Source organism: Lactuca serriola, chromosome 5, assembly GCF_051521515.1.
Source record: "Lactuca serriola cultivar US96UC23 chromosome 5, Lser_US96UC23_V15, whole genome shotgun sequence".
NCBI lineage: Eukaryota > Viridiplantae > Streptophyta > Magnoliopsida > Asterales > Asteraceae > Lactuca > Lactuca serriola.
The window spans coordinates 258,977,299-259,121,477 of NC_136412.1; the positions used below are offsets into that span (position 1 = coordinate 258,977,299).

Sequence of the window (144,179 nt, forward strand, 5' to 3'; positions counted from 1 at the left end):
GAACAGTTTTGTTGAGGGGGAGCATTCTTGCGAAAGTGATAACATGTCAACCAATGTTAATGTTGAGGGGGAGCCAATAATTGAAAAAGAGCCAATCATTGAACCAGAGCAAAACATCGAAACGGAGTCAATCATCGAGGGGGAGCCCATACTTGACAAGGATCTAATTCTTGAAGAAGAACATTTTGATGATGCTGAGGATTCAAGTTCCATAAATGGATCAGAAACAGATGTTATGTTCGAAGATGCAACTTTGGATTTTGATCCTAATTATCCACCATTGGATAAATGGACAAGAAGTCATCCAAAAGATCAAATTCTTGGTGATCCACAAGCAGGAGTAATGACAAGGGCACAACTTCATGCACGAAATGAGGTATTGAATAATCATCAAGAGTTATGCATGTTTAATTTTTTTATTTCCAAAATCGAACCAAAGACAGTTAAGGTTGCAATGGAACACTCTAATTGGGTTGTTGCTATGCAAGCTGAATTGTCTGAATTCGAAAGAAACAAGGTTTGGAGATTAATTCCAAAACCTATTGATGTGTCAATTGTTGGACTCAAATGGATTTATAAAAACAAAACTGACAAAGATGGAAACATTATTCGAAATAAGGCTAGACTAGTTGTTAAAGGATATTCTCAACAAGAAGGAATTGATTATGAAGAAACATTTGCCCCTGTCGCAAGACTCGAGGCTGTTCGTATTTTTCTGGCTTATGCAGCTCATAAAGATTTTGATGTTTATCAAATGGATGTAAAATGTGCATTCTTAAACGGAGAACTCGAAGAAACGGTATATGTTGAACAACCACCAGGTTTTATAAATACAGAACATCCTGATCATGTTTATATTTTAGATAAAGCTGTATATGGGTTAAAACAAGCACCAAGAGCATGGTATGCAACCTTAACATCATTTTTTGAAACAATCTAAATTTAAACAAGGATCAATTGATCCCACTTTATTTCAAAAGAAAATTGGAAATCATCTGATGCTTGTTCAAATTTATGTTGATGATATAATTTTTGGCTCAACTGACCCTGCTTTATCTAAAGAATTCGAAGAATTGATGAAAAGCAAATTTGAAATGAGTATGATGGGAAAAATTTATAACTTTTTGGGTTTGAATATTCGTCAAAACAGGGAAGGCATCTTCATTAATCAGGAGAAATATACGAAGAATTTGTTAGAAAAGTTTGGAATGACGAATAGCACAAGGTTACGAATACCAATGGCAACGGGCATAAAGCTAACTCCTTCGTTAGAAAAATCTGCTGTTGATATCACTTTGTATCGAAGCATGATTGGGTCTTTATTGTATTTAACTGCAAGTAGACCTGATATTATGTTTTCTGTTTGTAATTGTGCAAGGTATCAATCGAATCCACGTGAACCACATCTAACAGCAGTGAAGAATATTTTTTGATATTTGAAAGGCACTACTTCGTTAGGTTTGTGGTATCCTTTGAAAACAGGTTTTTTTTGTACAAGCTTATTCGGATGCGGATCTTGGAGGATGCAGTCTTGATCGTAAAAGCACAACTGGTGGGTGTCAATTACTAGATGGAAAGTTGGTTAGTTGGCAATCGAAGAAGCAAACATGTGTTTCGATATCTACAGCTGAAGCTGAATATGTTGCTGCAGCTGCGTGTACATCACAAATAATTTGGATTCAAAGTCAATTACGAGATTATGCTATTAATATGAAAAAGATTCCTTTATATTGTGATTCACAAAGTGCAATAAGAATTTGTCATAATCCTGTGCAGCATTGGAAGACAAAGCACATTGCTCTTAGATATCATTTCATCAAAGATCATGTTGAAGAAGGGAATATTGAAGTTCATTTTGTGAAAACAACGGAACAATTGGCAGATATTTTTACAAAGGCATTAGATGAAAAATCCTTTCTTCGTATCTTAGAAGGATTGGGTATGATTAATGGAAATTCACTTACATGTGATAAAAGCAAAGAGTGATGAGTCTGAATGATTTGGTGAACTGACGGACAGGGTGGTTAAGTGTTCAGAGGTTACTGCTCATGGTCAACGCTTTGAATGCTTCGCATTCGGAAGAATTATTCCTTGTTAAAGTACATCATCAGAGATTACTGTTCAAGTCAACGGTTCGAATGCTTCGTATTTGTACATATTTCAACTAAGGTTAGAATTTTAATTAGTTTATTTTGTTCTTTAAAAAAAAATTCAAAAATACCAAAAATATTTTTTGTTCTCTTCGGTTTTAACATGTGTATTGTGAGTTTTGTCAAGATTCAAATGCGAAGGATTCATGTGTATGTCTTCTATGGGAAGGTATGATGTCGATACATTTTGGATTAGTTAGGATGTCCCTAGAAGCATGCTATTGCATGTTGTCTCAAGCCTCATATGATTCTATGTATGGGAAATGAAATCCTTGATGAAATTATCTCATGAAAATTTCTTCCCAACAAGGCTTGTATTTGCATAAATCAACAAGAGCTACCTTACTCTTCTCAAATGAGTTAAGAGTTTTCTGTTTTGTCCATTATAACAAAGGTACACTTCGATTCTTATCCAATCTTTTTAGACCAAACAATTCTTACACTCCAAATTTTTGAAGAGATTTGTCCTTGAGGTATTTGATCAAACCAATAAAAACCTAGACAAATCACAAATCTGTGTTTGTGATCTAACATCATGAGTCCGTGATGGAAGTGAAACCCAAAAATCATAAACCTTAAGGAATTGACAGGGAACTATGTTCCAGAACTTACGAAACATTTGTTTCAGTACCTTTTTATACTCAAAATCATATTCATTTCTTTTGAGTGATCTTAATCAAATATTCGAAACCTACGATGTTTGTTCCCAACAAGATCCAGCATAAAAAATTTTATGAATATGATTTCTGTGTGAGTATATTTCGAAAATCCTAGTCACTTTGAATGTCATTTGAAATCAAGTTGTCACTGACTACATTGGTCATACAACTAATTTTGCTTACAATTTATCACCTTATGTTAAGGTTGAAATGTAACAAAATTTTCGAAGCCACCCATTTGACTTATAAAAGAAACCCTTCGAAACTTCTCTACAAGTTATCGATTGTAATTCACGGGAAACCAAGTAAGCTGTTAATTATCTCTCTTGATAATTTTCGAAGAAATCTTTGCCTGGGATTAAACTGTTTTTGTGTCAAAATAAATTTTTGACATCACAAGTTTTCAAAAAAAATTTCTCATTTGTTTCTCATCTAATTTCTTTTGGAACACAGCACACACGAAATCCTTGAGGTTTGAGTAAAACCAACTTAAACTGATGATTTCGAAACTCTGGCATATGACTTCGCTTTTTAAACCTCAAAGTGAAAGAGCCTGACCTCTATTCCGAAGGCATCCGACGGTTACAATTCTCTTGGGGAATATCAAACAGTCTTGTTTCTTGGTGACGTATGGTGTATGATAAGCGTGTAAGGCGTGCTGACAGTTATGTTTGTTACTTTTTGATGAGTAAAGTCTGTATTTCAAGGTGCCATGTCAGCAAGCATTTATTGCATCCCGCTTCAAATTCAAAATTCTAGGGTTACATATAAAAAGGGAAATCAGAAGTCAATAACACTTTATGCGATCAAACCTTCTGTCATCCAAAATTCTCTTTACAACTCATCTTCTTCAAACGCTCTTTGTTCTTATTTTCAACAATGGTGACTACATCATCACCAACCACAGACGAAGTTGTTAGTATTCCGATTCTGAAAATCTAGGGTTCAAACTACCAAGTGGAATCTAATTTGTCAAAGTATCCGGAGGAACTCCAAATGCTTGTGGTTGCCTTACAGAATTCAGTTCTGTCTAAAGCAATGTTTGATTCTTTTGCTGCTCCAATGTCTTGGCTATCAAAGGCGGGTTCAACTGCATCATACAACAAGGAGACAGGTTGTGTGGATTTCACTATGGTGAATGATACGCGAATTAGGGTATCCAAGCGTTTGTTTTGCAAGATTTTGGGGATTCCAAATTCTGGTCCTTATGATGAACTTTTTTCTTCTCAAGTTGTGTTCATGTTCAACGAGATGGGCCATCAACCTCCTTTGACGCGTATCAGTGATTTCAAGAAGTCTGGATTACCTACGGTATGGAATTTTTTATTTGGCATTTTCCTTCGATGTCTTACTGGAAGAACTGTGGGTCTTGATAAAGGAAGGATGGAGGTATATGCAATGGTTGCTGGATTATATTATGATCTGCAAGTGGATTACTCTGAACAATTGTGGACAGAGTTCTTAACTAGCATTTCGAAGATGAGTGCCAAGCAGGGGATTTCTTGTGCTCGTTATTGGAGTCTGATAGTACAATATGTTTATCAGAAGGAGAAAATCGAAGTTCCGGAATTCGAAGAAAAGGCGGTGTTTCACATGTATGGTAGTCCGAAGGAGGTACATGATGATCTGGCTATCTTTACATCAATAGCTCGCATTCCATATGTGATGCTTAAAAAGGTGGATCCGACGAATGAAGTTTTGGTGTCATATTTGCAATCCATTGACACAACTGTTGTTGCAGGAATGTTACATAACGAAGAGAAGAAAAAGACTAAGAAATTGAAGAAGACAAATGGTGGGTCTTCGGAAAAAGTAGTGAAGGCAGAAAAGAAGAACCAAATGCCAATGGTTACAGCTGGTATTGTCGAAGAGGTGTCTCCAATTTTAAATTCAGTGGTTGATACACCAATAATCGAAGCGTCTCCATCGAAAGAAACGATTCCTTCGAAGATGGGTGTTTTTCGATGTATCAAAATAAATAGAAAGTCTCATATGGTGAAGAAAACACAAGTAACACATCAAGGGGTCATAGTTAGGGAAATTCCAGCTCCGGTGTCTCCATCATCTAAGAAACGAAGGGCTGAAGATCTTGCAAAATTTTTGAAGAAAAATCAAAGAATTGAAGAAGAAGAGCAAGTTCCTGAGACACCAGAGATTGAAATTCCAAAAGAAGTAGATATCAGTCAGCTTGCTGGTATTTCGAAGTCTGATGATGTGAAGCTTCTGGAACCAACTTCTTTACCCCAGGTTACTGTTGGATTAGTGTCTAAGTCCATAACTATTTTGGTATGTACTTGACCCGATTATGAGCATGGTCCTTTTGGGTTGCCTTCACCATAGCAATATGTAGGATGAATTGAGGAGAGAAAGGTTTAAATATGATTTATTAATATATTATGAGAATAATATATTAAAGGAGAAATCATATTGTTTAATTAATATTAGTCAAGAATTAATTGTTAATTAATTTTGTGGCTAAAAGAGATTAATTAAACTTAGGGGACTGGACTGCAATTATTGGATAATTGAGTTATTGGGCTAAGGAATGCTAAAGGATCAAGGGGTGAACGAAATTATGATGGAAGCCCATCATATTTTCGTCCATGGCCTTATCCAGAAGGTTCCATGGGCTGCTTAGAGTTTAAGCTGTCCATTAGGGTTTTGACTGAAACCCTAGCAGCCCACACAAGTATATAAAGGACCCCTTAGGCTCCAAAAATGTGGACAACTGATTCTCTAGGGTTTCCAGCCGTTTTTGGTGCCTCCCCTCTCTTCTCTTCTTCATCCAAGTTGCATAAGGTGTTTGTGACTCCATTAGAGGTGCAGCATTTGAGGCACTAAGCTTTTGAAACCAATTCAAGCAAGGATTTGATTGTTATTGCTATATAACAATCAAAGGTAATTCTATAAACCCTAATTCAGTTTATAATATGTTAGATCTAAGTTTATTAGTCTTGGATTCAAAGCATGTACAATAGAGAAACCTAGATCCAAGCATTAGGGTTTGTATGAGCACATAGGATTGTTCTTATGCCTAAAACCCATCAGTGGTATCAGAGCATTGATTGGTTTCAGTTGTATGTGATGCTTAACTGCTTTATTTGCTGAAAAATTCGATTTTTGGCCTCTGCCCGACCTGACTCGGCGAGTCAGTGGATGAACTCGGCGAGTCTGTCCCTGACTCGGCGAGTCCAGGGGTCAGACAGAGGGAATTCCGGGTTTTTGCTGCTATTTTGACTTGGATTTGATACCTAATTCGTTTTTTGAAGTTAAAATCCGATTTTTATCTTAAATTAGTGATTATCCTTGCCAAAACAATAGATAATTTCAAATCTTTTAAATAATAGTTTGTTTATATGATAAATATGGATTATTTCAAATTATTTGGTAATTATCTAATGACTAAAATAAGATTAGGTCAAATATAGATAATTGTGAAATTAATTGTTTAATTTGAATTATTTGTTATTTGATCCCTTATGTTTTGAAATGTTTCAAAAACTTGCCCTCAAGTTTTTTTTTTGGAATTTAAAAGTTAATTAAAAGGTTAATTTTGAAATGTTAAATTCTAAAACCCTAGTATTTTGAAAAAGTTCAAATCACACCCTTATGGTTTATTAATTAAAGTGTATAATTAAAAATGATTTAATAAATCCATAAAGTTTTGGTTTATATTTAATTAAATTAAAAGCATAATTTTACTAAATTAAACCACCTAGTGTTTTAAAAGTGTAAAATACACCCTATACTATATATAACATTAAAAGTCTAATATTATATATGTATGAGTAAACAGTCAGTCTTGCCGTTAGTAGGCCTCATTCACGAAGCTGGTCTATAAGGGGTGTTTAAGGAAATTGCCTATAAAATGGCGATTGAATGGGTATCCACTCTTACCCACCGCACTCTTGACTAGTGGAGGGTCGTTAGCCGAACGGGTAGGATAGGACAGAAACCTTCCATTATAAGTATAATGAAGTACAAAGTAACTAAATGCTTTTTCAAATTCCCAAATCATAGTTACTTTAAAAAAATGTGAAATTGTATGCTAATCCATAGAATTACACTTCGTACCCCTGTCAAACGTTAGTGGAGCGTGTGTGGTTAACCGGCACACTAATTTGGGGATGACATTGGTGGCGAAGGGTGGCTCGATGCTTATCATAGATCAATGGAGCGTGTGTGGCTAACCGGCACATTGATTAGGTGATTGTAGCATTGGGTGCACCACGTGATTCGTATGGTTATTCACACCTTGTTTGTGATCCTCGGCATCCCAGTCACATATAGTAGGGCATAATCGAGATTAAACATGCCATTGAAAAGTTCAATGAATCTCAAAAGATCTAGGAGTTTCAATTCATTTAAAACTTAAACTTCTTTTTTTGTTTTTCATGGTGGAAATTGGTAAATCGTCATTTGCCTACCTTCAAATATTTTGCAACTAGATTACGGCATCCCTTTTCTAGGTTGTAGAATATTGTGTTGGATCCTAGCCTTAATAACTCATTTGGGTGTTTTATTAAAGACTCTATTCAACTTAACTTGAATTTTCTCCCGTTTTGTAGATGTCTAACCGTGGTATTCCCGAATCCCAAGGAAAAAGTGTTCCTAATGAAAGTGAAAGCTTGATTCAAAGTGAGAGATCAATGTGGACTAGCTTAATTTCACTTCCTCCTCTTCCTCCCATTGTTCTCCCTAGCCCTAATGATCGAAGACTTGAACGGTTCAAGATCACCGAATCCCTATTGGAAATGGAACATCAAGATGGCAAACCCGTGTGTGCTCACATCCTAGGGATGAAATCACACATTGATAGGTTGATCATGTTGGGTGCGTCTATCTCAGATAAGTTGGCTGTGGACTGGGTTCTTCAGTCACTCCCTGAATCATATGATAAGTTCATTAGAGAGTATCATATGATGAAACTTGACGCAACCCTCATTGACTTGACTTATATGCTTATTGCTGCTGAATCAGAAATGATTTGGCAAAGTAATGGAGCATATTTGTCCAATAAGTCAACCAACCATGCCTCCATGGACAATCTAGGAGAATCCACCTGTTCCTGCTGCCTAGGAAAGGGGAAATGGATACGAAGCTGCCCGAAGGACCTGAAGAATCTAAGAGATGGGAGAGTCGACAAGTATGGCTCTACTTCAGGTATAAAATCCACTATCCAACTCCATTTAAATTCCTATTCTTTATTCATAATGTGATAAGATTACATTTGCATGTTTTGCAGGATTAGAGAAAAGAGAGGAAATTTGATGGAAGAGCAAGATGAGTCTGATCACGAAGAAATGGATTTCGATCGCATGAATTCGAAGATCAGATTTTGAGCTTAGGAAGTTATGATAGATTTGTTAGGAGTATATGATTACATAGTTTTTCATTTGAATTTTGCATTGTAAGGACATGTTTTCCGCTGTTTTATGAATAAAATAAATTTTGGTTTTTATCTTATTTGTTTATCCTTGCAATGAAATATATGAAAAATTGATGTTTGTGTACTTCGATTATTAGCAAAATGGATTTGATTCTTAATTATGTTATTTGTGGAAATGTCAAAAGTTTACCAAATAGGGAGAGTTTCTCATCGCCCAAGTTTCAAGTGGACAGAAACTTGGAATCATGCAATGTGTATTGCATGATGAATGAAAAACTTTCACATTTGGGAAACTTAGACTAATTCTTTGGCAAAGTGTCAATTGAAGGACTAGGAGATCGAGTACACTAGGTCGTACGTTGATCAAGTCTACCACAAGAGTGACAAAGATATTCGTCATGATTTACTAAAGTTTAGTAAATATGGTTATACTTATAAGATTGAGTATAATTCTGAGTTAACTGAAATAGTTTCAATCAATAGCAGAATGAATAAGAAGAATCAAGAAGGCAGAAAGATAAAAGTTTCTCCATTCTAAGAAGAAGGGAGAGTACCTTTATTGTGTTTTATGATAAGTCTTAATGATTAAGAACCATGTCTCAATTGATCCTCTAAGTGAGTCTTAGTGCAATTGCATGTCTAAGAAGAGGAATCAAGAATTGTAGAAATGGTTAAATCAATAAGGCAATCATACTTCGTTCCAATATCAAGTCTTAAAGTCAAGATTGTGACATTGAGTGAAAAAGTCTTAAGTAGGTTTATAACACTCATCAAATGTGGAATTTAGAAAAAGGTATTCTTATTCTTGCACATTTAAAATTAGTAAGTTGTGATGTCTTGGATAAGACAAAGACCAACTAGGACCAATTGTGTGAAGTGTTTTGTCTTGATAAGAGCTACACTAACTCTTGAATATTTGCTTTGTCAAGAAATGTTTCTTGACAAGAGAATCTTATATGTCAAGGAGTCAGTGGGAGTCTTAATGGTCTTGAAAAGTTTCAAGAACAAATCAAGAATAAACCTTATCGATCATCACTAGCACACGACTTGAGGTTTACAACCTGTCGCACTGATATTATCTTGTTTTCTGTGCCATTCCAATTAAGTTAATTGCGTATGTGAGTTCTATGAGTTCTCATTTGAATGCATACTAGAGCCTTAGTCGATGAAATGTACATTGATGTGTAAGGACAAGTTACTAAACTACTTGGAAGACATGGTGGGCACTCGTGTTACCATAGGACAAGAAATCAAGATTAAGAAAGTTCGGTCCATATGAGTTTGGATTTGTCGCAAACCTTGGTTTTGGCAAATTCACATGGATAGGAACTCATACACCATAAAATCTAAGTGTCATAAGATTCCCTCCTTCATGAAAATGACTGTGAGGAAATACTTTCACTAAGAGAGGTTTTAAGAAGATAGCAATTGTGAAAATTGTATTCTCACATTCGATTATGGTTACGGCATCCCTTTCCATAGTTCGAATTGTGAGATTTGGCAATTAGTTTGAACATTTGGAACTTAGTAACATAGATTCTAAATTGATTAAGCACACATATGAGCTATCTAAGGTAAAGGTGCATAAGTTCAAGAAGCTTAGATAAAGGCTTATCGAAGCATTTGGTATTAGAAATATGAATTTCAGATATTCAATAGGCATTGTTTTCTGAAACTTCATTTGTTCTCTGAATACATGTCAAAGCTAGTGGGAGCATAATTGTTATGCTTATATGATAATAATCATCATGAAAGTGGGAGCATAAGTGTTATGATTGTATGATTATTATGGCGAGTATTGCAAGTTAGCAATATTAATTATAGAAAAACAAAGATTCAATTTGCAAAGTTGCATGGGTTGAAAAGTTGTTTTTGCTATAATTAAGGGAGAGAATATTATACTTCGTTTCAAAATCTAAAGCTTAGATTAAGAAATTTTAATATTTTCAGTCAAAGGGTACATTGTGTGTTCTTAAAATTCGATTATGATTACGGCATCCCTCTTCATAGTTCGAATTGTGAGAACATGACACATAGAATATTATGGCAAAAGATTGGTAAAGTATCATATCTTTATGTAAGACATTATGCATCATGTCCCATACTCTTCGGGTATAGGATCGATTGCAAATGCTATACTATTTTACCATTCTAAAATTTTCCAAATGTCTAGTGCATTAAGAAGGAAAAAGGACTAGAATTGGTTTTGACTAAAATAATTAAACAACTATCAAAGGATGATCCAATGTTCGCTGAGGATTGGTCGCTTGTGAGTAGTTGGAAGTATGGTATTGGATGGACCATATCGACATTATTATGAATAGATAAGATTCTATTAAGAATGAGTTGTCATATGGCAAATGTGGAAATGTTTCCATATTGGGAGTTGGATATTGAGAATCTATGTCTAGATTAGAAACTTTTATGCAAGAAGGATGTTCAAAGGAATGTACTTTGAATGTGAGACTTCACGTCTATGGAATTTTCTTGTAACAATTTCTAAGAAAGTAGTAATTTCATTAGCCAAGTCTTGGTGACTTTTGTGCTATGACTTTACGAAAGGATTGTTGCGTAAAATGTTAGAATCTAGCATATTCTAGTAGTGGCAAGAACCTTGTGTTCTTACACTAACAATGGGGATTGAGGAATTGTGAAATGAGAATCATTGGAAAAGTTTTCAATTGTTCTATTTCACAAAGTAAGGACCATAGGAAACATAGTGTGCATGCTTTATGCATGGGACAGCTATTGTTGTAATTTAAGTAATAAGTTGATTTTATGAAACAGTAAACGATAATAATGAGTAATCAATATGGTGGTTAAATAGAAGTGTTTTATTTACTCTCACAAGTTTGAGGCCATATAGGATTAAGTATTATTGTTATGTTTCAATTTGCATGTTTTGACTTCCAGAATAACTAGGTTGTTCAAACATCCACAGTCGGTCATACGTTGGGAGTAGGTATGAAGGAAGACTGTCATGAATCTGTCTGTAGATTGTCTGAAGTGTTTAGACATGGCACAAGTTTGCTGCAGAGTTCATGAGTGCTTTGATAAGATTAGAGTATTGGATTAAACCCACGCTCACTTGGATCACTTCATGGTCTTTATCATGAGTGATTAGTGAGACGATAATATTGTATATTCTTGAAACCGAGACGTGTGAGTTGTTATTTGTTGGTCGGTTGCACATTGATAATAAGTAAACGCACCAGTAACTTGGTGTTATAAAACTTATTGTTGTGTGTGATTCGATCAATAAATGCAAGCGAGCATTTGAGTCGAAGTTTATCCATTCCTTTTACCCAAAGTGGGATAAAAGCGATATCTGTGGGCCTCTCGATTATTTAGTGATGACACCTAAGTGCTTGGCCAAGCCGGGACTAAGTTGATGTGTTCAATTGTAGTCTGTTATCAGTCGTCATAAATCGAAAGTCGGGAAACAGTATAGAGAGAATGATTGAAATTCATGTCTTATGTCTATACGATATCTTGAGAATGGAGGAATATATAATCCCTTATCTAGAGGACACGCTATTTGATAAGATCAGAGTTGACAGCGGCTTTTGAAAGCTACGATTGCTGATCAGGTTCTAAAGTCATACGGAAAATAGTTATTAGACTTATCCAAGTGGGAGACTGTTGGATTAGTGTCTAAGTCCATAACTATTTTGGTATGTACTTGACCCGATTATGAGCATGGTCCTTTTGGGTTGCCTTCACCATAGCAATATGTAGGATGAATTGAGGAGAGAAAGGTTTAAATATGATTTATTAATATATTATGAGAATAATATATTAAAGGAGAAATCATATTGTTTAATTAATATTAGTCAAGAATTAATTGTTAATTAATTTTGTGGCTAAAAGAGATTAATTAAACTTAGGGGACTGGACTGCAATTATTGGATAATTGAGTTATTGGGCTAAGGAATGCTAAAGGATCAAGGGGTGAACGAAATTATGATGGAAGCCCATCATATTTTCGTCCATGGCCTTATCCAGAAGGTTCCATGGGCTGCTTAGAGTTTAAGCTGTCCATTAGGGTTTTGACTGAAACCCTAGCAGCCCACACAAGTATATAAAGGACCCCTTAGGCTCCAAAAACGTGGACAACTGATTCTCTAGGGTTTCCAGCCGTTTTTGGTGCCTCCCCTCTCTTCTCTTCTTCATCCAAGTTGCATAAGGTGTTTGTGACTCCATTAGAGGTGCAACATTTGAGGCACTAAGCTTTTGAAGCCAATTCAAGCAAGGATTTGATTGTTATTGCTATATAACAATCAAAGGTAATTCTATAAACCCTAATTCAGTTTATAATATGTTAGATCTAAGTTTATTAGTCTTGGATTCAAAGCATGTACAATAGAGAAACCTAGATCCAAGCATTAGGGTTTGTATGAGCACATATGATTGTTCTTATGCCTAAAACCCATCAGTTACATCAACAACTGATTCACCAACATTTCAATCGATTATGGATCAACCATTCACCACCATATTTTCAACTCAATCAACTGATCCACCCCATCCATCCTCACCTATTGATGAAACCATGGTTGCTGATGATGAAACTAATAATGAAGGCTTCGGAGGAACATTCGAAGCTCTTCATTTTGATAAAGCCGAAGAAGATTTCCCTGATCATATGCTGATGACCATGAAGCAGTTCAAGATTTTGAATTCAAAATTAAATTCTATCTTGCAATCTCAAGCAGATGTGGGCAGTGCTGGAGTTACAACCATGGAAGTTGATTCTTTAATGAAGGAGATGGAAGGAAGGGTTATTTCAAAGGCATCAGGGTTAATTCGTGATTCAGAAAGCCAAGTTCTTGAGAAGATTGACCAGAATGATATTTCTACAGAGAATCGAATCAATTCTCTGAGGTCTAATTTTGTGACGGAGGTAAAGGATCTGAAGATTGTTACGAAGGAGCGTCATGTGCTCTTTGTACAAGAAGTCAAGAAGGTACGTGAAGATGTTAACTTGCAAATTCGTGAACTTCGTGAAGAGATGAAAAAGGAGGTTCAGAATATTCAACAAGGTTATGAGTCCGCACATCAGAAGATTGACATTATTTGTGATGCCGTTGTACAATGTGTCAAAATGTTTGAGCAAATGAATCCTCAAATGACCTCTCTTTCTGCCAAAGAAGAACAAAATTTTGGAGAGTTGGTTAGGTTGTTGAAAGAACTTCAAGACCTGTCTTCGAAATCTATCTCTTCAATCGTTTCTCAAAAATTTTCTCATTTCAAAGCCATCCTACACAAAAACTTAGCTCCACTACTTCGTATTTCAAGCCTTTTACCAACTGTATCAGATGCCCCACCTGTTGTCACAGGGGTGCAAGGGGGAGAAAAGATTGGTCATTCAAAGGCTGGGGAACAAATGAAGACAACTGAAGATACGAAGGTTGTTGGAAAAGTATATCCTTCGAAAGTGGTAGTAAAGCCAACTGTTGTTTCAGCTGATCCAGTCATTTCGACTGTGACTACAACAGTTCCAATTTCAAAACCTATATCAAAAGGTATTGTAATTGAGAAACAGAGTGATGTCTCTTCTTCAAAGAATATAGCTTCGTCAAATATTAAAGACAAAGGAAAAGGAGTTATGATTGAGAAGTCAAATAAAGAGAAGAAAGTTGAGGTGGCAGCTGAGGTTGATAGAATGAGACATGTTCAAAGTATAATGAGACAAAGAGCTTTGGAAGGTTCGAATGTTGATAAGGGTGATCCTTCGAAAGTTTTCAACTACGAAACAATAGAATCCAGGGTGATGTTTGATCACATGTATTCTTTTGAAAAGGTTCCGAAAAAGAGCTATGTGGTAACGAACACAGATTTTGGTCAACTTGACTTTCCAGTCAATGAAATGATGTTTGTTATGCCACAGTTTAAGGCTGAAACAAAATCAATGGAAATCGAAGAGGGAAAGAAGATGAAAATAAGGTTTCATGTTGTATTAGCAAAGGCTCAGGAGGAAGTATGGTTTTTGGAGAAGATCAAGAAGGTGATATCTATAAAAAGGGATGTCATATTCGAAGGGAAGTTTGAAAATTTAAAGTACACTGTGGCAAGAGCAAGTGGAAAGTTACAAGAATTTACAGTGGCAGACTTTCCTTTGATGAACACATATGATCTAATCAACATTGCCTTGATGCTTAAAGACAAGTCATTTTATTTTCTCCAAGATACAGAACCAAATGTTTTTAGTCTTGGGTGCAGGCACATAAAAATATTTTTGGAGAATTATTTTGAGTGCGTAGCTCAAACAGAGGTCGAACTTGCTACTGTCAAAGGCTTTGACATAACTGCACCAATGGCACCTTCGAAGAAGCAAAATGAGTTGAAAAATTACGAAGATGGTGAAATCTGTTTAAAGCCATTAGGGATTGTTTTTGCAGGAAAAGACAAAGCTGGAAGAGCTAAAAGGTTCTTATTTCAAACTTGCAAAGTAGAGAGATATACCAACTCGCAATATACGAACTTAATTGTTCGTATGAACCATTGCAAGAAGAACTCGGAAGGAGATAAGAAAGAGATAAAGAAAGTTATCTCTTGGTACATGGAAATCCGAAGAGTGCTAATGTATGTCGTTCAATCACTGATGTCTTGAAGACTTCGACCTTGATTCCAAAGGGGGAGATTGTTAGGGCTTAAATGTTGTAATAGTCGAAGTGTCAGTTAGATTGTTACGAAGTTTATTTTGTCTTCATAAGAAGGAGTCTTCGGATGTAATGTTATTTGTACTAAGGCATTATAAAGAGTAGTCTTAATGTCTAGTCCTTAGTATTGTTATGCTTTTGTTCTTCTATAAATAGGGGTCTGTACTAAGTGAGTAGTAGAACTTTTCACTCAGTCTTTACAGATTATTCATTGTACTCTGTAAAATCAAAAGCATAATATGAGCTGATCACATATTCTATTTACTCTCGTATTCATCGTTATTCTTCTTTCTAAATTCATACTTGAATTGATTTTAAACTCGATTACAAATCTCATCAAACCTGATGGTTGAGGGCCTGGGGGTATTCCAACCCGATGGTTGATTAGACCCATAGTATGTTGGCATTCTAACCCGATGGTTAAGGGGCCTGGGGTATTCCATCCCGACGGATGATTGGATCCATAGTATGTTGTTTGTTATTATAAGTGTACTATTGTGTGTATGGGTATTTTGGGGGTAACTCACTAAGCCTTCGAGCTTACATTTATCGACTATTGTTTTAGGTGCAGCGGATGACCGTAGGAAGGCGAAGGCGTGGCCGTACACATCCTCACATTTCATGATCTTGATTTTCGGGATACTCTAATATGAAACTATTTTGGAAACTTTTTGTAATAACTCATGATTATAAATGTTTGAAAAAGTTTTAAATTGGCTTGATTTTTATGGATGTTACAAAACATCTGCACATCACTTGTATAATGCTAGTGGGATAAAGGATACTTAACCATTAATATCATATTTTGGTGGCCAAAGTATTTTTGTGATTTTTATAGCCAAGTTATAGGCCAATTATACAAGTTTCTCTAATTGGATGACTTGATTGGAAACCTCTTCTGATAAAGGTCACCTAAGCAAGAGTGTTCCAAGGCATAAATGAGACCAGACATGTTAAATTAACAAATGGATTGTTAAGGGTCTCATAAATGTAGGAATTACAAATGGTGTAATTAATACAAGTTATTTACCTTGTCAAAATTTGGTAAATGGGATAAAGGATACATAACCTTTTATTTGATTTGTAACTTGGATCCTAGACTTTAAATAAATAATGTTTTTGGAAACAAAAGGGTATTATTATTATTTAAAGAATTAAATACTAAATGAAAACTTTGTTAAGATTTTGTAGATGGCTCCACAAATTACTGTAACACATCACCCAATGAACATTCATTTAATTCTTGACAAAGAAAAACTCAACCACTCTAACTTTTTGGATTAACACATAAATTTAAGAATTGTTTTGAAACAAGAAAAGAAAGACTATGTCCTTGAAAACCAAACTCCTGATGAATCACCTGCTCTCCCAAAGGTTGCACATGATGCATGGCTAAAGAATATAGACAATTCACTTGATGTTTCATGTCTTATTCTTGCCTCTATGGTTCCTGATCTTCAGCGGGATCTAGAACACTACACTGCCTTCGACATGATTGAACATCTGAAGGAGATGTTTGGTAAACAAGCTAGAACCGAAAGGTTTGAAACTATGAGAGCACTTCATGCCAAGAAAATGGAGGAGAGTGGGAATGTGAGCACACATGTTCCTAAGATGAAAAGTTACATAGATCAATTGGAGAGTTTGGGCTCTCCATGTCCACAAGACTTGGCTACATATATCATTCTAAACTCTTTGCCAAAGTCTTACAATGCTTTCATCATTAACTACAACATTAATGGGTGGGAGTAACCTATATCTGAGTTGCACGGAATGCTGAAAACTGCAGAAAAGAATATCCGAAGTAAAACACCCCAAGTGCTCATGATTAGGGAAGGAAAAGTCAAGAAGAACAAAGGCAAGAACTTCAAGGGAAATCCATAAGTTGGCAAAGGAAAAGGAAAGAAATCTTCCCAAAACCCGCCACCCAAAAAGAAGGAAAAAGGTTGCCAAAGATGACACATGCTTTGAGTGTGGAGTTGTCGGGCATTGGAAAAGGAATTGTCCTAAGTACCACACAGAGTTAAAGAACAAGAAGGTCGGGGAAGGCCCTTCAGGTATATCCATTTTCATGGTTGAAATAGGATTATTTAATTTTTCATCAAACACTTGGGTATTAGATACTGGTTGTGGAACTCATATTTGTAATTCGTTGTAGGGGTTCAGAAAGAGTAAGGAACTGAAAGCAAACGAGTTGGTATTACATGTCGGCAATGGAGCATGAGTTGCGCTCGAAGCTTTAGGACATTTTTATTTAAGTTTGCCATTTGGTATGTACTTAACATTAGACAATGTGTGTTTAATCACTTCTATTACTAGAAATATCATTTCAGTTCCACGTTTGAGAAAATCTGGTTATGATTTCAAATTTGTTGATGATAACATTCACTCCTTCTTAAAATGAATCTTCTATTTTGAGGCTAGACCAATAAATGGAATTTATGAACTAAACCTAGATGACACCTCAAACATTAAGTCCCTTTATCATGTTAACACCAAAAGGCTCAAACCAGATTTGAACCAAACATATCTATGGCATTGTCGCCTTGGACATATAAAGAAGAAACACATATCTCAACTCCAAAAGAGTGGACTTTTGGGGGCAAATGACACTGAGTCATTTCACATATGTGAATCTTGTTTATGTGGAAAGATGATAAAATTCCCTTTCTTTGGAACAAGTGAAAGGGCAAGTGTTCTATTAGGCATCATACACACCGATGTATGTGGACCTTTCAAAACAATGTCTAGATATGGTGAGAGATATTATATCACCTTCACTGACGACTTCAGTCGTTTTGGTTATATGTATTTGATGAAACATAAACATAAAGCATTTGAAAAGTTTAAATTGTTTCAAAGTGAAGTTGAAAATCAACTCGAAAAAACAATCAAAATCCTTCGTTCGAATAGAGGAGGCGAGTACTTGAGCCAAGAGTTCCAAGACCATCTAAGGAGTTTTGGGATTATCTCACAACTCACTCCACCTAGAACATCACAACTTAATGGTGTTTCTACAAGGAGAAATCAGACCTTACTTGATATGGTTCGATCTATGATGAGTTGAAGTACCCTTCCTTTATCATTTTAGAGCTATGCTTTACTCACCGCAATCCGTATTTTGAATATGGCACCAACTAAGAAGGTAGAGAAAACACCTTATGAGATGTGGCATGGAAAATCTCCATCATTATCTTATATGAAATTTTGTGTATGTGAAGCTTATGTTAGACACGAGACTTCCAGCAAACTTGAGCCTAGATCTACCAAATGTATTCTTTTAGGATATCCTAAAGATTGTTTAGGATATTACTTCCACATACCTAGTGAGAATAAGATCTTTATTTCACGAAAAAGCTGAATTCCTAGAAAGCAAGATTCTAATGGGTGAGGCTAGTGGGAGGCGTGTGGAACTTGAAGAAGATCAAGAACCTCAGCTCAATGCATCTTTAGTTGACACTAGTACTGAACAAGAGGTTGTTGAAGATGAAGAGATCATTGTCCTCCAACCTACTGAAACACAAGGCGTTCGCAGATCTGGTAGAATTCATCATGAACCTGAGAGATATATATTTCTCATTGAAGAGTGCTTCGTAATGACAAATACTGATGAGCCAGTCAGCTACCGATACGCAATGACAAATCCCGAATCTGGCAGATGGCTTGAAGCCATGAACACTGAGATGCAATCCATGAGAGAAAATCAAGTCTAGGACTTGGTTGATCTTCCTCCTAATAGCAAGACTGTTGGAAGTAAGTGGGTCTTCAAGAAGAAGACTGACATGGATGGAAACTTACACACATTCAAAGCAAGATTGGTGGCTAAAGGATTCACGCAAACTCATGGGGTTGATTATGATGAAATCTTTTCACCGGTCGCTATGATTAAATCAATTAGGAGACTACTTGCCATAGCTGCACTATGAGATATGAGAAATGAATGTGAAAATCGCTTTTCTAAATGGAAACTTGGAAGAAGATGTCTACATGGATCAGCCCGAAGGTTTTGTCGACCAAAAGCATCCTAATAAAGTGTGTAAGCTCAAGAGATGCATTTATGGGTTAAAGCAAGCATCTCGTAACTGGAATCACCGTTTCGATGATGAAATCACAAACTATGCTTTTATTAGAAATGAAGATGAATCTTGTGTTTACATGATAACTAGTGGGAGCTCGGTGACATTCTTGGTCCTATATGTGGATGACATATTGATCATGGGAAATCACATTCCAACTTTACAAGGTGTAACGACTTGGCTTGGAAAGTGTTTCTCAATGAAGGACCTAGGTGAGGCACAAAACATTCTTGGAATCAAAATCTATAGAGATATATCAAGGTACATATATTGAGAAAGTATTGAAACGGTTCAATACGGAAAACTCTAAGAGAGGATTTTTACCCATGGAACATGGCACTATACTAAGTTCATCTCAATGTCTTAGCACAAAGGTTGAGCTAGACAAGATGAAAGATATTCCATATGCTTCTGCATTTGGATCCATCATGTATGTCATGAATTGTACAAGACATGATCTTGCTTATGCTATGAGCATGGTAAGCAAGTTCCAACAAAATCCAGGGGAGAGTCATTGGAGAGCTATGAAGAACATCCTAAAGTACTGACGAAGAACCAAGGATTTGTTCCCCGTCTATGGATGCGTGGAAAAAAGCTTAAGTGTGAAGTGCTACACCGATGCTTCCTTCAACTGATAGAGATGATTGGAAATCGCAATCAAGATATGTCTTCATTATCAATGGGGATGCGGTATCTTGGAAAAGCTCCAAGCAAAGTGTTGTTACACAATCCACCACAGAGTCAGAATACATTGCTGCTTCTGAAGTTGCACAAGAGCTGCTTGGATGAAGAAATTCATTAGGGATCTAGGGGTAGTCCCTACCATTCAGGACCCCCTAGACGTTTTCTGTGACAATGATGGTGATATTACTTTGGCAAAAGAACCTCGAGCACACAAGCAAACCAGACCTATTAGCTGCATATTCAACTTCATCCGGTATAAAGTTGAAGAAGGTGAAATTAGTATTCGCAAAGTTTACACTGATCAAAATTCGGCAGATCCTTTCACGAAGCCTCTTCCTCAAGAAAAATTTGAAGGACATGCTCAAGGAATAGGACTTCGCTATTCTCGTGATTGGATTTGATCTATGTATTAGTATTAAATGTTGGAACATTATGTAACATCATCTATTGTAATGACTATGATATATATATATATATATATATATATATATATATATATATATATATGCCATTTGATCTTTTCATTAAATATTTGTTGTGTTCTTTATTATCATGTTTAATCCTTGAGTAAATTTATCACTCTAAAACTCCATAGTCAGTTATTATTGTGGGAGCAATAATGAAATAAGACTAATATGAAATGGGATGGTTGATAAAGGGTTATAACTAGTTTCATAGGTACTTACTAAAGAGTAAGTATTTGAGTGACCCATTCAAGATCACTTCATCAATCGTTGTCATGAATGATACTTGATAAAAGGTAATATATGTATATCCTTAACACCTGAGATACATATATGGAACTTAAGTGTGGGGAATGTTATGCTTTGATGTAGTCAAAAATTTGTTCATTTATTTGGCAGTTATAAAAGCTATTATCAGGCGTGATGTAAACCATGCAAGAGGCGTATGTAGTCAAGATTGGATTTGTTCATCTTATTCGTTGAGAGTTAGACATCTAAGGCCTGATGTAAAATTGAACACTTATATGAGATTGACTGCGATCCATATCTCATGTTCAACATGATGTCTGTAGCAAAGGGATAACTGATAAACTTACCTTACTCACCAATTGTAGCCTTGGGGGCTTCTGGCGAATTTGGCGTTGATGGAATGGCACTATGTTATATGTTGTTGGGGGCAGTGAAATGTTGCTAGACGTTCACCACTGTCTATATCAATTTGATATGATTCTTGCGCAAGTGGGAGATTGAAAGATCTAGTATGCTCAAGAGTCATATTAAAATGATATTGCAAAATAACATATGATCCTAAGGGTCACACTAACAACAACTTGATACAAACAATTATTTATTAGAAATTGATTTTAATAAATATTCATAAACTCTTATCATAATTGGGAATATATTTATTTCAAGGAAATAATTATTTTACAATACAAGTAACACATTATTTCATATGGTATGAATATAATATGTCATGTACATCTTTTTGGACCTAATAAGCCTTTTTGTCTTTTAGCAAACGACAAAGTTTATATCTTATAAACTTTGAGTTTATAAAATATAAACTCTTAACTTGTCTTTTCTTCTTGGAAACGTGAGATGATGAGAAAGGACAAGAAGTATGGCCTTTGCATTGGTTTAATGAAAAAGAATCAAACCTAGGGAGACATGTTCATGACATAGGGGAAAAAGTTGTCTAAGGTACTTAATGGTTAAGGACTCTTGGACCATCATTCTATTATAAATAAGTGGAGAGTGCATTCATTTTGATCACTCCTTCTTCCTTTGGCTGAGAGCACTTCTCCCCTCTCCATCTTTTATCAAAAGTCTTGAAGTTTGAACATTTCTTGTTGCTTGTATTCTCTCTTTAAGTCATAATCTTGTTTTGACTTAAAGCTTAAGAGTTGTAACTAGCATTACATCAAGTTGGAACATTGTTGGTGTCTCAAGGGTTCATCCTCACTCCATCAAATTCCAAGCCTCCCCTAAAGGAATAAAAGTGTTTCAAAGGCTGTTACCACTTCTTCCTTCTACAGTTGTGTTATAAATCTTTCTATTACTTGCAAGATGATCCTTGGTGGGTGATAAAATGTTTATGTTATTTTGAAAACTCAAGTCTTCCGTTTGCCATTATTTGTAGTTTTTGAAACTAAGTTTTATATAAAACCCAACAGGATTGACACCCCCACCTGCGATTGTTAGCTACATCAAGTAATTATCTTAAAATTCTACAAACTTCATGTTTTTTTTCAACTTTGAAAATCAAACATTTGCATCAATATAACAGAAAAAAAAACTCATGGCTCTGATACCACTGTTGGGCTTTAGTATACTACAACATCCTATGGTGCATATACAACCCTAAATGTTTTGGATCTATGTTTTCTATAATTATACATGCAATATTGTTTCCAAAGCATTAAGCCTACAACTAGCATACAATTGACATAAAAAACTAGTTAGGAGTTTACCTCTTTATGTATCTTGTAGAACTTGTTGTATCTGGCCTTTAAGAACTTAGCACCCCAAGTGTGATGCCTCAAACGGTTCACAACACACCTAGCACAAAGGAGAACTTGAGAGAGATGTTGCTAGCTCCAAAATTGTCTCTAATGAACTCCAAGAACTCTAGTGGTCGATTTTGGGTGCTAAGAGAGTCCTTTTATAGTGTGACTTAACCCTAATGCCCATAACCTTTCATATTACTTGGGCTCCATGGGTTAAACATCCATGGACTACCATATTGGTTTAGCGCATCCTAAATAACAATTAGCCCACACTATAAAAATCATTGATTTACCAAATCAATCCCCATATATTTAATTAGTCTCTTTTGATCACATAATTAATTCCAAATTAATTCTTGATCAATACTACTTAAATAATATGATTTCATATTAATATATTAGAACTTATAATATATTAATAAATCATAAGTAACCTCTTACTCAAGTGTCCATCCTATCAAATTGTCTTGGTGATATGCAACCTGAAATGGACCATGCTACTCTCGGGTCAAGTACATACCAATTATAGTTATAAGATTAGACACCTAATCCAACACATACATGATACTATGGAGAAGATCATGCAAATCCAAGAGTGATTGAATACCGCTCGTGATCGCCAAAAAAACTATGCTGGCATTAGGCGAAAACCCCTTGAATTCCAAGTTGCAGACAAAGTAATGTTGAAATTATCTCCATGGAAAGGAGTTATAATGTTTTGAAAACGGGGTAAACTTAATCCAAGGTACATAGGACCTTTCGAGATCCTTGCAAGGGTCGGCCTGGTAGCCTACCGATTCAAGTTTTCTGAAGAGCTCAGCAATGTGCACAATGTCTTCCATGTATCAAACCTCAAAAAGTGTCTCCCCAATGATACACTTATCATTAGTTTCAATGATATTCATGTCAATACCAAACTAAACTTCGCCGAGGAGCCAATCAAAATCATGAATCGAGAAGTAAAGAGGCTTAAGTAGATTCGTATTCCCATAGTTAAGGTGAGATGAAATTCTAAGCGAGGACCAGCGTATACATGGGAAAGGGAAGATCAAATGAAAAACAAGCACCCTCGCTTGTTTGAAAACATCCCGACCAAAAGTTAAATTTTGGGACGAAATTCCATCAACGGGGGGAGAATGTGACAACTGAGAGAAAATGTCTCACAAATCGCCATTAGGAATCAGTAGAAACAAACTAATGTAATAGGATAAGAATGTAATATTTATAATATATATATAAATAAATATATGTGATTACGTCTGTACCTATTTATAAAATACGAATATTTTAGGCTAAAAGGCTCGAAAATAAGTGCAAAAAGTTGTGGAGTCATATGGAAATTTAAACATATTTGGAAAGTAAACAACAACAAGATTCCAAAAATATTAAACTTCGTAAATATCTAACTTTGTATGGAAGAAATATGATTTTTTACAAGAACTACAAATCAACCACGTAAATAATTTTATAACACAAAAAGATCACGAGGAGATTGGTTGAGTTTTAGCAAAAGTCATAAAAAGGAGAATCATAATACTTCTTGAAACATGAATTTTAATAAAAAGAATGTCAAAAACGGAGCTCCTAAGGAGGAGTAATGATTTTTATAAAATCATTTTAGAATACTCTCACCATACAAAACAATAGGCTAAAAATAAAAGTTGGAATTAGCCAACACAATCTAAATGAAAGTTATAGTATTCGTCGGTACCGACGCATGGGTATAAAGAATGTTAAAAACAGAGCTCGTACAGGGAAGATATATAATTTATAAAAACAATTACGCTAGATAGCACGGGCGTCGTACATGGCGCGTCGTCTGACGTCGGATTTGCGAAGATGCGGATGACGTGGACCACCGAGAGAGTGACACGTGTCAGCACCCGGACGGGGCCAATGTACACATTGCGCAACGCACGCTGCAAATTTTGCTATAAATAGAAGGGTCTAGCAGACCCATTCTGCACACCCCCTTACATTTCTCTCTCCCTCTATCTCTCTCTCTCTCTCTCTAATCGAGTTGCCAACTCTTCTGAGCGATCCTCGAGCTTCCAGTCTCGACATTGCACTACATCTATAGTTCACACTTCGAGGGTGAGTTCACGACCCTACTTTTATGATTTCCAAAAGTTTTACGCGGGGGGGGGGGGGGGGGGGGGGGGGAAGGGGAGGGGATACATGTTATAATAAGATTAGGTGGGGTTGTAATGTACATTCAGTTTATATATATATATATATATATATATATATATATATATATATATATATATATATATATATATATATATATATATATATATGGAAAGAAACCAAAACAAAGGAAACAAAAATATAAGATCGAGAAAACAAGAAGTATACGATAAGACTAAACAAAACAGATGCCTAATGAGAACGATACTATTCATCCTTTAGCCGATTAATTCTCAACCAATCTGGCCTATAATCGTTAAATCTTAAGTGAGCGGGAAAGATATGTATAGGTCTATATGAGGATGACACCCCCTCATTAGTTGCTAGCTACAACCTTGATGGTCGAATCACAACAGACATAACTTTCTAAACTATTTTACGACATCCGATGAAGCGTTGTGCGTGGTAAATATCAAGTCGAAAGCTCGATTATAGGAACTCATTGTAGCATTGTTCGGCCAACCTAAATTAATTAAATTACCTAAAGGGGAACGCCTAGAAGTAGTAATAGTAAACATTAATAAGTGAAAGGGGAGAAAACCATATAAGAGAAGTATGTGAAAGGGGTGAATACTAAAGAGAAATTATAATACTAAAATACTAATAATATTAAATATAAAAGATAATATTATTCTAGTATAAGTATACACAACTATTTTCAAATGTATAAAAACATGTGAACTCACCAACATTATGTTGACGTTTTCAAAACCATATGTATTCTCAGAAAAATGAGCAATGGAAGTGACGATTAGAAGGAAGAAGTGATCAAGGGATCGATTGGAAGTACTATTTGTTCTCTGATTGTTTAGTCTATGTTAAGAAGTGTTGTGTGCTTGTACTACAAACAATGATGTAACCTATTATCAAATGAATAAAAGTAATGTTTATGTTATATCTTTTGTGTATTGTTCAATGTATTCGATAACTATATACCAAATCGAACGTCGAACAACCCAATGTTTCCCCTGCCGGCCGGAGGTGTAACATTGGGTGAGGATATCGTCAAAGGTCATTGGCGAGTGAAGAAATAAGGAGCACATTAGGCATATTTGTATACTTTCTCGAGATATTTTTACATGACTCGGTCAGATGAAATGGACCAAGTAAAAGGCTAAATTTGAGGATATCAAACACCTTGACTCGGAACGAGTCAAATGTAACCTTTTACTGGACCAGTAACATGTAAATCAAATAGCCCCCTAAAAAATGATGAAGAGGGAGGAGATGAAGAATATAAGGGCAATATGGTCATTTAAATAATTTTAATGCCTCGTCGATTAAGTTAAATCGTATGGAGAACAAAAGGGTGACATAAACCTTTTTAGGGGATGCGAGGATTAGAATTTAAAAAAAAAAATCAACTTAATTAAAAAAACCACATAACCATTAGGAACATTTTTCTTAATTTACCAATTTTTTTTATAGCATATTAATTCCATATCATTGTGAAATTCTTGCTTCCTACGAGACAACAAAGCATACATAGTATTGCAATGTTGATCATTAAGAGATCTGTTATATGAAAACCCCTAGCACTTCGTCATAATATCTTGTTTAATATATCATTCATCAATATGCTAAAAGGGTAAGACTCGTGGATTCTAAAGGAACATATATAGAACATATCTTGCGTACACGTTACAATTTTACCATAATCCATTTGATCTCCTTTCAATGGACAAAAATAAGATTACACATTGTTCTTACTTATCGCATAATTGTTTTTTTTAGTTGAATCACTTAAACCTGTTAAGGAATAGAATATTCATGATAATGACTATCTAAAACATTTTCTCTGGTCGATACATAAAGATTCAAAATAACAAAGGAAAAAACTTGAATCAATTCAATGACTTCCACTTCTACCATTAAATCATTTCACGAACATATTTTTCGTAATATCTGTGAATCTTCAAATAGAGATTACTTTCTATTTTAGAATTAATTAATGTTTAATAAATATCAAAGGAAAAAAGAAATTAAATTAAGAATATAAATCAATTTTTTGTTAGAAATATGTTTATATTTATGTTAGAGATTTGGGATTAAGGACACTTGAAAATTCTGAAATCTTGTTTAACACTTTAAAATCGAAATATTTGGATGGTACTTTCAAATCTTCAATTAGATCATATTCAACGGTTTGAAAACAAGAAAGAAAATGAAAAGTTTATTTTGTCTGTTGGGTTCTTCAACATAAAGTATCATACTTAAAAGTTTGACCAAAACTTTCCTTTTATATGTCTCTTTGCAAATGGTTACAAAACATTTTCCAATGTTTAAAAAGACACAAAACAGGTGTTTAACCAATGAATAAAAGTATACGTGACATGTGTCCCAAAAAGTTGTATTTAACAGTCAAACCTGTCACAAAAACAGTCATTTTAACAATTAGATAAAACAATGAACCGATGAGTAAAACAATGAACTGCACTTGTTGCGATTCACGGTTGCGAAAACAATTTCATTGCGATCGTTCCGATGCGATCATATGTGGGCCGTATCAAAGTGATCCATCAAAGATCGTTCTGATGCGATCACAATGATTGTTCTAAAATACATCATTCCAACAAGTTGCGAACGATTGCAGTTGAACAATAACTTGCTATCTGATGCGATCCAACCCAATGCAATAGTTCCAAAGTATTGTGTTACAACTAGTTATGATCGATCGCAATTGAGCAGTAACATGCTATCATTGCGAAAATGCATCTGCATCCAGTATTCCGAAATCTCATTTGCATCTGATCGCATTCACATTACGTCAAATTACAAATTCAGTATTTGTCCGAGACCAACTTCATTTTGAGACTAATTCCATCCCGATGTCATTTTTTGTCCAAGATCAACTTCATTTTGAGACTTATTCCGAAATTGTTTTTGTTTTGATTTCAAATCAATTCCAAAATCAATTTTGCCATTATTTAAAATCTTGAATAAACTTTAAACAAGTGTGTATTTCACACTTTCATTACTTTTTTAAAATTTATCAAAATTAATTTTAATCAAAAGTCAATCCATTACACTTAAATATACTTAATGAAACAATTTACCAACATTTTTCAATTTTGCCCTAGGCGACAATAAAACCCGTTAAAAATGACAAAATTGTGATTTTAGAGCCACACGGACAAAAACCGTAAAAAATAGGTAAACAAAAATGACCAAATTTACACTTTTCTCTAAAAATCAAGAAATACTAAAGTGTCCTAAAATTGTAACTTTTATATTCAACAAAACCGATATAACAATTTTTGATTAGGTTACTATTAGCGAGTCTATAAGTGTCAAATAAGTATAAATAAGTTCAGCCAACAACAAAAGATGCCAAATGAATCGGAAGTCATGAAAAATATATTTTTAATGCATATAACTTTTTAAAATAACATTATTTGGAAAGTAAATATAAAAATATAAAATTGATATCGACCTAACTTGTACTAGAAAACCAATGAATGATCCGAAAAACCTGGGGTATTTTGGGTATTTCACATGTAATATAAGTTACAACATTAAACCGGGTTAATTCCGTGGATGAAGTAGTGGGTGGGCTAAGATGACAAATTACGCGACGAACCGAGGGAGTGACAGATACACACACATACACCCCATCTCAAAAATGAAAAACCCATTCATTCTATTTCTCTCAGAATCTTACGTCTCTCTCTCTCTCTCTCTCTCTCTCTCTCTCTCTTCCTCTTTCTCTCTCTCTCTCTAGATTCCAATATTCTTCTTTTTCACAAATTTCTCAGCATATGACATAATTACAAGTATACATAGATCCTCACTCCCTTCACATTCTCTTAGTATCCATTTTGATCATCAGCATCAACAACAAAAAATAATCAAATCGGAACAACACACACAGGGGAGAGATAAAAGATGGGGAGCTTGAATCCGCCTCCTGAGCTGAGTTTGGATTTCAAACCCACTTTTATCCCCAAAACAATCAGTCAATTTCTAGAACAAGTATCCACAATCGCTACGCTATCTGACAAGATATTGAAACTCGATGATTTTGTTACCCGATTAGAAGCCGAAATGCGGAAAATCGATGCCTTCAAACGGGAACTCCCTCTTTGCATGCTCCTCATTAATGATGGTTCGTTTTCTATTTAGGTTTCTCTTCTCACACCTGTGTTTTTGTATCTATCGCTTGATTTAATGCCATTCGGAAATGGGTTTTTGATTTTCTCTGTATTTACGTACACTAGTTGTTTTTGTTTTCATTTTTACCTGGTGTGAAGTGTGATTATTCTTTTCTAGATGATATTTGGGTATTCCAAGATCTTGATAACAATGCATTTCTTTCTCACCAACTGTTTGACAATTTGATAAGTAAAGCCACAGTCAATCTATTTCATAAGGGGATAATCTCGGATACTGCGGACAAACTGTTTGATAATCTGTTTTGGAAACGATTAACGCTAGTACAAATCAATTTATCTATTGCTTTCTTTTTTCAGCAATCATTACATTGAAAGAGGAGACGATTGTTTTGAAGAAATCATCAAACCCTGAGCCAGTACTTGAAGAATTCATACCCCTCAAGAACACTAGTGATGAAGATGCAAAACTCGAAATCATCAGTAAAGAAAAGTGCGGTGGAGACAAGAAGAATTGGTTGAGCACCACTCAGCTTTGGAACAATCCAAATCCAAATCCAAATCCAAACACAAATCAAACCCAAATTTGGAAACCAAAATCAATTCATCAAATTACCAAAAAGGTAAATTAAAAGGGTACATGATCGATCGTGTATTCGTGTACCATAAGTCGTTTCATAAGCAAATAACTGAAAGCATTCTGAATTATTAATATGTGTGATCGCAGAGAACTGATGAAGAAGATGATGGAATGATCGACGATCCATATCCCACAAAAGCATTTATCCCATATAAGGGAATTTGTGGGTTTACAGTGGTGGAGGAAGATAAGGAGGAATCACCGATTCCAGGGCTCTCTCTTATCACCCCTGGAATCAAGAATCCAATGAGGGGAAACCTTTTGCTTACAAAAACAAATTCCAATTCCAGATTGCTTCCTTGTTCTTCACCAAATGCTCAACAAACATCTAGAAAACAAAGAAGATGCTGGTCAACAGAGCTGCATAGACGATTTGTCAATGCCTTACAGCAACTCGGTGGTTCACAAGGTTAGCCCTTGAAAAATCTTCATCTTTTTTCCCTAATTTTTAATTCAAATTTTAACTGAAATTTTTGAATCTTTTGCAGCTGCAACTCCTAAGCAGATTAGAGAGCTTATGCAAGTCGATGGGCTTACAAATGATGAAGTCAAAAGCCATTTGCAAGTGAGTTTTGATTTATTAAAATTCACATGATAAAGCTCTAAACTTTTTCGCAAATATTAAACTTTTTTTATATTCTTTATGTGAACTGTAGAAATACAGACTTCATAGACGAAGACTTCCACCATCTTCTAACAATTCATCTGCAAATCAATCTGGTGTCGTTTTGGGAGGATTATGGATGGGTTCCCAAGATTCATATGTTGAATCGTCAAAGAATGGAATCTCTAATTCCGGTTCCCCTGATGGCCCACTCCTTATCGGCACCACCACCACCACCGGTGACAATAGCGATGGTGAAGATGACAAATCTGAAAACTACTGCTGGAAGGGTCATCATGATGTATAAATCTTGAGATTTTGGAAAAATAAATATAGGTGAGATATTATATATATATATATAAAAATATAACTTATACATAAAGAAGGACGAAATTTTGCAGGATTAGTTTCCTTTTTCTTTTTTCTTTTTTCTTTTTTTTCCTATATTAAACTTTTTATAGATTTAAATTGTTGCCATTTTCTTGGATTCTTTGTCCAAGTAGTTTCATGTGAAGCACATCTGTATTTGAGATGAGGAACATGATGATTGGAGTATGCAGTATTTTAAGCATATTTATTATGTCCCTAATATCATTTTCAAGAAATCTTGAATCTTTTGTCTTAAATTTTTATATTTATTTATTAAGTTACTTCCTTTTGGATGATCTATTTTGGATTGAAACTTGATTGAATCAGAATGTCAAGGGTAATGTAATTTTGATGTAGTCTCAAGGGTATTTTTGGTTTTCCATGCAATGAAAACGGATAGTGATTGTGAGAGACAATTTTTGTGGTACTTTTGAAGATGCCTTTTTTAACTTATCACTCAAGACAATTGTCATTGTACGAATATTAATTAATCACACCACGTATACAATGCCGTCGATTTAAAAATAATAACGTTTTGATTGGCAATATATTATTTAATATAAAATTCAATAGTATTTAAATAAATAAAACGTTTCCAGATATTAACAAAATGATTATATTTTTATCAAGATTGTATGAGAATATGAGATAAACTTAACATCAACATCAACTCATATTAGTCAGTAGTTGGTTATTCAACTTTCAACCCCTTTCTTTTAAATAATACTTAAATAAAAATAATAAATTAAACAATTATTTAATGATATATCAGTCGTTGGTTAAATTATATAAATAAGATTAGAAAACAAGCTTATCTTTTTGTCCTAATCGCGGAATCCCTGCCTAAAACTTGCAAGAAAGAATTGTTCAAGATTTGATGAACGCGAGAATCTTTGAATTTATTCAATTCAACCACAAACTGAAAAAACTTATCTATTAATGACTCATTTCTTATTGGGTTATCTTATTCTTCGTGTCTTTGTCAAAATAATTAAAATAAACGCAAGGATCTTTTAATTAGATCTTTTAGTTTTGAAATAGTAATATATTAAGAATTTCGTTTTAAAGTATCAATTATCTGAAATCTATATTATATATTATCATTAAAGTACGTTGATCATGAATATTATATTTTCATTTAGAATGAATAATTGAAATTGTCCCTATGGTTTGAAAAAACTCCGGATTTTGTCTCTATCTTTTGTTTTGCACTCAGACCGTCCCTATAGTTTGTTTTCGTTTCGTTTTTCGTCCCTGACAGACATGAAAAGACTATAACACCCTTGTCTAATTAATTTTTCATGTATTTATTATATACTAGGTGTGAAACCCGTGTATTACACGGGTTGATTAAAAAAAATATCAAAGTTTAAAGATTAAGAATTTTTTAAAATAAAATTTCAAAATAAATAGACATATTCTAATGAATAAATAGAATCACTATTAAGAAGATCATCCATAATATCAATGATTATTTTATCATATTCATTAAATTTATTATCATATTCAATGTAATTTAATATATCACATAGATTTATTTTAAGATTCTTTGCATTTATTATCACATTAAATATATTTAACACTTTAGAGAAATCTTCAGAAAAGTCTCAATATTTATAGAAAAGTTACACTTTAGTCCCAAGATTTTTTTTTTGAACAAAAAAGTCCCGAAAACCGGCAAAAATTTGCAGTTTGACCCTTTTTGACCGGTTGAAACCGGTACCAAATTAATTTGGGACTATTTCGTAAACTAATCCAAAATGTTGGGACTTTTCTGTTAACAAAAAATATTAGGATTTTTTTGTAAACAAAAATATTAGGACTTTTCTACAAACAAAACCCTTATTATTATTATTATTATTATTATTATTATTATTATTATTATTATTATTAAAAATATAAATAAGAATACTTTTTTTGAACTTGTTATTACTAATATTGTTACTAATACATGTAAATGCATTTAAATGAAAAAAATAATATTAATGACATTGTTTAAGGGTGGAGGTGAAGGAGATGTTCATGCTTTTAGCATTAAAATCATGAATGTTTGCTTGTATATTTTTACTTTGTGTATGGTCATTTCACATTTGTTGTTATTGTTTTCAATTCAGAATAATAATACGTAACAATTTAAAAGAAGTTGCATATTTGTAAAATTGTTTATAAATAGTTTAAACTAGAAGGATTTCTCACTTTGTATATAAAAATATTTAAGGTAGAAGGATTATTTTCCAAATCTAACAGATCCACTACAAACATCTACATAGGTAACCCATATAAAAATTCAAAAATATTAATTATAATATCTTGTTTAATAAAAAGTAATAGGACATCAATACTTTTGAATTTTGATTAATACTTTTGAATTATTCCTATTACTTTTTATTAAAAAAAATATGGTAATTAATACTTTTGAATTTTGATATGGGTTACCTGTGCAGATGTTTATAGTGGATTTGTTGGATTTGAAAAGTAATTCTTCTACTTTAAACAATTTTATATACAAAGTGAGAAACCCTACTGACTTAAACTATTAATATGCAACTTCTTTCAAATTGTTAAGTATTAATATTCTGAATTGAAAACAATAATAACAAATATAAAATTACCATATACAAAGTAAAAATATACAAGCAGACATTTACGATTTTAATGCTAAAAGCGTCAACATCTTCTCCACCTCCACCCTTAAACAATGTCATTAAGATTATTTTTTCATTTAATGCATTTATATATATTAGTTACAATATTAATAATAACAAGTTCAAAAAAATAGTATTCTTATTTATATTTTAAATAATAATAATAATAATAATAATAATAATAAGGGTTCTGTTTGTAGAAAAGTCCTAATATTTTTGTTTACAGAAAAGTCCTAATAATTTTTGTTTACATAAAAGTCCCAATATTTTGGATTAGTTTACGAAATAGTCCCAAATTAATTTGGTACCGGTTTCAACCAGTCAAAAAGGGGTCAAACTGCAAATTTTTGCCGGTTTTCAGGACTTTTTTGTTCAAAAAAAAAATCTTGGGACTAAAGTGTAACTTTTCCGTAAATATTGGGACTTTTCTGAAGATTTCCCAATACTTTACATATATAAATTTAGTATTATATGTCATATTAATTGATTTAATTCAAAAAAACCACAAAATGACATGTGGATATAAAATTAATCAAAAAATTTACAAAATTACATGTGTCAAATTTAATGAGAATATGACATTTGGCAAAATGATCTTCATTTATTAAGATAGATTTACAATTTCCTAATTAGAAAAAAAAAATAAAAAAAAACTCTACCTCCGTTAACACCACTACCATTCAACACCACCCCCACCATTGTCGTCGACCGACGATACCTGCATATTCCGCCAACATCAAACTTGCAGATTTCGGCGACACCTACATATTCTGGCATCATGTTCTCTCTCCAATGCCACCAAAAAAACCACATGCAGATTATAGGAAAAAAACAATCTCAAAAGCTTGTGAAAATCGAAATTTCGTCATCAACCAGATTAAAAGTTTGCAACTCTTCTTCAACCCAAAAAAAAAAAAAAAAAACAAAAAGGTAACCCAAATCAAAACCTGAATCAAATTTGCTTCCATTGGTTTCATCAGGAACCAACAAAAATTGGAGCCACCATCATCGACTCTCTCTTCCCGACGCGTCTCGTTGGAAACCAATTGCGAATACCAAAATAAAAAAAACAAACCAAACACTTAGTTTTAGAAATGAAAATCAAAATCAGTTGTGTTCTTGTTTGGAATTTCAGAAATCAAATTCAAACCTAGGATCGAAAGCATCTCGAAATCAATTGAGTAGCTAGGGTTCTACACACAAAAGCATCTTGAAATTGCCAACATTTCTATGAAGAGGTTCTAGATGATTAATGTTGACTTCACAATTCAGAGACCAGAGAGAGTGGTTCCCGTAGGCGAATTGTCGTGGTTGGTGGTGATGGTCTAAGGATCTGAAATCGACCATCCCCTCCTCATTCAGGCAGAAATCAAGCAACGATGGAAAAAGGCGATAGTCCAATGCTTTCCGGCAGTCGATGGATGTGATGGTCCGGTGGTCGACCGTGGATTTAGGGTTCTTCAGAGGGGGGAAGATGATATACGAACGTATCGGAAATCAAACGGGTGTGTATAGGTGGGTTGGTCCCACTTTATTTAAATGAACAATAAGTAAATCAAAAAAGAAATTAATAATGGTATTATGGTCATTTTGTAGGTCTGTTAGGAGTAATAACAAAACATAGGACTAATAACAAAACATGCAATTTCAGCAAACCATATGGAAGATTTCATTAATTTGTTCTTTCATATTTATTGTTCTATGTAACATCCAAATATAAGGTATTATTATTTTTAACTCTTAACTTTATCAAAAGTTTCACAATTGGTCCTTTATGGAAAAAGGTTCGCATTTTGGCCGTACGTTGGGCGTAGCATACTCGCGTGATTCGGGATCGCGGGTGTCCTGCTAGTACGATGGGCGTACGTATGGTACGTCAGGCGTACGTATCCAATAATTAATCCATAAGTTTTAAGGGTTGTTCCCTATTTAAATCACCTTATGCCTCCCTTGGACTATCCTTATCAGCCACCACTCCCTACTCAAATCCTAATCCCGATTCTAAGTTGTTTGTGTGAGTTTGGGAGCTTATTAAGTGATTTTGGTGCATATTGTTGAAGAAGGAGGATATAGAAGAAGGATTTGTTGCTTACTAGCTTGTAGATCCAGAAACATTTCCTCATTGTGCATCTTTTTCAGGTATAATGTTTGTACCGTGATAAGTTTCCTTATAGATCTCCATGGATGAGTTATGAGCTTTTTGTCCCCAAGTTTTGACCTTTATAAGTTTGGAGCACTCCATATAATATTAGTTGTCTTTTCATGAATTTTAGGGCTTATAGATTCATAAAAATAGTTGCTTGATCATTTCCTATGGCCCAAGCATGAGTAAAGTAACTTAGGGTGTGATGGAAGTAAAGTTTGTTGCATTGGGCCCTTTCTAGCCATGCAAAGACTTAAAGTCGATGACTTTATGGATTAAGACACCTTAGGATGGTCAGATCTGAAGTTGGGTTAAGTGTATTAACGGTTTAAGACATAAAAGTTGGTGAAGTTGGATCAAACAGTGTACATCAGGCGTACTCCTGGCTACGCCCCACGTAGCCAGTTTCTCCCCCGATTGATCGATGATCGCATAGTACGCCCCACGTAAGAAAGAGTACGCCTAGTGTACGCGCTGGGTAGTTGACTTTCTTTGACTTCTGACTTTTGGTCACGATTTAGGGTTTTGGACCAGGAGAATGGCAAAATGGTCTTTTTCCATTAAGGGACTTAGTTGTGGGATTTAGACTCACGAGTGAGTTTTAGACCATAATTATTAATTAGGGTTAATTATTTTGTTGATTAGGCGGAGTCTACTTCCGGCAGTTCGGGTGTGAGATTTACTTGTTGTTAGTATCAGTTGAGTCTCTTCACATATTCTTACATGTGTGGTAGAATAGTTGTATTTATGATGACCAGTTGGGTATACTGTTATTTTTGTATTATGTTGTTATATGTGACTGGGACTGCAGATAGTCTCCAGGGTTGTTGATAATCCATAGGGCGTGTTGTTTCCCACTGGGACTGCTAATAGTCTCCAAGATTGTTGATAACCTATAACTATTTAATTATGATGTGTTGTATGTGGTCTCTACTACCGATAACCCAACTATTTATTTATGTTATAACTGATGAGCGCTCGATCTCTACTGCTGATATCTACCGGAGTTGTGTTTTAGAGATCTTTGATGTTGGTTATCCGATAGATCTTACCCCTATTGCGATGGGAGATGTCTGTGTGATCGTGGCTATGGATTGGTTAATCCAGTTTGGGGCTCTGATTAACTGTGAGCGTCAGATGGTGACGGCTCAAGACCCTAGTGGGGGAGTTCTAACTATCTACGGTGAAGGTACTAGTTTGGGATCAACCTTCTATTCTGCCGCTAGGGCAAGATAGAGTTTGCATCATGGGTATATAAGTTATTTGGCATATGTAGTGGATACTTGGGTTGAGGAGAAAGGATCGACTTTCATTTCTGATGTTCCTATGGTACGTGATTTTCTCAATGTTTTTCCCAAGGAATTACTAGGTGTGCCTCCTGTGAGGCAAGGGGAGTTTCAGATCGATCTAATACCGGGTGCGACGTCGATTGCCAAGGTACCATACCGTCTTGCACCTCCTGAGATGCAGGAGTTACCCTCTCAACTGCATGAGCTGTTAGGAAAAGGGTTTATTCCGCCGAGCACCGATCCTTTTCTTTAGAAATAAGGATGGTTCACACCGGATGTGCATCGATTACCGAGAGTTGAACAAGTTGACGGTGAAAAACCGTTACCCGTTGCCGAGGATTGATGATCTTTTTGACCATCTACAGGGGGCATCTAGGTTTTCCTAGATCGATTTGAGGTCCGGATATCATCAGATGAGGGTGCAAGAGGACGACATACAAAAGAAGGCCTTTTAAACTCGCTATGGGCGTTACGAGTTCGTGGTGATTCCTTTTGTGCTCACCAACGCATTTGCAACGTTCATGGATCTCATGAACCGGATGGGCAGGCCTATGTTGGATTGATTTGTGATCGTTTTCATCGATGACATTCTAGTCTATTTAAAGACCAGAGAGCAGCACGGATGAGCATTTATGCGAGATTCTTGGGGTTTTGAGGATGGAGAGGCTCTATGCCAAGTTTTGCAAGTGCGAATTCTAGTTGCGTGAGGATCAATTTCTAGGACACCTCGTCAACCAGAATGATATCTTGTTCGACCTAGCCAAGATAGAGGCGGTGATGCAATGGGAAGCGTCGAGATCTCCATCTACGATTCGAAGCTTCCTCAATTTGGCGGGATATTATCGGAGATTCATTAGAGATTTCTCCAAGATTGTTGTTCCTCTCACCAGGTTGACAAGGAAGGATGTCGTGTTTAGTTAAGGGGCCTGAGCATCATGCATCATTTGAGACTCTCTGCTAAAGACTATGTGAGGCACCGGTACTTGCCCTCCCTGGAGGAATTGAGGATTTTGTGGTCTACTGTAATGCATCCATTGCAGGTTTGGGTGTTGTGTTGATGCAAAAGGGGCATGTGATTACATACGTTTCGAGGCAGTTGAAGCCTCACGAAGCGAAGTATCTCACACATGATTTGGAGTTGGGGGAGGTGGTTTTCCCCCTCAAGATTTGGTGCCACTATCTCTATGGTGTTAGGTGTACCATCTACACTGACCATAAGAGTCTGATATATCTTATGGATCAGCCTAACCTGAATATGAGGCAAAGGAGGTGGTTATATGTAGTGAAAGACTACGATTGTGAGATTCTATATGGGCAAGGCCAATGTAGTGGTCGACGCCTTGAGCCGGAGGGTGGTTAGTGCCCTGATTTGTGATGTGTGCATGAGGATGAGTGTGATGAACCCAATTTTAGATATTATCAAAGAAGCATAGTCGGAGGCCATAAAAGAAGAAAATCAGAAAAGTGAGCGGGTGATCAACTAGGTTTCAACCTTTGATATTGGCAGCCGAGGGCTTTTGACTCTTCATGGGAGGGTATGGATACTATATGCAGGTGGGACCCAACGAATTTTGATGGAGGAGACCCACAAGTCGAGATTTTCCATTCGTCCAAGGGATACCAAAATGTATCTCGACTTGAAGCATAGTTACTGGTGACCATGTATGAAGAGAGATGTGGCATGGTTTGTAGAGTGATGTTTGACCTGGTGGAAAGGTCAAGGCAAAGCACCAACGCCCTCATGGAAAATTGCAACCCTTAGAGGTTCCCCTATGGAAGTGGGAGCAGATCACCATGGATTTTATTACGAAGTTGCCGAAGACTGCGAGGGGTGTTGACATTATATGGGTGATAGTGGATCGTTTGACGAAGAGTGCTCACTTTTTATCCATTAGCAAGAGATCTTCTATAGTGAAGCTAGCTGAGATTTATGTTCGAGAGGTGGTGGTTCGGCATGGGATGCCAACTTTGATTGTGTCGGATCGGGATGTACGTTTTACTTCCAGGTTCTGGAAGAGGTTTCACGAGGAGTTAGGTACCCGACTACACTTCACTATTGCATATCATCCGCAGACGGACGAGCAAAGTGAGCACACTATTCAGACGCTCGAGGATATGATGCGTGCATGTATCATTGACTTCTTTGGGATTTGGGACTACTATCTTCCGTGGGCTGAGTTTTCCATCACGCCAGTATCGGCATGCCCCCCTTTGAGCTTCTGTATGGAAGGAGATGTTGGACTCCTATTTGTTGGGGGTGAGGTTGGACAGAGGGTCATGGGGAGCATGGAGGCAGTGCTTAAGACGACCGAGCTTATACAGCAAGTTAGACAGAGATTGCTAATAACTCAGAGCCACCAGAAGAGTTATATGGATTAACAATGATCTGAGTTAGAGTTCCAGGTGGGGGATTTGGTGCTTCTGAAGGTGTCACCCTGGAAGGGTGTCATTCGCTTCAGGAAGCGAGGCAAGCTGGGCCCCATGTTTATTGGCCCTTTCAAAGTTTTGGCCCGTATAGGCAAAGTGTCTTATCGGTTGGAGCTGCCTTAGGAGCTGAGGCAGATTCATGCTACCTTACATGTCTCCCAGTTGAGGAAGTGTATAACTGACGAGACAGTTGTGGTTCCTTTGGAGGACATTCAGGTTTATGATTGCCTGAATTACGTAGAGAAGTCCTTGGCAATTCTGGATCCGCGAGTGAAGACCTTGAGGAACAAGGTAGTCGACTTGGTCAAAGTCAAGTGGCAACACCGGAAAGGCTCAAAGTGGACGTGGGAACCCAAGTCTGAGATGCGCGAGCACTATCCTGAGTTGTTTATTGAGGATGACTTCGAGGGCAAAGTCTGATTCTAGTGAGGGAGAATTGTAACATCTAAATATCAGGTATTATTATTTTTTGCTCTTAACTTTATCAAAAAATTCACTATTGATCCCTTATGGAAAAAGCTTCGCATTTTGTTCGTACGATGGACATACTTGACGGTACGGGTAGCGTACTCGTGTGGTTCAAGATCGCGGGTGTCCTTCTAGTAGGTTGGGCGTACATGTGGTACGTCGGGCGTACTAGCCCGCTCATTAAACCCTAATTTTAAGGGTTTTCCCTATTTAAATCACCTTATGCCTCCTTTGGACTATCCTTATCAGCCACCACTCCCTCCTCAAACCCTAATCCCAAGTCTAAGTTGTTTATGTGAGTGTGAGAGCTTATTAAGTGATTTTTGTGCATATTGTTGAAGAAGGAGGCTAGAAAAGGAGTTGTTGAAGTTGGATCAGGCAGAGTACGTCGCATGTACTCCTGGCTACGCCCCGCGTAACCAGTTCCACCCTTCGATTGATCAGACGGAGTATGCGTCGGACAGTTGACTTTCTTTGACTTTTGACTTTCAGTCAAGATTTAGGGTTTTGGACCATGAGAAGGGAAAAATTGTCTTTTTGCCCTTAAAGGACTAAGTTTTGGGATTTGGACTCGCGGGTGAGTTTTAGACCTTAATTATTAATTAGGGTTAATTATTTCGTTGATTAGGCAGAGTCTAGTTCCGGAAGTTCGGGTGTGAGATTACTTATCGTCAAGATTAGGTGAGTCTCCTCACTTATTCTTACTTGTATGGTAGAATAGTTGTATTTGTGATGACCAATTGGGTCTACTGTTATTTTTGTGTTATGATGTTAGGTGTGACCGAGACTGCTGATAGTCTCTAGGATTGCTGATAACCCATAGGGCGTGTTGTTGCCCATTGGGACTACTGATAGTCTCCAGGTGTTTTGATAACTCATAGATGTTTATTTATGATGTGATGTATGTGGTATCTTGGGGAACACTAAGATTCGTGATTACAGTTGTTGATTTATGTGTTTCAGGTACTTTCGAGGACCGTTGGAAGGCGAAGATTTGATTGTACACACTCGCTGAGAGTTTTGTTACTCGGACAATTTGAGAAACTCTGATATTTTGTGATAATGGTTGTTTTTGATAATTATGTGTTTGATGACTTGGTTTGTGAAACTTAAATTTTTGGTAAATTAAAAATGAAAATTTTGATTTAAAATTTGAGGTGTTACATTCTAGTTATTTCAAGAACAAAGACATGGATTTTTTTAACGAATTAGTAACAAACACATAGATTAGAAAGCGATTTATATTTGTATGAAGATTTAAACTGATGTGATGCTATTAACATTTAACAATCATTATATCGAGATAGAAGACAAACGAACAATAAGGTATGTTGCTAGCCTGATTTAAATTGTAAAACTAATTCTTTTAATAACTATTTTCATATATTTCAGGGTTGTAACATTACTACACATGACTTGGACTATATTGAGGATCTCTAAGGTCTTTGATGCTAGGAAACCGAAATTATCAAACATAAATGATATGAACACACGATGATTATTGATACACGTTTTTTCGTGTTTTATCACTTTGTGTGAGATAGCTATAAAGCAATTTGTCTTGCAGTGAAACCTTGATTCCTGAATCTTGCGAGGAGGAAACCATGTTAGAATACATACCATATATGCCATTGTCGCGTAGAATATGGTCTTGTAACACCCAAGATTAGGTCATAGTGACCACACAATCATAAGAGGAAGTTTCTACTGTTGAGTACAACCTCGGACCACAAAACCAAAAGGGTAAAGAAAAAATCGACATTGGATGTCTCTAAAAAGGTCATCCACAAACCATCATATCCCCAATCGACTTGTCTAACCTTTTGTTAAAGAACAATGTCACCTCTTCCATATGCCGGTTGGCACATCCTCAAGCCAAAGAAAAGTTTGGAAATACATATACAAGTCGAAGCAAAAGTAGCTCACTGTGTGCATACCTAACTGTGGAAGAAGAAACAATAACTCAATATTTTCTTGAAACGACTTACACTTACACCTCCACTATTCTACTCACAATCTACACCTTTTGTACCAAACAAGACTTGACACTAATACCCCCACAACCCTAAAAATTTAATTTAATTTAGTGGAAATTTAATTTAGTGTCACTAAAAATTACAATGTCTAACAAATTCAATCGAACAACAAAGCAATAATGTAATTTAGTGTCACTAAATTACAACGCGTCTTCTTGACACTAATACCCCCACAACCCTAAATTTACCAAAATTAATTCCCTAATCGAATATAACATTATACTACTCAAAATAATCCAAATGTTACCCAAGCTTTGACATGATCATTAACTCAATAAAAGTTGTCCTAACACCCAAAATATGTTGGTGATTTTATATCAGATTATTTAAGTATAATGGGGTTAATTTTGTTGATCAATGTCACTTTGACAATTATCGAACAAATTAGTATGGCGTGGAGTGCACATTTGTTTGATTTTGTCATTGTTGAAAGTATACTACTATTTAGGGTCGAAGCCCCTAAACTGACGGGGTCCGAGGGAGCGCACCTGGGAGCGGGGTCCAAGCGGCGACAACCCCTAGCAATCCGCAGCGGTGTACAATGGATCCGCAGATCCACTTCTGCGAAACCATTATAGCCACAAAATTTTTCTGTCATTTAGTGGTGTCACGTCATTTTCTCAGTACCGTGCATCGTTTCTCAGAGGATTAAAGGGGTCCACAGAGCCCCTTTTGCAGATCTTGTGGTCCTTTTCCAAAACTCAAAATTTCATGGCTAATTCCTTAAAACGCCCCCTAACTTTTGGTCATTTCATGACTTTTCTCATGAAAAAATTATCTTCATGATCAGTTCACCAAATTGACACTTTTAGTCCGTCTAGCTTATATTTTCTCAAAAAGACATTTATCAACATTTAAAATTTAGAAACTCTAACTTAAGCTTTTATAAATTAATTGATTACAGCTAAGTCCTTAATACAAGGTTTACCTAGTTAAATTCAAGTTATACACAAGTTTTCCAAATTGAGCACAAATAGTCCCTCTAAACTAATCTTTTGAACTAACCTTACCTAAACCTTCTAACAAATTTGAAAATTTTAATTTTATTAATTTTAATTTTTCATACTTTATATAATTTAATTTATTTTTATTCTTTATATGAGTTATGGAAATCCGTATTTTCTGTAAATACACCTGGTTTTGTGATCCATTTATAGACTCGGTTTTATGTTAGTTTGTTATATAAAGTATGAAAATTAAAATTAATAAACTTAAAATTTATATAAATACACTCGGTTTTGTGATCCATTTATAGACTCGGTTTTATGTTAGTTTGTGACAGGTGATATGACAGTTTTTAGAAAGGAAGTTGTTTTCTTACAGTTTTAAGACATGAAGTTAGTTTCTGTTATATGATCAATTTCGGATTCATTTTTGGGTACAGATTTCATAACGACTTCTTCATTCTCCATTCTAGGAAAAATAGTGAGTTTCATACGATTAGAGATTTTAAGTGTACCCTCGAAATGTTTTAATCAGAAAGTGTCTCACAACTCTCACTGATCCAAGTATATATATACCCTGATTTTCTAACTCAGCATGTCACAAATTTTTTAAAAACCCAAAATGATCGAAGTCAAAAAATGTGTAGCGTATAAGTACCCAAAAAACATACCAAGTTTTACAAAACCATCTCATTTAAATTCTTGGGTGACATCAACACTTGAGCAAACAAATGCTTTTCAAGCAATTCTCATACCTTTCAACAGTGAGAGCATTGGTAAATGAATCTAAAGCATTATCATCTGCGAGAATCTTCAGGGCTACATTCATCTTGTCTTTGTGTATAGTCACTGGGAAACATTAGAGAATGTGAATATGTTTTGTCTTTTAACTGAAAACAAATTTATATCCAAATAAATCGTATTATAGCTATCGCAACTTACCACCACTATATCTAATACAAAACCAAATTTACTCAAAAGCTTAATTCTTCAAGGACAAAGCTTCCTTCGATGTGTCATTCAAGGTGATCAACTTAGTCTCAGACGTTATTAAAGCAACAATGTATATCAACCTCAAATGCCAAATAATGTTAGCCTCGTGATAGTTAAATACATAGACGTAAGTTGATTTAAAACTATTAATGTTTCCAATTATATCAAAGATCATTTTAACATCCTTTGCATCATGTTTTGCTAATTATATAGAAATTCAATTGCCTTTTTAAAATCATTTTCATCTTAGATACTAGGAGATTAGTCATTCGATTCCATTTTCAAGCTATAGTTCCAATGAGTGATTTCTATACTTAGTGGACTTCAAGTTGGGTAGTAAAATCTAATATAAAATTATAATTAAAACATAAATTCACTGTTAAAAATGGTTTAAATAGATCCATAGGTGATCTATATATAAAGTTAGGTAACTGAGATTAGATCACAATAATTTCATGTACAAATCTCATGAAAAAAGAGAAAATTCCTGAAATAACCAAAAGTTATTAGGTGTTTTAAAGGAATTAACCATGAAATTTTGAGTTTTGGAAAATGACCACAAGATATGCAGAGGGAGCTCTGCAGATCCCTTTAATCCTCGGAGGAATGATGCACAGTACTGAATAAATGACGTGGCACCACTAAATGACAAAAAATTTCGTGGCTATAATGGTTCTGCGGAGGTGGCTCTGCGGATCCATTATACACATCAGCGGATCTATAATATCTCTGAGGAATTGGTAGTTGACTGCAATTTTTTCGACTTTACCCAGTTTCGATGGTTCCTCAAAGGATTATAGCGATCTGCAGAGGTGTACAATGGATCTGCAGAGCCACCTCTGGGAAACCATTATAGCCATAATTTTTTTGTCATTTAGTGGTGCCACGTCATTTCTTCAGTACTGCTCATCGTTCCTTAAAGGATTAAAGGGATCTGCAGAGCCCCTTCTGCGGATCTCGTGGTCCTTTTCTAAAACTCAAAATTTCATGGTTAATTCCTTAAAACATCCCCTAACTTTTTGGTTATTTTATGAATTTTCTCATGAAAAAATTATCTTCATGATCAGTCCACCAAATTGACACTTTTAGTCCGTCTAGCTTACATTTTCTCAACAAGACATTTATCAACATTTAAAATTTAGAAACTCTAACTTAAGCTTCTAAAATTTAACTTACAACCGAGTCCTCAATACAAGGTTTACCTAGTTAAATTCAAGTTATACACAAGTTTCCCAAACTGAGCACAAATAGTCCCTCTAAACTAATATTTTGAACTAGCCTTAACTAAACCTTCTAACAAATTTGAAAATTTTAATTTTATTAATTTTAATTTATTTTCAAACTTTATATAATTTAATTATTTTTTATTTTTTTAGTTTTTTAAAAGTTAAACTATATAAACAGACAAAAAAATTAGGCAAAAAGCAAGGATGTTAGAATTCCAAATACAAATATTGAAAAGCAACAACAAAGAAAAGAGCATCTATAGATATGTGTTTAACATTATCAAACTTGGAATTTGATGGAAATATTTTGATGTGATTGTCACTTGAAATAAGACGAGTATTGATTTACATTTTCGAACAAACATTATTAGAATGTTTCAGGTTGGAAAGATACTAAAGATTCAACAAGTGTCTGAAGAATCATATGTTGGAGCACGTGAAGTAAACTTGGAATACTTCAGGTTGAACATGGAGCACTTGTTGTTAACATGGAGCACTTGAAGAAAGCAAGTTGGATCATCATGATCTCAGATAGCATATCTAGATCATATGTGGAGCATCAAGATATTGGTGGATCATTTGGAATATTGATGGCTCATCAGAAACATTGTTGGTTCATCCACAACTCTATGGCTCAACAAGATTTGATGTCTCAACATGAATTCTTGGTGGCTCAACTCAAGTCAATGGATCAACATGATCACATTGATGGCTCAACAAGACTGCTCATGGCACATCATGTACAATGAAGGCACGTCCAAGTACTCAATGGCACATGTAATTCGTTCATGGTCCATCATGAACAAGTAGTCGTACATCTTCAAGTTCAAGACACATTTATACATTCAAGAAACAACTCAACGTGGTCAACAACACTTCTGGAAGTTGATGACATCCAAGAAGACAATTGAGCAACATGATGTTCATGTTGCTCATCATATTTTCAATGTTGATCGTGAAGGCTCAAGAATTATGAAGACTCATAACTTCGATGGAACCCTAACAGAATACTAACGGAATTGGAATATTCCATCCATTCTCCGTTAAGTATGGCAAAGGTATCAACTCATGATTAAGTCATGAGGACGTGTCAACACCTGATTGGTCAAGCCATGTCATGGACTTTTCCAAAGACTATAAATAGGCCCCTTGGAATCCATTATAAAGTGGCTCTTTCTAGCTCTTTTATGCTCATTCCAGATCATTCTGCACAACTGCTGCTTAGACTAGTTTTCACAGAGCCATTTGAGTGTTTTAGCTTATCTATCATTCAAACACTTGTAACTGATTCTTGATGAATATGAGACACTTTTGAATCATTGATATTGAACATATAAAAAATGTTTTCTATTAATTTTATTGATTCACAACTCTTTATTTTTCGCACTACTTGCCACTTGACGATTCTGAAACTCTGTTTCAGTATTTTCAACACTTAGAATATTCTAGTATAAGTTTACTGAATTCTTCTCACTTCTTCAGAATTGATTTTACTCTTTTTTAGAATTTGGGGTTTCTGGGATCATACTTCTTTCTAGAGTCTCAAGTAAACATTCATGGAGGCTTCAAATTTCCAAACCTTTTAGCTATAATGGAACATTCATTTTCTAGAATCTCGACATCCATATTATCACCATTATCATAGTAATGACTCCCTCGATCATTCTCATTAGATTAATAGTGTATAAATAGGCAAATACAAAATAACAATAAATGAAAACATTCCTAACAGTAACTATTTACTAGTATGACTAATACACCCTCTAATTCGGAGGACGAATGCTCAAACTATTACCAAAGTATTCAAAGAGTATCTTTGGTAAACCATATTTGTTATTGTGAAGGCACATGTAAAACACATATATGTCCTTTTGTAACCCATTGATAGACAAAAAGGATATCACTTTGAATATGTTTCGTGTGTTGATGTTGGACCAGAATGCAAGAAAGATAAGTGATGTCACGATTTCATTATTGGGTTTACAACACCCGCTTGTACTCTATTATGCTTAATGTATAACACTTCAAGATACATACTCCCCAAGTTAGATTATTATCAACATACATGAATTTCCTAACTTGCATACATTTGTATACACTTGGTGTTTTCATGTTTTGAAGGTCATATAATCATAAGACCACATCTTTAGATATCATCATATCATAGTTTATGTGTTTTGATCAACATCTTACTTATTCAACTATTTTGCTTTGGGTCGGGGGCCACATTACTAGCAAAAAATCTATAGCTTTTTACATTTATTGATACAACCTATATTATGATGATGACTCACAACCGAGTATGCTATTAACTTGGAGGTTTATCATATCAGTACATTGATTTTTCAACACATCAAACCATACAATGATTTTAATGTATTCACATTTATCTCACCCTCATTTTTAATATCACTAAAAACTTAGTTTCTTTTCACCAACCACTAAATACTCTTCAACAGATCGCAAAAATTTAGGTTTAGTATGATGTTATTTTTTAAGGCACTGCCCTTAGACCTCAATGCAAAATATGCACAAGAGTGAGCAAAATCAAACCCTAAAACAACCCCCCCCCCTCGAAAAAAACCGACGAAATCGAAACCAAACCCTAACCATCGGTTTTGAGTTTATATTTCTTAAAACCGAAAAAATCGGGTTAGCTTTGGTTTTGTAAATATAAGAAACCGAGTAAACCCAAAACCGAACCGAATGATGTATGTATAGGAATTTTGTGAAATAAGAACATAAACAAAAGCTTGGTCCAGTGTTTAAGTGTTTTGACCTCCAACCCTTATGTCTCGTGTTCGAATTCGTTGCCACTCCATATATCGTAAATTTTATTTCAAAAGCAAAGTTGTGCGTTCCTTAAATAGTTTTCTTAAGCTTTCCACTTTCGCATCCCACATCGCCTATAAGAATAAACAATGCCCAAGGTATCCTCATGTTAACTCCATTCTCTTCTAAGCTAGCGAGGTTTGTAATTGGGTTTGGGTTTAAACCCAAAACCGAATCCATCAGTTTTTTGTTGGGCTATGTTCTAATTTTTTGAAAACTAATAAGTCGCTTTTAGGTTCGGTTTTAGGTCACAACCAACCATGCTCACCTATGCATATGGGTCCACTGTTAATGCATCACAAATTATTATTGGGCAATTTCCATTTGTCCTACCTAGATTCAAACTAGGATTGTGTACTCCTCACCTCCAAACATGTATTGAGCTTTACCTAAATACCCTTTAGTCTCGTGTATGTCTAAATAATCTAAAATTTCGTAATGATATTAAAATCAGTCTCACGAAACTTTTCATGATTGTTAATAAGCTAAACCTATATGTTATGAGAAAAATGAGAGCAGTTAACGTCAACTAGTCTTCAATCATCCATATTCACAAATACCAAAATTTATTATATTAAATTGTGTGATTTAAAATGTATTATATTAAATTGTGTGTTTTTGCAAATATAAATATGTGAAATGCACTAAATAAACAAAAACCTATTCATTGTGATTTTGGGGCCCAAACTAGATTTTGTGCTCCCAATTGGATTCGGTCCAGACTATAAGTTTTAAATGGTTAAAATATTCATAATGGACCAGCACAATGGTGCTAAATAGGCGGACTTTTCACCCGGCCGTTTGCAAATCTAATCCCAAAAGTTAGACTAAAAGGGTATTTGGCCAAGCTTATTTAAAAGGGTATTTGCACGTTTTATACGTCATATAAATATCTTTATCAAAAATCGATTTATAATTAACTATTTATAATCATATTTTTCAAAAAACAATATAATTTCAACCGATAAAAATACATTAAAAACTATGTAGGGTGTCTAATTTATAAAATGGAGATGTCTTTTTAGCCAACCTCATTTAAAAATATTTTTAACTTTTTAATCTATAGCTTATTAATTTATAATGGTATCAAAACCGAGTTTTAAAAAATATGTTTGAATTAGCTTATCGCTATAAGTTAATAAACTATTTTTAGTATTTGACAAAATAACCATAAAAAGGGATTCCTAAAGATGTTAGTAAACATAAGTTATAAGGAGTTCTAATAAGTTAGGGTTTAGTAACTTATCAAAAATGATTTGTCTTTGGTTTCACACCGTTGTTTCTAAAAAAGATAGTCTATCTAAATACTAATTTTAACTTATCTCAGTGTGAAACCGAGTTATATAAAAAAAAAATAAAAATAAAAAAATAAAACCATTTTTGCAAGTTTAGCCAAACACCCTCTAAGTTAATTGTTAAAAAAAAGGGACATTTTTTAAAATCTATACGAATTTAGGTCTAGTCTAACATTGATATTTAGGTCCCTGATTTTAATCAACAAGGATGAAGAATCCCTCGTTGTTTTCATGCACAAGAAGAAACGGTAACAGAATCTTTCTTTCGGCGCCAAATATGGATCGGACATCAAATTACTGTTGCCTTGAGAAATCCATGGCAACTTCCCCGCTCCAACACCACTTCCCCTCTATCAAAAAAATTACGTTTCTTGTTGTCTATCCAGAAGAAGAAGAAGAAGAAGTAAAGAAGGATAGAATAAGAAACAAGATCTATACTTTCATAATGGGGAGTGATTAGATTAGCCGCCGAAAAACAAAAAACAAAAAACAAAAAGAGATAAAGAAATCAAACCAATAATGGCGCAAGCACACCCAGAAGAAAAATTACAGGAAAAGCTCGAAAAGGAGTCGATGACGACAAAGAGGGATGAAAAGAGGGAGATTTCAATTTCGAGTCCTACATCTTTCAAATTCAATGCACAAGCACCCGAATTTGTTCCAAGTTCACGTACCCAATCTCCGGTTTCGGGTTACTTTTACCCGTATTTTAGTTACATGGGTATGGGTGGGAACGACGGAAGCGGGTCGGCTGATTGGATTTATGCTAGCGCTGCTACTGCTGCTGATCAAGATCAGCAAATGCATCTTTTTACGAACCCTAATGTTTTGATCCCCAACTATTCGAAGAATGTCCTCACTGAAGATCTTCAACAAAAGATCATCAAACAGGTCCCTTTTGCTTGTTTTGGTTTGAGTGAGTTTGATCCATCATTATTTTCCCGCTATATTATAACAATTCTTTAATACATCATACAATTTTTCTTCATATTCAATTTTAATATTCTGTTTGCTACCATGAATCCATGTCTGTAACAGGTGGAGTATCAGTTCAGTGGGCTGAGCCTGCTTGCAAACGAGTCCTTGGTGAAACACATTAGCAAGGATCCAGAAGGCTATGGTGAGATTGATCACACACTCACCATTTTCACCATTAAAATGTTGTAATGATTTTGTTCCAAAATGCATGTATTGTTACAGTTCCCATATCTGTTATTGCATCTATGAAGAAAATCAAATCCTGCATCACTAATAACCATTTCCTTGCCCAAGCTCTCCGTTCCTCTTCAAAGTTGGTTTGTTCTTCAACCTTTGTTTTCAAGATTTCATCTTTTGGAAATCCTTCTTATTGGTTTAAATAATGATGCTTCAATCCGCTTTAGGTTGTAAGTAATGATGGGAAAAAAGTTAGACGTAGACACCCCTTCACAGAAAAGGATAAAGAAGAATTACAGGTTTGACTCTTGGCAAAGTTTAAAATTTTAAATGGATTACCGAGCCACTTGGCGGGCCACTGTGTACCTGGTTCATAGGGTAAAACAGAATAATCAGCTTAGGGTTTGCTGGAAGAATAACCTTTTTGATAGATTGATTTGTTGTGCAGTCCCGTACTGTTGTTGGCGAGAACCTTCCCGAAGATCATTCTCATCAAAATCTTGAGAAAATCTTTAGTGTGGTTGGAAGGTAAAAAGCTTCAAACTTTTCAATATTTTTGGCAACCCAAATCAATTAATTCTAAGAAAAAACTATTGATCAGTGTGAAAGCCATTCGTATATGTCATCCGCCCGAGCCCAACTCGTCACATTCCAAAGGGGAATATGTATTTAGCAATAAGCTCCATGCTTTAGTGGAATATGAAACTACCGAAACAGCAGAAAAAGCAGTATGTTTCTATGGTTAAACTAAACTCTTTTAATTTAACGTGCTTTTCTTTTGTGTCTTGAAAGTTGATTCAAATAATTTGTTTCTAGGTTGATCAATTGAACGATGAAAGACACTGGAGAAAAGGGTTTCGTGTTAGGTTGTTGATTCGACGTTCAGTATGTGATTTTTAATCTCTCACCGATCTTTATTTCTTTATTTATATAAAAGATTATCATAATCGACTTATTTATTTACTTATATAATTTAAAACTCAGCCAAAATCTGTTCTAAAGACTAGAAAGTCAGATTTTGACGGGCTGCTTGACGATGATGATGATATATTTGACATGTCAGAAGAGCCTTCTCAGCCTAATAGTGCCCCAGCAGAACTAGGCATCGAAAACAATGTAATTTTTTTTTCAATTTTTTTAGGCATTTAAAGTAGATTGCTATAATTAAGTATTGATTTTTGATAGGGCGAGGAGAATTCAAAGAAGGGATGGGCGTGGGCCCGTGGGAAATCAAAGTCACGGACCCCAACACACAGTAGTCGTGGGCTTCTTGCACCGAGTCCACAAACACAAACAAGCAGTTCAATAATCCATTTGGAAGCATCTTCAATGAAACAAAGTCCTAAAGGCCCACGAATGCCAGATGGGACAAGGGGTTTTACAATGGGAAGAGGAAAGCCGATTTCTAATCCTCCAATTCTAACCGGCATACCATAAGGGCTAAATGCTTTTTCATTTCTTTTTGTAATAATTTGCCAACATCGATTCTTGAAAGTTGAATTGAATGAATAAAATTTTGTTGAGAGCTTGCTTTGTTGTTGTGTAGCTAATATTATAAAACACCGACACCGACACCCATCAGCATCCAGTACAAGGTCATTTTGTTCTGACAGTCTCAAGAGTAAAAGAGCACAAAATACCCATAACAAAAATGCATATTCTTCCCTATACTAATACTACATTGCTAATCTAACAAAAATGTCTTCAACTTTTAAAGAAATACAATTCTTGATCATTCAAGATTAGTGTGCACTTCTTTCCTAGGCATCTTGTACCATAAAAACAGAAACCATAGAGTCCTAAACAACCCTCCATTCGCAAAATGTGGTATAAAAATGCGTCCCCAATACGGATAAATCGGGCCTGGTAATTTGATCAAAGTGAAAAAAAGCATATTTGCATATAAATGCCATGGAACTTTAGCATCCTAGGAAAAAAAAGGACAAGGAGATAAATATTAGAGCTAGAATAAGAAAGTTTATTTTATATAAAGAATTAAAGATCTTAGATTACCTTGAGAAATGGAGATAATTTCAATGCTCTGTTTCTCAACACCCCAGCTACAGCAACACCAATAAGAATTGGAAGAGGGATTATGACTAGTTTCCTTTCATGAGCACAATATGACATTTCACTAACAGAAGTGATTGCCATTACAGGTATATAAAGGTATTTGGTGACTACTAATATGATGTCAATAATAAGTTGTGTGAAATTCTCCAAGGCTCTTGTCCATGGGAAGTTCTTGATTTCTTGGGGAGAATTATCCCATAACTTTCTTGCCTTTTCTGTTACAAGGTCAACAATTGGTTTTCCATGGTCGTTTGGTTGTGATGCATTCATGTTTATTGCAGACATGACTTTTGAACAAGATTTTGCAGATGATAAGCCATTTGGTTTACAAGTTAAGAAATTAGATTGATTTGACCAACCCTGTGTCAGTATAAGAGATTTGTTAGTCCAAATGGATGTATGCAGGTGAAAAATCAATCCAATAATTCTGGTTCTCTACCCTAAAATTGGGTTAACACAGGAAGGTAATAGGTAATAAACAAATAGTAGCGTTATCAAATTGGAAAAAGTAAAGATTGTGTACAGATATCGACTTCAAAGTATAAACATTGGAAAAATATACACATTTCATGCCGATTTCGAAATTCAAACATTACCCGATTTCACTTCTGAAGTGAAACCGTAGTTTTGAGTATAGAACTCGAGGGATATGGGGTTCCTTTACAAAAATAGATCAATTTCGTATGGATAATTAGAGCACACACATTAAGATAATACACGACAGACTACTCAAATTGCACAATGAAAACCTAAATTTTTGTTAATAGCAGACGGACATCATCCAAATCGATCGCCGGTTTCTTAAGAAAGCAGTCTCGGACGTACCTTGAATGGCATCACCGACGGAGTGTTAAGGGAGAGGGCCATACGAGATAAAGGTTGGAGGCAGGTCGATTGATTCAGGGAAAGAAGGGGCGCCATTTCTTCAAGGGGTTTTTCTTTCTGTAGATTTTATCATTGAAGGATAAATATGTGAAATCTTTGGGTTACTACAAAATTAGTCCTCAAGGTTTGATAAGCTTACATTTATGTCCTTATGGTGTATGTCTTCTACATTGTTGCAATTTATGGGGTGTTTGGACTTTGTATTAGGAAAAAAGAGGATGGTTTGTGTTGATTGCTTATTCCAATCATAATAAGTCAAATTTAATTGTTTGGATAGAAATCTTTAAAAATCAGCTTATTGTAGTAGAGATAAGCTAAATAAGTTAATTTTAATAAGCATCTCTTCCTTGCTTATTGTTTATTGTTTATTCCCACCACAAATAAGCTAATAAACAATAAGCAAATAAGCTATAATCTAATTTATCCAAACACCCATTTAAGACCAACTCCCATCGGTAAACATTAAATTGGTGTATTTTTAATATTAAAATTGTGATTGCATTTCAACCCAACATAACAATAGTATTTATTTAATGCTGAAGTGTTTTGACTTTTATATTTGAAGTGTGAAATTATCCAACACATTAAGATGATGTTTTTTAGTAGATGGTTGAAATAAAAAACTAATAAATGACACTAAAACTATGTTTTTTAGATGATCATTGGAGTTGATCTAGCGAAATTCCATAAAAATCTTTGACTGAAACTTTGGTTTTATTGTGAATAACCCATGACTTTATTTTTTTTGTAGGAAAAAAACGACAATTATTTACATAAAATTACAAGAAACCGACAATTTGTTTGTATATTTATGATATTAGACAAAAAAAATATTAGATTTTAACTAATAGTATACTACAAAAATCTCTATTGTGGATTTATTAACAATACAATCATTGTTTTTTAACAATAAAAAAAACATAGCTTATTATAATCTCGTTGTATCTTTGTATATGACGAACATATACTATCTTAGTGTATTCTCTTTGTCTGATAGATACTATTATCTAACGGTAATCTTACCGTATTGTTCTTTTATGATATATGATATTATCATATTGTAATGTGTTTGTATGAAAAACGGTATAAAATACATGCTAAAGTCCAATATTATTGTCTCCTTGGCTTCCTGCCCCTTTTTGTAAACAATTGCATATTTTTTTTCCTTTTGTGCTAAAAAAAAACACTAATCATGTCTTCTTGATAAATAAAACAAAATTTTTAGAGCTTAAAGTTATAGCAAATTGGAAAAAATAACAACTAAATTTAGATAGATAGTGTATTATATATATATATATATATATATATATATATATATATATATATATATATATATATATATATATATAGAGAGAGAGAGAGAGAGAGAGAGAAACAGAAAGGGCTAGGTTTAAATGTTTCTTACATCTATTGTGGTTAAAATGCACCAATAAAAATTTATTAAAAATTAAATTATTGTTTAATCAAATAAAGATATATATTAAATGATTTTCATAATTATATATATTAAATTATATCCATAATTATAATGAAACTAATTAAATTATTCATTAATGTTAGTAATAAAATTATTTCCGAATGAATTCACATCTACTTTTTCATATATCGATTCGTATTTTGTTTCATGATCCACCCAATCAAAATACAACAAAGTTGTCTAGAACATGGAGAACGAGAGTGTATTCTACTAGAATTAGAGTATATTCTAACAGAATGAGAGTGTATTCAAGTAGAATACACTCTCGTTCTTCATATTCCATGCAATTTTGTTGTATTTTTAGTGACTAAGTCCATAAATAAAACACGAACCCATACATGAAAACCTAGATACGAATTCATTCTGAAAAAATATTATTGCTGATATTTTTGACGAATTTAATTACTTTCCATAAAAAAGAGAATTATAATTATGGAAATCATTTAATATCTATCATTATTTAATTAAATAATTATTTAATCTTATTAAATTCCTATTGGTGTATTCTAACACACAATAAATATAAAAGATACATAAACCTAGCGATATATATATATATATATATATATATATATATATATATATATAGCTGTGAGATCCGTTAAGAACTCTTAATTTTTCGAAAACCCAAGAAGTAAAGGTGGAACGTTATATCAAAATTAATTCATTAAAGACATGATCCTTATCTTATCAATTTCATTTATGTGTAATTTTTTATGTTATTGGAAATATTTAAAAAAATGTCTAAAAAATAGTATAATAAATCAAAATTTTGGATTTTTTTATAAAAATAATAATTTTCGAATTTTTTTTAAAAAATAAAGTTTTTTAAATTTTTTTAGAAAACATGATTTTTTTAAATGTACAAAAACTTTTTTTTTAAAAACAGCAATTTTTTAAAAATAGTAAATTTTTAAAAATCAATAAATTAAAAAAGAAAGAAAGAAAAACTGAAATATTAAAAAAAAAAAAAAAAAAAAACTATATTTTTTTAGCAAAAAAATCAACGTTTCATGAGCTTATATGCATATTTTTTCAAGTGCATATATGTATATTTATTATACTATAATATTCGTAACTAATCATAAAAAAAAACCATTTTTATTTACTAATCTATAAACACAATATTACAAGTATTTTATTGAATACAAAATAAAATATAAACAACAAAAAATGCTACAAAATTCAAAGCATTTTCATGTCTTTGTGTCAAGATTTCCATATTTCTTCAATTTATCATATTTTACATCTTCAATATTTTCCATATATTTTTCCAAATATACAAGAAAATTTAAAAAATGATTAATACAAGAACACTCGCAAAAATGCATATGTATAGTGGCAGAGCTTCAACCTTTCATTTGGATGGCCCGAAAATATAATGTGTATAAAAATTAGTGAGCAGGAGGGTCATAGTCAAAATTTTATATTTTTGAGCCTAATATATATAAAACTAGAGTATAGGGACTATTTCTGCCAAAAATATCAGGGGGCCACAGCCCCCCTAGTCCCATATAAGATCTGTCCTACATATGTATATATTATTTAAGATTCACATGTGATTATATCATGTAAGATTCACATGTGATTATATCTTTTAAGACTCAAATGTGAAATTTACAAGAAAAATTAAAAAAATAATAATAATAACGAAGAACGCTCATACAAACTGCATATGTATATAGACGTAATTCATATATGATTCACTTGTGATTTACATGTGAATCACATTTAATTCATATGTGATTTACATGTGAATTACATGTGATTCATATGTAAATTACATGTGAATCACATGTAATTCATATGTTATTCGTATGTGAATTACATGTGATTTACCTGTGAATCACATGTGATTATATGTGATTCTGTAACGACCCAAAAATAGTGCCAAAAATTTTTATTTAAAATAACTTAAATTTTCATTCATTAATTATATCAAAGCCATTATTCATTACAATATTCCAAAACATCATAGTACAAAAATATCAAGTGCGGAAATCACGTGGGGAGGATGTTGTGTCATCATGTCAAACCCTTCCCTTTGGAACTGAGCGTACCTGAAACCATAACACAAACTGTAAGCATAAAGCTTAGTGAGCTTCCCAAATTACCACATACAACATACATATCAAATAACAGCACGTGCTTGTGTCTGGTCCGTATCAACCACCGGATCCGTGTCAACCTAAAATACAGCATATAGATGTGTCGGGTCTGAATCAACCCCCGGGTCCGTATCAACCCCAAGTCTATAATGACTCTGAGCCTATATAGCTAAATGCATAAATCATACAAGCATAACAGACATAATCACACGATAACATACAATTCTACTCATGCATTACAGTGGGTCGACCTTGGTGCGTTCGGCCCACATAAGGTGGTAAGAAGACTCACCTCACATACATATGAAAAGATGAACTGACACGCTACTCCTAAACCCACACTACCGATCGCCTTTGCAATTAAAACCACCAAAACTCAAACTACCATTCAAATACCTAAAATACCCCTAGGCCAAACCATAGTCAAAACCAGGTTAAAGTCAGTCGAGTTAAATAGGTTGACTCACTCAGTACGCGGGGCATACTCCTCTTATGTGTGGGGTGTACTTCACATTTGACCGAAGGAAAGGGGCGCTGACCTTGTACGCTCAATGTACCCTTCGTTACGCGCTACGTACGAGGCTGCTTGCCAACTTTTTAACCAAGTGATTAATCCCTTAAGCACTCACGTCCAAACTTTAGATCTAGATAACATAAGATGGCCTAAGCCATAAAGTTTCCAACTTTATGGCCTAGCATGGCTATTAAGTCCTTAAAACCAAAAACCCTAGCCTCTTAATCCATTAAGACCATCTAGCACTTACATGGGGGAAAACTAGTGACCAACAACCTAACTTTATGACTTAACACCCCTAAAAACCTCTAAAAGGACAACTCAAATGCCTTGGAGTACCTCCTACTCACAAAGGATAAGTTTGGGACCAAAAAGGGAACAACTTGAGCAAAACTAGATCCAAGAGATTCTATCATCAAGTTTGAAACTTTGTACCTCCACAAGGTGCACAAGCGGGACTAAATGTTGGATCCAAAGCCTTGAGTGTAACACCACCACTTCAATGTTCTTCCTTCTACTCCAAGAGCTCCAAAAATGCACCAAAATGGCCCAAACAAGCTTCACAAGCACAAACACTCTTAGGGTTTTCAATATGAGGAAAGAGGCTAAAGGTAAAAATGTGCTTGAGGCCATACATGAGCTTAAATGGTGTCCAAACCCTAAAATTTAGGGTTTGCACTATGAATGCATACGCCCTGTGTACTTGCTTATGCTCAACGTTCTAAGGTGCTCAGGAGTAAACCCTGCGTACAAGGATGTACTCCCCGCATACACCAAAGGTCTTCAAATTTACAACATTACCATAAGGGACTAAACTTACAAAATAAACATAACTCAAGGGTTAAAACGAATACCTGAAATCTAGGTGTTACAACTCTCCCCCACTTAAACTAGAATTCACCCTCAAAGTCTGTTGCCGCAAATAAATTTGGGTAGTGTTCTCGCATCTCCGTCTCCGGCTCCCATGTTCATTCGGAACCCTTTCGATGCTGTCATTGGACCTTGACCAATTACACTTCCTTGTTGCGTAGAGTCTTCATCTTTCGTTCTAAAATTTTCACCAGTCTCTCCGAATAGTTCTGGAGCTCATCGACCATCATTTAAAGGAACAACTGTTGACTCATCTCCCACACAATCCCGAAGCTGTGACACATGGAAGGTGTTATGGATCTGACTGAGCTCATTTGGCAAATCCAACCAGTATGCTACCTTGCCTACTTGCGCCGAAATCCTGAAACGTATGATAAATTTGGGGCCCAACTTGCCCCACTTCCTGAATCGGGTGACACCTTTCCAAAGAGACACTTTTAGAAGCACTAAATCTCCCACCTAAAACTCGAGATCCGAACACCGTCGGTCCGCATAACTCTTCTATCGGATTTGGGCGACTTACAACCTATCACACACCTGCTGAATTAACTTTGTGGTATTAAGCACCACCTCGGTGCTTCCCATGACAAACCTCACTCAAACAAACAGGGGTCGTGTGTCTTCTCCCATACAACATCTCAAATGGTGGTTGATCAATATTGGCATGATAACTGTTGTCGTAGAAGAACTTGGCCAGAGGGAGGTAAATATCCAAACTCCCTCTTACATCCAGCACACAAGACCGAAGCATATCCTCAAGCGTCTGGATCGTCTGCTTGCTCTAGCCATCGGTTTGAGGGTGGTATGATGTACTAAAATGCAACAGAGTACCCAACTCCTCATGAAACTTCCTCAAAAACCTGGAGGTGAAACGAACATCTCAGTATGAGACCACCGGAATTGGCACCCCATACCGAACTACTACCATCTAGACATAAATATCAACTAACTTCTTTGTGGATATGCTCTCAGCAATCAGAATGAAATGCGCACTCTTGGTCAATCTGTCCACGATGACCTAGATAGAATCAACACCATGTGCCGTCCTTGGAAATTTTGTGATGAAAATCCATGGTGATGTCCTCCCATTTCCACATGGTAATGGGTAACGATTGCGTCTTGTCGTGGGGTCTCTGATGTTCGGCCTCGACCTTCTTGTGAGTTAGGCATCGCTCAACAAACCAAGTTATCTCCCTTTTCATGCAGGGCCACCAATAGCTAAATCTCAAATCCTTGTACATCTTTTGTGGCCACTAGATGGATAGAAAACTTTGACTAATATGCCTCTTCCAAAAATGTAACAACCCCAAAATAGAATAAAAATATTCATTTTTAAAACAAGTACCACAAGTATAAGAATTGTTACAAAACCATCACAATGTATAAATATCACATCATCAGAGTACAATATCAAAATGCAAAAATAACGGGATAGGATATTGTGTCATCATGTCGGCCCTCCCCCTTAGTATCAGAAGTACCTAAAACCATAAACACAATATGTAAGCGAAAGATTAGTAAGTTTTCCCCAAAATACCACATACCAACATACGAATTAATGCTATGGGCCGAATCATAGTCTTACATATAATTCTTGCCGAGGGCCAAATCCTGGTCTTCCATACAATTGTCAGGGGCCAAATCTTGGTCTTTCATGCAACTGCCAGGGGCCAGATCCTGGTCTTGAATACCAAGGGCTAGATGTAACACCGTAAATTTCAAGACAAAATTTTCATTTAAAATAATCATTTTAATCTTAGAACACTTGTTTAAAATCTCATTCATAATTGAATTACAAAACATAGCTTCATTTTCACTTGCATAGAAAACCAGGATCCTCCAAAATATGACTCTTTCTCTGGTGTGTACAATCAAGCCGGTGCCGCCCCGTGATACTGAAAGAAACCTGAAACAACATAACACAAACACTGCAAGCACGAAGCTTAGTGAGTTCCCTAAAATACCACACATATAACACATATAAGCCACTCGAGGCTATAACTCTATGGGTCCGTGCACCCAACTCTGTGAACCCTCAGGTTCTAACTCTAGGAACCCTTCGGTTCCAACTCTGCAAATAGGCACTGCATAAATCACATAGAAATAATGCAGTACAACACATATCATACATAGCATACAAATACTTTGTCACATAACTCTGGTTACATACTCAAGGTAAAGTATAGTGAGAAGACTCACCTCGCGTGTCTCGATATCTCACAACCCTGGGAATCCCTCGTGCTCGATTCTCCGAGCTCTAATCCTCCTATAACATCATATGTCCCTAGTTAACACTTTATATCTCTAATGTTGACTATCCCTAAGAAGTCAACACAGGCCCACTCTGGTCAACGGTCAACGGTCAACTTTGACCGGACTCGGCGAGCGCTAGGGCGACTCGGCGAGTCTACACGTTCTCACCAATTCTCTAAGATTCCCTTTCTACACGTCGAGTATCCCCCTTGACTCGACGAGTTCCTCCTGGAAGAATCGCGGGGCCACCCCGACTCAACTCGCCGAGTCTGAAGAACAACTCGGCGAGTCCCAGTTAATCTTCAAGCTACTCGCCGATTCTGTTCATCGGACTCGGCGAGTCCATGCCATGCAACCGCTCAAACTGCTTTCTAAGGCCAGATCTGCTCCGACAACTCATAGGTCTGGCCTTCCTAGACTGGTTCATCACGTAAAGCCCTCATTTCGGTGCTCATAATACACCCCATGACTCATAATTTACCTTTTGACCTAAGGCATAAGGATTCCAATCCAAAACATCCATTGATTCCCGAAATGCTCAGGCATGGGACATTCTGGACTTCCAAGGGTCCCATTATAGGGTTCCAATCGCTTGGGGGACTAAGGAAACACTCAATCTAGCCACAAAAGGGTTCAATAAACCCTAAATCCATATACACATCAACATAGAAGAATGCAACTCGAAAATATTACCTGAATAACGTTGCTCTGTGTCCCCAATCCTTAGAATGTGGCTTCTCTTGTTGTTCCCTTAACCAAGCCTCCTCCTCCTTGCAAAATGACACTTCCAAGATCAATAATGGTCTTCTACCTTGCTCTAGATGCTCACAATCGAATTAGGGTTTCTCTCAAAGGACTAGGATGAACAATGATGGCCATAAGGCCCCTGATATATGTCCCAAACCTGGACGGTTAGGGTTTCGCTAAACAGCGCGGACTCGCCGAGTCCAGTTGCGAACCCGCGACCAGATCCGCGATCCTACTCGGCGAGTCTGAGCTCCAACTCGCCGAGTCCCCTCTTAAAACACCCAAAATCATAAATATAACACTACCTGGAATTCCGGGCTGTTACACTAGATCCTGTTCTTTCATACACATATCACACAAGTAGTCCGTATTCTATAATACAAATAATGGGTCGGCCTTGGTGCCTTCAACCCATTGGTACAGTGAGAAAACTCACCTCATTAAGTTGGAAACACAATACGTTCGACTGTTGAACAGAAAAGTCCCACATAATCACCAACAAATAGACCTAATCAGCATTAGGTTGAAATCCCAAAATATGGGCCTAAACCCTAAGTCCAAACTCCCAAGATAATGGGCTAATTGCCTTTCCCAAAATGGGCCTAACCATTCTTGGCCCAAATGAAATAATGGGCTCCAAGGCCCACAAAGGCCCAACTTCACCACTTAAGGCCCATTAGTAGAATGCGTAGGCCCACCTGCTCTAAACAGGTCAAGGCCCAAAACTAACTAAGGCCAAATGAACCAAAAACCCAAAAAAAGACCAAAAGCCCATTAGGAGCGTACGTACGACGTAATCTCAATACGCTCGGTGTACTTGACCGCCATGTAGTATGTGTTGCGTACACCTTGGTACGCTCAGCTTGTTGAGCTGCCCATTACCTTTAATCATTTGGGGCTTAGTCCATGTAGCCACTTAATCTAACTTCCCGATCTCGGTCATTAAGGGGGTCCTAGGGCATAAAGTTGTAAACTTTATGCCTTAGCATGTCTTATGGGAGCCCAACATCCATTTTTGTTCATCAAAGTACAAATAAAGGACCTAGATTCATTCATGGCTTCATATCAACCACCAAGATAACATTTTTATGCTTCTAACACGCCAAAAGGACTAAGATCTAGCATTTCTAGCTTATGGAGACGCCCAAACTCCTAGAACAGTTTAAAAAAGGAATGGAAGAAGTCAGAAAACTTAACCAAGAATGCTATGAGTGGATTAAACAAATACCACCTCAACATTGGGCACGTTTCACTTTACAGGTTTAACCATGTCATATATTCTAATGTTTGATAACTATTGTTATATACTCTAATTTTTGCTAACCATTTTTACATGTATTCTATTAATTAATAGGGAGATCACATTTTGATGTTGTGATAAACAATATATGCGAGTGTTTTAATAGCAAAATACTAGAAGGACGTGATGCACCAATTATCAATTGCTTAGAGTTCATTGGAGAGTACATCATGAAGAGGATTGTGAATGTTGACAAAGCAACAGGCCCTTTGACTCCAACAGCTACCAAGATATTGCAAAAGATCAAAGATGAGGCAGAGGAGTATATATCATGGGTTTGTGGAAATAGGAAGTACCAAGTGAATGGACCTTGGAAAGACTAGTGTGTAGTGAATGTTGATCAACGAACTTGTTCATGCAAGAAGTGGGAAATAATTGAATGTCATGCAAACATGTTGTATCTGCAATTTGGGACATGAGGAGAAATAATGTTGCAATTGGTATTCCAGAAACCTTTGTTCATGAATGTTATTAGCTATCAACCTGGAGGAACATGTACTCATTCAAAGTGGATCCAACAAATGGTAGGAGAATGTGGATGAAGTCACCTTGTCCAACTACTTTGTTGCCTCCAAAACACCGTGTCCCAATAGGGAGAACAAAAAAGAAAAGATGGAAGTCAGCTTCAGAAAAAGAGGATATGATCAAAGGGAATACAGTTTCTAGAGCACAAAAAACTGTTACATGTACTAAATGTAACAATAAAGGACACAATGCCAGGACTTTCAAAAGGCAGTTACCAACTGTTGGTGGTGCATCTGGGAAGAAGAAGGGAAAAGAGAAGAAGGAGAAAGGAAAAGAGAATGAGAAATGAAAAGAGAAGAAGAAAGGAAAAGAGGAGAAGAAAGGAAAAGAGAAGGCTCAATTGTAAACTCTTATGTCATGTGATGCTTTTATTTTGGTTAAACTCTTATGTCATGTGATGTTTGTATTTTGGTTAAACTGTATTGTGTTTAGTATCCCCAAAAAACAATTGCAGTTGGTACTTAGACATTTGTTTTTGGTTAAACTCTTATGTAATGCTTTTGTTTTAATGTTATCTAATGGATGAATTATTGGTACTTTGACATTTCGTTTTAAAAACATTACTTTAAGAAAATATTAAAAGCTAAAACATTGTCTGATCAAGTTATCACACAAGTGAACCATGTCTAAAAGCCAATTCATACATTCGATCAAAATATCAGAGTACAAATCCCAGTGAAGCTCGTAAATGTAGAAACCGGAGAGTGTGTGTGTGACGTGTCGCTACCGCGCCGGCTCCTTTCCCCTAGCTGAGGAGGTACCTGAAACCAAAACTGAAAACTGTAAGCACAAAGCTTAGTGAGTTCCCCCATAACACCACATACCATGCAACCTATAATAACCATTGTTCAGCTAGGAGTTACGGGCCTTGCCCACACTCGGGAAGATACGGGCCCTGCCCACACTTCGCTAGCCGGGAGATATGGGCCTCGCCCACACTTGTGAAGATACGGGCCCTGCTCACACTTCGCTATCTGGGAGATACGGGCCTAGCCCACACTCCAACCTCGGAGAGATACGGGCCCTGCCCACACTCAACCGCTAACCCATAACATACAAGTATCACGCAGACAACAAGTATAAGCAATTCTATCATATTAACACATATATCATACTTGACTAAACCCAGAGATACGGGCTCGGCCCACACTCTAGTACTAGCATCTCGTCTACACGGGTCGGCCTTGGTGCCTTGGACCCGTTCCTACTGGAAAGGAAACTCACCTCGAAATAGCTGCTGGTCTGTGTGGGAATTGATCACCTACTACTGCTGTTGCTGCTCCGGAAACCCTCCGGCTGCAATTCCCACAATATACTCAATCAAACACTGCTCACTAACCTTTGGGTAAAATGACCATTTTACCCCTGACCTTGCCCTAAGTCAAAGTCAGAGTCAACTTTCAGTTGACCTCGACTCGCCGAGTTGGCTTTCCAACTCGCCGAGTCCCTACGCAAACGACTGCCCTGAATCCTGGTCCTACTCGTCGAGTTAGGCGACGACTCGACGGGTTCACCTTCTTAACCAATATTTAAGTCCTTCCTCCTACTCGCCGAGTTGTATGAACAACTCGCCGAGTTCATCTTCATCCGATGAACACTTATGCGAAGACTCGCCGAGTTGTATGAACAACTCGTCGAGTCCATCTTCATCCGAAGAACACTCATGCAACGACCCGCCGAGTTGTATGAACAACTCGTCGAGTCTGATCTTGATCTAAGGAGATTGCCTTGAACTCGCCGAGTTAGGGCATTGACTCGCCGAGTACCTCCATAGATGAGTTAAACTTCCGACTCACTGAGCCACACCCCGTGACTCACTGGTCACTCGACACTACGAAAAGGGGACAAACTCGGAGACTCGCGAATAGACTCGCCGAGTCATACGAACGACTCGCCGAGTCGTTGCCATGCACCTACTGAATACACGGATTTGCTCGATTCCAGTCCATGCCATTCATAGATCTGGACCTCTAGGACACGAATCACACGTAAAGTTTCCAACTTTACGTGTGGATATTCACCAATATGGATTTTAGGGCTCAAAATGTCTCAAAAGGGTAGATCTAGGACTAACAAGCAACATGGGGCCAAAAAGCTAACAGATTTGAGCCCCTGGAGCTCAATCTTGCCTAGATCCAATGGCCAAACGCCTTATTACAACATACAATGCACATACAAGCTTGGGGATTTGACCAAGAGGGACCCAAATGAAGTTTTAAGCATATAATCAAGGGGAAAACGGGTTATACCTCAAAGGAACTGCTGGAAGAACACAAATAATGCTTGGATGGCTTCCCTTCTTTTGGATCTACTTCCTTCCTCTTTCAAAGCCTTCAAAAACACACACACTAACCTCAAACTCTCAAAGAATAGCTTAGAACGAGAGATACAGGGCTTTAAGGGTCAATGGGGGCCGGCTTGGGGCTGATAAGTCCTTTAAATAGGGTGCAAACCCCTGAAACTTAGGGTTTCATCCAACAGCTGTGACTCGCCGAGTCCGGGATATGGACTCGCCGAGTCACCAACTTAAACGTGTCCCGGGTCCCGCATCCACTCGGCGAGTCGGACCTATGACTCGCCGAGTCCAAGGCTAAAAGAAAGGAATACTCAAATAACATTTACGTACCAGGAACCGGGTGCTACATATATCATGTGATGCTTTTATTTTGGTTAAACTCTTATGTCATGTGATGTTTGTATTTTGGTTAAACTGTATTGTGTTTAGTATCACCAAAAAACAATTGCAGTTGGTACTTAGACATTTGTTTTTGGTTAAACTCTTATGTAATGCTTTTGTTTTAATGTTATCTAATGGATGAATTATTGGTACTTTGACATTTGTTTTTGTTCATTTCATTTGTCATGTTTTTGGTCATATGTTGAATGAAAAGTACCAAAAGATACCATTTGCAGTGCAACTATTAATGTACCAAAAGATACCCTTTCTCTCCCAATTCCAGCAATACAAGATGTTAATAATCCATTGTAAGACAACAAAGTGCACCTATTAATTATACCAAAATATACACTTTCATTAAAATGCCACAATACAAACATGCTAATATTACCCTTGCATTAGATGATCTTCAACAAAAAACCACTACTGATATACCTAATACTATAACTTGTAAACAATTATCCCAAAAAACAAAATCCATCTGACAATTAACAACATTTTCAAGTTCCGATTTTAGATTTCAAGTTCCTCATTCTGGATTTCAAGGTCACAATTTTGGATTTGAAGTTCTTCATTATGGATTTCAAGCTCAAGATTTTGGCTTTCAACCTCATGCTTATGATTTTCTTCATCTACCCACTAAATAAATCCACTTCTTGGTCCCTGAAGTTTTCAATAGACTCGATTAGCACAAACTAGGTTTAAAATAGAAATTACCAAAAAATTGATAACTCAATACCTATAAAAGGCACGCATAAAATGGCCTACTAGAGTTTCTCTTTGTCCTTGAAGTTCGTATAATCCCTACAACTCTACAGTTGCATTTCACCATAATCAATTTTGTGGATCTTCAATCTTCACGAAGTAAGAGAAATGGAGTAGAAGAGGAGAAGTGGAAGCACCGATTGAGAAAAGAAGGAATGAGAAGTAGTTTTAAGTCCGTTGAATTATGAAAGGACAAAAATACCCCTAGCGTGCCACTCACATGAGGGGCTCTTAACCCCAAATCAAACGGAAAGTTAAGTAAGAGACTAGGCGGGTAACAAATTAAAGTTATAAGGATGATCCGAGTTAAACATTTTTTCCAGAGACGAAGCGTGTAAGTAACACCAAACCATAAGGACCAACCGTGTAATTTTCTCTTAAAGTTAACGCAAAGGACTATCAATATAATTTTCAAAACCATGAGAAGAAATGACATAATGTTTTTCATAAAAATACTCAAAGTGTAATATTTTACAAATCACGTACCAATTATGAAATTTTGTCTTTACATTATTACTCATAAAGTCATAATAACAACTTGTTAATAACAACATGAAACATGCAACTAATAAAGTATGCTTTGTTTCTTACATATAATAGTATGTATTCGTAATAACGAAACATTTATATTTTTTTATCCTTAATAGTAATGTATTTCAATTTTTTTTTTACCGCTAACAATAATGTATAAGGAAGCACTTATGTGTATTTTACGAGTTTTAGGTTATATATAAGGTTGATCCGTTGATTTGGAAGGTCATGTACGAAAATTAAAAATGTGCATGTAAATATAAATCTTTTTATCTATATAAAAAAAATAATTGATAAATTCATGATTATCATAAAATTAACCAAAACAAAAATTAGCACCAACCCGACACTAATTTGTCATTTTTTCGTAGCTAATACATTATGACAAACAAAAATAAAATCTATACGGTCGGGCACCCCACACATACCTATAGTCAGTCTGGTTATATATTAATATTATTATCAGTAAAAATAAAAGTATTATACAGATCCGACCCAAAAGGGCAAGCTAGCTGGGCGAAGACCCATAACCCCACGACGGCCGCTTGGGGCCAAATTTAGATCTGTTAGTAATTGTTTATAAAATACTATCATTCAAAACAGTAAAACTAATTGTAGGATACAACCTCGCTTTGAGCCACAACTAAGTTGAAAATTAAAGGGAAAATGACTTATTAAGGTAACTAACTATTTCAATTGTCCATATATAGGTAATGTTCTTTTTTTGTACACATTAAGGTAACTAACTTGTTTTGTTTGTTCATATTTAGGTAATATAACCGGCTATCACCTGTTTTTGCTTATGTGGCATCCACCTGGCATATGACTTGAATACGTTGCACCTACTTGGCATGGTGCATATATGGGAAAATGACTTATTAAGGTAACTAACTATTTCAGTTGTCCATATATAGGTAATGTTCTTTTTTTTTGTACACATTAAGGTAACTAACTTGTTCTGTTTGTTCACATTTAAGTAATATGACCGACTATCAACTGTTTTTGCTTATGTGGCATCCACCTGGCATATGACTTGAATACGTTGTACTTACGTGGCATGGTGCATATATTGTCTTCATTCGATTACACTATAACTGTGTCATACGATTCCATCCCTAATTCTAAACCCTAGATCGATCGACGATGGCTTCTTCTTCCTCATCTTATTCTTCAAAATGATAAGATGAATTTCAAGCTGATCATCCATGTGATTGCGGTTTACCATCTCGTGTGAAGATTTCAAGAACTCCTCCAACATATTCAACAATATTGATTTACAATCGAGTTTTGACAAACTCTAAATTTTCTTCCTGGGTTGTCAGGAGTTCTTGAAATCTTCACACGAGATGGTAAGCCACAATCACATGGATGATCAGCTTGAAATTCATCTTGTCGTTTTGAAGAATAAGATGAGGAAGAAGAACCAAAACAAGTCATATTCCAGGTGGATGCCACGTAGGTGCAACGTATTCAAATCATATGCCAGATGGATGCCACATAAGCAAAAACAGTTGATAGCCGGTCATATTACCTAAATGTGAACAAACAGAACAAGTTAGTTACCTTAATGTGTACAAAAAAAAGAACATTACCTATATATGGACAACTGAAATAGTTAGTTACCTTAATAAGTCATTTTCCCATATATGCACCATGCCACGTAGGTGCAACGTATTCAAGTCATATGTCAGGTGGATGCCACATAAGCACAAACAGGTGATAGCCGGTCATATTACCTAAATGTGAACAAACAAAACAAGTTAGTTACCTTAATGTGTACAAAAAAAAAGAACATTACCTATATATGGACAATTGAAATAGTTAGTTACCTTAACAAGTCATTTTCCCAAAATTAAACAAGAAGCTCCTAGAATTCAAACCTAACATGTTTAACTTTAAGATAACGAACAATTAAAAATAGAGAAAATTATAAATATAACCAAAATTGTTAATTACTTTGTAAAAATAACCAAAAAAAATCCAAATTACAAAAATAGCCATCAAAATCGCAGTTGGATTAAGCCCATCTGCGATTTCACCAAGCCATCTGCAAACGTACAAATCGCTAAAGCACATCCGTGCTTTAACGACTTGTACGTTTGCAGATGAGTTTTTATTTTTATTTTTTATTTTTTATGGTATAAATAGGGGGTACAAGTGACTAAAATCGCAGATGAACTAAGTTCATCTGCGATTTCCTCTCAGTTCATCTGCGATTTCATTTTTTTTAAATTATTTTTTACTATGAAATTGATAAGATTTGACTATGAAACAACCATATTCCATATAAATTCTTGCAAAAAATTATCACTTTTGTTGTAATTTCTTTGAAAATTTTGTTTAACATCTTTTAATCAAATGAATTAATATTTGTTTTGTCAAATCATCTATAATGCTTCCAGAGAGAAAGTTCTTTAACGAAAAGTGTGAAAAATGAAACAAACAAAAAATTTTACGTTTTTATAGTTGCGAAAAATGTGAAATCGTAGATGGAATGTGGAATAGCAGATGGACTAGTCCATCTGCGAACGTACAAGTTGCAAAAGCATGGATGTGCTTTAGCGATTTGTACGTTCGCAGATGGCTTTGTCAAATCGCAGTCCATCTGTGATTTTGCAGGCTATATTTGTAATTGAGTTTTTTTGGCTATTTTCTACAAGATAATTATCGGTTTTGGCTATATTTGTAATTTTCTCTTAAAAATATACATTATTACAATTAAGAAATGAAAAATATTAATATATTTACCATTTAAAACGTGAAAAATATTAAATATCGATTTTCAAGCTGTGGATGCGTTCTAACTTCTAACACAAGAAAATTAAATAACGTTTATTGACTTTTAAACACTATTCTTTCTAGCAGAAAATATTAAACACCAAATAGGTGGCACTCCTGTAATTAAGGCTAGTGACATATTCATTAATATCTCCAACTCAAAAAGAAAGTTGCCCACATTTTTGTAGCTGTCACACACGACACTATTATTTTGTAGACAACAAGTCACACAAGTTAAATTATATTCTAATCAGCGTCACATCCTCGAGTTTTAGATAATCTTTAAGGTAACATATAATTCAATAAAAATACTTAATTTTTATGTTAATTTTTTATCTAACATGAATCCCTTATATTTTAATATAGAGGTATATATAAAATAAAGATAAAGAATGCCGATCTATCGGAAATTGAGATCCTCCAAGTATAATATGAGAGGTCAGGGGTTCAACAAGTGCCCAAGTATATATATGTATATCTTTATTCTAATAAAATAATAGTTTTAGTCTCCTTTTGACATGTGTCATTCTATTAGGCCTCCTAATCCCTATATTAATAAAATAGTAAATCTTTTGCCATGTGTCACCATGTTAGGCATTGTAATAAATATTATGACACTTGTCAATCTATTGGCACTTGTAATTAATATCATGACATTTATCAATCTATTAATTCTCCATTTCAAATTTCAAAATTCAAAATTTAAATCACATTTTAATTACATTAAATTAATAATATTAGAATAAAAATAAAATAAAATTTATACAAATTATAAGATGATATATTTTACGTATTTATTTGAATCAACGATTATATATATATATATATATATATATATATATATATATATATATATATATATAACTAAAAAAATATCTTTTAATTAATAAGTTATTTAAAATTATTAATTAATAATTTTGAGTTTTTACTGAGAAAGTTTAATTAATTTTCTAACCGTGGTTCCCACGGGTTATAAACTAGTTAATGAATATTTTATTCTAATTTTGTCATGTGTCACCCTATTATGTCTATTAATTAATGCATGCCACTTGTCAACCTATTAATTATCAATTTCAAATTTTAAATTTCTCACTCTAATTACATTAAATTAATAACATTAGAATAAAAATAAAAATAAATTTAATACAAATTATAAAGTGATATAGTTTCACATATTTATTTAAATTAATGATTAAAATTTATATAACTAAAAAAAATCTCTTAATTAATAATTTATATAAGATAACTTATTAATAATTTTGAGTTTTTACTATAAAATTTTGATTAATTTTGTAACCGTGGTTCCAACGGGTTATAAACTAGTATATATATAAAAGAGATAATTAATTATACTATATATTAAAAATGTTGCGCCTTAGCTATAGTAAAATTGGTGGGATTTGCCATCTTTAGTCCACATATTTTCTATATATACAAATTGGTCCAATTCTTTGTTGACGTTGCAATTTGATCCTTACCAGGGTATTGTCATCGGTAACTCAACCATGGTCACCGCTTTACATACTCAACGCTTCTATTACTCCCACCGCCTCCATCCTTCTATTACTCCTACCGCCTCCATCATTTCTCTATTCCTCGGTATACTCTACTAGCCACACAAACCCACCGCCTCATACCGCTTCCTTCTTCCGCTCAATTCTGGTACCGCCTCCTTCTTCCGCTCAATTCTGGTGGAAATAAGTTAATTTCATAATTATGTTCTTCGATGCTGCAGCTAATACACTAATAGAAGAAGATGATTTCTTTTAAATTGCATCCACATCTGATTTAATTCTATAAATTTTAGGCACCAAAAACAATATGCTATTATCTAAAAAACACTATCACATTACTTCTACCACCACAGGAACTGACGATGGTTTATGGCACCTGAGTTGCAGAGCATCACTGGTGAATCACCACCGATTTTGGGTCGGTTCTTCTCCTCCGACTCCTCCGAAATTTTTGTGCACATGAGGAAACGTTGGGTCCTACTTCAAATTATCAGGTTAATGTTCAATTCCATCTGGGTTTTCTTGAAATTTGAAAATTCGACTTTAAGTTCTCTCATTTTTTTGGGTTATTCAGTGTGTCGCGATGTGAAGTCTTGGTTTCTCCCATCAGCTTTGCTTATGTGTTTTTTTTTTAATTATTGTATTTGGGTTTTTTAGGGTTTGTTGTTTCACTTCTTTGCTTTGTTTGTTTCTGCTGAGAGACAGGTGGAAGTCTTGGTTTCTCCCATCGGAATAGAGGTAGTACGCCATGTTCTGGCAAAATTGTATGCAAGTGATTGTTGATGCATATGGGTACAAATTCACAATTTTAATATCAAGGTTTATTTAATATTCCCATCTACAAAAACCGTAATGTTGTCAACAGCAGGGTCCCTAGGTGTTGAAGCTTTCTGATTGTTTCATGGACCTTTATTGCAACAATGACTTCAATTAAGAAAACCAATTCCTTTTTTGGTTACGTCTTCATTATATTTTTGTTCCTAAGTTACAAATTTGGACTGACTTTCTTACTTTATTTTGTTGTGTAGGTTGTGGGAGAAGAATATCACCTGGGTGGATATCTTTGAGGAGATACATGTATGTTCTTACACTTCAATATTAAATGTTGTTTGTTAGAATACTAAGAAAACAATATGTTTCATATTTTAACATATCAACATTTCAACTTCAGTCCTTGTGGGTGCATTCATGACCGAGCTGGAATCCGATTAGCCTGTCACCCAGGTATCTCAAAATCATTTCCTTTAAATAAGTTTGAGCAGATTATACAAAGAAAGACTTATTGTGATATTTTATATGGTAGTCTGATTATGATAGACTACAGTTGTGAAACACTTCATTGCTGGATCAATAGTCTTGAAAGATTTTGGAAGCCTGCTTTTCATCTTTAGCAGTAAAATTGGTGCTTTTCTTCTGGTTAGTAATTATTTTCTGATTACCGATATCATTTTCTTCATATGTTATGCTAAGAAACAATTATTTAACTTTTTATTTTTGACATAATTTTTCCTATTTTGCATCACCTGATTGCAATTGTACATGTAATCATAACTTTCTCACCTCATCATCAACATATGCACCATTTCTTCTCAACATTGGTGCCCTCCTGCTCCGTCTTATCCGTTTTCTATGGACAGCTAAAAGTCTCGAGTCGTTTAAAAAACCTTTTCTTTCTTCTCTTTTGGATCTCCTTATTCCAACAGAAACCTTCCTACTACCAGATGTTAACTTGATCGAAATAGCAATATCCTTTTTTAAACCACAAAAGACCAAATTGCCCTTTACCAATTTTACTGCACCAATCCCAGGTAAAACCAACTGACAATCTTATACTTTCATGTCTAGCATTATTTTTAGCCTCGAGAAGAATTAACATAAAATCACATATCATAAGACACACAAATTGGTCCGATTATGGGTTTAGATTCTGATTTCTCGATTTCTTGGCGTATGAAACGGAAATGGGTGGTGGTGCAAGGAGGTAGTGCTGTCTGGAATCGCAATCAGATTACAATATTGAATGTGCCCATTGAGGAGCAAATGCTTATACTTAGGAATATATTCAACACCATCTATTGTCAAGTGGGAACGAAAAAATGTATTTGAGCTTTGGTATTTACAAGGTATTTTCATATTAATTATGTACTTTTCACTGTTCAAATTTAAAACTTTTTGTGCTGATCTTATTCACCTAAAGCACTATAGCCAGAAGAGGTAAAACTTGCAGTGCGTTTGTTCGAGGTGGATTTAAACAAAATGGTTATGAGGTCCACCTACTCTCTTCCGTAAAACATATACTTTTAGATTGTTTATGTTGAATATTACTATATTTAGATATCATTTAGATTCATATTTTATTATAAATTTATAATTTTTTTGCCTTATAAGTGTCTTGCCTTTATAGCAAATTTAGGGTTTTTTTTAATCGTTATTAATATTATTTCCCACGAGGTGTGAACTTTGCAAAATCACTTTTTCCAAGGTATCCACTTCAAAGGTAATTATTTTATTCATTTTATTACAATTATGTGTGGTGGATTCTATTTATATATTTTTATTAATTAATAATTAATTTGAACTGATATGGAGTTTAAAGTAGGATTGACAATTCCTTTGACTTGGGATTTTATTGAAGTTGAGTTATGCTGAACACAAATTCAGGTATGCGTTCTATCCATGACTGATGCTTTGTTTTCATTCGATTTCAATTTAACAATGGGATTCATGAAATTCATCTTATGGGTTTTCAAATTCATTTTGATACATAATCCAAGACGTTAGCACAAACAATCATGAATTTGTTAAAAGTCAAGATTCTTATGCCATGTGTGTGCTGGCCCTTTAGTTCCTTTACCTTGAATTGGAAACGTCGTCGTCTATTTTCCACAAGCCCACAACGAGCATGTAAGCTTCTTTCACAATATCTTTTTTTAAAAAAATTACATGTATTCTATCTACTATGGAATTCTTCCTTTTTTTTTTATACTGTTTTACTCAAGGTTGCAGCATGATACGAACCTGATGAAGTTTATCCAGAAATGACTCTTCAACCCGTATATAAAGTACGTTAGGTGATGTATCATGTTTTATTATTGATTTTTTTTTAGTCTTTAGAAATTGGGTTTTGATTTTTCATTAGTATTTGAAATCTTACTTTCTCTATAAAGGTCCAATCCTGAGTCAATTGCTTGACAAAAATACCACATGTGTGAAAGAATGCGGTTTTCATCATAAAAGGAATGACAGGTATTCTGTAATTTTTATATGATTTTAATGGGTATGAGGTTGACCTTTTCATTCCAATTTAGAAGTGAAATCCAACTGAATTTTGGAAAATTTAAAAAAAAGGTTTGTAGCTCTTCAACTTTAACTCAATTGTTGATTAGTGATACAAAAGATCAATTGGTTCATTCACTTTCTGATATGTATCTAGCAGGAAACAAGGGCTTTCAAAACATAAAGCATTTGTTCAGGGGTTTAGGTAGATGTAATCCAACAATAAGCACAATACATTGGAATGAGGAAGTAAATGAAAGAAATGGAGAAGATAATGGAAAAATGGTCACTTTTGAAAATTGAATTTAACATCTAATTTGTTAACATCAACTGGAAATTGAAAAACGTTAAGTGACAATGAAATAGCAACGAAAAAGGGTTTACAGTTTTTTTTCCTTGGACCATATCTAAAAAAATGATATTTCAGTGGGACTAAAAGTATAATTAGGTGTTTTGACTATTTTTAGGGGGATATATGTGTGACACGTGATCCAGGTTTTTATTACAGTTCTGCCCTTTTGTAATTCTCACAAGACCTTTATATTACTGCAGGTGATGTTGTCTAAAAAGAGACTCTACACTTATGTGCCTCATTTGGAGTAGAAAATCGGTTTGAAAAACGAATGATGCCAAAGCAGCAACCAGAGACTCTACACTTATGTGCAATGCCATTTTTTGCATTTTACAGACACCGAAGAAAATGGAAGTATAGCTACCTTATTTTCTCAAATGAAATGCTTTGGATTGTAAATAAAACCTTTTTCAAATTCTTATCTAACCCGGGCGAAGCCTGGGATCCTTTTCTAGTATATATATTAAAGACATGAGGCTTAGGAATAGTAAACTGGGCATTTTTTTGGCAGAAATGGTCCCTGCACTTTGCTCCTCATTCTTTACCTATTTTGACATTTTTGGTCCTTACAATCAATATTTTTACACTTTTTAAAAATGGTTCTTGCACTTTGCTCCTCATTCTTTACCTATTCTGACATTTTTGGTCATTACAATCAATATTTCTACACTTTTTAGGAACTTTTTAATATTTAAAGTTTGGCCACAAAACTTTAACGGTTTGACAACTTTGATCCCTTTTCTAAAAATTTATTAATTCCTACCCCTTTAATTCTTTAACCGTTTTGAAACTTCTGATCCTTGCAGTCAAAACTTTTACATTTTTCATAAAAACATGAAAAAAACGGTCTGGGGCAAACTCCGGGTTTTTCATCATTGCACTTTCTACGTCTGTCATATTTATCGATTCGGAAACAATATTGAAAGTTTTTGGCTCCCGCGTAGCGGGGGTAACCTTTCTAGTTACATATAAAATATTTTTTCTCTAATAAGGATAAACTTCTAATACATCCCACAATTTGAACAAGAGGTGGTTGACCACTCAAATTCAATCCGAATTCTCGGAATAACAGTGGTGGACATTTGGGCTTTGATGAGGATGCCATCACTCACCATATCGGTAGAAGGAAGCAAAATGTTGAGCACACGAACTTGATCAAGAGCAATTTTTTTCGAGCAAAATAGATGTCCATTTCAATATTTTTTTCTTAATTGGTGTTGAAGAGGATTACTTGATGGACGACAAATAAACATATTCATTGTCACAATAAACGAAGGTGACCTGATGCCTGATGGAGAGCAATAGAGGGCTTCAAGATCGGTTAGTTATTAAGCCAACAAGTTTCCCCTAATGACGTTTGTGACTCCATGATATTCCACGCCTTATTTCTTAATAAAGGTATATTATAGGACACTGATAAAGATTCTTGATGAGATGAGACCTACCGAATATAAAGAGAGAATTACATATAATTATAATTTTTGTCTAATAAGAGTGATGTACTTTTAATACTTTTTAACACAACAAAAATAAAGAAAGATTAACATTTAACAATCAACCTCATTAATATATTGTAATAAATTTGCTAAGAGACAAATTAATTAATTCAACATCCAATTAAAGTTCCTAATTAAGAAAACATTATTATTTATTCGGGACAAGTGTAACATAAACAAACTAATTAATTTAATTTGATATTTACAAGTATTATTTATTTTAGAGTTATCTGATCATGAATATGGAGGAATAATGAGATATTCTTGGCCGTTTCCACCATGTTCTATATAATATTATATATATGTCACATCTTTATCTATTGATATGTGTGTTGTGTGCGTTATACATATATACTTATGATGTCCATTCAAGGTTCGAAAAGCCATATTAAAGAAAATTGCAGTTACTTCGACGAGTGCCATATACTATAAATACTAAATAATACACGAAGCTTGCTTGTGTACATTCACATACATCTAGAGAGAGATATTTATAGGGACTAGCTAGGGAGAGATTGAGGACTCAAGTACTGATATTAAGATGATGATGATGTAGAAAGAAGATCAGGATGGTGATCATGATGCTGCTTCTGCTGATGATATAGAAAGATATGTTGAAGATGATGATGATGTAGAAATAGAAGATGATGATGATGATGATTAAGAAAATTGAAATGTGTATACAGTTGGTGAAGCTGGCTTATGAGTTTCTGATGGCTGTCGTTGAAGCAGTGGACTATGTTATGCATCATACAAACCCATCACAACCTGCAATTAGTTATTCTAACCCTTATCCCAACATCTACATTGGCCTTCTTCCCTAGCATAATTAGCTACTCTCCACCCTCTTCTTCCATGCATATCAATTTCATGCCATTTTTTCGTTACTCGATCTGTGAGAGACGTATGGATATAGTTTTAATTTGTACATAATGGCATTTCTTGTTTCATTCATTCACCTTCTGATCTGTCCATTAATATTAATTACAAGTAATTAATAAAAGTTTGCTTTTCTTTTAAAAATCAGATATTTTCTTTCAAGATTTATGTTCTAATTAAATTGGTCCCTTGCCATTCCTTAAAATTAGATTCATCGGGTTCAAAACTTTTTAATGATTAATTAGAAAGCTTTAAACCTTAAAAAGTACCTAACTAAAAAAGTTATACTAAATAACATATATTCATCGATCCAATAAAAAAATTAAAGATATTTTATTCTTGTTCCATAACTTTTTCGTATACATGAAAACGTCACATGGTATCTTTTTACTTATACAACAACATTCTCAATAAGAGAAACGATATTATCCTCTAATCCGGGTTTCTTAAAATGATAAATCTGTATATTTTCAACATCCAGTTTCTTAAAATCACTACGTTTTCTGGTGACAAAGAACTTGCCCCAGTTATAACTCTTATACTTTGCAGGGTTTCTTTCATCCGTCAGCTCAGCAAGCGGCTCCACCACCGTGTAATGTGCAGGATTCAAGAAAAATGGGATCGAAAATCTTTCTCTACCGGAGTTCACCTTCACCCTATGCTCTACACTCTCATACCTATCATTGCTCCATACCTATACAACAACAACAACAAATCTTAAATAAGAAGAATTGAGATCGATATATAGAGATCGGAGACATGTTGTTAATGATACCTGAATAATGTCCCCGACGTTGATGATGAAGGAATTTGGTGTTGGCTTAACAAAGATCCACTCTCCATCGGTTTTTCTCTTAACTTCTAAACCTCCGACGTCGTCTTGAGCCAAGATCGTCAAAGCGCCGGCGTCCTTGTGTCGACCAACACCAAGGGCGAGGTCAGGAGCTGGGCACGGCGGGTAGTGGTTCAGCCGAACAAAACTGGTTTGATCCTTGGAGAAGAAGGGCTCAAACCGGTTTGCAGGAAGGTTTAAGCTCATGGATATCAATTCCAACAGTTTGTACGACAATTCCTCAACTTCTTTTACATATTCTTCCGATGCCTCCCTGAGTTTTCCGAAAACTGGATTAGGATCATGGTTAATTAGTTATTAAATCAAAAATTAAGTACCTTAATTCTGGAGGATGGTCAGCCCATTGATTAGAGTACTCCGCCGTCTGTTCATCGTCGGATTCATATGACGCCGGCATCAATGTCGGAACCTCCACCGTGAAATCGAAAACTTCTTTCCAGTCCCTCACATTTTTTGTGTGTTCGGTATCGTAATAACCAAATGGGTTCCCTTCGCCTCTCTTCACCTTCTTCTTCTCCTCTAATGGCTGATCGAAAAACTTCTTGGCTGCCGACTTTAGCTTTTCACGGACGTCGACGGGAACCCCGTGGTTGATTACTTCAAAGAATCCCCAGTTTTTGCATGCGTCACGGACCTGAGATATCAGATCTTCTATCGCGACGGCGGACGGAGACGAATTTACGAAAGGCGAGAGGTCAATTTGTGGGATTCCTTCGGCTTTGATTACTGCAAGTTTAGGTCTGTGTTCAGGTTCTTGGATGAAAGATGGATCAACTTCTCCCATTGCTGATGAAGATTGATGAATTCAAGATCGGAAAAGTGATGAGTTTAAAAGGTGGTGGTGACTGGTGGAGTGAAGAAGCCTATCTGAATTTTGCTATGCGGCAAGTGAGCTGGTGCTATGTATTTGGACCCTTTTTTGTGTATGATACATGGTGATGATTTAATGATGTAAGTTTTGATTAATTTATCTATGGATATGTTCATTCTTACGTTTTGTTTTTGGTAATAAATTAAGTTATAAAAAATTGGAAGAGAAAGGAAACAAAGGGAGCAAACATAAGAACAAATGACTTGTTATATTTTAAAAAGTAAATTATTGAAATGTTCCATTTGATTTGGTAGAAACCATGTGTTATGGCTGTTATCTGTATTTTTTGTTTCAAACGTGTTATTTAAAAGTAAATTGTTTTTCATGTTATTTTTCGTGAGTGTGAGTAAAAATAAGTTTTTCATAATTATTTTCATATTCTTAAATTTTTTAAATAATATGTACGTATATCCATATAAAACTCATAAACTATATTAGTTACTAAAATACTCTTTTACAATCCTTCACATAATTGATATCCTTATTCAATATATGGTTAATCACGACTTGATAATGTTTTTGCTAATCGATTAAGAATATACAATTATCAAGTTTTGTTAATCGAATTTGCAATCGTCAGGTTTTACTTCGGTTTTGCTAATTGAATATGTAATCACCAAGTTTGCAACCATCAGTTTTGCGGTTACAATCAATTAAGAAAATTCAACCACTAGGTTTGCTAATTGATTATACAGAATGTGAAACGACAAAGAATCAAGTCATTAACAATCATATCGTGAATAATAAGATCTATAGGAAGGACTGTGGATTGGTATTTTGATCTATTATAGGAAGGATCAAGGATTGTGGATTGGTATTTTAGGTTTTTAGTTGTAATATAACTTAAAGATTATGTTTTAAAGTTTTAAATAGATTTAATTAAGTATTTAGGTGTATATGTGAGTTTATAGGTTATATATATATATATATATATATATATATATATATATATATATATATATATATATATATATATATATATAATTTGAAGTTTTACAATGATATAAACGTAATTATGAAAGTTAATAAGGATAAAAACGAAATTGTCTCAAATGTCATATGGAAAACATCTAACACCTTTTTGCAAATAACTAACAAATGGAATCCATTTCTCCAAACAATAAACAAAAGATATTACAAACAAATAATTTTATCCATGAGAGGGCACCACCAAATCTACCAAATTTTTGGGTCCTTAAAGGTTCATATCTTTACATGAAAATAGACAATACATCTTTTATTTATATAACAATATTCTCAAGCCAAGAAACATTATCATCACCCTTTTAGCTCATATGATTTTTTGAAATGATAAATCTGTATGTTTTCAACATCAAGTTTCTTAAAATTACTACGTTTTCGTATTGCAAAGAATTTGCCCCAATTGTAACTATCATACTTGGCAGGGTTTTGTTCATCAATCAACTCTACCAACGGCTCCACCACAGTGTAGTATGAAGGGCACAAGAAAAATGGGATCGAAAACCTTTCTCTGGTCGAATTCACCATTACCCTATGCTCTACACTTTCATACTTGTCGTTACTCCATACCTATACAACAAAAAATAATATAAATTTTTTAACTCAAAGTACTTATGGTCCATTTAAGAAGAACATACCCATACATAATAGATGATTATATTGATTACCTGAATCATGTCCCCAACATTGATAATGAAGGTATTAGGTGTAGGCTTGACAAAGATCCACTCTCCATCGGTTTTTCGCTTAACTTCTAAACCCCCTACGTCATCTTGAGTCAATATAGTCAAAGCAATGGCATCCTTGTGTCGACCAACCCCAAGGGCTAGGTCGGGAGCAGGGCAAGGTGGATAGTGGTTAAGTCGAATGAAACTAGTTTGGCCCTTGGAGAAAAAGGCTTCAAATCGGTTTGCAGGAAGGTTCAAGCTAAGTGCAATAAGTTCCAACAATTTGTATGACAGTTTTTGAACATCTTTAACGTATTCTTCACATGCCTCCCTATTTTTAAACAATTAAAAATGAGTCGATACCAATAATGAATAACATATATGTTTGTATGTTTATATGTTATAACACATCGTTATACACCTAATGCCTTCATTAACAAACATAGACGCGGAGTCTTAATTGACAGTGTTCTTTGATTTACCTCTCACATAATAATACGGATGTGATTGGGTCTATCAGGGATACATTTTACTATTTTTTAATATTTATATTACTAATTACATATCTTTTAACAATACATTTTATTATTTTGACCTTAGTAATTAATTTTTTTTAAATTAACTCATGTAATACATAAGTTTTACAAGTAGTGATCTTATTATTTTGGTTCGAATTTATCGGTAAACAAAATTTGTAATCATAAAAAGTTAAAAACATATAAATAAAGTTTACTATGTCTACAACATTTTGCTAAAAAAATATGAATTATTCAAGCTAAAACATGAGAGAGAAATTGATAATTTTATATATAATCTGTTTTAAAAAAAAAAAAAGATAAATATACCTTAATTCCGGAGGATGGTGAGGCCATTGGTTAAGATACTCTGTCATCTGTTCATCGTCGGGCTCATGAGATGCCCACATCAACGTCGGAACGTCCACCGTCACATCAAAAACCTCCTTCCAGTCCCTCACATTTTTGGTATGTTCAGTGTCGTAGTAACCTAACGGATGCGCTTCGTCTCTCCTCACCTTCCTCTTCTCCTCCATCGGCTGATCGAAGAACCTCTTCGCCACCGATATCAGCTTTCCACGGCTCTCCACCGGGATTCCGTGGTTGAAGACTTGGAAGAATCCCCAATTTTCACACGCGTCACGGACCTGAGCCACAAGATCTGCATGAACGTCCGCAGGAGACGAGGTTAGCAATGGTGAGAGGTCAATTTGTGGAATTCCTTGAGCTTCGATTACTTCAAGTTTAGGTCTGTGTTCTGGTTGTTGAATGAAGGTTGGATCTACTTCTCCCATGGCTGTTGATTGATGGATTGAGATCCGAAAGTTATGGATTTAAAACATGGTGGTGCAAATGCGCATTTGAATTGGCGACTATGAATTTGGATGGGTTTTTGTGCATGATGCATGGAGATCGTTTTCAACTTAATTTCTACAGTTTTTCTTATTTTATGTGCCGATCAACGGATTGCTTGCAAAAGAAACGTGACAAAATTGCAAACGTTGCATTGATAAATGATAAGGAATGATAGTAAAGTTTGCCGTTTAGTTTGATACTAGATTAATAGCTAGCTACTATTAAGTATTAAACAAACAAAAATAAAGATATTTGATAAACTGAAATATTGCACTTCTTTAAGAAAATTAAGGCAGAATTTATAAGCTTTGGTGGCCATTTAATATATATTACATATACTAGTATTAACTTTTGTTTATTGTCAATTATCTTAGGTTAGTTTACGTAAAATGTCAACATGACTTGTTATCAACAACATTTCAGTTACTTAAACATGTATCAAGGGTTTTTTAAATTTTCTTAAGAAATGAAAAAAAAAAAACTGTTAAAATCTTCACAGTAAACTCTTACAAATTTAATTGATTTAAATAAATGTCTCAATCAATATATTAAAGTTTGTTTTATTGATTTACATAATACGTACTTCTTTTTAATGATTTGCATAATACCATGTAGGCATATAGATAAAAGGTGCTCCTATATATGTACACGATTCAATCGTGTAAAAGTAATGAATGAATTTGATAAATTATAATTTAACCATTTGCAAAAAACTAAAGTAAATTCCCATCGTGAAACTCTTCTAGGTTATCTTCACGCATCATAGAGTTGATGCTACTAATTTACATTAAGACCATCTTTGAGAAGCCAATTCAAAAGCTATCTTACCAATAAACTATCTAAAACTAGTTTATCAATAAGTTCGTTTATAAGTTTTTTTATAAAAATACGATTAACTACTTTTATGATTTTACTAAACGTTAAATTAAAATAAGTTATTGCATAAACTAACTTGTTTTTGTCAAACTGGTGCTAAATATCTTTATAGTTAGATTAATTTTTCATTTTAAAAAATTTTGATTATATCTTTAACAAAAAGTATATATAACTTTTATTTTGCTTTTTAAGCCTCTATGATGAATTTTCAAATCATACGTATACTAATGCCCTTACACTTATATAAATTTTCAAATCAACCCTTTTACTTTTTAGATATAAGTTTATATTTTAAATAATATATACAAACCCAATATATGTTATATCATATCGAACCGTCTTATTTTATGTGTCAATCAATAAACTGCTTGTGTTCATTTGACATTAACACAGAAGATGAAAGTCTCAATCTTTTATATACCGAAAGATTGGGTTCGATATGATATAACTTAGAGTAAATTACGCGAATGGTCCCTGTGGTTTAGTGTAAATTACACGCTTGGTCCCTAACTTATTTTTCTAACTCGGACTGTCCTCAACTTTTAATTATGTAACCCGCCTAGTCCCTATTCTCACATTCGGTCAATTGTTTCCGTTAGACACCCCACGTGCCTTGCACGTTGGGGGTATAAAAGTCTTTTCACATATCCAATGTTATAGCGCCAAGAAAAAAAAGGACGTATTGTTGATCAACGTGATCGGACACAAGCTTCACAGACAAAACCTTTGAAAACCCTTTGAAAACCCTTGAAAACCCTTGATCGAAAGAACCCTACATTTGAAAACGACGATGGCGCCTTGGAGGATACGTGCTACCATGGACGAGATTGACGTTGCTCGTAGATATGGTAAGTGTTTACTCCCTCAATCAGTTAGTAACTTAAAAAGAAAAATGTGACTAACCAATCTTTCCGTGAATATACAGCCGGACATCCGACGATATTCTCTGTCCGATTACACCATGGTGGACAGTTTACAAAGTTCCCTGGAAGAAAGTACATCAAAGGCAAGCAAAATTATGTTGATTTACTAGACATTGACACCTTTTCCATTCACGACATTGACGAGATTATGGAGGAACTTGGGCATATTGATTCAGACGAAACACTACTCTATTATCATTTCCTGAGACCATTTGGCGATTTGGATTTTGGGTTATTTGCTTTGGGTTCAGATCAGGATGTTCATCATCTGGGTACGTATGTTGCTAACCATAAGCTAATAGATGTATATATTGAGCATGGGAAAACAAATTTACATACTTATTCTATGTCCCCCAACCCTAGTAAGGTTAAAATTGTTGAAATTAAAGAGCCACCAGCTTGCTCCAAACAGCTGTTTTTGGAGTGGAATGACTCTCCAATTGAGCATGAGAGTGTTCCAGACCTAACAGAAGTTGAGAATGATAGTCATTTGGACAAAGAACCATCTTTGGTCGACCATATTGAATTTGAAATGAATGTAGAGAATGAGGATGATTATGATGGTAGTGGACACAACAATGGCAATGGAAATGATGAGTTTGATGATGATAGTGAGAGTGAAGATAGTGATTTTTTTATTGATGAGGACAATCTTATACATGATGTTGATGTGGATATGAAAGATTTCCATATGAACATTGACAAGGATGTAGAATGGGTTGGAGGTTCTTCTGAAAGTAATGTACCTGAAGATACACAACAAGGTGACTTAGAAGTGATCAACACAGAGGTTTTGTTGTCTGGGTCTTCATCAGATGAGGCAAATGATGGTAAGCGAAGGAAAACTATTAGGGCCATACAGAGGGCTTATGAAAATGATGCAGCTTTGGTTAGTGAGCCCTTCTACATTTTTCAAACTTTCAGTTCATCTAAGGACTTTAAGACACAAGTGAAACTACATTCCATAAGGACAAGAAGGGAAATACAATTAGAGAAAAATGATAAGAATAGGGTTAGGTTTGTGTGTAAGGGCACTATACCAAATCTTGCTACTAATGAAGAAGAGAAATGCCCATGGGTTATATATTGTAGTAAGTGGAAGCGTGACATAGATTGGATGGTTAAGACATACACGAAGGAGCATCGATGTCTACAAACAAGGAAAGTCAAAGCATGTGACTATAAGTTCCTTTCAGAGCATATAGTACAAGTTATTGAGACAAACCCAAAGATTCCTATTAGGGCTTTACGAGAGCAACTCCAACGTGAGTACCAGATGGACATTTCGCATATGAAAACTTTTAGGGCAAAGCAGCAAGCTTTAAAGCATGTTCAAGGAGATTATGCCAGCCAATACAGGTTGTTAAGGGACTATGTTTTAGAGGTACAAGCACGTAACCCAGATACTACGGTTAAAATTGATGTTGAAAGTGAAGCGAATCCAACTGTTGAGACAAGAACATTCAGGCGTATCTATGTTTGCATTGGAGCTTTGAAGCGAGGTTTTGCAGCGGGAAGAAGGGACTTTCTTGGACTTGATGGAGCCTTCGTGAAAGGTCCATATCCAGGCCAAGTTTTGTCTGCTGTGGTAAGATCTTCTTATTTCTTCTTGTATTGTATGTTCTTTATTTTAAGTAGTGTTAATTGACCAATGTTTTCTGGTAATTTATGTTTCTTATCAAAGTCATTGGATGGTAATAATGGGATATATCCTTTAGCCTATGTTGTGGTTGAATCAGAAACATTGAATTCTTGGACTTGGTTTTTAAGTAATTTGGGTGATGACTTAGGTTTGGGAACAAATTCCAATTTCACGTTTATGAGTGACAGACAAAAGGTATTGGAACCTATCCAAACTAGGTTTTATAGTTTTATACTATTGATGCAGTTATACTAACATACAAACATGTTATTGTTGCTAGGGTTTGTTGCCTGCGATTGCAACACTATTTCCATGTGCAGAGCATCGCTATTGTCTTCGTCACATACACGACAACATGAAAAAGAACTGGAGGGGAAAGGTGTTCAAGGATCTTCTTTGGGAATGTGCCACGACCTCTAATGTACAACACTTTCATCAAGCAATGGAAAAACTAAAGAAGCTTAACAATGATGCTTATGAGTGGCTGAAACAAATACCTCCTCAAAGTTGGGCTCGCTCCCACTTTACTGGTATAATGACTTTCGATCTCTACTTAATAATTTTAAAAGAAGGTAAATTGAATACTGACATAGAAGTTGTTTATGTTCAGGGAGAGCAAATTGTGATGCTCTAACTAATAACCTGTGTGAAGCATTCAACAGCAAGATAGAAGATGGTCGTGATGCACCAATTATTAACTGCATTGAGTTCATCAGAGAGTACATTATGAAGAAGATAGTCAAAGTTGACAAGGAAATTCAGAAAGTTGTAGGTCCTTTGACTCCTACAGCTACAACAATATTGGATAAGATAAAGAGTAAGGCAGAACAGTATGTTGCAACATTTTGTGGTGCTGGAAAATATCAAGTTGCTGGACCATGGCAAGATCAGTGTATTGTGGATGTAGGTCAACAAAGTTGCACGTGCAAAAGGTGGGAATTAACAGGAATTCCGTGCAAACATGGTGTGGCTGCTATTTGGGACATGGGGAGGAATGACAAAGATGTGGGAATCCCAGAATCATTTGTGCATCCATGTTACTGGTTATCAACCTGGAAAGAGATGTATTCTTTTAAGGTTAGTCCAATCAATGGAACGTCCATGTGGGAGAAGTCAGCTATACCAACAACTCTGTTGCCTCCAAAACATCGTGTTCCCATAGGAAGACCAAAGAAGAAGAGAACAATATCAATTGTGGAAAAGGAGGACTTTGTTAGAGGAAACACAACATCGAGGGCCCATAGATCAGTAACATGTACGAAGTGTAACAATGTTGGTCACAATGCAAGAACCTGCAAAGGGCAAAGACCAATTGTTGGTGGGGGTGGTGGACAATCACAAGTCAAAGGAAAAGGGAAAGGGAAGGCAACCACTTGATGGTTTGTAATAGGGCTAGTCTTTTGTTACTTTAAATATGAATGGATTGTGTTATGTTACTGCTTGTAATAGGGCTAATATTTTGGTACATTATTTATGAATAGTTTGTAATAGGGGCAGTATTTTGATACTTGTTTTAGCCAATATGTTGGCACTTTTGGATGAACTAGTTTGTCACCCTCATTGCCCTGTAATAGTTTGGTACTAATTAATGGAATGTTTTCTTCTTATGATACACCATTGGGTAGATAATAATTTGGTTTATATTGATTTTTACATTTATATTTTCCATAATAGTTTGGTACTAAATTAGTTTGTTATATTCTTCTTATGATGTCACCCTCATTGCCCTGTTATAGTTTGGTACTAATTAATGGTCAATATGCTGCTTATACATCACTTTAAAACATAATCAATACAACACTGCTACAACCATTACAGTACATTTGCATTACAATACATAGACAACCTAACCAATACATAAACACCATTTTCATTGATCTTAAAAATCTTAACCATCTGCATTACAATACATACACAACTTAACCATTACAGAAAAGGATACCTTCACATTCACTGCTACAACCTAACCATTACAGATAATGATACCATCACATACATTGCTACAACCTAACCATTACAGAAGACTTTACCATTACACTAACAACTCATCCCCACCTTACAACTTGTAAACAAGTATCACCAAGAACAATACCCAACTAATAAATAAACATATTTTCAAGAAAAGATTTTCATTTTTCAGCTTCTTGTTCAACCTCACAAGCCAGGAGATTGTCAATCTGTCACCATGATCCTTTTCATCATCATCTACCCAAGCAATAAATCCTTTACGTGGTTCCTGTCAATTTCAAAAGCCACGGTTACAATACCTATAATCGCATACAGTGATATCCCCATCTAGGGTTACGATTACAAAATTCTCAACTACAACATACCTTAATTGGACATGCGTAAAAGGGTCTTCCTGGATTATTGTTAGTAGTTGAAGTCCGAATTACAGCAACACGCCCACAATCGCATTGAACCATCCTTGATTTGAACATCCTTAGGTGTAACCGCTTCAAACGATGGAGGACTGAAAGAAACTCTAAATTAGGTTCGATCCTGATGAAAAATTAGTATTTGAAGATCGTTGGAAATGTGAAAAGACTTTTATACCCCCAACGTGCAAGGCACGTGGGGTGTCTAACGGAAACAATTGACGGAATGTGAGAATAGGGACTAGGCGGGTTACATAATTAAAAGTTGAGGACAGTCCGAGTTAGAAAAATAAGTTAGGGACCAAGCGTGTAATTTACACTAAACCACAGGGACCATTCTCGTAATTTACTCTATAACTTATATTGGGTTTGTATATATTATTTAAAAACTCAGCCTTTGATGTGCTTGCCCAGCCTCTTCCACTAGAAAGAGCTTTTGTGTTAATGTATATAGAAAATTGAGACTTTCCATTTCTTATACCGAAAGACTTTCATTTTTATTATGAAAGTAAATGTCATTAAAAACATAAGGTATTTTTGTGATAAATAGATGTTTATGAGTAGAATAGATTTGATGTTAAAAAAAAAAAATGTAAGTTGGAAAGAACGGATGGGTGAAACATTCATTGTTTTTGTTTTATTAAATATAACCTTTTTCTATATGTTTTGTTTAGAACGATGATATTCACCTAATGGACAGTTGGATACAACCGAAAGGGATGAAAATAAAAGCTTAAATGAAAGTAATTATTTTGGCGACGACACATTGCCATTCAAAAACGGATACATTATAAACTCATTAGTACATTGTTACAGTGAGGTTAGTATCGAATAGATTTGTATTTATTAATAATATTCAAGTGTTTGAATCTCGTCAAGAATTAAGAGATCGGGTACAAAATATATGTACTTTAGATTACGTCATTGCTATAAAAAAATTCTAGACGTACTATAACTATAATGTTGTAGGATTGTAGAGGTGAATATAGATATTCACAAATATATGACCTGTAACTTACATTCATAATAACAGGGTAGGGTATTTATTAAAATGTGATATTTTGAAAGAGTTGAAGCATCAACCGTTATCTAAATAATAAAATCAGTAAAAAAAAAAAAAAAAAAAAAGTAATTATTTTAATGATTATGAGATATGACATCCATTAATGTAGATAGATATTCATTTGTTGAATTAGAAACTATTACACCTCAACTCACATCTTACCTTTCCATTGTTCCACTTCCACATAAATGAAACAAAACTAAAACTTGAATGGTAAAGCCTCTTAATATTGTTTGGAATACATTTTTAGAACAAACCTGAAACTTGGCTATTATTTGATTAACATTAATCCAAAACTAATCTCATGAAAGCAAAATCAAAATTAGAAGTATATAAAGGTAGTCGTTGTTTTATAACCTAAGAATTCAACATGTTTGATACATCGAATCAAAATCCTCCAAACAGTTAAAGACCCTACTAAGCACTAAACGGGTATAGTAATAAAGACTTGAAAAAAGTATACAACAACTTACAAGTTGGAATCTGGGAGCAGTATGAATTATGATATAGTAGATTCACAATCCCAAAACTAAAAGCAACAACTACTCTATAATCTATATATACAACACACCAAAATCTCTGAATAATCTAAAAAAAACAAAGAAGGTTTTAGTTTTAAGATCTCCTAAGCATTAAGTAGCAGCAGGCATGGAAGTGGAAAGGATGACATAAGCCAGAAAATGTAATCCATCCTGGATTTTAGCCACAGCTGTGGTCCGATTCACACGAAGATCTTCAGAAAATGACTTCACTTTTTCTTCAATTACTTTCTCTGGTAAAACTTCTGTAGCAGATTTTATGGCTGCTGCATAAGCTTCTGCTACATCCGATATGCCTGTAGTGTTTGTTCATTACAAGGGTAAAATGGTCATTTAGTCTCTGTTAATTCCAATACTCAATGATTTACTTACTTACACATACACGTACCTGTCACAAAACTGATGGCAACTGCCTCCACAAATCCAGTCATTGATTGTGTCTTTGTTCTAATTGTTTTAGCTTTTTCAATACAATCCTCTGGCCAATCAAATTTTGCCACATCATCATCCTTATTTGCATTCTTCACTACTGATTTCCCAAGAGCTACAAGTTGAGAAACCGCAATGCAACACATCTCTGAAAGCCTCTGCATACACATAATATTATTATTATTATTTACTTTGATTGTTGCCTGATATTCAATAATAAAGAGATAATTTATTTATTTACATGAATGCCCTCAGAGTGAAGAGAATCTAGCCTCCCACCAGTTCTTAGAGCAATATCACTTGGGGAAAGTCCAGCTAACGCATTAGCAAACCTGCAAAATATATCAAATGATGAATTGACACCCTTAAATTAATATTGTATAAAGATTAGTTTTGGATTGAATTAGAGTAATGTAAAAACTTAAAAAGACGAGATTACCCTGTAGCCATTTCTGCAGCCTTGCTCACACTAGAACCATGAAAACTCTTGATCTCATCATAACTTCCATCAGATGAATTCTCAACATTCTTTCCCTTTTCAGATTCTGCATTCTTTCCATCACTTTCAGTGTCTAAACTTAGAAGCTGTTGAACCTCTTTAAGCTTCACATCGTATGCAGATTTTTCATCAGTTGACAGCTTTGCTTTTCTTCGATTAAATAAAAGTGCATAATGGTTTGACAATGCCTCAAGTTCCTGTAACTCAACATGATAAGAAACTTTGATATGCTAAAATGAATTTGATAATAAAAAAAAGATGAAAGAATTACTACCTCCAGATGCTCTGGACCTCCATAGATGTAAAAGCATCTGTCAAATGTTACTTCTTCCAATAACTGATCCTCTTCAGTTCCATGCCCACCTTCACCACCATTTTTGTCAACTTCCATTCCTGATTCTGCAATCAAAAGATCAACAGTTTCTTTTCCAACATACTCAAGAACTTGCAACCCCTTAGCAGTAAAAGCTCTTCCAGTCTGTTCAATTAATCAGTTAAAAAAAAACAACAATCAAAAACAGAAACTTTTAGTAGGAGATAAAAACAAGAAAGGGTTTGTGCTAACCTCTAGAAGAGATGGTGCAACAGAGCCTGCTGCAGGTATACCACCTTGCTGTATAGAGTCTTCCAGTCTGAAGAACATAAACAATTAATTATAAAGATTCATTTGATTTGGATATTTGGTTGCTTTCACAAAAGAAAAATAGATGCCAATAAGTTGACCTACTTCTGAACAAAACTGGAACCCCCTTTCCATGCATTACCAAGAGCCTGCCAAGCTCCTGAAGCAAAGTTCTCCACAGAACTGTCAATAGCCTTTATCCCCTGTAGGATAAAAAAAATAAAGATTTAGAATAAAATCAAAAGTGGGAAAGCATTGAAAACACAAGTTAGTTATGCAACTATCATTTAGAACTTGCTTGGCCAAGGATTGTGTCTTCACTGGCTTTCTCAAGTCTTTCAAGAGTAGCCTTGCGCTTCTTATCATCTTCATCTTCACTTTCTTGATCTTTATCAGATGCTGCTTGATGATCTTGATCCTCTTTAGAAGATTCTGAGCCTTCAAGCTCGTTTTGCAACTCAGAGATGCTATTTGCAGCTGTCTTGGCAACCTCAGCAGCCTGTGAACACAAAACAGTGATCAGAAGAAACTTAAATGTTGCTTGTGCAAATTTCTTTCCTGAAATAGATATCAGACTAAAAGTAATATTGTTTTAGGTGCAAATTTGCAACAAAATCCATTAAAAAAAAGAAACTTCATCTGAACACTATTAGGTTAGGAATCGAAGTTCAAATTTCAAAAATGTATCTCCTTCCACGAAACATTCAAGAGGGGTTTAATAACAAAACTTGATAACAGTCGATAGAAAATCCAATGTTCGTGTTTGTTTTGTATGAAAATCCTATCAGATACTTTATATTTGTATTTGAGATGCACTAAGTTTGACGTCAAAAATGGAAGTCTCAATTCGTATCCATTTCTGTCGAGTAATAAAAAGCCTTGCGATCATTGACCAAAACGAAAACCTAGATCGGGCAAGGGTGAGTGAGAGTGAAAGTGAGATAGTAAAACCCTAATTCCATAGGCAGCAAAGTATTTGGAAATGCGATACTAAATGAAGTGAACCAAATACAATTTCCAAATAAATTAGCATTACATTGCGAGAGATCTCCTCAGCAGCCTTCTGAAGATCTGAAAGAACAGAAAATGCAGAGAATCCCCAGCCCCATCCACCGCCGGCGTTCTGATCTTCTTTCGGTTGCTCCACCGCTGGTTTCTCTTCGACTGGCTCTCTCTCATCCTTTGATGACGATTTTATGGTGGTGTTGGGTTCCATTTTTAGAAGGTTTGCGATTTGGGAATCTAGAAAAGTAATGGTTTTTGATGAAGCAAAGAGTTTGGTTGGATCGCGTGTTTGTTGGGTCTGGGATGAAACTAACGAAAGGCACTGCAGATCTGGAAGACTTCTACTTCACTACTACGGTGACGCTTTGTCCGCCTGTCTCTCCTTTCCGGATCTCTTTGTTTTTAGAGTATATCACACGTACGTATGGTTTTGGGTCACTAACTTATTATTTTTTTTTTTAAGGCCGAAGTTTCTGCTATTTGTTTTTGTTACGCGTTAAGTCCTTACTATTTGTTTTTGTTACGTGTTTGGTCGTGTTTTACCTAAAAAGACTATTATTTACATAGGAAAAATGATGAGTAGATAAGGTAAGGTGAATGAGTAAGGTTGGGGGTGTGTTTACTTAAATAAGTTAAAAATCAAGAGAAAAATAGTCTTTTTTAGGTAAGATATGGACCCAACGCGTAACAGAAACAAAAAGTAAGGACCTTCCGAACTAAAAAAAAATAAGTTGGGAACCAAACACTCAAATTACCTCAAACCATAGGGACCATTTGTGTAATTTACTCTTGTTTTTAAACTTTACGTTTACATAAAAATAAAATAATTAATTTTAGTTAAAACGAAATTTGTGATGGATAAGAAATTCATACACAACATTTTTTAGTTATACTCAACAAATTATGATTTATATAGTTGTATAGTACTATAGCTAAAACTTATTGTGTATATAAAGCTATAAAATATTTAGTAGAGATGGAAATATATAAAGGGAAATTCACAAAAATAATAAATGTTATTTAACCGTTTGCCAAAATGGTAATCATGTCTGAAATGACATGTTTCAAACTAAAGAAAATGTATATCAAAGCATCCGACAAGATGGGACATAAATTGTTCCGAATTCGGATATTTTTGGTTATTTTTGTTTAAAATACATTTTGAACGTGCTTTATCTCATATGGTCCACTTTTGGCTCGGCATTTCGGAGTGCATAATTTTTTTCCAACTTGTGTGGGTTAAGGTTTTGAAAATTGTATCTCAATCACCACCGATACAATTCATTTCTAAAAAATATCTTGTTAGAAATAAGTTCATCCAATCGAATCCATTAATAAAGATTTTATTTTACTGTTATAATATAGAATAAGTAAAAGTTATAACAACTACTCGTATCAACAAAGATGATTCTAATCGGTTTGAGTTCTTCCTTGTGTCGTATGGGATAAAATTAGTTTTTAAAGTGTTTGTTGAAACACCCCTCGTATGGGATAAATTAGTTTGATCATCTTTGAAAATAATTAAACTGGTAAAATAATTGTTGCAAAAATTTGGTCCCAAATTGTTAAAGTCATGATGTTTGAAAGTTGGTCAAGCCATATACGAGGGTGTAATAAGTGAACCAAAAACGATAGTTTAAGTGAATAATTTATATACAATTAAATCTTGAATTACAAAGTCTTCTAAATATCCAAAATCTTCACTAAATCTTTAACTTGGTAAATGTCAAAATAATAACATTATATTTAGAAAACCTAATTAAACTCAAAATTATACTTCTGAAGGAATTGGATAGTAACAATAATCGAATTCCAAAGTCAAACTCTCAAAACCATTTTATATTTACAATGTATATGGAGATATGAAGCATTAGTAATAACCAATTAAAAACCAAATTGAAATATGCAAACATAAATGCTTCTTAAGTTTTCAACCCAAGTTATCTACAGTAAAAAACAAAGTTCATTTCTACTAAAGGTTACGATGATACAATGGCATAAATAAGGTGGTAGCAACAAATTCAAAACCTGCTTAGAGACCCAGACGCTAAGTCCGATATTTTGGAGACGTGTAGCATCCAACACAAAACTATGAAATAAGTTTGCAAAGTTTATCCCTGAGTTTTGTAGCATACATGGCCACCAATAATCAGGACGGAAATCTCTATACATCCTTGTCGCTCTTGGATGAATAGAGAATCTCGACGTGCGTGCCTTTTCCATCAAAACCTGTCACGCACCACCCCAGTATGGAACCTACACCCTTTGATGAAGGGTCAATAACCCCCGACTATCATAATCGAAGGAATCCACCTGAGCCACAATGCGTTCACTCTTCCGGTGCTCTTCCTTCATAGCCTCAGTTTGAGCCTCTCAAATCTACTATAATAGTGAGGTAATCAATGTCATCCTCAAACATAAATCCCTGATCGGAGCCGCGACCGCCTTGCGGCTGAGAGCATCGACCACCATGTTGGCTTTCCCCAGGTGATAAAGGATCTCACAATCTTGGTCTTCCCCACATCGAACCATCTACGCCGCCTCATTTCAGATTTGGTTGATTCATCAAATACCTCAGGCTTTTGTGATTCGTGTAGATAGTACAACGGACACCATATAGGTAATGTCGCCAAATCGTGAGGGTAAACACCACAACCCCAACTTCAAATCATGCATAAGATAGTTCGCCTCATGAGGCTTCAACTGCCTCGAGGCGTAAGTGGTCACATGACCCCACTGCATCATAATTGAACCTAAGCCCAAGATCGAAGCATCAATATACCACAAAGTCCTCAACACCCTTTGGCAGGGTCAAAGTCGGTGCCTCACATAATCTCTGACTCAGAGTCTCAAAGGTTGTCTGCTGCTCAGGCCTCCAACGAAACGTGATGGTTGACGAAGCCTCCAACGAAACGTGATGGTCTTCTTTGTCAATCGAGTCAAAGGAACGACTATCTTGGAGAAATCCTGAATGGATCTCCTATAGTAACCTGCCAATCCAAGGAAACTTTGAATCTTAGATGGAGACCTCAAAACCTCCCACCTTATCACTGCCTCGACCTTGGCCAAATCGACCATAATGTCGCTCTGGTTGACAAGGTGCCCCAGAAACTGCACCTCATACAACCAGAACTCACACTTGGAGAAATTTTCATACATTCTCTCCTTCCTCAAAGTCTCCAATACCTCTATCAGATGTTCCTCATGTTGCTCATGAGTCTTGGAATAGACCACGATGTCATCAATAAACACAATCACAAACCAATCCAACATAGGCCTGCATATGTGATTCATGAGATCCATGAATACGGTTGGATCATTGGTGAGCCCGAAAAGCATCACCACGAACTCGTAATGACCATAACGAGTCCAGAAGGTTGTATTCTGCATGTCCTCCTCTCTGACCATTATCTGGTGATAACCCGAACGAAAATCAATCTTAGAGAACCAAGATGTGCCCTGAAGCTGATCAAATAAATCGTCGATCCTCTGGAGTGGGTAATTGTTCTTCACCGTTAGCTTATTCATCTCCCCATCGTCAATACACAATCGATTGGTCCCATCCTTTTTCTTCACAAATAAGATTGGCACTTCCCATGGTAAACTACTTGGCCGAATAAGTCCATTTTCTAACAGCTCCTGCAGGTGCATAGACAACCCATGCATTTCTGGAGGTGCTAATTGATAAGGTGCTTTGGCTATCAGAGTCGCGCCTAGAACCAAATCAATTTGAAGCTCAACGTGCCTCTAGGGAGTCACTCTTGGAAAGTCCTCAGGGAACACATCTAAGTACTCCCAAACAATCGGTACATCATCTATGGTCATCTCACCCTTCTCTCGAGTATCCATCACATAGGCCATAAACCCGAAACATCTCTACTGAAGATAATGCATGGCTTTGGTTGCCGAACATAGAGTCGTCCCATATGGAGCACCCTCACCGTGGATCACCAATTATCTCCCACTTAGGGTATGAACACATACCAACTGAAGCCTGCAATTATTCACCCCCTATTGGGGCTCAACCAATCCATCCCCACAATGACCTTGCTCTCGTGCATGGGAATCATAACCAAGTCAATCGGATACTACTCACTGAATAACTCCAAAGCGCATAATCAGTGAACCCTCGATACTCGCACCAGATGATCATTTGCAATCTTAACCTCTAATGGATAATCCAACACTTTATGGACATCGACGAATCTCCTGCTAAGCGTAAAGGATACAAAAGATCAGGTAGCCCCCAAATCGAACAAGACCAACACAGGAATACCTTTCATAAGGTACGACCCTAATCAACAATACAAACATATAAGCAGGAAAAATAACATAAATAAGAAGATAAGGAGAAAATACATACCAGTGACCACATCGGGTGCTACTTGAGCCTCCTCGGTTGTCAGCTGAAATGCCCTACTCCGAACAAATGGTGCCTCCACCTTGCCCTGGCGGCCATCAATGATCCTCAGAGTTATCGGATCAGGTGCTGCTACTGGTCCTCCTGATGCTAAACTCGGGCAAATGACCTTCTTGTGGCCCCTTTTTATTGCAATGGAAGCAAATCAGATCTGATGTCAGAGTGATGGTGGTAGCAGCAGTATAATCCCTGCTGAAATGTCATATCTTGTCGCACTTGTAGTAGCCCGAACCACCTGCTTTGTTGGTCGTTCGATCTAGAATCGAAGCCCTTGGGTTTCTTTGTTGAAACCCCTGTCATCTCCGGTGTTAAAAGTAGAAGATATGAAAAGAAAAATGGACTTTTAAAATTGGATGAAATATAGGTGTAGAAAAATGCACTTCATGCGTCTTTTATTACGGGTGTGTTCGGCAAAATTAGCTGGTAGCGGGTAGCTTGTAACAGGTAACAGGTAACTTGTAGCGTTTTGTTAAACACGCTACATGAAGTAGCATTTGGATTTGGAATGTTTTTTTTTAAACTAAACGCTAGAAGCTTGCAGTGTCGAATGAGACTTTCTGTTTAAAACAGAGTGTTTTGTCAAACGTTAAAAGCTAAAAGCTCTCAAACGCTCCTAAACGTTATGTGCCGAACACGCCCTAAGTTAAGTATTTGAGATAACCCAACAATGGTATTGCCATATTAGAAACACAACTTCTTAGGACCCGAAATCCTTGATGATGCGCCAAATTTAATATGTTTGTCATCACAGAGTATGTCATGTTGATATTAAACCATAGCACGGTGTTATTCCAAGAATTTTGGTAGCAGCATAGGTAAACAGTATAATCAACTTTGTATAATATTATTAAATAATCTGATACGTTAACCCAATATCCGAGTTTATCGTTATATCTGTAAACTATATCAAATACATTTTACTAAATATCTAGGTTACAACCCGTGAGAACCACAAGTAAAATATTTATAAAAGATCTAAATTATTAAAAAAAAAATTTGATTTATATGATAAATGATTACACGATCATATTACAATTAAATACATGGATTTCTAAATAATTGGATATTTTATATAAGTAAATAACCATAAGTTTTCTCTTCAAACTATAACACAATAAAAACACACACACACACTTGTGTCATAGAATTAACAAAACAAATTAATATCAAATCAACAAGCCCAATACATTACAACCACTTTTTTTTATAGTAGGAATTGCAACAACTTCAGGGGCAAAGAATGATAGCAACAATAAAATGGAGTATCAACATCGGGGACATTTTAGTCGAAGCACAAATGCACTTATAAGCATTACATGCAAGAATGAATTTGCTCAAAGAATTGGTTTGAATTAGGTCGAACGGAATGGTTGCGGGGAAGACCCACCGGAAGCTTCCCGCCCGACGGAACACCGCACTGTCAGCGCGGGGAAGGGTGGCGCGTGAACGGGTAAGGGGAGACTCTCCCGCGTTCTCTCTCCAGCTATGATTGGCTGCATTTTTTTTTTGAAATTTAACATCTCGTTCCCGAGTTTAACAAAAGAAAAGAAGAGAAAAGAAAAGAAAGTCACGAGAGAAAAGAAGAGAAAGGAAAGGAAAACAAAATTTTCTTTTGTGTTCCCGAGTTTGAGAGAAGTGGAAGGAAAATGAATAATTTTGTTCTTTCTTTCCAAATCCTCCTAAATCGGAAGGAAAGTTAGGAGGGAAAGTTATCCTCCCATTTCCCTCCACTTCCTTCCACTTCTCTCATTTAATGAAACTCGGGAACACTAATCTCTTTTATTTTCCTCTCATTTCCACTCATTTCGTTTCCTTTCTCTCGTTAAGTTGAACTCGGGAACAAGGTGTAACCGTTGATTAACGGTGTATATATATATATATATATATATATATATATATATATATATATATATATATATATATATATTGCTACAACGGCTAAATGCTTTTAAATCCATTTTTTTTGTTTTTTTTAACCTTTTTAAACATCTATAAATACACAACTATTTACCATCAAACAACATTCACAAAACCCTTTATTCTCTTTATTTTCTTCTAAAAAAATGAATCCCGACAATCAAACCCCAACTTCCGATCGAAGGAAAAAAAAGTCATGGTTCGAGTTTAAATATCCCTTCTCGAAACACTTTTGCTATCGATTCATCACCACAAGGAGTTTATCGTCCCTAACTCGATGCTCCCATTCAATCCCCACTACAATTCCAATACCAAAATGTTGGACAATATTACCCGATGCAAGTTCCAAATGTTTCGCCGCAAATGTTTTCAAACTTTGTTGTGTTTCCGGATCAACAATCGTCAAATCAGCCTCAACCCCAAACCCAAACTCAAACTCAAACCCAAACCCAACAACAACGTCGGCTAGTCGATGAGTTGGATGACTCGGAAGAAGAAGACATGGTTCCCGAAACTCAACCAACACCACCCCACAAAGGCGTAAAGAGAAAAAACAAGCGTGCGAGGGTGTCGCACAACCGGGAAGACAAAAGCCGACAACATGGCTTCCACACGAAGAGCTAGTTTTGGTCAAAGCTTGGGCTGACATTTCTAAAGATTCGATTCAAGGAAATGCACAACCGGGAGAATATTTTTGGTTTCACATTTTAGAACGGTTTCGAGAGGAGCTAGAAAAAGGCTACGACTACCGTACGAAACATCAACCGAATTCGAAGTTTCGAGAAATAGCAAAGGGGGTTTAAAAAATAAACGGATTGTACAACAACCTAAAAACCCCACGAAAAAGTGGCCAAGACGACGAAGAAATACTTTAAAAAACTTTGCAGTTTTGCCTTAAGGAAGTCGGAAAACCATTCAAGTGGCATAATTGTTGGAAATTATTGGTCCGATGTCCTAGGTGGAAAAAATAAGAGCAAAATTTTATTTTTGGAGTCCAACAATCAAAGCGAACAAAAACGGGCTCTAGTGGTTACACAACCTCCTCCGATGCTCGGGTCAGTCTAGATTTAAATAAGGACGACGAACTCGAGCTAGAAGAAATTGTCCGTCCAATGGGTAGGGACAAAGCGAAGAGAAAGGGAAAAGAGACTTCTTCGGATGCATCTGATTTCAGAGTGGACATTGACGAAATACGGAAAATAACATCGTTGTTTGATCGATATAATCTTAATTTCTCCGAACGTTTGGCTTTCGACAAAGAAAAAGTAGCGGGCGGAGAGACAAGAAATGAAATATATGAAGTTTTTAATGGAAAACATCGATCATCTCTCAGGATCGGCTCTCGAGCTCGTGATGAAGAAGGTGGAAAAAATTCTGAAAAAATATTTTTCGTAGATCGTTGTTCGTTTGTTTGATTTTTAGTTTGTGTTTTTTTTTTTTTAATTTTTTTTTCTAGTTTTAAAATTATAGGTTTAATGTAAGTTTTATTTTAATTAATGAAATGTTTTTTTATTTTTAATTAAATTTTATGTTTAGTATTAATTTAAAAATTAAAAAAAAAAAAAATGAGGGAAGGGCTTCCCATCCATTATTTGGGTTTTAGGTGAGGGAAAGGAGGGTATGACCCACAAAAAGTGAAGGAAGTTTCCCTCCGGTTTTAGTAGTTCTTAAGATGATAGACTTGTATTAATTTATTTTTTGTGGCAAAAAAAATGTTATATATAATCACGAAAACTTTTGTCTTTCTATTGAAAACAGACAAATAATCTAAGTGGAAACTCTTAAAAAAAATCGAATTTTAATAATAGTTAAATCGTTTCACTCTTAGTATTACAAGCTCAAGCTTAAAGGCACCGACAATAATTCAAAATAAGTTAAACTGGAAAATAAGAGTACATTGCTTATTATTGCATGTTTAGAGCCCCCATAGAAGTTTCATCCCACCAACCTGTATAATGTTCTAATAAAAAAAATATGATGTTATAATTCAAAATTACAATATGAAAGTAAAATGCTAAAATTACAATATTAATATAAAATCCTATAATAGCTTCAAGATATATTAGTGATATACGAAGAATGGAAAACTGAATCAAACTCATAAGTTCAAGTTAATAACCTGCAAATAAATATGAATAAACTGCAACACCTTCAAGACACTCAAGTTGTTGTCAAACTATACTTGACCTCTTTTTGCTACAAATGGTATATAAGCACATAAAGCTCTACAAACAAAAAACCAATTACTATAACTAAAAGAATTTTCCAGTGAAGCTGCGGCAAATACGAATGAAAGTAATTTACAAATACTTGTTAAATACAAATAAATTAGCAAATTCCAAATGAAAGAACTTTACTGTACTACCATGCAGTCAAATCTAAGAAAATTATTAGAAATTGAAGATCATGGATTTTTAGAGAATTAAGAATAGTAGCTGGCCTTGAATTTTTCAAGGAAGTAGGAAATACATTAGACCTTAAGAACCTCCTGATTCCTCTGTCCTTGATATTTTAGACAGATTAGCCTTGATAAGTTAGACAAACTATCCTTGATAAGAAAGCTCACTCAAGATATTAAACAATATCATATTAGAATAACTTCTTATTGTAAACTTAATGGGTTAAGCACCTAATCTAGCTATATATGGTTGTTTCAACTTTCAACCACATCACTTGTATAGAATTGTTTTACTCAGACACTTTGAATAAAAACAAAAAAAAAAAAAAAAAAAAAAAAAAAAAAAAAAAAAAATTATGTTATGTGTGTTAATATGCCAACTTAACTTAATCAACATTTCATCAAACACTTAATATAATATGTGAACTTAAAAAATACAAATTTCATCAACCAAACATTAAGTCATAGTAATTTTGATCAAGTATGTAGTCAGAAATAAAGCTAGAAGAAGAAGGATACCTATATGAACCTAAAGTTACATATACGAACCTAAATTAAATAGATAAGAAGAATGATTGGCAGAAACGACATAGTTTTCATAGACTTGTATATTAAATCGAGAATGCAGTGGTCGATTTTCTTTGCTGGAAGAAGAAGGATACATATACAATCCATTCTACTTCTTTTGATTATCAATTATCACATAGACATATTAACAAACAGTTGCCCTTCAATTGCAAATAGGATATTTTTTTTTTTAATTCCACCGCAACATATGCCACTATTCATTATCTCCTTCTCCATCTTGGAACTAAAAGCAAACAAATGCAGAAATAAAATTAAAGTGATTGATACCCAAATATAATAGAGTTTGATTTGATTTATTTGTGTATATTAACAATGCGGTATCTCAACTTATAAATCATTTGATTTTAGTTAGGTTGATGAACATATGATCAGATTACTCCATGACACATTATTCAAATTTAATTTCTTCGTAGCTATTTTAATCAGATTCTGAATGTGCGACAAAAGAAAAGGAATAACTTGGGTACTACTTCTATGTTGAGTAATTACAATTACAATTTTACAATTAAAATTAAACACAGATGACGCAATCCGATTCTAAGAATACAAACATAAAATTAGCTGTCTATAGGATGATTTCAAAGATTCAGGTGAAAACATCTATGCACATCACTCAAATTCATCATCAACCAATGGCTGCTCTGGAATCTCCAAACCTCTCACTCACAAACAATGAAGAACATCGATCACGCATGGCAGTTCTTCTTACTTCTCATAATGTTCTTCATATGTACTCTCCACAGAGCCATAGCCTTCATCTCCACCAAACTCACCAAACCCACCACAACCCAACTCACAAACCAAACCCCGATCTCCTTACAAGTCAAAATCACACTTCCCACCAAAATCATCTTCGGAGACCATGAAACCATCACAGCCTTCAACCCCTCCGATCTCATTCAACTCCCCAAGAACAGACTCGGCGAGGGCTCCTTAGGCACACTTTACAAAGTCGTCCTCGACTCCGGCTCCATTATCACAATAAGAAAGATCTGTAAAAACGTCACCCATGGCAGCAATTTCGAGCACTGGGTTAAGTTTTTCGGCGGCCTTAGTGGCAACCGGTGGTTGTTGCCGCTCCGATTTGGTTTTTGGTACGGCGGCGAAGCTTTCGTTATTCATGACTACTTATGTTTAGGCAGCTTGGAGGAGCTCCTACATGGTAAGCAATCCCATAACCAAAAACTAGGGTTTCTAACTTTTTACCTTTAATCGTTTTTAATTTCTCAGGAAGCGAAGGCGTTCAATTTACGCCGTTAAACTGGGAAATCAGACAGCAAATAGTGCTCGGAGCAGCGAAAGCAGTAGCGTCGATTCACAGTCGAGGTCTTCTCTGCGGGGTGATAAAATCATCTAACTTTCTGATACAAAGCGATTTCTCACCTCGTCTTTCTAGCTATGAAACGCCGTATCTTATCTCTGCTTCCACGATTATCAGAAGAAACTGTGGTCGAATGGCGCCTGAATTAACACGAACACGAAGTATCTCAAAGTCATTTAGCCAAGCATCCGATGTTTACAGTTTTGGGATTTTGATGTTGGAGATAATTACAGGAAAGAAACCTTCGGTGACTAATTTAGGGCAATATGTAACGGAGAAAAAAAATAGAGAAGGATTGAAAGGTGTTCCCGATAGACGAATGTCAGGTGTTGAAGAAAATGTTTCCGCCTCCGGCATGATTATGATCGCGGAGGTGTGCCTTTTGTCTGACCCCAAACAACGCCCTTCCATGGGAACTGTAGTGGAGATGATTCAAGCAGCTATTCACTAGCTTTATAGCTAATAATATTATTATATGTAATAATAACCAGAAAAAATGTCAAAGATGAATGAAATGTGAAATGTAAAACTTTTCTCATTAGTTGTTTAATACAAGTTAGTCTACAGAGAGTTGTTTTCTACCAAAAAAATAAGTGTTCTAATAACATCTAGTGTCCTCGGACCACTGGTGGTGGCTTGGTGGTTGGTTTTGGTGGTTGTGGGACAGGTGTTGGTGGCGGATGAACCTTTTGTGGTGGTGGTTTCATTTTATGTGGTGTTATTTTCCGGTTTCCTGGCTCAACAACGTTGTTTTGTGGTGTACTACAGCCTACATTTTTGCAATCAACTTGAATGTTCATCATTTGAGAACAAATTTTATCAGATTTTTGATGGGGTCTTTTAGGGAAGCAATTGTCTTTCTCCTTCATAGAAAGCAGCTTTTCATCCACAAGCTTATCACATTCTCCACTAATCTCATGAAAGTAGTTCCTATAGATTCTAAAATCCAAAAGTGCAGGCATACTGCAAATGCTTTTAGGAATCGTTCCGGTCAACCGGTTGTTTGAAAAGTCAAACCTCTCGACTCTTTTCAACGTGTGTAAATTTTTCGGAAGTTTCCCGATGAATTTGTTGTTACTCACATCAAACAATATCAACCCCTGAAGATTCACAATCTCTTCGGGTATACAACCAGTTAGAAGGTTATTGGAGAAAGAAACTTGTTCTAAACGTGGCATGTTTCCAAAGCTTTTAGGTATGCAACCTGTGAACTTATTGTTTGCAAGAACAAGCATGGAAACACGTGAATTCCCAATGTTTTCTGGAATGGTGGAATGGAATCGGTTGTTGTTGATAACAATGGCATCCAGGCGTTTGTCAAATAATTCAGGAGGTAATTTGCCTTCGAATTCGTTGTATCTTATGTCAAGAAACCTCAAATGAGGCATGTCCAATACAACTTTAGGGAAAGGGCCCACGAAACGATTGTTACTGACATCGAATTCAAACAGGAGGTTGAGTTTTGAGAAGGTTTCAGGGATAACCCCACAGAATCTGTTGGAATTGATATGGAATACACCAAGGTCGCTTAATAATGCAATATGAGGAACAAGCTGTCCAGCAATATCTCCATAGTTGAGATCAATGAGAGCAACTGTTAGAATGTTTGGATCATCTAAAGCATGAGAGCAAAACACCCCTTCGTATGAACACACATTTGGGCCTACCCAGTTTCCTGTGAGGTTTTGTGGATCTGAGTAGATTGCTTTCTTCCATTCTTGTAAGGCGCAATAAGCTTTCATAAGCCTAGGGTTTTCAAAATGTAAAGTGGGATCAACCTTTAATTTAAAATCTTCTGGTTGAAGGTCGGTTTGTTTTAAAGCTGTGAGTTGTTGACTGGTTGATGCAAGGAAGGGTTGTTTTAAAGTTGTGAGGTGTTGACCAGTTGATGCAAGGGAGGATGAAGATACGTAGAAGATGAAAAGCAGGCCACCGATGAAGAAGAAGGTTTGCATTTTGAAAGGGTTTAGGAGAGTTGTGTATAGGATTAGGAGCTTCCATAAGAAGGGTGGTATACGAGGCTGTGAATTGGGAGGATGGCGTTGGATGTTGTTGTTGAATGGCGAATGGCGAATCTATCTTTACCACCATTTATCTCTCCACACCACAGATCTAAAGGGAAATCGCTACAATCTCTCGTTCATTTAATGAAATAAAATCTAAGAGTATTTTTCCCAAATTGGATGGACAACGCTAAATATTTAATCGAACTTAATCAAAACATATCTACATTCAAAAGAAAAATCATAAGAAACGAAGTAAATCGAATTTGCTGAAATTAATCGGTTTCGTGATCAGGAACAGAGGAATACCAGGCGGGGAACGTGTATTTGGAGCGAAGCAATCGAGTGAAGGAGGAGTCCGGTATTCTCTCCTCGTTGTTTCAGTTGATGCTACTTTATTTGAATTCGAATTAGTTGATTTCGATTGTTGATGTGGTTGGTTTCGTGCATTGTGAAATTGGGAGATTCCATGTAAGGATCCTATCAGCGATTTAAGTCCTCATGATAATAGTATGTTGGTGATTTAATCTTGATGTGATGAATATTGAACAAGTTAGGATGGTGTACGAGTGCACATTTGCTCAAGTTTTTCAAGATTCAAAGTACATTGTTATTTAGGGCGAAGCCCCTAAAGGAACGAGGGTCCGGGGGCAGTGCCCCTGGAAGCGGGGTCCAAGGGGCGGCAGCCCCTGGCGGGGCCAAGGGGCAGAACCCCTGGGGTCGAGTTACATTGGTTTGACCCTTATCTAAATATCCATTTTTATGTTAGTTTTTATGGTTTTATGACAGTTTGAAACTGTCATATGACAGTTTTCAGACAGAGATCATAAATCCGTTTTTTTGTCATTTTTTTGGTACAATCTTGAAGAACATTTTCACAGACATTCTTTGATTTCTTATTTCTGAATTTCATCCAATTGAGTGTTCGATTTGTACCATATAAATACTTCAATTTTAATAGTAAATCACGACTTTCAAAGAATTCAAACAAGCTGTTCATCCTCCATTTCTAACATGCTATCAGTTTATCAACCTCTTTCTTTGGCGCTTCTATTCAAAACCAGAAGATAGAACTTAGAACAACACAATTACACAGCCGTAGATTCGATTGAAACAAAGTGTTGACTGTTGATGTAAGTACATAAACTTACTTTCAGTTCTTCCAGCTCGAAATTGGTCAGCAACTACTATAGGATGAATATTTTTACAATGTTAGAACAGTAATTTGATAATCAACAACATAAACCCTAACCAATAAGGCCAAAACGGTGTGGGATTGGGATGCCGTTGGTAGATATTGTCGGCGGCAAATACTACCTTATTATTGCCGGCGGTTCAAATTTCTGCCTGTTAGAATTTGAAATTTAATGTAATTTTTTTACATTACCATTATATATATACACGGATCTTGCATCATTTTATCATTACAAAATATCATTCTTTATATACTTTCTCTTCTAAACAATTCTCGCATTCAAGATGTCTTTACACAACTCCAAAAACAACCCAAGTGCTTTTGAGCCTTCAAAAAGAAACCAAATTTCTTCATATTCAAGTTCACAACAAATGTCATCAAATGCTTACATCGGTGTTAACCTTAATGAATGATGACAATGAAGAAATACAACCTCCTCCTTGTCTCATGGGAAAGGACAAAACGAAAAGAAAAGGAAAAACGACATCTTCAAATTTGTCAACAAGTACCAAGCGGTCAACCGATTCGATGAAATAGTATCGCAAATGACACAATTAAATATGAATTTGAAGAAGTATATGGTCAAAACCATCCGACTCACGAAAATGACATTGGTAATGCAAGATGTGACTAGCCTTAACGCCGAAGATCGAGCAGTGGCTTTGGCTATGAAAGCAACAATTAGGGCTAAATATAATTTGTAGATTTTTAATTTATAAATTTATGTTTTTTTAAGTTTTTATTTATATAATTTTTATTTCATGTTATTTTCTATTTTTGGTTTTTGTTTATGTAATTTTCAATGTTGTGGTTAATGAAAATTATAAATTTTGTTTTAATTAATATTTATGTTTTTTAATTAAGTTTTATATATATATTTTTTAAATAGTTGGATGACAAACCACGCCCTATTCAATACTTCGTACACAAAAAAATGACAAGAATGACAAATCTTATGTGATGTCTACGTGACAATCGGAGACAACAAATAACGCCACTTTATGCTAATACTAAACAATGAACACGAAACCAATCACTCATACTTAAGCAACATCTAATAATAAATTATCTCTATTTATTAGATTATTACCTTACATTAAGAGTGAGCACGGTGCGGTTCGGTGCGGTTATTAGTGAAAACCTCACCACTAACCGTAAATGCGGTTAATCCATTTTCAAAATCGTATGATGCGGTTATTTTTGCGGTACGGTTAGGCGGTTATTTTTGCTGTGTGGTTTTGTTTTTTCTGTGTTGCGGTTATTAACCGCATGAATTTGGTGCGATTATTTTATGTGGTTTTTAACCTAAATTTAGAGCTCAAATAGTTTTAAGAGTTCAAACATATTACTTGTAATAATAATAAAAAAACCATAAAGTATAAAACAATTAACTATTTAACTTAAACCACAGACAACTAATATCTTTAAAACGTCAAATCAATAGTAATTAACAAGAAATATCTTAAAATTGTTTAATTTCATCATTTTTCAAAGTTAAACATAAGAAAAAACCAACGCTTTTGTCTTCTATTATTTTATCCGTCTTTTATTCATGAAACTTGTCTTATTTTTAACATTTAATAAACTAATAATTGATAAAAAAAAATTGTATATAATATATGTGGTGCGGTGTGGTTTTTTTTGCGGTTTTTGGAAACTAATAACCGCATCGCACCGCAAATTTGCGGTTTTTGAAAAACAGAAAACTTCATCATCGGTTTTTATTACGGTTGCGGTTTTTCGGTTGCGGTTTATGCGATTTTTACGGTTAATTTCAGTTGCGGTGCGGTTTTTGCTCACCCCTACCTTACATAATCATTTTTTAATATAAACATTCAACCCGTCTAAATCAGCAACTCAATAACTTCTCACATTTTAACTAAAATCTACTTATAACATATTTGTATAAATTAATAAAATTTTATTTTTATTTATTTATATAACAAAGTAGTCATTTTTTTTTGATAAAAACGTAAATCAAAACTTTGATTAGTCCAGTTTAATCTAATATTTTCAAATTATGTTTTAACTCCACTTGTCTACACACTTATATCTCATATAAAAATTAAAACAAAATGTTCAATGGAACCCGATATTACAATTAAATTGAACTTTTTAAAACAATATTTATTAAATCAAAAATACCAATAATATCAACATCTTTGATTTTAAAAAACAAATTCCACAATTTAGCAATATTTAAATAAAGGCCTAAAAATCCAAAGCAGCAAAAACATGAATAATCAAGTGTCAAATAAAATCTTCATCCTAACAAAGTCACGTCGGTGTGTATCGTTACGCCTTGACATCCTTCGTACATGATGATCCTAGAACAGTGGTTCTAAGGAAAAGGGTAAACACGAATCTTAGTGAATCTAAAAACATATATAGTATCTACATTACATATTATCTACCTCTAACATAAGGATACAATCAACACATAACCATACATCCAAGTAGGGGTGTTTGCGGTGAGGTTTATAGTCAAACTTGCAAACCACACCGTATATGTGGTTTGAGAACATTAGAAACCACAAACCACACGTGGAAGCTCTAAACTGCGATATACAGTGCGGTTTGGTGTGAGCAGTTTTGCGGTTGCGGTTTGATAATTTACTTAATCTTGTTTCTTTTCTTTGGATCATTTATTTTAAATTTTCAAATGTCATCAGGTATATATAATACACTAATGATGAGTTGTATTAAAGTGACGCATGACAAAAAGAATATTAAAGTTATTCTTTTATTAGTATATATATGCGGTGCCGTTTGAACCGCATTTTTATTACTATAAACCGAAAACCGGACCACATAGTGCGGTTTACGAAAATTACAAACCGTAGCGTGAAAGTCTAAAACCGTAATATGCGGTGCGGTGTGAGTAGTTTTTGCAGTTTGATGCACACCCCTATGTGCAAGTCTAAAAATAAATCATAAACAAGCATACACTAACTTGGGACATGTCGACTAATGCGGATCCCCCTTGCTTAATACGTCGAACCCTCCTATATTGCTCAGTACATCGAACCAATATCATACACGCATTCCTTAGTACCTTGAGCGAATATCGTATGCATATTTCTTAGTATGTCAAACCAATATCGTATACCTACTAGACAATAACATAGTCTAGTAATACCCACATACTTCCTACAAGCACACAAGAGTTAAAGTAAAGGACGTATAACATCAATATCATGTAGTGAGGAACTCACCTCAAAATGCAGCGTAGACTCCAAGTGATACCCCATAAATCCAGCAAGATCATTACATGTCACATCCCTCCTAGAAATAGCATTTAAGAATGTTAATAGCTAACCCTTAGCCCTCATTAAGTATTTAAGTTATTAGGCTTATTTTTACAAAATATTACCCAAAACAACAGTCTGTTCAAGACCATTTTAGCCCCTCTAAAACCCCTCAATATTGCAATATTATTTCATATCCATAACTTTATTCTTTTACCTTTCGAGGGACTATTTACATAAGTCCATATGGTTTTTCTACTATTTGTTATGAATTTTTGAAGACATCATGACATAGCAGCTCAAACTGGACCAATCATTAAAAATTACACTTTTCACCCTCAATAGAGCCATTTCCATGCTTAGGTAAAAAATAACGAAATATATTAGACTCAATTTCTAAACTTTGGTAACCAATTTTAGGTTCAAACAAATTTTCTAGAATTAGTTATGTTTTTTACAAAAACATGACAAAATAATGGATTTCCACATGAAATCTTAACTTAGCATTTGGGTTAATTTAACATCTTAACCCATTATGTCCTTAGTAAAACGACCTCAAAGCTAGAGAATAAGGACTTAATAATAATTATGAGGTGTGATAACATAATAGTCATTTGGCTGTCAAACCATAACTCAAAGTACAATGCACAAAAGAGAACAGTAATGGACTTTTATTTATGAAGTAATAAATGGGTTAAGGAGATTTCGAAAATCACAACCCTAAGTCTATTGTTTCACTATTTTCATAACCTGCAGATTCTGAGCTCAAAAATCAAGTTTTTCCTCCGTTTTGCCTCTCTTTTTCATGCAAGGAAATAGAAGGGTGATTACATACCTTGATACTTGATCCCTTCTTCCTCTTTTTCTTCGCTTTCTAGCATTCTTCTCCCCCCTTCCCACCCCTCCGCGGTTTCTTCCTTGTGTGACATACACTCACAAATGGGACGAAGATCTGTAAGTAGCAGTCACATTCACCAGAATTCAAAATTTTCAATTTACATCCCTTAAGTTTTCCATAAGGATATTTTGGTCCCAATCACCCAGATTTTCACATTATAAGCTTTCAAAATCCCCCTTTAGTCCCTCTTAAGACTATTTTGTTTCTTTTAAGGTCACTCATGTACTTTTATTTATCTAGCATATACTTAATTTATTACTTTAAATAATATATAAATCTCTTTTATATTTTACATAACTCCATTTATTTATTTATTTTACTTATTTATCCATTATATGTTGATTAAAACCTATGATTGCCCTTTATTATTTTACTATCAATATTATTATCATTTTAAATAGAAAATGGAAAGGCGGCATTACATATAGTGATATAGCTAGTTAAAATTTAGAGAAAGTGACAAAGATAGACATTTTCTAAAACTTTTTACCATTAATTAGCCAAAAAAAATGAAAAATGACCTAAATAACCATAATTTGGTAGATAACCATCTATGAAAATGTTGGTCTTAATTGTTTTTTTTTTTTTTTTTCCAAAATGATGTTTTGAACATGGTGACTATGAAAAATGACGTCATCTGTGATTTTTTTTTTTTGAAAAATCATATATTTGCTTGTCAATTTGACTACGAAAATATTTACATTTTAACGGATGTTACATTATAAGAGATTGTTTTGTAAAAAAAATAGGGTAAATGACACAAAAAACACTCTTTTTACACAGAAATTCGATTTTGACACCGTGTTTTTTTTTTGTCAATTTTGACACTGTGTTTTTCAATTTGTTACAATTCTGACCACTTGACCGGTTAACCAGGTTACATGCTGACGTGGCTTGATGACGTGTCAGTTTTGATGACGTGGTATGCTGACATGATATGCTGACGTGTCAAAATTGATTTTTTTTCCATAAAAAACACTAAGTTTTCACTTTTTTTGATTTTGACACTAAGTTTAACTTTTTATTTCAATTTTGACACTATGTTTTTTTGTTCCAATCGAACATCTTTTATCAAATTTTGTTCAATTTTGTCTATTTTCTATTTGAAACCGTATAAATATATTTTTTTATTACATTTTAAACCGTATAAACATATTTTTTTCGTTTAAAAACCACATTTTTATTTAAATACAATGTGTTTTTTTTCTTACATTCAAAGCATTAGTTATATCATGAGAATTACACTAACCATAAGCTTCTAATAAGATGTAAAAATTTTGATGAGTTTTGATCGACTACACGCCTTCAAACCTCCAAACACATTTTAAAGTTGCATATTTAATATAAAATACAATTTTTATATAACTAATACATATTTATATATAAAAATATGGTTTGAGTGTAAAAAAAATGTATTTATACAAAACTATAGTTTTTAAATGAAAAAAAACATATTTATACGGTTTAAATGTATTAAAAAAATATTTATACTGTTTCAAATAGAAAATTATCAACATTGAACAAAATTGGAAAAAATGATGTTCGATTTGGAACTAAAAAACATAGTGTCAAATTTGAAAAAAAAAATTAAACTTAGTATCAAAATCGAAAAAAAATGAAAACATAGTGTTTTTTGTGAGAAAAAAATTCAATTTTGACACGTCAGCATATAATGTCAGCATGCCACGTCATCAAAACTGACACGTCAGCATGTAACCTGGTTAACCGGTCAAGTGGTCAGAATTGTAACAAATTGGAAAACACAGTGTCAAAATTGACACAAAAAAAAACACGGTGTCAAAATCAAATTTCTATGTAAAAAGAATGTTTTTTATGCCATTTACCCAAAAAAATAACAATAATCAAACCAATTGTTTGATTTTTGGAGCAAAATTTTCAATGCGTTTTTTGTTTTTATTTCCATATCAACTTTTTCAACATACCCTTTTTGTTAATGGTGAGATAACATGAGTTCAAACCATTCAGATGAGTATTTTATTGTTATTTGTGTTGGTGGTTTATGACAATCAAAAAAAGAGGAATTGATATACATTAAACCATTTGTTAGAAACTTTGGTGTTGAAAATAGATACAAATTTTCCAAATTTATAGAATTGGTCGAAAAGGCAACAAGTCTATCACAACAAACCTTCAAACTTAACTTTTTGAGGTTTCCTAATATCATTAAAGTCGAAATGAAGAGTGTGAATATGATCATGAAATAAATCACAAAAGACAAGTGGAAGAGATGTCATAATTTTTTTTTCAAATTTAAATTATATTTGGAAGTTAACAAAAGATACAGAACTAAAATATCGACTTGCCTTTGCCACACAGATACCATGCCAACACATTTTAATATGGCTAGCCGATAACCCGGGACCCTATATACTTTTGTAACTACAATGACTTGGTGCTTTAACAAAAAAAAAAAAAAAAAAAAAAAAAAAAAAAAAAAAAAGACTTAACGTGAAACATATAAAACAACATGTAGATATTCTATCATCTCTAACCCTTTATGAAGAAGATATTCTTGAGACTTTTATGAAGTATGAAGTTGTCGCTTTTATATAAACAAAAGAAGTTTAGGACATATAGAGAGTTCTATAATATGTAAAGTCAACATTGCATTTTAAATGGTACAAAAAGATTTGAGACGAGTCATCACACATCAATGGAAGAATATTCAATTAAAAAACGACTCCGAAAGCAACAGATATAATTACAAAACTGAGCTCAAAAAGGTACTTTAAAAACCATAATAGATAGGTTTTATATTATCTACTCTTCAAAGACTATGCACACACTACTAACTATTAACTAACACCTTTTTGTACAGTTATAGCCAAATCAGAGAAAAATAAACATCAACCAACATATCCAAAACTTAAAAGGCAAAAACCGAGAAAACTTAAGAGTGGAATCTTGGAATAATCTACACTCTTGTTGCTTCCTTCTTATGAGCATCTGTTACGATATCATGCAGCTCCGGGAAAACCGTTATGATCACAAGTTCGAGTAATCCATACGCAAGTTGCTTCAAACAGACGGCAGACTGCACCAAAGGGTATTTTAGACATTTCACATTTAACAATCAAAACACAATCGAAAGGTATTTATTTTACCTGGAGAAAATAGTAGACGTCTTTCGCACAACGCTTGTATTGGTTATGACCGATCAAGCTCACCAATGTGGAAGGCGCTCCGTCTAAAAAAGAAGAAAAAGGGTATTTTAGACATTTGACAAACAAACGTTTTTATCAAGAGAAAAAAAAAAAGGATGAATTCTTTCTTACTAAAAATCATCTTTTTGACATCACTAGCCCTTCGGGCAGCCTCAAGTTGCTCCTCAAACGACCCTTGTTTATAGACTTTACTGCCCGATGAATGAGTTGCTGTTTTTGGAGTATCTTGATCAGAATGATAAGAATTTTGAGTAGTTAATCTTGTAAAAAATATGCCTTCAGGCCATAAAACCTAACAAAAAAAAAAACAATTATTGTTATTATTAATATTATTTTGTTAAAAATAAAAAGATAAGCAAAGTAATTACATCTTGTATCCAACGTATCCCATGAGCAACAATGTCGTCTCTTCTAAGCCAATGTATTTGCCTTAAAAGCCAATCATCAATAGCATCTTCCATCATCAACTGTAAAATTTGCTTTGATATCCAAAACACTTGTCGTCTGCATAAAAAACAAACCCTTACATTTAACATTTGTGGGTGGAATTTAAAGAAGATTCATGTATGATGTATGTTACCATGGTTAACTAACCTTAACCACCCTCTTCGGTTAAGTTGAAATATATTGTCCACCAAATTTAGCAAAGGAACACTCACATTAGGTGGTGTCCACTGCAATAAAACATTTACACAAATAAAAATGTCAAGGGATATAAATTAAAAAGATTATAATATAAATAGAAAAAGAAAAAGAAAAAGAACCTCTGCTGGAACACCGAGTGGATCTTCCATGGAATCAGAAGTTGAAGGAAAATTTGCAGCAAGATTGAGTATTTCAGCTCTTTTCTCATGATCTAAGCTTCTTAAAAGATCATCATGTTTGACAACTCTTGGTGGGAATCCTTTTGTGTTTAACTCGTTGTCTGAATGCCACCCGTTAGGTTGTGCAGTGGGAATGGAATCAACGACTCCATTCTCCTCGTTATCGGAAAGACTATTTGCTGATTCCGATGTTGCTTGCCTTGTGTAGGAGTAGGAATTACTGAGTTCATCTGCTTTCCATGTTAAGCTTTTGCTCATGGGTTCAACAGTGAAAGATGGGCCCACAACTTTCCGAATCAAACCATCTGAAACACCTTTAAACTGACGGACAATATCGTCCACAGCATCATCCACATTCACTGGAAAAGAAATATAAATAAATAAGGGCAAATCCGTCAAAACATTATGGTATTATAACATGTGAAAACAAAAGGACACACCTGCTAAGGTCCTCATTACTGAAGAAGACTTTCCAAAAGAATAATTCTGCAGTCATGAATGGTGACATAAAATAATAAGTTTATAAGTTAAATTGTAGAAAATGTAGAGAGAAAGAGAGATAGATAGATACCCTTGATGAGATACTCAAAAAGTCCCACACTTCATGTTGCTCTGCAACATTAGCTATTGATAAAAGTTCCTATACATAACAAAATCCATTCAATACATTTATACATGACAAACATATAGTATAAGAAGTAAGAGCCATACTTGTAAATATTTGTCAAGATGAATGCAACGTTGATGAACAAATGCATCTTCTGTACTTGATGAAAATATCCTTTTAGGAGGCAAATGTAAAGTATAGTTTGGAATATCCTTTAACTGGCGATGCAATCTCTCAAAATTCCTGTATCTGCTCACCAAAAAAAAAAATACAAATCATTTATCTCCAGAAACCATAAAAGATTGTGTAGTTATTTAAAAATTCAAGAAACAAGACCTTCTTTTAACAAACCAAGTGTTGTTTTCAGCATCTGTAACTGCAATTGAATAAACAGCAAAAGATTTTGACCCAAGTTTCTCAAAATAAGCTCCTAGAACCTGTAGCATATATATACACAGTCACAGTCAAAATCAAAGTTAAAGTCAAAGTCAATCAGCAAAAGAGAATGGTCTTACTCTTACCCTGCACTTAAGCTTTGGGACACATCCTTCAATTCGTAATACTTTATCAGAAGCAACATTAACATTATTATGTACATCTTTTTTGCCAACATTTGCAGTATAAAACTCTGAGATAATCGACCCACTGACTTGATCTGGATACCCGGTTTCAATCTGGGTTTCTTTGATCAAATCAGATGTGCTGTTAGATTTCCTAAACTTAATTACACTAGAACTCTCTTCAGCTCCCCCATCAAGACTCAAAGTATTCCTTTGATCAGCATCATGAGGCCTTGGTGGAAACTTTTCAGAACTCGAATTCTCAAGCTTATCTTTCTTGATATTACTATTTTGCCCTCGAGTAGCATGCTTCTGAGCTTTCTTCTTGTAGTTTCTTCCTTTTGTCCACATATTTTCAAGATTCTCAGGCTGAAGAACCTCTGTCCTTCTTTGGGTTGCTGCCTCAAGAACCCGAGCCCAATCAGCAGCTGGTAAACTCTTTGTTTTTTCTTGATTTAAACCAGTAACACTATTGAGAGACGCATCTAAGGGATGTTCTATATTTGCATCATGTTTAGCTATTGTCATGTCATTCTTTTGAGTATTAGAAAGATCAGAACTTTTTGTGCTTGTGGATTGATCTTGTTTATGTTCTTTAACATTTGGTGATTGATCTTCACCTCCATTGTTAGTGGAGGTCAAGAAAATAAGCTCCAGCAACTCATTGATGTAACCAGGGCTTGCAAATCTCATTACAGGTTCCATAACCAAACATGTTAAAAGCTCTCTACAAATGCATCGAACTAAAGGCGATTGAGCTTCCCGTGGTTTTAGCACTACAGCTAAGACAGCCCCCATAATCCGCTTCAAAAACTACAAAAAATTAAGAAGCATCAGATATTGTCATGCAGAACCGGTTGTACTGTGTTTGACATGCATTGGACTGTGGGACTGATCATTGATGTCAATGGGACAAAAAGACAAAATTGTTTTTTGTCTCATCCAAAAAGGTGAAAAGTTGCTTTTTGTCCCATTCATTCAATGCACACCAAAAACACAGTACAACATGTTTTGTTCTTTGCAACAAAAGGAGACTTAAATCTTAATGATCATAGAAATTATTTTACATCAAAACACTCCACTCACACCTTGTACTCACTCTCGGGAGATAATAGAGCAGGATGAAGCTCTTTAGAAGCCATGAGATGATGTTTCAACCTTTCATCTCTTTCTTCTGAAGACAATGTTACCATAACCTCTACTCCAATTGCAGCTTGGTTTTTTCTAAAAAGCTCTAGGTGGACACCAACTAGATCAACCACATCCCTAAAACAAACAGAAATAATCAGAATCAGATAATCAGTTTCTGATAACCAGTATAAACATATACATATATTCTAGACATACCGACCTTGTTAACAAGTCAACAAGATTTGTGTTCTTGACTCTTGCAGATATTTCTGCAAGAACATCCATAATAATTGCCCGAATCAGTTCAGGTGCTTCCTTGTCTTGTGTAATATCTGAATACCATAGATCAACAACAAAATCTTGCAAAAGCTTGTTAATGAAATCCTCCATGGCAGCCTCCACCATTGGAGAATCGACTTTCCTCTTCCATTTAGGCGGGGGAGGCAAGGTGGAAAGCCGTGAATCGTTCACAGATAATTGCTTCTTTTCTAAGTGCGATAAATATGTTAGTGGCCGGTTTTTTCTGGTCCTCCAACGGAATTCAACTTCGTTTAACAAAATTCGTGAACCCGATACCATAAGTATTGCTATAGGAACATTCATCCACATTGATTTACTTGTGTCTGTAAGAATACAACAAAAACCCATAAAGAATATGCAAACAACGATTAAAATCAATATACATACACCCAACCCATCAGAAAGCAAAGAACTTACGTGCTAAGAAGTAAGAGACAGCGAAGATACAAAGAGCCCACCACACAGTACGAAGCTTTGCTTCTTCGATCAGATCCTGTAAAGTCTCCATGGCCTTCATTGACTCTAAACCCTAGTTCTGGGCTGCTAAATCAAGCATCAAACAGAATGAACTAGAGTCGATTATGATGAATCAGAATCTGTCTTGAGTTCAAACAAGGGTAGGCACGATAGATTCGATTCGAGGTGTGATTGAACTGCTAATCTCTAAATAAAAGGTGGAATTTAGGATCAAGAAAACATGAAGTTGCGTTTGCCTTTTGGTTTGGTATTAGGAGAGCGCGGAGAAGAGGTGAAATCGTCTTCAGTGGTTTGATAAACAGAACATGGTATGGGGAGCTGTACTGATTAATAGAATATTAATAATAATAATTATATGATCGCCTGGTTGTCTTGTTTGATCGACTGCGTTATCTTTGAGCAGGCTGACCTGGGATTTTGATGTTCCTAATTTTTCTGATGTTGAACCGCGATATAGAATGAGGAATCTACACGAATTAGAATCTCTAAGTGCTAAAGAAATGGAATTTAATCTTTTTTATTTTGAGAAAATTTTGTTTGATTAGTTATAAAAAGAACTTAGAATGTAAATTATGATAGATAAAATAATTATTTTTTATTGCTTTTTTTTATAGATATAGAAGAGAGATTCGCAAAGGTTGGATCATATTTTTAGGCAACCATTCGAAATATACTCTTTACACAACTAGTTTGATGTCTAATCGGTTACATACAAGGCTCACAAAAGTTAATCGTTAATGGTTCATGGTATTCATATTATGTTGTATGTATAAATGACTAACGATGGAGAAAAAAAACCACTAGCACACAACATCATATCATTATGTTCATAAATGATGTCTTTTGATGAAGACAATGGAGACAATACACATGAAGATGATGATATTGCATATATGATGGATTATATCTACGTAGGTTGATACATGGTCTTTGGTAATGTATTGTTTCTTTGAATCAATAATAACATAGCTCACTTGTTTTTTTAGAACAACTTACACATGTACTAACTACTCTACTCCTAAATTTACACCTTTCGTCCACAACGAGACTTGAACCTCAACATTTGGTTGATGGACACATATTCGTAAACTTCTGATAACACTAGACCAAAATCCATTTGGTCTCACTTGTTTTGTATTGTTTTAACGTAGTTGTAAAGAAGACAACCAATCAACTTAAAAGACCCTAACATGCGGGTAATTCTTGTTAATTTTAGTGATTAATTCGTTATAAATTTGTTTTGTTTTGTGAGAAGGCAAACAAGCAACTTATGATAATTAATTTACATGTATTTTTCATGTTGATTAGCATGTATAAAAGACTCACATGTCGTGCATATGATCTTTAATGAGCATACATTTGTCTCTTAACGAAACCATGTAAACAATTAAAAAAATATGTGTAGAAAATTTTCTTATGTTTTCGGTATTTAATACGTGACAATTTGTTCTCTAGTAAGTATGATATCAACTCTAGTCAGGCTATGTTTTTTTATAACCCATTTAGTTTGGTTTGTTGGATTTTTGAAGTAACAATGGTAATGTAATCAATATAATATACTATAAATATTTTATCAATTGTTGTTTTATTATTATTGTTAGAACAAAGTTCTATCAGGATCGATAGATTCTAAGCAAGCTAATAATTAAGAACGTAATAAAGAACACGAGTATGACTTTGAATATGTCGTATGATTAATGTTTCAACACCTCAAAAGAGCTCGATTAAGAACTTCAACTGTAGAGGTGTTCTAGGGTTACAAAACAATGAACGTGATAATCAACTCTATATAATGCATACATGCATGCATATATATATATATATATATATATATATATATATATATATATATATATATATATATATATAACAGCCCTACTAACTAGTCTAGAAAATCATGGATGGACAGGCCCAATCCGGATGCAAAACATAAGGCCCAAGACGCAACACAAACGGACTCAACAACAATCTCCCCTTTTGCGTCTTTGGAGCCGAAACCTCAATTATGTTTAGCAACAGAAGACTTCTTCACAGTCTTAAACACCCTCGGTATGATGGCCAAAAGATGATACCGGAAGGTAATGTACCACCGAAGCATGTCTGTAAAATTTTTCTTGTCAGCCTCTGAATTCTGCTTGCACCGATGTGTTATGTTGATGATGTGCTCCAAGCAATCAGTAGAGAATAAGTGCTTATCTACCAGAGCAAACAAAAATCTGTGACCTTCACCTTTAGTAAACATCACAGTGAGTTGCGTTGAATCAATTTGACCCATCTTCATTCTGTTCACATCCCCTGGCTTTGGTGTAGGCTTGACTGTTGGCTTCTTGTTCATAACCTTTGCTATCTCCTGATCCATAGTCGCAACTTCATAGATGTAGGAGGCCAACATTCGCTTTAAGTGTTCAAGAATCGGCTCATATTCCGTCGGATTAGTGAGCATAATGTTGTATAGCAAAATCCAATCATGGGGATTGAGATTAGGAAGATCTGCAAAAGAGATAGTCGACACTGTGTTTGCTGTACCACGAGTGATCTTGAAATTGACATTTGTAAATCTCCCAGCAGGTGAAGGTTTGAGAACCGTGACTGTAATGATCTTCTGTGCACTCCAATTCAGGTACTGCGGTTGGCCAAACTTGAGATAGAAATCAATCAGCTCTCTGTCAACCTTCGGATGAGGAAAAGGAACCTCCACAGTTGAATCAAAACAATGGAACGTGAATTCCTTCCTTGTAATTGGCATATCAAACTGTGAGTCCTTTGAATTATCACAGTCAAACGAAGCAACAGGTTCCAACCAATAGACCGATGGAAACTCTATAGCTTGATTGACAAGTACTTCCTTCGTCCACAAGGGAAACAAGGCCTTTTTACAATTCAAGGCGTCTTCTTCTTCCTTGTTTCTCCTTTCCCTCTCCTTTGCTTCTTTTAGCTCTCGTTCCCTCTTCTTTCTTTGGAGAGCTTCAACAATAGTTTCACCAACATCACTATCACTGTCATCAGCAGTCTGCTTTTCCTTTTCATTTAGACTAGTACCTGAAGCTACATTATCCTTCAGTTCGGTTGGGTGAATAGTCTCTATTTCAATTTTCACAGTTACACTCGGTTGATCACTTTCTGTCTTTATAACCACTTTCGGCTGATCAACTCGAACACCTTCTCCCCCTTGTTTCGGAGGTACGAACCTCTTAGAAACACCCTTCATTTCATGGAGCATGGCAAGGGCAGGAATCAGTTTGGTGGTAAGATGATTTCGGATGGTAAGAGTGAGAATGGGATCATGAGCACCAAGGAGATTGAGCAACATGTCCTTTACATCGCCTGCACAACTTCGAAATACAGCCCGTTCTGTCTTCAACAAAGAAATTTCTTTCTCTACTTGGGCTAACTGCACCTTATGGACTTCAATGGTAGAGGCTTGTTTGGCAAGATCTGCCTTCAGAGTACTTTCAGTTGCCAGGTCAGCTTGAAGGGAGGCAAATCGAGAATTCACTGAGCTTAAAAAGGAAGTGTTCTCGGTTTGAATAGATGATCTCATAGCTTCAAACTTGGTGCTTTCTTCCTGAAGGGACTTAGAAAATAAATCTACATAGGCTTGTATTTTCGCTGCACTTGTATCAGCATGATTTTTCAAAGAGTCTAGAAAAATCTGAGTTGTATGAACAACCTCAGTAACATCAGTAAGTGCCTTTTTACAAGAAGAAGTAGACTCATCAATAGCGGTAGTGTATTTTTCAATTGATGAGGTGTATTGTTCAATATCAGTCTCTAGGAAAGCCTTAAGAACCACACCACTATAAGCCTTGCTGTCTTCAAGCAAATGATCCAGCTTGTCATGAATGCCCTGTAAATGTTGACTGCTGACAGGAGCATCATTGTCTTCATCAGAAGGAAGCCGATATGGAATGAAGTATGTAGAGTCATACTCATCCTTCTCTCCACCGAGAGTGGCACCGGAATCGGTTGATTTGGTAGGTGAAAGAGGTTTAGTGAAGACTGGAGTTTCGGTTGCAGTAATTGCCCCCGTATCAGATACGTTGACTTAAACTGTTGGGTCAGGAATAGTAATGGTGGTTGATTGTGAAATTATAGGAGGTGGTAATGGTGAAGTAGAAATTGGAATGGTAGTAACTGGTGGAGATTGTGGTAAAGAAATCGTTGGTTGTGAAGTAGTGGGTGGAGGATCGATAGGAACCGAAACTGCAATTATTTGTTTTGGTGATGGAGGTGGGATTGGAATTGTGTTATTGATGGGTTCATGTAACATCCCGAAATATCAAGAGTAGAGTTGAAGGGCTAAAAGATTAAATTGGGAAAGAGCGACTCGGCGAGTCCATGGGTGGACTCGGCGAGTAGAGTCGCGACTTGGTCGCGTGTTAAGTAGCCGACTCGGCGAGTAGGCGCTGAGTGGAGAAAACCCTAATTCTCAGGGTTGAGCCCTATATAAAGAACATAACATCCATTCCCCCAGCCTCTTTACTCATCCTCAAGTCCAGAAACCCTAACCTTCGTATGTTAGTGGATCAAGTTGCATTTGGGAGCTTGGAGAAGCAATTGTTGAGGAAATCTTGAAGGGTAGGAGGCTTGGAGCAAAGGGCTTTGCTTGGATTCGAGTTCCATTGCAGTTGGGGCGTTCTTTTGAGGTAATATCTCGTCCTTGGGCTGTTACTCTTTGGATTATTCATTATGGGGTTTGTGGGGAGCTTATCTTTTGGTGTTTTGGAGTTTAGAGGTTAGATCTGAGGTTGCTACCTCAGATCTGGAATGGAGAAGGGTTGGAATGCCTGAAAGTCCCTGTGTTTGAGTGTGTAGTGAAGCTATCATGTCCCAAACCCTATCCCTAAAGTGTATAAGGCCTAGATTTCTTTGGATTCACGTAAAGTTTGCCACTTTACGTGATGGATGGGTTGTAGGAGGCTAGATCTATGTTTTGGATCAATTGCATGGCCGGGAATGCTTCTGTATGGATTCAGACCGGTGGTACTCGGCGAGTCACATGGGTGAACTCGACGAGTTGCTTGAAGATGAGCTGGAACTCGACGAGTTGGAAGAACAACTCGGCGAGTTGGATGAAGATGGCCTGGAACTCGGCGAGTTTTGTTGAAGAGTCCCAATATTTTCTGGTAGAGTCGAGAATCGGCGAGTCAAGGGATGACTCGGTGAGTTGTGGGCGAGTGGACTCAGAGTTGTTGGACTCGACGAGTCTCGGGGTGACTCGGCAAGTTAGGTCGCGGATTGAGGGAAGTTTTGAGTATGGGGACTCGGTGAGTCATCGGGTTGACTCGGCGAGTAAAGTCAGTCAGGGGTTGACTTTGACCTTGTCTTTGACCAAAGGTTGACCAGTGGTTTCCAGGGGCATTTTGGTAATTGTTGGTTATTGTTTTGAGTTTAGTGTCGTGGTGGTTGTCCAGTGGTGGAGATCGTATCAGTGGTCGGAGCAGCTTGGGTTATCTGTTCAGTCAGCAGTATCGAGGTGAGTTATCCTCACTATATCAACAGGATCTAAGGCACCAAGGCCGGCCCTTATCGGATTGAGATCTAGGTAGTTGTTGTTATGTTATTGCTTTGATATGTTTGCATCCTGAGAGCTAGGATGGTATATGTTAGAGACCTGATTGAGATCGGTATCTTGAGAGATAGGGAGATGCTATGCTAGTGACCTGATAGGTCGGTATCCTAGTTACGATGATGATATGTTATGTGATCTGTTTGATCTGCTTGTTGACTGTGAATTGCTATATGATTGTATGTATATGTGCACATGGTTGTTTGGACTGGAGTTGGGTTGAGGCGGGTCTTGCTTTGTGCTGTAGGCTAAGATACCCAGGGCGGACCGGTTGTTCCGAAGGCCCAGCGAGCGGTCCGAATAGGCTGTAGGCCCCAAGAGGGCGGACCAGACGCGCCGAGGCTCGGAGAGTGGACCAGGCCGACTGAAGGCCCGGTGTGGGCGGACCAGTCATACTGTAGACTCAGAGAGTGGACCAGGTGGACTGAAGGCCCGGTGCGGGCGGACCAATCACACTGCAGACTCGATGTATGTGGTTAGATTCGGAGAGTGGACCAGGTGGATTGAAGGCCCGGTGTGGGCGGACCAATCACACTTTAGACTCGAGGTTTATGGCTAGACTCATAGGGTGGACCAGGTGGACTGTAGGCCGGTGCGGCGGACCAGTCTCACAGTAGACCCGAAGTGCATGGCTGTTCTGTGATCGGATATGTTATGGCATGTTATGCGTGTATGGTATATGTGGTTGGTATTTTGGGGATATCTCACTAAGCTTTCAGGCTTACAGTTGTGGTTTTATGTTTTTCAGGTTCTTCAGGAGACCGTGGCAAGGCAAAGGCGTGATTGTACCGCTCCTCATGATTTTGTAGTAATGTGATTTTGGGAATACGTTAAATGTTTTGTATTGAAAACCTTTTTGTAAAGATTTAATGGAATTGAGTTGTTTTTGAAAAATTTAAAATTGGTTGTATTTTTCGATCGTTACAGTTCAGTTGGAGTTGGGGATCTGGGAGGGGTATTGTCTCTCGGTGATTCATGATGAACCTCCTCTTCTTCATCGTCTTTGTCGTTATCTGAACCAAGAGGAATGGGACTCTTGGATCTTCTTGCCATTTTCTTAAGCTTCTTGGGCTTGGAAGAATCTCCTTTATCAGATTTTCGTTTTCGAGACTTACAGGCTTTAGTCTTATCCTCTTCCGTGGACTCCTTCTTTGTAGTAATACATTCCCCTCGGTTGCCAAGCTTGTCTACTGCATCCAGGGTAGCCTGCTGTTCTGGAGTAAGGACTCTCGGTTCTTTAGGGGGAAGTTTTATGTATTCCGCCATAACTTTACTTTCAGCTGAGACACAACGAAACATGGATTCAGGAATAGATCCCTTGTGATGAAACTTTGTGGGATCAGAGATGATGATCTTCTTTGTGTGAAACGTAGCAATGGAAGCAACTAGGGCATCCTTCATCACAGGAATGTCCAAAGTGTTAATCGCCCTCCTTGTTATAATCGTCCATAAGAGCCCACATGATATCTCCGAATGCCTCGTGGAAGTATTGAGACTATGCACCACTTGAGACCAGATAATCGTCCCATAGTCAAGGTTAAGACCATTGTAAAGACCATATAAGAGGGTAGGAAAACCCTTGCTGGTGCAATCTGATCCACCACTCCTTTCTGCCAACTCTTGATGAGAAGAGTTAACAAGCCATTCCACTGAGAAGGTAAGCAAGACTTCTTAACTTTTTTGACTGTAGTGAGCACATCTGTATATCCCATCTCGTAAAGCATGGAGAACAGCTATGTAGTAGTGATGAAGTCTGGTGAAATTACTGAGGAATCAACAACAAGATTCATCAATGAGCAAAATCTCCCTTTTGAAATCGAAGACTTATTGTTATGGATTTGAAAGAAAATGTGTTCTTTGTTCTTGTCATATGAGGTCGTGGAGTAGACCTGCGATAAGAGTGACATTGGAACGACTTCAACTTGAGTTAGGGCTACAACCAGTGGAGAATACTTCAAACACTCGACAACTTGAAGCATATATGAATCATACAAGAACGGGTTAAGTTCGATGATCATATTTTGATTAGGCTTGATCGTAAGTAATGTAGATGATGCATTTTGATCTTGAACTGAGGAAGAAGTCGCCATTGTTGATCGAAGAAGGAAGATAAACAGTTGATAATTGCGTCGTAATCTTGAGAGAATTTGTTGGTGGTAAAAGACAAATAAAGGAAAAACTCTTTATATATCGTTGCCAGGAGAGAGAATGTAGATGATGATAATGACGTGATCACTAAACCGTCGCCTGGAAAAGCACGATGTGACAGGTTGGGTATTCCCAGGTAAACGTCAGCACGCGTGGGTATAGAGACCGTTCAAATTCACGCGCCCAAATCCTCATCCTTAAACGTCGTTTGAAATTCAATGCGACTTCAAGAAACATACGTGCCCCTGTTTAAACAAAACTTTGAACGAACAGCAACTAGAGTTGTGAAAATAAAATTTTCGTGCAATAGAGTGACAATCGATAAAGAAATAAAGCAAGTTTATATGGGATGTGAGTGATGTCTCATTATAAGACCGAAAGCAGATGATCCCGGGCAAGAATCGCTTCCTTCAGAGTCAAGATAGACTTGAAGTGCTTGTGTGGTTTCTTGAAAAATACGATCAAGTGTTTGTTGAGAAACAATGAAAGGCTTCTTTTAATTGTTTGGCTATGGGTAGCTTATCTTCAACCGAACTTCGAGTCTTAACATAAGACTAAACGTTGGTAGAAGTACTTGTGAGACCGATGTAGTCTGTTGAACAAGTAGGTAAGATATAAGTTGGAGTGACAAATGAAGTAATAGAAATCTCAAAACCAAAAATAAACTGGATCTTTTTGGGAAGAAATGCCTTGGTGTCAGACAGTTTCATAAAGATGACGCAAAAATAAAATAAAAAGAGATTTCATTTGGTAACTAGTAAGTTCTTGAATTTGATAATTCATCATCAATTCATTATTGGAGTTGGATTATGGGTTTCACTCAGCACGTGGTAAACGTATCTAAGATCACAAACACAAACTTTGTGCAACCATAAACCTCAGTGGTAAGAACCGAGAGTCTCAAGGGTTACATTGGTGAACCAAAAGTAGATGGAGAATATAAGGAAGGTGGCTAAAGAACCGAAAGTACCTTCTGCTATAAAAACGTGACTAAGCAGACAAACTCTTAACTCATATGAGAAGAGTAAGGTAGCTCTAGACTGAGATAAAGTTAACAGCCTTATTGGGAAGAAACGATAGGTATAGATCGTATCATTAAGGCCTGCTCGAAATCGTAGAGGCGTTGGTCAACATGCAGCAACATGCTTCTAGGGATTCTTAACTAGTTCTTATGGAAATAATTGTACCTGACTTAACTCCAAATTCTGTCGTACTTGTACCCTTGTGACCTAATTGAAGCAAGAACAAACAAACACACCACAAAGATAGAACAACCAAAACGAAAAATATTTTTGAAGGATTGAGTTTTCTGAAAAATATTAAAAACAGAAAGAGAAAATATTTTTGGATTTTTGAAATTTTCCGAAAAAGAATAAAAACAGAAATAGAAAATATTTTTGGATTTTTGAAATTTTCTGAAAAAGAATAAAAACATAAATAGAAAATATTTTTGGATTTTTGAAATTTTCTGAAAAAGAATAAAAACATAAATAGAAAATATTAAATAAGACAAGAGAAGAAATTTACACAGTATACAACCGAAACCTTATCTCTATTGAGTGAAGCGAAATAGACCGAGTGGTCGGTTCATTTCAGTTCTTAAAATTTCAGAGCCGAAATAAAACGACCGTTCGGTTCATTTCGGTTCCCAACAATTTCAGATCCGAAATAGACCGAGCGTTCGGTTCATTTCGGTTCCCAAAAATTAAGGAGTCGAAATAGACCGAACGTTCGCTCCATTTCGCTTGTCTAATTTTAGTGAGAGATTTGAGGGTTTGGTACCAACTCTGCTTCCATCATACCCAAGCCTTGTAAGATTTTGTTAAAGAGTGCTTCAGGTAATGCCTTAGTGAATATGTCGGCCAATTGATCAGTAGATCGAACAAAATGTACTTCCACGTTCCCATCTTCTACATGATCTTTGATGAAATGATATCTAAGTGCAATGTGCTTAGTTTTTTGAGTGTTGCACTGGATTGTGACAAATCCTTATTGCACTTTCCGAGTCACAATAGAGAGGAATTTTCTTCATACTTAGCCCGTAATCTCGCAGTTGGCTTTAAATCCATATTACTTGAGAAGTGCAAGACGCTGCAGCTATATACTCAGCTTCGGCTGTGGACAGTGATACGCAGGTTTGCTTCTTGGACTGCCAGCTAACAAGTTTCCCGTCAAGAAATTGGCATCCACCGGTAGTGCTCTTTCTGTCCAGACCACATCCTCCTAGAACAACATCAGAAAAAAGATTGAATAAAGAATCCAGATCTTGCAGGATACTAGAGACCGAGAGATGCGGTTCGCTTCAGGTAACGAAATATATTCTTCACTGCTACCATGTGAGGTTCTCTTGGATTAGCTTGAAACCTAGCACAATAACAAACAAAAAACATAATGTCCGGTCTACTAGCTGTTATATACATAAGTGACCCTATCATTTGACGATATTGTGTTATGTCAACAGCAGGTTTTTCCAGAGATGGTGTTAACTTAGTGCCAAATACCATTGGAACCTTCACTTTTGAGTCGCCCGTCATACCGAATTTCGTCAGTAAGGTCTTTGTATAAGCCTCCTAGTTGATGAATATTCCTTTTGTTCTCTGTCTAATATTTAAACCAAGGAAAAAGTTAATTGGACCCATTGCGCTCATTTCAAATTTAGTCTCAATCAACTTTCTAAATTCAGCTGTTAAGCTAGGATTCGTAGAGCCAAAGATGATATCATCAACATAAATCTAAACAATCATAAGATGTTTGCCTTCTTTCTTTCGGAAGAAGGTTGGGTCAACCGAACCTTGTTTAAATTTTGACATTTTTAAGAAGCGAGTTAAAGTTTCATACCAGGCTCTCGGTGCTTGCTTTAATCCATAGACTGCTTTATCCAGCACATAGCAATGATCATGGAATTTCTCGTTCACAAACCCAAGCGGTTGCTCAACATAAACTGTTTCTTCTAATTCTCCATTCAAGAAAGCACAATTGACATCCATTTGGAAGACTTCGAAGTTTTTATGAGCAACATATGCCAAGAAGATTCTAACTGATTCCAACCTAGCTACTGGAGCGAAGGTTTCCTCATAATCTATCCCTTCTTTTTGACAATATCCTTTCACCACCAACCGAGCCTTGTTGCGAATAACATTCCCCTCTTCATCTAACTTATTTCTGAAGACCCACTTCAAGCCAACCACAGACGCATCCTTTGGTGTAGGTATCAGCCTCCAAACTCGGTTACGTTCAAACTCATGAAGCTCATCTTGCATTGCTTGGACCCGATCTGAATGATCAAGTGCAGCATTTACAGTTTTTGGTTCAATTTTGGAAACAAACGAATTAAACATACAAAATTCAACTTTAGAGAATAATGCATTTTGTTTCGCTTTCAATTGAGAGCGAGTAAGAACTTTTTCTGAAGTTTCACCAATAATCTATGCTTTGGGATGGTCTTTGGTCCATTTCACTAGTGGAGGATAACTTAGGTCATATGTTGGATCCAATTTAGCATTCACTTCTACTTCAACTTCTGATAGATCACCCTCGCCTTCGTCAGTTGTACTTTCACTCTCTTTCTCCCCCTCGACTGGCGAAGTGTAATCTGTGGCAGCATCAGAGTTTGCACCCTCTGTGGGAGGTGTATTCTCCCCCTCGATCGAACTATTACTTGGTGGTTTTGGATGAGTACTTTCCCCTTCGCCTGAGCCTTTATTAGATATGGACGGAATGGGATCCTCCCCCTCGAAAGATGCTTTGTTTGATTTCGATGCGGTTGAACTTTCCCCTTGAAATGGTGGATTACTCTTAGCGGTAGGAGGTTCACTTTCCATCTCTTTGGCAGCTTCATCTATAATTTTCTTGAGACTATCAATTTTGTTGTCTGCGACCTTCGCTTCTGAGTGTGCTGCTTTCTCTGGTTCATCAAACAAGCGCATGTATTCTTCAAACAGGTTGGCTATTGGAACAGAGAATTGTCCAGATTCTAGAAAAATTTCTCCTAAGTTACTTTCAATCCTCTGAACTTTCTTCATGAGTTATCGTCAAAGGTGACATAATAGGTTTCTTCAATTCGTTTTGAGCGTTTATTCAACACTCTGTATGCTTTCGACGTTAGTGAATAACCCAGAAAAATTCCTTCATCTGCTTTGACATCAAACTTATTACGATTCTCTTTAGAATTGAAAATAAAACACCTCGAACCGAATATGTGGAAAATTTTGACATTTTTCTTTCGGTTGTTTAAGATATCATATGGAGTAATTGATAATCTATTATTTAGTAAGGACCGATTTTGAGTATAGCCTGTTGTTGCAACAGTATCAGCCCAAAAGTATAATGGAAGTGAAGCGAAACTGAGCATCGTTTTGGCTGCCTCACATAAAGAACGGTTTCGTCTTTCAACAATCCCATTCTGTTGTGGTGTATAAGGGGCCGAAAAATTATGAGTTATCCCCTTGTCAGCCAGAAAGCTCTCAAAATCATTATTCTTGAATTCCAGACCATTGTCACTTCTGATATTCCTTACCGTTTTCCTCAGCTGCACTTCCACTTGCTTGATGAATGTATTCAACTTGGGAGTCACATCTGATTTCTGTTTAAGAAAGAAAACCCAGGTGAAACATGAAAAGTCATCTACAATTACAGGAATGTACTGACTTCCACCGAAGCTTTCAATAGTAGAAGGTCCACATAAGTCAATGTGTAAGAGTTCAAGAGCTTCAACTATCTTTGTATTGATTCTTGTAGGGTGGCTTTTTCTGCTTTGTTTGCCCATTTCACATGTTGCACACAGATGTTCCTTGTCGAACTTGAGAAGAGGAAGTCCTCGAACGTGATCACCAAGCACCAACTTATTAATGTCTTTGAAGTTCAGGTGCGATAGTCGTCGATGCCACAACCAGCTTTCATCTGTATTTGCCCTTGACAGCAAACATATTGTTGGTTTTCCTCGTATAGGGTTGAGATTTAGAGGATACATCTCTCTCTTTCGTTCAGATTTCAACAAAACCTTCTTGGATTGCTTCTCAATTATCTCAGAGCCCTCATCGTCAAATGATACTTTTAGACCTGTGCCCACAACTAATTGTGACACACTAATGAGGTTATGCTGCAATCCTTCCACATATGCCACTTTTCGAATCGAGAAATCTCCATTTGTTATCATACCGTATCCCTTGATTGTTCCATAGGAGTTATTTCCATATTTCACACACCCAACATCTTTCAGGGACCGAAACTCCCTTAGCTCTTCCTTCCTTCCTGTCATGTGACGTGAGCAGCCACTGGCTATATACCATTCCTCATTGAACTGCTCGTCACTGATTACCTGCAAATTCAAGCAGATTTAGGAGCCCAAAGTCGCTTGGGTCCTTGTGAGTTTTTCACAGAAAACAGAATTGCAGTGGAAATATAAACCAAATATGTTCTTTTTACTAGAGTAGTTTGATCTTTCCTTTTAATTGTATACACTTTGATTTTAGATTTATCTTGTTTAAACTTAAGTGCATTGGTTGGTTTGTTAGATGGTATTGGCATTGGATTTTTCTTTTGAGATATAGGGTTAGCTGATGATTTCTTGTTTTGGAACTTAGAACCTGAAGTTAGCTTTCCATTTCCTTTGATGTCCTTCAAAGAATTTGCCTTGCTCTGGGACTTGGATGGACCGAAACTAGGTTTGGGACCGAAACTGGGTTTAGTACCGAAACTGGGCGGTAGACCGAATGTTGACTTTCGGTTCTGAAACTTGGAATAGTAGGAACTTGGACTGAAAATTTCCTTTCCTTTATCCAATGATGCTCTCTTAGAGGGAACATGATTTGGGTTTCGAGATTGTCAGTAACTTTTTCGCTCATTCAGATTTTTTGCATATCTTTGATTTCTTAGGCGTTTCTGTTCAGCTAGCTCCTTTTGTGATTTGTGGATGTTGAAGCTGACCTTTGGCTTCTTCTTATGAGTTTCGGTTGTTTTGACCGGAACTTTCTGTTCTTCCTTTGGTTTTTCAAGGATTTCTTTGGTTCCACTTGTGCTTGGTTTGTCAAAACTCGAAGGTTTATTTATGGGTTCAACAACGTATCTTCCTTTAACCCTCCAAGAAGTTTGCTCAGACAAGCCTACAGTTTCGTTTGCATTGTCAATAGGAGCTGACCAGAAGTAGTCATCACATCCTTCAGCATTATCATTTTCGACCATGATTCTTAATTCTAACGTCTGCTTAGGAGTGACCCTTGTAACCGCATAAACCTGATTTGGCACAGTTTGAACCTTTTGATAAACCATAGCCTTTTCTTTGAGTTTCTTTTCCTTATCTTTTGCTAGTTGAGCAAATTCAACCGAATTTTCTGAGATTAGTGGTTTCTCATTCTCAGTTTCGCTCTTCATAAACTCAGAGCAATCAACTACGTCTTCTACATATATCTCACTCATCTCACTTTCCTCATCAAATTTAGACGTATTTTCTACATCTATTTTATTATCAGAAGCCAATTTGGCATTGGATTGATCAAATGAGTGAATAGTGTCTGACTTAATTTTCAACCTATCATTTTCATCTAAAATGTTTTTTAGCATACATTTGTGTTCCTTTGAGTCAATGAAGGTTTATATTTTGTCCAGTCCAATTTTGTAGGACATGGATGTCTCTTCACATGATACTTCTGATTCACATTCTACTATGACTTCGTCTTCCTTAAATTCAAGAAATGGCAAAATCATCTTATGAATTTCCTTTCCTATCTCACAACTTAAATGCAACTGAGCTATATTAGTATATAAACGCTTAGAAATTAAACAAAAAACATTCCTTTGTTTTAAAAACTTTAGATTGTCTCTTTGTAAATAAATACTTTCATCCCTAGCCCTAACTAACTCCTGCTCCTTCAGCTCTATCCACATTCTTCTCTCCTCACTCTTCGTTGTCACCCTGCTGATTTGGTCAGTTAGGTTAGAATTTGTTAACCGAGTTTGCATGCGACTACCGCTTAGATTAGAAAATTTAAGTTTTAATTCATTTAATTCTTCTTCATATTCTGTTATTGGAACATTAAGAGAACCTATGATAGATTGTACCTTTTTGATCAAACGATCGCAGTTGTTGATCTGCTCACTAACTGGCTTTGCTGCAAAACATTTGTTTTCAGTCAGGTTCGGTTCCTCACTTGCACTTGTAGTTGATGAACTAGTTGTGACAATCAAGCACTTTCCAGCCGAACCTACTTCCTTTGCCACACAAGCCTTTCCATGAGTGGGCTTTCTCACCTCTTCGTCTTCAGAGTCGGTAGACCAAACTTCGACGCCACCGAACTCGTCTGCATCTGCATTCTCCTGTACAATCAAAGCATTCATAGAATTGTTAGTTGCTTTCTTTTTCTTGATCTCTTCCAACTTGCGCATATAGTATGCCTCATCATCTTCTCCTTCTCTTTTCTCAGCCATTTTCCTTAGCATGCTATCTTTGGCAAAGTGGTTCTTGCCGTGGCAGTAGTTGCAGTCGTATCCTGAGTCTCCTGCAAGCTTGCTCTCCTTCTTTTCTTCATCATTTTGAGAGGTGATCTTTGCTTCATCCTTCACCTTCTCAGAGCTGTAACTACCCTGCCAGTTTCGGTTCTTGTTGACAGGAAATTTCTCCTTGCAAACTTCTTTGGATTGGTGACCATCATAGCATACTCCTCGCTTGTGAGGTCACACTCTGACATATCAGCTTCTTTTTCTTCTTCTGCAATAATTTTTCCTTTAGAGACAAGAGCCATCGATCCTACACCAGAACCACTTTCGCTTCTTTGGTTACTACACTTTCATGGGACTTAAGTATTCCCACAAGTTTCGCCAGTGAGTAAGACTTAAACTGTTCATGCGCTTTTACAGTAGAAATAGCCGCCATCCATTCTGGTCTTAGCCCGTTCATGAAAGTTACTTTCTGCTCAATCAAATTCCTCTCTATTCCATGCTTAATCATCTTACTTAGGAGATGATTGAATCGATCGAAAGTTTGTATGAGCTTTTCGTCAGGTTTCTATTCAAATGCTTCAAATTCTGACAGTAGCAAGGTTTGAATAGAGTGTTCTAGATCTTCATCTGTCGAATAGAGTTCTTTCAACCTATCCCAGATTTCTTTAGCCGTCGTGCATGAACCAGCCAACCGAAAGGTGTCAGATTGTAAGGCGAATCTGATCATCCTCATGGCCTTCACATTACATAGCAATTTGTCTTTCTCGTCCTGCGACATCTTGTCTACATCCGCTACCAGCTTGTTATATTCCTTTTGGGATTTAACTATAGTGTTCGTTCCTGAGTGAACAAACGGCCCAAGTGTGATAGCTTCCCAGATAAAATAGCCATTATCTTCAGATCCAACCACGTAGTCTTTGAAGTGATGTGCCCATACTTCGTAGTCTTGAGTGTAGAGAATGGGTATCCTGGTTGTAGATCTAATGTTGTTTAAAATGTTGATTGGGTTTGTTTGCGAATCATCATGAGACATGGTGAGCTGTTAGAATCAGACCTGTAAACTTGAGATTAAGGTTTTATCTAAAACTGAGTTGCTGTCGAAACAAAGAAGACGACTTCTTATTTATACAATAAAAGCGGAAACCCTAAGGAATTCTGAATACAGAAGGAATGTGTATTGATCACACAGTCTCCTGCTCTGATACCAATTGTTAGAATAAAGTTCTATCAGGATCGATAGATTCTAAGCAAGCTAATAATTAAGAACGTAATAAAGAACACGAGTATGGCTTTGAATATGTCGTATGATTAATGTTTCAACACCTCAGAAGAGCTCGATTAAGAACTTCAATTGTAGAGGTGTTCTAGGGTTACAAAACAATGAACGTGATAATCAACTCTATATAATGCATACATGCATGCATATATATATATATATATATATATATATATATATATATATATATATATATATATATATAACAACCCTACTAACTAATCTAGAAAATCACGGATGGACAGGCCCAATCCGGATGCAAAACGTAAGGCCCAAGACACAACACAAACGGACTCCACAATTATTATTGAATGTAATATCCTAGTTGAAATAAATAAGTTATGAGTACTGCATATAAGTGTGTATGTATATGTGGGATAATTATGAAGTATAATGTGCTATTAAGAAACATTTTTGGTCATTTACTATGATTTGTAAGTTAAATTTTTTGTTGGAAGTATAAATTATGTCTTTATGTTTAAAGATGATGATATAAAAATTAAGAAGGATGAAAAAGGATCAATAGGTATGACCAAAAGGGTAGAGAGGGGTAATATAGTAATAAAAAAGAACATATTCTAAAGTCTTAGAAACCATCTTAACGATTTGTGGGCATGACCTCTCAAAGGTCACTGCTTAATGAGATTTTAGGATATCACACTCACTAACTGATAATGATATCCACATGTTATTTATTGAATTATTGTTTCACATGTAACTATTGAAGTGCAATGCTGGACGTTCTTGATTCTTGAGAAACATGTTTAATAGATGCAATGTTTCCCATGAAACTATTAACATCTATGGAAGTGATATTTCCTATGCAACTACTAAAGTTTAATGTGAAAAGTTCTTAATGTGCACGAGATTGATTAAATAGATGGAAAGTGTGCCATAAAAATTGTCGCATCATATCTCGTTCTTAACATACAACGTGAATAATCGGTGGTAGATTAGTGATGCCAATTGTTTGTGTATATATAAACTGAATAAGGATATGGGTTTAAAATATAACTTACTTGAGATTTTTAGTGTATATTAAGACCAAAAACGACGGTACGTACGCTAAAAACTACTAGCAACTACGAACAGTGGAATATGTCAAAAGAAAAACACCTTCATGTAACCTTTTCCTATTATGATTTCTCATAATTCCTCTTTGCCAAGTACATATACTCCTTCAAGTCGAATTTATGATTCGAACACGATTCATCTACCACAGTTTCTATTCTTTAAAGCCTAACCCTAACAAATATTTGAATGACCTAAATTGAAACCATAGTTCTCAAAATGACCCTTTTGCATCATTTACTATTAGATTCAGTGCCCACACAAAAAGTACCTCCTTCAAACAGGACAAGTACCTCTTGCTCACAAAATAGAGAATGCAATGAATCACATATCAATGAATGAATATTTGGTTTTAAAACTTTGGTTATTTGTTGGTGGATGCAAACATTATTATTAAATGTGAACTAGTTATTAACAGATGTCTAAGGTTAAGAAAAGTTGTCATAAATTTTTCTCACAAGTTACTCATTTAGATGTTATGATCCTTAAAGTTGGGTTGATAAAAACTTTAACGGGCCACAACATCCAAATGAACAACTACCGTAAAGAAGAGAGAAGACAGCGATGCGGGAAACGAGGCTAAGACTAAGGATATAATTGTGTTGTGTTTATCACAAATGACGTCCAGATTCACTATTCCTTATTGATACTGTAACGCCCTGTTCCGAATCATTTCCTAATGCGGGGTGGTGACCCGAATATCGAGTATCATCAGGCTTATGCCTTTTGAGGAAAAGAGTTTAGACACATTTGTGTGTGGGTAAGGTAATTTGGATGATCCGGTGGTTCGGTTTGTGTTTTGGAGCCAATGGGTATTTCGGTAAAGTGTCAGTTCGGGATTTTATGGAAATTAGATTTTTGTTTGGGAAGTTTAAAGGAAAGTATGAGTTGATAGAAGTGTAAAGATTCTCGTTACCTTTTCATGGATATAAGGATCGTCGGAAACAGACTTATAACGAAGAAGTTATGGCCTTCGGAAGTTTGGTGATTTTAGGGTTTAACCGGGTACGTGGGGCGTACATAAGTGTATGAATGTCGTACTAGTGAGAAGGCCAGTATGTGGGGCATATATTGGCATATGCTAGGCATACTAAGCAAAATGATCGCGGTTCTTTAAGGAGTGCGATGGGCGTACCAAAAGTACATTGGGCGTACTCCAGTTAGACCCAAACCCTAATTTAGGGTCTTAGACCCTATTTAAGCTCCTTAACTCACCACCAAACCCTATTATCTTTAGCATCTATCCCTCTAAACCGTAGAAACGAAACCCTAGCCACCACTTGTGTGGTTTTTAAGCTTTTGGTGGTATTTCATGCTTTTTGGTGTTCACAGAAGAAGAAAGATCTTCTTGGAGAAGTGTGGGATTGCTTGAAGCTTTTGGATCCAGACTTGTTGCATCTTGATCTACATTTTGGAGGTATAAAGCTCCTATCTTGATGACTCTAGGTGTTATATCTAGTTTAAGGAGTATTTTGGGTTCATTTTGGTCCTTAGAATCATCCTTGTGAGTATGAGCTACTCCAAGAGCTTAGAATGTTGGATCTTGGCCTTTGGGAGGTCCTTTGTTCATAAAAATGTCATATTGATGAGTTATTGTGGTGCATGCATGAGTTTGGGTGATTATTATCGATTTTATTAAGGTTTTGGTCCCATTAAGGCTTGCAAAGGAGTACAGTTGCCAACTTTACGTGTTAAGACATCTCATTAGGGTCATATCCAAGTTTGGAAGTCATTGTCTTAACCATTAAGAGCTTATTTTTTATTTTTGGACCCTGGAGGAGTACGTTGTGCGTACGCAAGTGTATGCTCAACATAATGCTGATTTTGTGTATTAGGGGACTTTTACTTTGTGCTTCGAAGGCGAGTACGCATGGCGTACTCCCAATATGTCATTTTGGGCTTTTTTAAGGTTTGGGCCGTGTTGGATCATTGGAATTTTGACTTTGGGCCACGGACAGACTTAGGGTTTTCTTGGAAGTAGGTCCATGATGGTTTTGGGGCCTAATCGGGTTATTGGGCCATAATGGGCTTTTGTTGCTTTTGATTTGGGCTTTGGGTTGCCATTTTGGGCTTTTGTGCATTTGGGTTGGACCTGGGTTATGGAACAAGTAAGAAAAGGGTAAAATGGTATTTTACCCTTCAGGAAATTGGTTTATGGAGCGAGCTTCAGATTTTGGGTGATCGGGTTAATTATTGATTAAGATTGTATTTTTGTTAGTTGGTGTGAGGTTATCTGGTGCAGCGGTCTGAGCAGTTATGTGGTTATCAGCGGATTGAGGTGAGTTTCCTCACTGGGTTTAGCGGGTCTAAGGCACCAATGTCGGCACATGATCTGTTATGCTAGAATACTAGTGTCTGTGTGACTCTTGTAAGTGTTGTGCTTGTATGCTTAATGGGCGGGTCCCGATGCTTATTTTGTATTCTATTATCTTGTTATGCTTATATGATTTGTATTTGGTTGGGGCCCGTTATGCGAGTTTGGGCGGGGCCCATTATATCAGTGGACGGGGCCTGTTATGCAAGTGTCAGTGGGGCCCGTTAAAATCATTAGGTAGGGATCATTATGTGTTTATTTATGTATGGTATGTAGTATTTTGGGGAACTCACTAAACTTTATGCTTATGGATTTTATGGTTATGGTTTCAAGTACTTCCGGTTCGAAAGGGAAGGGCCCGACTTGATAGCAGCGCATCCACCAATGTTTCCGCATCATGATGATTTTGGGATTATACTCTGATAATTGTTTTCTTATAAAAGTACTTTTGAATATTTGGATAATCAGATACTGAATGTGTTGGATTAGTGTCTAAGGCTGTAATTATATTTGGTAAGTACTTGACCCGGTTATGCATGGTCCTTTTTGGGTTGCCTTCACCATAGCAACTTGACAGGATGATTTGTTAAGAGAGAAGAGATATTATTGTTTATATATTATGAGAATAATATATATTAAAGTAATAATATTTTTATTTGATTAATATAAGTCATATATTAATTAAGAATTAATTTGGTGACTTAAAGAGGTTAATTGAATAAAGGGGCATAAACTGTCAAATGTGTGATAGTTGTGTTTTGGGCTATGTATCCTTATGGATAAGAGGGTGGACGAAATTTAGGGTTTGAGAACCTTAAATTCGTCCAAGCCTAGTATCTAGGAGGATCTTGGATTGCTTAGGGCCTAAGTTATTCAATTAGGGTTAAAGGTGAAACCCTAGTATCCCATAGTATAAATAGGCCCCTAGGGTGAGGGAAATCGGCACTCATACAAGGCAAGACACCCTAGGGCCGATTTCTCACCCTCCTCCCTCTCTCTTAAATCATCTTCTTTCTAGTTGGTGTTTGTAAGCTATTAGAGGAGTGACAATTGTGACTCTAAGCTCCAAGAAGAAGAAGTATCAAGCAAGTAATCCAAGGTATTGTTCTAGATCCAACTTCAAATGATTAGAATCACTTGTTTACATTAGATCTAGTATTGTAAGTCTTGGATTCAATGCATGTTCAATTAGAGAAACCTAGATCCAAGCAATTAGGGTTTGCATGTGCACATAGGAAAGTTCTTGTTGCTCAAACCCATCAGAATGTAGATTTAAAGATAATTAATGTTTTGGTTGAATTAAAAATGAAATTTTTACTTCATAATTTTTCGGATGTTACAAATACACATTATGTATGCATCGTTTTAAGCTTCATGGGAAACATCCAAAACATAAATACCCACGGAGATATTTTTTCATGAACGATAAATTTCAAAAACATTATTTGATACACGTGATATAAACTTAAAAATGATGTAACGTCCCAATAATAAGACCCAAAAGTTCTCATTTTTAAATTACTAATATTGTAAATCATTTCGTTTTCGTAAAACCAAGGTAATCAAAACTTTATTAATACATCATCATCATCAGAGTAAATCACATAATGCGGAAACATGTGGTGTGTGCTCTACAATCATCCCGAGCTCTTCCATTTGAAAATCGAAGTAGCTAAAACATAAACTGAAAACCATAATCACAAAGCTTAGTGAGTTCCCCAAGATACTGCATACCATACATACATAATCACATATTGGGCCCTCACTCGGTATCGAGTCCCACTCGGAATCGGGCCCCGCCCGACATGGAGCCCCGCTCGGTTTACAGATCTGTCAATCACCAGGCCCCGCCTGACATCGGACCCCGCCCGTTACACACATACTCATATAACCATATAATCATATAAACATATAATCTTACTAGCAAATGCAATAATCATGATGACCATAACATACCATACAGTCATCGAGCCCCGTTCGGCATCAGGCCTTGCCCGCTAAGCACAAAAACACATATTGATTACTAACATACTATATACTCATCAGGCCCCGCCTGGCATCAGGCCTTGCCCGATAAGCACAAAAACACATACTAATAACTAGCATACTATATACTCATCATGCCCCGCCTGGCATCGGGCTTTGCTCGGTAAGCATACCATCACAAAACACATGCAATGGTCATGCAGACATCTAGCACCCTAACATATAAACCATGAGGCGACATTGGTGCCTTCGACCCACCAAACTCAGTAAGGAGACTCACCTCACACTACCGAATCTCACATAAAGAATCATTGGCTGCTGGCCCGCTAGAATCCTCGCGTTAACAATCACAAAATAATTATCCAGTCAACCATCAGATCCCGACCCAAACTAAGTATCCAAACTAGAGTAAAAGACCTTTTACCTTTTTCATAACTTGGCCCAAAGCCAAGACCCAATCTAACAATCTAAAAGCCCAAATTCCAAATAAACACCCAACGATGCACGTACTGGCTTGTATGCCTAGCATACTGCTCCTGTTCAGCAACCTTTCACATTCAACCCTTAATCCCTTAAGGCATTGCTCCAAAACGTAGATCTGACTTCCTTGAGCTGAATTATCATGTAAAGTTGCTAACTTTACGTTCATGCATGGCTTAATGAAGCTCTCAAAGCTCAAGTGGACTTAACTGTTGGATATAGTGTCTAAGTCCATAACTATATTTGGTATATACTTGACCCGACCCGGCATGGTCCATTTGGGTTGCACTTCACCCGAACAATTTATGGATAATATTTGAGAATAGTACAAGTTATGATTTATTAATATATTATAAGTTCTAATATATTAATATAAGATCATATTATTTAATTAGTAGTGATCTATAATTAATCTAGGATTAATTTAGTGATCAAAGATATTACTAATTAAATATGGGCTTCTATATTTATATAGTGTGGGCTTATGCTTATTTGGAATGGGCTAGGCTTGGATGGAGAAGTCCATGGATACTCCATGGAGCTTTAACCCATGGATCTCATGGAAATGAAGAGACATGGGTATTAGGGTTTACATGGATGTAACCCTAATCCACCACACTATATAAAGGAGGCTTTGGCTCTTGAAATCATACTCGTTGACACATGTTGAGGTGAGGGCCGATTTCAAGAGAAGTGTGACTATTCTCTCAAAGTTCCAAGTTTGTGGTGATTTGTGACTTTCATTTGAGGCATCCACATTATTGGTGCTAGGCTCTAAAACTCCAAGGAATCAACTACAACTACAAGGTAAGTGTTTCTACTAGCTTTATTTGATTCAAGTTCCCCATGCCATGCTAGTTAGGATATAAGCCTTGGAAAAATAATTATTTGCATGTATCTTAGACAAACATAGATCCAAGGTTTATTAGGGTTGCATGTACACTTAGGAAGTGTTAGAATGCTCAAAACCCATCAGTGGTATCAGAGCCTAGGCTTGTTTGTCTGATACTTGTTGCAATATGCTTGAAAAAGTCGAAATCTTGCTGTCTGACTGATGGACTCGCCGAGTCCATGGGGGGACTCGCCGAGTCCACTTGTATCTTCAACCTACTCGCCGAGTAGGTTCATGCACTCGGCGAGTAGGGTCGACAGAGTGCAGTTTTTCGACTTTAGTTGCTGGAAATGGATTAGAAACATTACCCTAAACTGTTTTGGTACTTGAAAACTTGTTTTAGAAGGTGTAATGTCTTTTCTAACTCATTTACAACAACTAGTTATCAAAATTACAAAGATTAAGTGTGATTTTGATATATGAAAGTGTTCATGTTCATGATCTTGTTCTTATGATGTTTAGATGATCATAGGAATTATTTGTAACCTATGTGGTAGATTAATTCTTGATCATAATGTTATTTAATGGAGTCCATAACTTGTCCTCAAGTTATGGAAAACCAAAAGTCTCTTGGATTGAAAACCATTAAAAGAACACAAGAGTTAGAAAAGTGAAGAGTCTTCATTTTATTACTCTATTAAACTCATAAGTTACAAGATATGAAAAGTTTTGAAAGTTTACAAAACTTGCCCTCAAGTTTTGGAACAAGTAAAGTCAAGTTAAAACTTTAGTTCCAACCCTTAGAATTTTAAAAGTTAAAATTCAACCCTTATACTTATATTATTATGATTTAATAATTATATATATATGTATAAGAACAAAGTCGTCTTACCGCTAGTACGCCTCATTCACGAAGCCGGTCTATAAGGTGGGTATAAGGTTGTTGCCTATAAAATGGTGACTTAATGGGTGTCCACTCTCACCCACCGCTTGCTTGACTGGTGGAGGGTCGTTAGCCGAACGGGTAAGACAAGGACTTATAAATTCTCATTCAAAGTATGATGAATATTATAAAGTAACTAAATGTTTTATTAAATTCCCAATCTTAGTTACTTTAGGAAAAATGTGAATAAGGTGCTAATCCATGAAATCACACTTTACACTTTGATTAAGTCGTTGGTGGAGCGTGTGTGGTTAACCGGCACACTAACTTGGACTTAACAAGGTAGGTAAAGGGTGACTTAGGGTTTATTATAGTATCGATGGAGCGTGTGTGGTTTACCGGCACATCGATTGAGTGATAAACCTTAAGGGTACCAAGTGATTTGCATGGTTACTTCACACCTCGTTTTGTGATCCTCGGCATCCCAGTCACAAAACTTGGAGGGCACACTCGAGATTGAAACATGCCTTTGAAAAGTTCATTGAATCTCAAAGAATCTAGGAATTTCTAAGAACCAATCAAAAACCTAATATTTAAACATTTCGGTTTTCGTGGTGGAAATTGGTGAATCGTCATTCACCTACCTTTCAAATATGGTATAGCTTAGCTTACTGCATACCTCTTCTAAGTTATATTATATTGTGATTGGATCCTAGCCTTAATATTACATTTGGGTGTTTTATTAAGGACTCTCTTATATCTAAACTAATCTTGTTCTCTTCTTTTCAGATGTCTTCAAACAATGTTGCTTCTGGCTCTAATCCTAATGGCTCCTTTACCCTTATGAACTTGTGTGGGAAAGTCACCTTTGATGGATCCAACTTCAATGAGTGGATCAGGAACATCAGGATGATTACCCGCTACGAGGACAAAGAATATGTCCTTGACAAGGAGCTTAAGGAGATTGATGAGACCACTGCAACTCCTCAGGAGATCGCTGAATTTCGGGCACATGAAAGGGATGCCACGAAAGTGGCTTGCATCATGATGGCCACGATGACAGCGGAACTCCAAAAGTCTTATGAGGATTTCTACCCTTATGAAATGCACCAAGATTTGATGGAAAGATACCATCAAAGTGCAAGACAAGAGAGGTATGAAATCATCTGCTCCATGATAACAACCATGATGAAGGACGGGGAATCCGTCACGAGCCACATGCAGAAAATGCAAAGGTATGTGGATCGTTTGCTGAAGCTTAATGTGAACTTCCCTGAGGATCTTGCAATAGATATCATTTTGCACTCCTTACCATCGTGCTATGATCAATTCCGCATGACATATCACATGAATAAGGAAGAGGTCACACTCAGCAAACTTCAGGGACTTTTCAAGACCGCAGAATCAGGTCTTAAGGGGAAGTCGGTTGCTATCACTCCTACTCCAAACTCAACTCCGGTTTTGGCAATTGGGAAAAATCGATGGAGGAAGAGAAAGAGATCCTCGAAGGGTACCAAGGCTCGGACCCTTGATGGCTCTTCTTCAAGTGGAACCAAGAAAGGTTTCGTCACTCCTTCTTTTGACCCAAAAGAGGCTGAATGCTTCTATTGTCATGAAAAATCTCATTGGAAGCGGAACTGCCCAAAGTACCAGCAGGATGTGAAGGATGGGAAAGTCAAACCCAACCATGCAGGTACTTACACTATCATTTCTAATAACTCACCCCATTCTAAATCTTGGGTCCTTGATACCGGTTGTGGTATTTATATTTGTTGTGACTTGCAGGGACTAAGAAGAAGTGAGAATGTGGAGCAAGGAAGAATAAACTTGATCATGGGGAATAGGAAAGCTTCACCTGTTACCAAGATTGGAGTTTATACTTTATCGCTAAGTAGTGGGTTTAATTTAGATTTGAATAAATGTTGTTACTCGCCAGGAATGGCAAAAAATATTATTTCCTTTCATGCTTTGTACAAACAAGGGTTTACCTTTTCATTTAATAATGAATTTGGTTCTATAGATGTTTTCTATAATAATGTTTTTTATTTTAAAGCATTACCTTGTGATGGTGTGTATGAAGCTGTATCTGTTGTAGATAACTTAGGAAATAATGTTTTGTGTATTGATTCTACTAATAATAATAACTTGGATAAAGCATCGTTATGGCATTGTCGTCTTGGAAATATAAGCAAGAAACGCATAGGCCAACTCCAAAAGGATGGAGTCTTGGAGTCGTTTGATCTAAAGTCAGATGATAGTTGCGAATCATGCTTACTTGGAAAAATGACAAAGTCACCATTCACAGGCTCGTGTGAGAGGGGTGAAGGTTTGTTGGACCTTGTACACACGGATGTGTGTGGACCATTCAAACATGCCACAAGGGATGCTAATCGTTATTATTTGACTTTTACTGATGATTACAGTAGATATGGATATGTCTACTTAATCAAGCATAAGTCAGAGACTTTCGAGAGGTTTAAGGAATTTAAACAGGAAGTCGAGAATCAATTGGGCAGGAACATTAAGATGCTTCGATCCGATCGAGGAGGTGAGTATCTTAGTTCAGAGTTCCTCGACTATCTTAGGGAATGTGGGATTGTCTCACAATTGACACCTCCCAGGACACCACAGTTGAATGGTGTGGCTGAGAGACGTAATCGAACCTTGTTGGATATGGTTCGTTCCATGATGAGTCGAGCTACGCTACCAATCTCATTCTAGGGGTATGCCTTAGAGACTGCCGCCCATATTCTTAATCTTGTCCCTACAAAGAAAGTTGCCAAAACTCCTCACGAGATGTGGACTGGCAAAGTACCTAAGCTAGACCACATCAAGATTTTGGGTTGTGAGGCTTTCGTGAGACGCGAGACTCATGATAAGCTCGAACCTCGAAGCGAGAGGTGTATTTTCATCGGCTACCCACAGCAATCCTTTGGTTATCTCTTCTACAGACCAAGTGACAATGTGGTCTTTGTAGCAAGAAGATGAGTCTTTTGAGAGAGAGAATTTATAAGCCAAGGAGACAGTGGGAGGCAAATTGATCTTGAAGAAATTCAAGAATCAAGCGGTGAAGGAACTTCGAACACTAGCCCTCAACTTGAGGAGGAAACTCCTGTTGAGCCAGTTGATGTGCCTGTACCCCTGAGGCGTTCCACGAGAGTTAGGAATGCACCTGAGCATTACTATGGTTTCCATATTACTGCGGAAGGTGAGACACTTATTAGTGATGAGACACTAGTAGGTCTGGATGAACCTAACAGCTACACGGAAGCCATGGCAGGCCCTGAGGCTGCTAAATGGAAAGAGGCCATGGATAGCGAGATACAATCCATGTATGACAATCAAGTTTGGAACTTGGTTGAGAATGTACCAGGTCGTAAGACTATAGGGTGCAAATGGGTCTTCAAGAAGAAGACCGACATGGATGGTAAAGTACACACTTATAAGGCGAGACTGGTTGCAAAGGGCTTCTCTCAAATTCCTGGAGTGGACTATGATGAGACCTTTTCTCCAGTAGCCAAGATTAAGTCTATTCGGGTTCTGTTAGCCATAGCTGCATTTCATGACTATGAAATATGGCAAATGGATGTCAAAACCGCTTTACTTAATGGAAAGTTGGCTGAAGATGTTTACATGAGTCAGCCAGAGGGTTTTGTCAGCGACGAGTACCCTAATAGAGTGTGTAAACTCGAGAAATCCATTTATGGATTGAAACAGGCACCTCGCAGGTGGAATCTTTGCTTTGATGAGAAAGTCAAGGAATTTGGCTTTTCGAGGAGTGAAGATGAATCTTGCGTCTATATCAAGGCTAGTGGGAGCATAGTCAGTTTTTTGGTACTGTATGTGGATGACATACTACTCATAGGAAATGACATCCCAACCCTGCAGGAAGTAAAGTCCTGGCTTGGGAAGTGTTT

The 144,179-nt window shown here is 35.7% G+C and overlaps 10 protein-coding genes across 10 annotated transcripts; 4 read left to right on the top strand and 6 right to left on the bottom strand.

Moving 5' to 3' along the window:
* The first annotated feature begins 27,905 nt into the window (after positions 1–27,905).
* On the top strand, positions 27,906–30,207 carry LOC145054110 (transcription factor HHO6-like). The gene is made up of 5 exons (XM_079002244.1): positions 27,906–28,388; positions 28,753–29,015; positions 29,120–29,441; positions 29,521–29,597; positions 29,689–30,207. Exons 1-5 carry the CDS (start codon positions 28,169–28,171, stop codon positions 29,941–29,943), a joined length of 1,137 nt encoding a protein of 378 aa, XP_078858370.1. The 5' UTR covers positions 27,906–28,168; the 3' UTR covers positions 29,944–30,207.
* Positions 30,208–35,855: 5,648 nt separating this feature from the next.
* Positions 35,856–36,335, top strand: LOC145050413 (uncharacterized). The gene is made up of 2 exons (XM_078998670.1): positions 35,856–35,982; positions 36,070–36,335. The coding sequence occupies exons 1-2, from the start codon at positions 35,856–35,858 to the stop codon at positions 36,333–36,335; spliced, it is 393 nt and encodes a 130-aa protein (XP_078854796.1).
* A 12,171-nt stretch (positions 36,336–48,506) lies between these two features.
* LOC145054111 (la-related protein 6C-like) lies at positions 48,507–50,983 on the top strand. Its single transcript, XM_079002245.1, has 9 exons — positions 48,507–49,194; positions 49,342–49,423; positions 49,504–49,598; positions 49,686–49,757; positions 49,907–49,986; positions 50,060–50,186; positions 50,275–50,343; positions 50,443–50,574; positions 50,644–50,983. Exons 1-9 carry the CDS (start codon positions 48,823–48,825, stop codon positions 50,893–50,895), a joined length of 1,281 nt encoding a protein of 426 aa, XP_078858371.1. The 5' UTR covers positions 48,507–48,822; the 3' UTR covers positions 50,896–50,983.
* Positions 50,984–50,989: 6 nt separating this feature from the next.
* On the bottom strand, positions 50,990–52,505 carry EMB1273 (embryo defective 1273). Its single transcript, XM_079002247.1, has 3 exons — positions 52,357–52,505; positions 51,472–51,891; positions 50,990–51,385 (listed from the first exon to the last, which is right to left on the bottom strand). The coding sequence occupies exons 1-3, from the start codon at positions 52,450–52,452 to the stop codon at positions 51,191–51,193; spliced, it is 711 nt and encodes a 236-aa protein (XP_078858373.1). The 5' UTR covers positions 52,453–52,505; the 3' UTR covers positions 50,990–51,190.
* Positions 52,506–76,792: 24,287 nt separating this feature from the next.
* Positions 76,793–78,228, bottom strand: LOC145054113 (protein LATERAL BRANCHING OXIDOREDUCTASE 1-like). Its single transcript, XM_079002248.1, has 3 exons — positions 77,649–78,228; positions 77,254–77,584; positions 76,793–77,172 (listed from the first exon to the last, which is right to left on the bottom strand). The coding sequence occupies exons 1-3, from the start codon at positions 78,113–78,115 to the stop codon at positions 76,870–76,872; spliced, it is 1,101 nt and encodes a 366-aa protein (XP_078858374.1). The 5' UTR covers positions 78,116–78,228; the 3' UTR covers positions 76,793–76,869.
* A 1,052-nt stretch (positions 78,229–79,280) lies between these two features.
* LOC145054114 (protein LATERAL BRANCHING OXIDOREDUCTASE 1-like) lies at positions 79,281–81,269 on the bottom strand. The gene is made up of 3 exons (XM_079002249.1): positions 80,697–81,269; positions 79,852–80,182; positions 79,281–79,753 (listed from the first exon to the last, which is right to left on the bottom strand). The coding sequence occupies exons 1-3, from the start codon at positions 81,158–81,160 to the stop codon at positions 79,481–79,483; spliced, it is 1,068 nt and encodes a 355-aa protein (XP_078858375.1). The 5' UTR covers positions 81,161–81,269; the 3' UTR covers positions 79,281–79,480.
* Positions 81,270–88,432: 7,163 nt separating this feature from the next.
* Positions 88,433–91,596, bottom strand: LOC145054115 (BAT2 domain protein). The gene is made up of 9 exons (XM_079002250.1): positions 91,229–91,596; positions 90,491–90,691; positions 90,298–90,395; positions 90,136–90,202; positions 89,845–90,048; positions 89,511–89,767; positions 89,313–89,403; positions 89,031–89,229; positions 88,433–88,938 (listed from the first exon to the last, which is right to left on the bottom strand). The coding sequence occupies exons 1-9, from the start codon at positions 91,406–91,408 to the stop codon at positions 88,736–88,738; spliced, it is 1,500 nt and encodes a 499-aa protein (XP_078858376.1). The 5' UTR covers positions 91,409–91,596; the 3' UTR covers positions 88,433–88,735.
* Positions 91,597–100,971: 9,375 nt separating this feature from the next.
* Positions 100,972–103,877, bottom strand: LOC145054116 (uncharacterized). The gene has a single exon (XM_079002251.1). It carries the CDS (start codon positions 103,794–103,796, stop codon positions 102,450–102,452), a length of 1,347 nt encoding a protein of 448 aa, XP_078858377.1. The 5' UTR covers positions 103,797–103,877; the 3' UTR covers positions 100,972–102,449.
* LOC145054117 (putative inactive receptor kinase RLK902) lies at positions 100,985–102,396 on the top strand. The gene is made up of 2 exons (XM_079002252.1): positions 100,985–101,682; positions 101,751–102,396. The coding sequence occupies exons 1-2, from the start codon at positions 101,193–101,195 to the stop codon at positions 102,290–102,292; spliced, it is 1,032 nt and encodes a 343-aa protein (XP_078858378.1). The 5' UTR covers positions 100,985–101,192; the 3' UTR covers positions 102,293–102,396.
* Positions 103,878–111,856: 7,979 nt separating the features above from the next.
* Positions 111,857–116,714, bottom strand: LOC145054118 (uncharacterized). Its single transcript, XM_079002253.1, has 14 exons — positions 116,210–116,714; positions 115,713–116,115; positions 115,450–115,627; positions 114,323–115,174; positions 114,138–114,238; positions 113,906–114,050; positions 113,766–113,834; positions 113,635–113,680; positions 113,135–113,553; positions 112,965–113,044; positions 112,739–112,874; positions 112,482–112,662; positions 112,311–112,393; positions 111,857–112,240 (listed from the first exon to the last, which is right to left on the bottom strand). The coding sequence occupies exons 1-14, from the start codon at positions 116,307–116,309 to the stop codon at positions 112,121–112,123; spliced, it is 2,913 nt and encodes a 970-aa protein (XP_078858379.1). The 5' UTR covers positions 116,310–116,714; the 3' UTR covers positions 111,857–112,120.
* Positions 116,715–144,179: the final 27,465 nt, after the last annotated feature.

What these genes read in the sequence shown, in the direction of transcription:
- LOC145054110 (XM_079002244.1), top strand. Translation starts at nt 28,169, where the DNA reads ATGGGGAGCTTGAATCCGCCTCCTGAGCTGAGTTTGGATTTCAAACCC. An exon ending in CATGCTCCTCATTAATGATG is followed by an intron (nt 28,389 to 28,752) that starts GTTCGTTTTCTA and finishes TTCTTTTTTCAG; the next exon opens with CAATCATTACATTGAAAGAG. An exon ending in GCAACTCGGTGGTTCACAAG is followed by an intron (nt 29,442 to 29,520) that starts GTTAGCCCTTGA and finishes AATCTTTTGCAG; the next exon opens with CTGCAACTCCTAAGCAGATT.
- LOC145050413 (XM_078998670.1), top strand. Translation starts at nt 35,856, where the DNA reads ATGGGAGATGTCTGTGTGATCGTGGCTATGGATTGGTTAATCCAGTTT. An exon ending in TCTAACTATCTACGGTGAAG is followed by an intron (nt 35,983 to 36,069) that starts GTACTAGTTTGG and finishes TGGCATATGTAG; the next exon opens with TGGATACTTGGGTTGAGGAG.
- LOC145054111 (XM_079002245.1), top strand. Translation starts at nt 48,823, where the DNA reads ATGGCGCAAGCACACCCAGAAGAAAAATTACAGGAAAAGCTCGAAAAG. An exon ending in TCCGTTCCTCTTCAAAGTTG is followed by an intron (nt 49,599 to 49,685) that starts GTTTGTTCTTCA and finishes AATCCGCTTTAG; the next exon opens with GTTGTAAGTAATGATGGGAA. An exon ending in GGTTGTTGATTCGACGTTCA is followed by an intron (nt 50,344 to 50,442) that starts GTATGTGATTTT and finishes TTTAAAACTCAG; the next exon opens with CCAAAATCTGTTCTAAAGAC.
- EMB1273 (XM_079002247.1), bottom strand. Translation starts at nt 52,452, where the DNA reads ATGGCGCCCCTTCTTTCCCTGAATCAATCGACCTGCCTCCAACCTTTA. An exon ending in CGTCGGTGATGCCATTCAAG is followed by an intron (nt 51,892 to 52,356) that starts GTACGTCCGAGA and finishes ATACTGACACAG; the next exon opens with GGTTGGTCAAATCAATCTAA. An exon ending in AATTATCTCCATTTCTCAAG is followed by an intron (nt 51,386 to 51,471) that starts GTAATCTAAGAT and finishes TTTTTTTCCTAG; the next exon opens with GATGCTAAAGTTCCATGGCA.
- LOC145054113 (XM_079002248.1), bottom strand. Translation starts at nt 78,115, where the DNA reads ATGGGAGAAGTTGATCCATCTTTCATCCAAGAACCTGAACACAGACCT. An exon ending in GACCATCCTCCAGAATTAAG is followed by an intron (nt 77,585 to 77,648) that starts GTACTTAATTTT and finishes CGGAAAACTCAG; the next exon opens with GGAGGCATCGGAAGAATATG. An exon ending in ACGTCGGGGACATTATTCAG is followed by an intron (nt 77,173 to 77,253) that starts GTATCATTAACA and finishes GTTGTTGTATAG; the next exon opens with GTATGGAGCAATGATAGGTA.
- LOC145054114 (XM_079002249.1), bottom strand. Translation starts at nt 81,160, where the DNA reads ATGGGAGAAGTAGATCCAACCTTCATTCAACAACCAGAACACAGACCT. An exon ending in CACCATCCTCCGGAATTAAG is followed by an intron (nt 80,183 to 80,696) that starts GTATATTTATCT and finishes GTTTAAAAATAG; the next exon opens with GGAGGCATGTGAAGAATACG. An exon ending in ATGTTGGGGACATGATTCAG is followed by an intron (nt 79,754 to 79,851) that starts GTAATCAATATA and finishes TTTGTTGTATAG; the next exon opens with GTATGGAGTAACGACAAGTA.
- LOC145054115 (XM_079002250.1), bottom strand. Translation starts at nt 91,408, where the DNA reads ATGGAACCCAACACCACCATAAAATCGTCATCAAAGGATGAGAGAGAG. An exon ending in GGTTCCAGTTTTGTTCAGAA is followed by an intron (nt 90,203 to 90,297) that starts GTAGGTCAACTT and finishes TATGTTCTTCAG; the next exon opens with ACTGGAAGACTCTATACAGC. An exon ending in TTCACTCTGAGGGCATTCAT is followed by an intron (nt 89,230 to 89,312) that starts GTAAATAAATAA and finishes ATGTGTATGCAG; the next exon opens with AGGCTTTCAGAGATGTGTTG.
- LOC145054117 (XM_079002252.1), top strand. Translation starts at nt 101,193, where the DNA reads ATGAAGAACATCGATCACGCATGGCAGTTCTTCTTACTTCTCATAATG. An exon ending in CTTGGAGGAGCTCCTACATG is followed by an intron (nt 101,683 to 101,750) that starts GTAAGCAATCCC and finishes TTAATTTCTCAG; the next exon opens with GAAGCGAAGGCGTTCAATTT.
- LOC145054116 (XM_079002251.1), bottom strand. Translation starts at nt 103,796, where the DNA reads ATGCAAACCTTCTTCTTCATCGGTGGCCTGCTTTTCATCTTCTACGTA.
- LOC145054118 (XM_079002253.1), bottom strand. Translation starts at nt 116,309, where the DNA reads ATGAAGGCCATGGAGACTTTACAGGATCTGATCGAAGAAGCAAAGCTT. An exon ending in CTCCCGAGAGTGAGTACAAG is followed by an intron (nt 115,175 to 115,449) that starts GTGTGAGTGGAG and finishes AATTTTTTGTAG; the next exon opens with TTTTTGAAGCGGATTATGGG. An exon ending in TGTCAAAAAGATGATTTTTA is followed by an intron (nt 112,394 to 112,481) that starts GTAAGAAAGAAT and finishes CTTCTTTTTTAG; the next exon opens with ACGGAGCGCCTTCCACATTG.